This window comes from Amblyraja radiata, chromosome 18 (assembly GCF_010909765.2).
Source record: "Amblyraja radiata isolate CabotCenter1 chromosome 18, sAmbRad1.1.pri, whole genome shotgun sequence".
NCBI lineage: Eukaryota > Metazoa > Chordata > Chondrichthyes > Rajiformes > Rajidae > Amblyraja > Amblyraja radiata.
The window spans coordinates 45,095,743-45,239,921 of record NC_045973.1 but is presented as its reverse complement, the minus strand read 5'-3'; the positions used below and the strand labels follow the sequence as shown (position 1 = coordinate 45,239,921).

General features: G+C 43.2%; 1 protein-coding gene and 1 pseudogene across 2 annotated transcripts; both read left to right on the top strand.

The window, feature by feature from the left end:
* The first annotated feature begins 2,341 nt into the window (after positions 1 to 2,341).
* Positions 2,342 to 2,483, top strand: LOC116983619 (annotated as a pseudogene).
* Positions 2,484 to 23,733: 21,250 nt separating this feature from the next.
* Positions 23,734 to 141,419, top strand: poc1a (POC1 centriolar protein A). Of its 2 annotated transcripts, none has more exons than XM_033037260.1 (11): positions 23,734 to 23,865; positions 36,809 to 36,893; positions 40,483 to 40,654; positions 62,867 to 63,046; positions 63,384 to 63,491; positions 68,670 to 68,785; positions 70,098 to 70,231; positions 81,555 to 81,623; positions 94,297 to 94,440; positions 133,085 to 133,279; positions 141,014 to 141,419. In XM_033037260.1, the coding sequence occupies exons 1-11, from the start codon at positions 23,851 to 23,853 to the stop codon at positions 141,092 to 141,094; spliced, it is 1,299 nt and encodes a 432-aa protein (XP_032893151.1). In that variant the 5' UTR covers positions 23,734 to 23,850; the 3' UTR covers positions 141,095 to 141,419. The 2 variants fall into 2 exon arrangements, with proteins under 2 accessions (XP_032893151.1, XP_032893150.1); XM_033037259.1 differs by having other exon boundaries at positions 133,082 to 133,279.
* The last annotated feature ends 2,760 nt before the right edge of the window (positions 141,420 to 144,179 follow it).

Here is a 144,179-nt window from a genome sequence, read left to right as displayed (position 1 = left end):
TCTTGTACATAGATTTAAGGTGAGAGGGGTAAAGTATAAAGGAGATGTGCAGAGCAAATTAGTTTTTACGCAGAGGGTGGTGAGTGGTGGAATATGATGCCAGAGATGGTGGTTGAGGCAAATAGGGTTGTGGCATTTTAAAGGCTATTGGGTGGGCAGATGGGTATGCAGGGAATGGAGGGCTGTGGATTATGTGCAGGCAGATACAAGCTGGCTTGGGCATTATGTTCGGCACAGATATTATGGGCTGAAGGTCCTGTTCTTGTGCTGTATTCATCTCTGTTCGACAGCCACTCAATTTACAGATTAACAGAACCATTATCTTGCCTCCTCCAAGTGTAACTATTCCAATTCTTTCCGTCTATGGCTTTTGTAAATTAAGAGTGTGATGTCTGTAAAAGACTTGCATGTATTAATATTTTTGCAGGGGAGTTGGTTATTTGAATAAACCTGTTGTGTGTGTCTTGGACCTCACCAGTTCTAATGTGTGTTCTCTATATTCTCTGCTTGCCCTGGTGGGAAGGAACAAGTGCTTACACATATACATTGCAAATTGATTACGTGGGCAGAAGATCAACAATATAAAAGGCGATAGTGGAACAATGAACATCAACAGACTTCAAATCTATTGACAAGCGGCAGTAATTTTACTTCGGAGACACGTGAGTGATTCCGTGAAGAAGCCCCGCCAGTTCGCATGCGTGTCATATCGTCGTTCGCAAGGCGATGCACCGGACTGGCAGGCACGTCGCTCCTGCCAGCGGTAAGTTTAAACCTACAGGTAAGTTTGTAATACTTACCAGGTTGTTTTTCCTTGCAGGAACCTCTTCTTACAGAGGTTTCCTGCTGGATGTTGTAGCGCAGTCTGGACGAGCCGCGGGGAAACCGGCTTTGGGCTGTGAGGAGGCTCTGGTCCAGACCGCGAAATGCGGGTAGCCAGCAGACGTCGGATGCGCTACTCCAGCCGCTGACAAGGCGGTCAGCGGCTTCCAGACCGCTGAGGTTCCCGTGGAGGGGTAAGTCCATAAGGAAGGCGGTATCAGGGTGCCGACTGTGAGCACCGTGGCTAGTCCTGTGGGAAGGAAAAGCCATTTAAAAGTAAGCCCGTGGAGTCGGGCCAGGAGGATTCTCCTCCCACTAGAAGCGACGTCTGTGGACGTCTGGTAAAGATGGAGCACCTGATGGAGAGGATGCTCGATCACGACAGGCTCCAGGAGGAGCTTTATATCCGTGAGGTCACCCCATGGGCCCGTGGCTGCAGCTTCTGGTAAGGGCTGTATAGGGAAGATCTGCTCCATGAAGAGGAGCCTTATATCCACGGGTCTTCTTGGGGGCCCATGGCAGCACCACCTGTAGAAGGGCTGCATAATGTCTCCCTCATGGAGGAGGTGAGCTTACCGGGGCAGTTTTGTTCTGACCCTGAGGTTGGAGGTATTGCAGAGCATAACCCCAAGGCATGAAAGCCAAGAAGGGCTATTGAGCCAATAAAAAGTGCTCCAGCACGATATGCTCCAGTAAGAGGAGCTTTATATCCGCGGGTCTCTTCAGGGGCCCGTGGCAGCAGCACCTGTTGAAGGGCTGTCTGGAAAGAGCTCCTGATGGAGAGGATGCTCCAGCACGATATGCTCCAGCAAAAGGAGCTTTATATTCGAAGGTCTCCTCGGGAGACTCTGGCAGCAGCACCTACAGAAGGACTGCATGATGTCTCCCTCTTGGAGGAAGTGAACACACAGAGTCAGTTTGTTCTGACTCCGAGATCGGAGGTATAGCTGGTAAGCATACTCTGAGGCAGGGGTCTGCGGCAGCACCTGTTCATGGCTGTCTACGAATCCCCCTCTCTGTGGAGGCGAGTGCGAGTCGTCAGTGTAACCGAATTCTAAATTCTAAAGTATGTCTGTGGAACGTACTGGAATAAATGCTTATGGATTCAAGGGAGTCCTCACAAACGAAGGTGGCAGAATACCCGGAAGGGGCTAGAGTTCCCCTCATGCTATAAATGCCGGGAATGAACAACGCTTCAGGGGTGACATTAAAACAAGCCGCTGAACCTTCTCTTGAGGTAAGACCTATTCAACAGGTAAAACATGGATAAGGAAGCAAAAGCTGTCGGACCAATCGAGGTACCAACGACGAGCAAAGCTTCATCGTTGTGGCAACAACACACCACACGCCTTCGTTGCCAGTAAGCAATTCACTGAAGCTGGTGGCAGCATGAAAGTTGGACAGAGGTCTTAAATCCGAGACCCAAGTCGGGCTCAGGAAACATATGGGACCATCTACAAGTTGGTAATATTTACACTTGTTTTGTACTAATGATAATGATAACATGTGTTTAGTTTATGTGTTGTATGAAAATGGCATTTCCCTTGATAAGGATGGAAGTGGTTCTAGTGACCTTACAACACACAAATCGTTGTGGCATCTAACCATGCAAAGCTGCACAATACTAAGGTTCCAAGCACAGAATTGGGCCAGATTTGTCTTAACAGGCAAGCTCAGAATTATGTCCAGAGTTGTCTTTCGAGGCAGGCTCAGTATTATGGCCAGGATTGGCTTTCGGGACTGGCTCGGAAAACGGGCCAGAGTTGTAGCTCGAGCAGGTACGGAATTCGCAGGCGTGGCCTGTTCATTGTGGAAAAGATGCAGAATGTCGTTTAACTCGCATGTGCAGTAAAAAAAATTCCCAAAATAGGAAACTTCCCATCTGATTTCTTTAGGATGCTCCCATTTACAGAGATCACCGGAGACATTTTGAAAATTATCTGGATAAGGCAATGATAAAACATTGCAAAATGGATTAACTTCAGTTCCCAGGTAATTTACCAGTTTACTAAAACCGATGCTTGGACTGCTCAGAGCTCAAAAACATTTGTCATGTCTTGTCTGGAGGACATTCTAACGCTGTATGTTGTTAAAATCAGCTGTTTCAGCCTCAAACTATGTTTCAGAAATGAAGGTGATACCAATTAGATTTATTCATCATTGGGATTTACTTTTAACTATTAATTAGCCTGTGACTCCACCCTGGGGTAAGAGATTGGAATTAATAGGAGCCTTGAACAATCTTGTTGTGATAAAACAGCCTTCTATTCATTAAGTATAATTGGCAATATAGTGGCTGTAATTCAGCTGTGCAAAGTAGTAATCTCTCAAATGCCATGTAGGTCTTGTGACAGACCTAATGCTATTACCAGCTGAAGCTACCAAGGTCATTATGGTAGACGAACAGTATTCAGCGTTGCTCCAGTAATCTGGTCAGTAAAATTTCAGTTATATTATAAACTGATGGGGCTCTAAGGTGGAAAATTATGAATGCCATCTAGTTCATAGGCAGAGGAGATTTGCATCAATTAGTAATTATTCAGATCTTGGTATGAATTACCTATAGACACTAGGTGCATTCTATAGGTTAAAGGGTTATTGAGTGAATATGCATAATCTGCATGCTCAAACATTAAGTTAATCACTATGGTGGTGGCGTATGTTAGTCACATGGGTGCGATCAAGACAGAATATCCTGTAATAGAATTGAATTGAATTGAATTGAATGGTTTTATTGTCATTCAGACCTTACGGTCTGAACGAAATTTCGTGCCTGCAGTCATACATACAATCATACAATAATAACAACAATAAACACAAATTAACACCACCACAGTGAGTCCTCCAAGCACCTCACTCAAAGGTGGAGGCAAAAACCTTAGGGCTGCAGTCTCTTCCCTCCTCTTCTCCCTCTGCGCTGAGGCGATACCCCACCGGGCGATGGTAAATCAGTCCCGCGGCTCACCGAACCCCGCAACGGGCCGGCTCCAGTCCTGCGTACGCAGCCACTGGCCCGCAGCTGAACCCAGGACTCGGGTCATAGCCGCCAGAACGCCGTCCCTGCCACCGGAGCACCGTTCCAGCCCCGAGCCGGATCGCCCTCACGTAAGTGCCGTTCCTCCCTCGAGCTGGGCCACTCCGACGGGAGCGCCATTCCTCCCTCGGGCTGGGCCACTCCGACGGGAGTGCCGTTCCTCCCTCGGGCTGGGCCACTCCGACGGGAACACCATTCCTCCCTCGGGCTGGGCCACTCCGACGGGAGTGCCGTTCCTCCCTCGGGCTGGGCCACTCCGACGGGAGTGCCGTTCCACCCTCGGGCTGGGCCACTCCGACGGGAGTGCCGTTCCACCCTCGGGCTGGGCCACTCCGACGGGAGTGCCGTTCCTCCCTCGGGCTGGGCCACTCCGACGGGAGTGCCACAGCCCCTCACGGGAGAGTCTCGGCCCCTCGCCAGGCCGTGCTCACGGGAGCGCAGTTCCAGCCCCGAGCTGGGCCACCCTCACGGGAGCGAACCCAGGGCGAGTCCTGACAGGCTGCCTCCAGAGTCCCGAGGTCGCCAGCTCCGCCATTAGGCCTCAGCGCAGACGGAGGCAGAGAGGGGGGATACGACGAAAAAGTCGTATTCCCCCCAAGGGAGAGACAGCAAACCCCGTTTCAACGCCCCACCCCCCCCCCACATAAACACAACCTAAAAAACAAAAACACAACTAGACAAAACGGAAAAAAAACAACACAAAAAAGTAAAAACAAACGGACTGCAGGCGAGCCGCAGCCGTTCCCAGCGCCGCCACTTCCGGATTTACCTAATCTCAATTTACGTTGGAATATCATCACGTGTAATCAATGACAACACAAAATGGGTGTTGGATCACAAAGCATTTAATGAAATTATGGCTCAATGGAATACCGAATTGATATGTTTGTTTCCAGCCTCATTTACCGGTTGCAAAAATATGTGGCATAACAGCACTCTCGCTATAAGGAGAAAGAAGTTATGTTCGTCTCCCTTCATTTTGCCTTATTAGTCGGGTCTTGCAATAAAGTCAGCAAGATCCCGCTCTAGGTTGTCGTTCTGTCTGACTGGGCTATGCAGCATTCTTCCCGCTTTGTCGGGAATAATAATACAACCTTTTACGGTTATTCTAAACATAAAACTTGCTGGTTCAGCCTGTGGCTCGGGAAACCAGCCTCTGCATGATAAATCAATTATTGACGTATAGATTCTGAGTAGACCGCCCCTGCGGCTCGGATTGTCAGACCGATCCATGTATGTGCTCGCTGCAAAATGCAGGGATAGCACCAAGAAAGGAAAGCATTACATTTCCTCTTCAGGAGATGGGAAGCGTTTGTTTAAATACTTAAGTTACATCTAATACGGTACAGATAACTGACGGCTTGGAGTTCGTTTCAAATGGGTCTTTGACAATAAATTAAGTTATAGGACCACTAACTGTGCCCAACGTGCTTTCCCATCATATTTGCTGCAGCAAAAGGGACCCACTCTGTCGGGTTTCACCTTCTGATATCGAGTTATAGAGGATATCTTTCACACAAGTTCCCAGGACAAGCACAGGGCAGTATGGGATATTGATGTGGTATTAACACTATTACACCAGGGGGCTCCAGCTATATCCTTGGCTTGGCTCTCACAAGGTAGTTATCCTCATGGCGCTGGTCTCAGCGCAACGGGTTCAGTCACTACATATTGTGACTGGATAGGATGGTTACATATGCAAATAATATTATTTTAATGTTTAGTTAAGCAGAGCAGACATGAAGTCTCAAACTAGTTTCATGGCATACCTCATGAACCTTCGGTTATGGTCACACATATACAACAATACATCAAGGTCACGAAGAGCTTAGAGGCTCTGAACTAGCAATGTTTGTTAATTTATAAAAGGTATTGGTTTGGACCATCCCCAAGTGGTTGAAACAGGGTTTGGCTCATACAGAAGTAGATTCTGATATATTTTTCTAGTCTCATTCCACCAGGGTTGCTACAACATCAGCAGCAAATGTTATGGACCACATCCTGGCGACTGCAGGATGGGCGAATTAACTTCTGAACATTTCATAATAACCTATTGCCAGACCAGGGGTATTTGCCAACTCTATTTTAGGTTCAGTGGTTAATTTACTCCGAATGAGAGGAGTTACTATTCTTTATTCATTATGAATGCTTCCCTCATCTGTCAATGAAGCAACTGTGGTTGTGGAGACTCATTTCTCACGGCATGAAATCACTGGGTTTTGAAATCTTCACGGAATCACTCACATGACTCCGAAGTAAAATAGTAAGATTAAACGAGAACTTACCAGTTTGAAGTTTCATCTTTATTTTATGAGGTGTTACAGTAAGCGATTACGTGCCCTCCGCTCCCTGCCATCTCTCATAAAGATCACTCGGTAATTCTAGTCTTCTCTAAGTCTTACTATGTTACTTCGACTGCTGGTATCTGTGATTTCACACCGCTGCTTTGAAGCTTGACACGCATGCGGACTGGCAGGGCTCCTTCACGTAATCGCTCACTGTAACTCCTCATAAAATAAAGATCAAACTTCAAACTGGTAAGTTCTCATTTAATCTTACAATCAATTTATAGGATGAGTCTGAAATCCCATGACATTTCAGCCATGCATAGAGATTAATAACAGCCCATATCAAATATTACGTTGCAAAAGCAAGACAAACGGTGGCATAATGAATAACTGCCCTAAAAAAGAACCCGCAGTTGTGAACATGAGACCAGGAATGCGTCAAAATGGCTGCTTGGATTCAAGCAGTTTACATTAGAAGATTTAATGCATACAATTAGTTGTGTGAACTTTTCAGTTTATATGTACAGATACCAAGAATTTGCTCAAAACAACAGAGAAATCTAAAAAATCCAATCTTGTAATTGAAATGGTTCCAAAATTTACACTGTATAAGCCTGATGTCACAGATAATAAATATTGTTTTGGTCAGCAATTGATACAAGCCTACATGATCATTTCTATCCCAAAGTATCAGACATTGAGGAGACCTACTGTACATACATGGATCAAGAAATCGGAAGCCGCGTGAGATTGCCAATTACTCTATTGTGTGCTGAAGGACCTGTGATGAAACAGAGCATGCAATGTGTAAGAAATTTGTTGTGATTTCATCATTGAAAAAACTAATAGAATTATTAAACCCAGGGAAAGTCACATGGTTGAGGTAGGTACTGTAGCAACATTTAAAAGACATTTGGACCGGTACATGGAGGGGAATGGTTTAGAGGGATATTGGCCAAAAGTGGGCAGGTGGGACTAGTGTAGATGGGGGATCTTGGATGGCATGAGAAAATTGGGCCGAAGGGCCTCTTTTCTGAGCTGTATGACTCAATGTATATATATATATATATATTTTCATTTTTTATTTTTATTTTTTTATAAATACTTTATTGATCCCCTCAGGGAAATTCAGATGTCCAGAAGCCCCCAACCAACAAACCCACAGATTCAAAACGAACGCAGACAGAAAATACATAGAATACAATGTGGACACTACCTGAGAGCAATAAATACTTAAAAAGACCAATAATTAACAATTAAAAATTAAAAATTGCAAAATGCATCCCCCTACAGCCTAGCGGTCTGAATTATAAAATCTAATGGCTGCAGGGGTGAAGGATCTCCTGAACCGTTCCGTTCTACAGGGCAGGAAGAGGAGCCGGTTGTTGTTCCGAGTGCTCTTTTGACTCTCCAGAATTACATGGAGGGGATGCCCGGGGTTTTTCAGGATGACCTGCACCTTGTGCCTCATACGCCTCTCAAGCACATCCATCCCAGAGTCTACTCTCCCCTCCAGCACTGAGCTAGCTCGTTTAACCAGTTTGTCCAGCTTCTTGTTGTTTTTTGCACTAATGCTGTTGCCCCAGCAGCCAACAGCGTAGAAAATAACACTTGCAACCACAGTGTTGTAAAACATGTGCAGCATATCATTACACACATTGTTCATTCTAAAAATATATTAATGATTTTAATATGTAGGAAGGAACTGTAGATGCTTGTTTAAACCAAAGATAGACACAAAATGCTGGAGTAACTCAGTGGGACAGGCAGCATCTCTGAAGAGAAGGAATGGGTGATGTTTCGGGTCGAGACCCTTCTTTCTTTAGAGAAATATTCAGAAATATTTTAATATTTTTGCTACTGGGTAAATATGAAGATAAATAGTTTATAATGTGTTGAGTTTATTAATAGATTTTTAGTTTTTGTGAAAGTGGGTTCATTTTATTCATATTTTATGTGCTTTACAAATGATGGTGTTTAGTGAATGAGAAATATCTCTGAAGAAACTTATCAGCAAATTATGAAACTATCTATTGTTCTTGCAATTATTTCATTTTGATGATTCTGTGATGTGTGGATAGGAGCATATAATGGTAAATGGAAATAAACATGGAGCTTATTTGTAGCTGGTCACGAATCCTGGAAGACATTAGTTAGAATGTCCTCTTTATGACTTGCTCCAGATAATTAAAAATTATATTTCCAATTAAAAAAAAAGAAATTATCTAATAATTATAATTAGACACTATAGTAAAAGATATTTTAAAAAGCGAAATAATAACCTTAATGATCAAATTAAGGCACTTTGAAATAACGGGATTCGCATGAATATTAACATTGAGTTGTAGATAACCATGTGTAACCTAGATTTCAGTCTGATTGATAAATTATTTCCTTTTGCAGTAACAGACATTTGACTATAACATGAGTTATATTCATATTATAAGTGATGCAACAACAAATGAACCATCTGGAAACATTCATTTCAGCCTATAGGTGATCAATGTGTGCTATATTGTTACTCATATGATAATATGTGAAAAATTAACACGCAATATACAAAGTCAGAAAGTTATCTATAGCTATTGATTAAATCCTTCTTAAAACATGAATCCATTACGAAAGTATGCATTGTACTGAGAAACTCTAACATTCCTGTTATTTTTGGTACTGAGAACATAGAACACTACAGCACAGGAACAGACCCTTCAGCCCATAATGTTAGTGCTGAATATGATGCCAAATTAATCTAATCTGCTCCACCTGCCTACACGTGATCCATATCCTCCACCACCTCCCTTGTGAATGGCATTTTTACTGGCATTCCAGCCATCCATGGCAATATATAAGGGGAATATAGGGAAACAAGCAACTGCAGGAGCTGGTTTACAAAAAAGACACAAAGTGCTGGAATGACTCAGTGGCTCAGGCTGTATCACTGGAGAACGTGCATAGAAATATAGAAAATAGGTGCAGAAATAGGCCATTCGGTAGGATAAAGCCTGGGGAATTATAGGTGGATATAGGGAGTGGAGGGGGGGGTGGAATGTGGGGGTGGGGGGGGGGGGGTGAGGGGTTGGTAGGCAGGTGGTTGGACAAAGAGCAGAGATGAAAAGACAGAAGGTGTGAGGAGGATAGAAGAGGTAAAAATTATGAAACCAGAGGAAGAAATATAGGCAGAGAGTGTGTGGGTGGGGAAGAAGGGTGTGAGGCCAGGTGGGTTACAGGAGAAAGAAGGGGGTGGGGCGTTTGTAGATTTGTTACGTAAGATTGGTGAATTTAGTATTCACACCATTGGGTTGTAAGCTGCTCAAGCGGAATATGAAATGCTGTTCCTTCATTTTGCATGAGGCCTCACTCTGGCAATGGAGGAGGCCCAGGACAGAAAGGTCAGAATGGGAAGGGAAATTAAAATGGTTAGCAAACGTGAGATAAAGCAGACCTTGCAGAACGAACACACGTGTTCTATGCTTGGTCTCGCAGATGCACGAGATACAGTAGATGAGGTTACAGGAGGTGCAGGTGAACCTCCATCTCACCTGGAAGGACTGCTGGGGTCTATGGATTGATGCAAGGGAGGTATAGGGATAGGTATTACATCTTCTGCAGTTGCAGGGGCAAGTACCTGCGGAGAGAGTAGTTTGGGTGGGAAGGAATGAGTGTATAGAATTTATTTTGAATACAGCTAATAAAGCAGCTTCATAAACGCATTCTGGTAATGTAATAACATATAGAAATTAACATTGAGAGCAATAAATTGTTTTGAACAACAGAGGAACGTAAGAAAGCCAGCCTTCTAATTGGAATGGTTCCAAAATGTATACCACATGAGCAAATCGTCTGATGTCTCAGAAGGTAAATAGTGTTTTGTTCAATAATTGGGATAAGGTTACATTTCAGTCCCAAACCATCAGACATTGAGGGGAGCTACATTTATTTAACAAAAAATCAGGAACCAGTTGAGACTGCCAATGACTGCCATTGTTTGCTGAATGACATGTGTTGACGCAGTAACTGATGTAGGAAATTTTGAAAATTATGTGGAAGATGAGTAGTTTGTAATATATTTAACCCAGGAGCTTACATGCTGGAGAAACATGATGGGAAAAGTGGCCAACATAATAAAGGGAACTTTATTAAGTCACAGTCCTAGAGTGATACAGTGTGGAAAGACAATAAATCAATTTATCATTATATTTAGATTCGACAGCACATTGGGGGTTGTAAACTAAGCTGAGGGAATTACAGCTGATCAGGGAGTACTGTTCTTTTTATTGCACCCATTTAGTAGACAAATGGGAGTGTGGTTTCCTAATTAACAGGGAACATAAGGTTAAAGATTACCCTGGGGAGATAACAAAGATAAAAGATTGAAGAATTATTTAAAAAATGTTAAATCCACATGTACCCATAGTAAAAATGCAGTGGGTGCTGTGAATCTGAAACACTTTGGGTTCTCTCAGAGTGCTTTCCAGTGAGCACTGTTAAAGTCTGGAATAAACCGATTTGTTTAACTCACCACTGCTCTACGAGATGTTCTTTGTGTCTGTTCCTACCTGAGCTGTAATTAAAAGAGCAATTGTGCCCCACGTGAAGCCAGATTCAGGGTATGTTAAACACAAAATCATCTCCAACAGTAACATTATGGCCTTTTTAGACCATACGATGTGTGAAAAATTTGTTTGTGGTTTAATCGCTGAACAAATTAATCAAGGGGTCTGACATTTCCACACTAAATACTAGCGTATATGGCGATGACATCTGGGAAAGCTTAAGATTTTTGTCAAGTGCAAGATGCACATACAACAGAGCAGCAACAGTAGCACAAATTCCAAAAGAGAATTTGAAGTATGCAGTTGAGTCTGGTGTGAATTGCTGTTAGAGATATATCGGAAGCCATTTGCTGCACATATGTCAATTTAAAATAGCAATATATTTTAACTATGATCAAAAAAAGGACACCATGCAAGTCCAAAGCCAAGATAGTCAACCATGGCAATTTTAACAGTGTGGTTCATTATTGAAAGGATGTTTTCACAAGAAGAAAGGAAATCTTTGCAGCATTGAAGCCAACATGAACAATACGGAATTGGGGATACGAGAGGCAGCAGATGCTCGAGTCATGAGTGAAAAACAAACTGCTGGAGAGACTTGGCAGATCAGGCAGCCTCTGTAGAGGAAAATGGACAGATGACGTTTCAGGTCAGGCACTTATTCAGATTGATGGAATAGTGAAGTGATAGTTAGAACAATAGTTAGAATGAGGTGAAGGGAGGCAGCGGGGCAAGAAATGGCAAGTGATGTGTGGATCCAGAATTGTTCTTGGATAGCATTCACCCCATCCATGGCAATAGTAGAGAGCAGAATAATATCAAGGTAAAATTGTGCTTAAATTGACAGGATCGAGGCCTGTACTCGTTGGAGTTAGGATAAGGGGTGACCTCATTGAAATTTACCAAATAATGAAAGGCCTAGATAGAGTGGATGTGGACAAGATGTTTCCAACTGAGGGAGAGTCTAGGACGAGAGGTACAGCCTCAGAAAAAAAAAGGACGTACCTTTAGAAAGGAGAAGAGGAGGAATTTCGTTAGTCAGTGGATGATGCGGTGGAATTCATGCCACAGACAGTTGTGGAGGGCAGAAGTTTGGATATTTTTAAAGTGTAGATTGACAGGTCCTAGGCTGTCAAGGGTTACAGGTTATTCACCATTAATGATCTTCCAAGCTACAACGAATGCAAGAGTTAATAAGCATAGATCCTTGTTGTTACAGTCAAATTTATGTACTAATAGCCACAGTACAATAACAATATTTAAAAGGTACATGGATAGCAAAGGTTTAACGGGATGTGAACCAAACACAGACAAGTGGGCTTAGATGAAGCATCTTGATTGTCATGGACAAGTTGGGCCAAGGGTTTGTTTCCACGCTGCATTGCTCTACGACTCTACAATAGAAAATCTTCAAATACTTGAAGTGTGCAGATAACCACAAACACAATATAAAGTTTAAAAGATTTAGGTTTGCACTCATACAGAAAAGATTTTACTCATATTGATCATACTCAATTCCAGTTTGATCAACATCATTGGAAAATTTTCTCACAGAGGCCATCCAACATGGGCTATCTATGCAGTATCCATTCCCTTTTCCCATGACCAGTTGCCATGCCTTGGTTTAACTCTTCATTTAATATCACCACCATTTTCACTCCTTTTTAGGTACAATGTTAAGGGCCTGTTCCGCTTGGGCGACCTATTCCACGAATTCTGGCGAGTTTGCCCTCGACTCATACGCAGCATGATCGACACAAGGTCGTAGGAGGTCTTTGTAACTCTCCTTCATGCTTGAGAGTGGTCTCCGTGTACTCGAGGCCTCAGCTAGGTCACGGCGTTTTTTTCAATATTTAAAAAAATGCCTGCGAGTAAAAAAAGGTCGCCATGGAAAAAATCGATACTGTTTTTGCTCATAGGTTTAGTCGTAGTAGGTCGACATGGTAGTCGTAGGTAATCGAGGGTAGTCAAAGGTAGTTGTAGATAGTCTTCATCATAGTCGAAGGGAGGTCAAAGGAGATCGAAGGAGGCCGTCTTCACTCTCCACTATTCGGTGTCCAATTTTCCTGAAGTTAGTCGTAGCTAGTCGAAGCTGGTCTTCAACATAGTCGAAGGAGGTCGAAGGAGGTCTTCTACATGTCTTTTTTTTTAACTCGACTAAACTCGCCAATTAGGTCGCCCAAGTGGGACTGCCCCTTTAATACCTCAGTAAGCTATTGTCTGTTTTAGTTTGATTATGCCCCTGTCCCACTTAGGAAACCTGAACGGAAACCTCTGGAGACTTTGCGCCCCACCCAAGGTTTCCGTGCGGTTCCCGGAGGTTTTTGTCAGTCTCCCTACCTGCTTCCACTACCTGCAACCTCTGGCAACCACCTCCGGGAACCGCACGGAAACCTTGGGTGGGGCGCAAAGTCTCCAGAGGTTTCCGTTCAGGTTTCCTAAGTGGGACAGGGGCATTTAGGCTTCTAAGTTGTGGTTTGGGACATTTTTCTTCTCTAAAAATACTATTTAAAATATAAACCTTTTTTTGTATAAGTGAGTTGCATTCGTTTTCATACCATGCTTCCCCAGGTATGCAAAAGAGCCCTTCATTTTTATTTTCCAAGTTTGCATAAGTGTAACGTGATGATCAGTAGTGGTTGCATCCAGAGTAGAAAGGATTGTTTGGGCTGAGTTGGAACTTCTTTCACTGCAGATTGACCCTCATAGAGAATCACAAATAGTTGGATCTCTGCAACCTGTGCCTCATTCACCTGATTCAGTCTCCAATGTGTTTCTGAGTTATTCTCTGAGGAATGTCAGATGCCTGCCCTTGTGCTGTTCTGAGAAGTGACAGCTCAAGGATATCTCCTTCATTTATCGATGAGGTCCTGGATTGATGTTGTTCTGAATAGAGGCCGAGTGTTTTAGGGCTGCAATTGGATAAGAGTGGCACGGTGGTGCAGCAGTACAGTTGCTGCCTTACAGCGCCAGAGACCCGGGTTCGATCCTGGCTACGGGTGCCTGTCTGCACCTGCGTGGGTTTTCTCCGAGATCTTCGGTTTCCTCCCACACTCCAAAGACGTACAAGTTTGTAGGTTAATTGGCTTGGTATAAATGTAAATTTTCCCTAGTGTGTGTAGGGTAGTGTTAATGTGTGGGGATCGCCGGTCGGCACGGGCTTGGTGGGCCAAAGAGCCTGCTTCTGCGCTGTATCTCTAATCTAAACAAATGAAAGCTGATCTATTAAGTGTTGCTGGATTTGTTTTCAAAATCACCAAGACTGTAAACTGTCCATAAGAGAGGATGTTACAGATTCCTCTTTGGCCCCATACCTCTACACTTTCACGTTATTTTTTTAATAATTATCTCTACATGTCCGATTATCTCCTTAATTCTCCAGTCTGAAGAAGAGGCCGGACTGCAAGGTTGCCCGTCCATGTCCCCCAGAAATGCTGCCTAACCCACAGAGTTACTCCAGCAATTCATGTTCATAAGTTTATGTGATAGGAGCAGAATTAGGGTATTTGGCCCATCAAGTCCACACAGCCACATGGCTTATCGAATGGAACTCAACCCCATCTTAACCCCATTCTCCTGCCTTCTCCCTATAACTTCTGACACCTGTACTAATCAAGAATCTATCTATCTCTGCCTTAAAAATATCTATTGACTTGGCCTCTGTGGCAATGAGTTCCACAGATTCACTATCTTCTGACCAAATAAATTCCTCCTCATCTCCTTCCTAAAGGTACGTCCTTTTATTCTGAGGCTATGACCTCTGGTCCTAGATTCTCCCACTAGTGGAAACGTCCTCTCTACATCCACTTTATCCAAGCCTTTCACTATTTGCCAGTTGAGCTCCATTCGGCGCGGCCTTGTCGGCTCCGGAAGCCACGGTCTCGAGTAGGGAGGCGGCCGTTCCAGGGTTCCCATGCCGCTGAGAGGACTCTCCCGACGCCGGAACATCATCACCCAGCGAGGACGGCCTGGAACATCGGGCCTCCGTAGAGGCAACTGTGGAGGCCTCAATAGGCCCGACTATGGGTGGACATTGGGGATGGGACTGGACTTTGTGCCTTCCCCCATAATGGGAACCATTGTGGGGGGATGTTTTTATGTTAAAGCTATTTATTATTGTTATGTTTGTATTCTTTCTTATGTGCTGCATTGGCAAAAAGAATTTCACTACATCTAGGTGTATGTGACAATAAATCAACCTTTGACCTTCAATGAGGTACCCCCTCATCCTTCTAAACTCCAGTGAATACAGGCCGAGCCCCTTCAAAAGCTCATCATATGTAAACCCACTCAAGGCTGGGATCATTCTCGTAAACCTCCTCTCCAGCGCCAGCACATCCTTCCTCAGATATGGGGCCCAAAATTGCTCTTGCGTTCTACGAAAGATTCCAGCACCTGTAGTTCCTTTTTGTCTTCTTAACGTACCTCAGTCTAAATTTGTGGCAGTTAATTGTGGCTGATGCTCTTTGCGATATTTCAATAAACCAAACATGAAATAATGGGAATTGATTGTTGCTACAGTATACATCTCAATTTTCCCGTTTAATGGCTGCACCTAAGTGATCTAAATGAATAATCAAAGAATACTGTATCAGAATTGCACTACTGAAACACTAAGGAGATGGCACCACATTTTACAGAGGAGTTAAACATCACTAATTTTAAAGTCCTACCTAAATAGACAATTGACAATTCAGGAAATAAACTTCAGGAAATTTGGGTAAATAGCCATCTGGAATTTGAAAACTAGTTCCACCAATATACATAAAGATTTTGTGCAGGAAGGAACTGCAGATGCTGGTTTAAATCGAAGATGGACACTCAGCGGGACAGGCAGCATCTCTGGAGAAAAGGAATGGGTGAGATTTTAGGTTGAGACCCTCCTTCAGACTGAGGGAGAGGAGAAAACAGATTGCTGTTTCTGGCTGTGAGGCAAATAGAATATTAGTTTAGTATTTGTGGGTAGTAAAGGCAGTAAATAAAATCAAAGGAAGCAAAGGAAATAAATAAAATCTTTATGTAGAAGATAGACACAAAATGCTGGAGCAACTCAGTGGAAGAGGCAGCATCTATGGAGAGAAGGAATGGGTGACATTTTGGGGTCGAGACCCTTCTTTAGTCTGAACCCCAAATACTAAACCAAATACTAAACTAATATTCTATTTGCCTCACAGCCAGAAACAGCAATCTTTTTTCTCCCTTCCCTTGTCACCCCAGGTATGTTGCAGCTGAACTAAATTGCTGTGTTTCCAGTTGTTTTTACCCATTCTCATGGGTATTGTCTTACTGTTAAACTCCATCTGTCATTTCTTAACACTTTGACACTGACTGTTCAGATATCGCTGGATTGTGTTGTAATGTTCATTTAGTACCTTAACAAACAACATAAATCCGACTCTTATTTTAGCTATTTATCATTTCATTTTAGTTACAATCCTAGTGAAATATATTCACTTAATGTTCTCGAAATTAAAATAATTGTGCTGCCAGGTGAGTCAAATTTAAGTATTTAAATTACTTCTTTATAAAAGACCGTCTGATTCTGTTTTCAATGAAGTCTTACATGATGCTTCTGACTAGATTGACTTTAGAATTGGCACCTGATTGGGGGCGCATTGTTAGTGTGAATAATGGGCAGCTTGCTTTTACGGGGGCTGTTCTTTGACGCAGTTTATATTAACTGGCCGCCTACATTTCTACCTGAAGCTTGAAACCTGTCTGCAGGAAGATTTCATTTATCATACAATGGGAAATGTTAGTGATTGAACATGGCATAAAACTAAATCTGAAGGCAGTTGAAAAGAAGGCAAGGCGACTCAAGTTAAAATGAATTGCATCAAGTGACTTGATCCTCAACAAAACAAACCATGATCTTAAGTAAATAAAATACATGCAGTAATCAAGCAGCATCAGTGGACAGGCAAATAGTGAATGATTTGATGTAAGTGTATATGAAAATCTGTTCATAAAAACTACCTGGCCTGCTGCGTATTTACAAAACTTTGTTTTTAATACTGGTTTTGGACACATGCAGTTCTTGCTTATTAAATCCATGATCCCTGTAAGCAAATAAGAGATAATGTTCAAATGACTTAAAACCCAAAGGGGCGTATGCCTTAATAGCCTTCCAAAGTTCTTTAGTGTGCTGCATCCTCACAAATCTATGCTCACTTTTCTAAAGTAACCTTGTTAATTTAAATCATGGAAACACTAGGGAATGCAGATGCTGGAATATGGAGCTATGAAACAATTTTCAGGAGGAACCCATCAGGTCAATTAGTACCTGTGGATGGCAAAGAACAGTCAACGTTTCTGGTTGGGCCTCTTCATCTAGACTGAAAGAGCATAGGGGAAATAGCCAATATAAACAGGTGCGAGTGGGGAAGAGCTGGCAAACAATAGGTGGAAGATAAACACAACATACTGGAGTAACTCAGCAGGACAAACAGCATCTCTGGATAGAAGGAATGGGTGACGTTTCGGGTCGAGACCCATCAGAAGACGGATCTCGGCCCAAAACGTCACCCATTCCTTCTATCCAAAGATGCTGCCTGTCCCGCTGAGTTACTCCAGCATTTAGTGTCTATGTTCGATGTAAATCTGCATCTGCAGTTCCTTCCTAAACAAATAGGTGACAAGGGATTAATTGGCCGATGGAGTCAGGTGGAGGAGGGAAGGGTGGAAATGGAGGCAGGGAAGTGATTGGTGGAGGCAACAAAGGGCTGCAGATAATAAAATTTCAAAGGGAAGGAACCAAACAAGGGATATTGGATAGGCAGGCGGGAACAATGGGAGGAGGATGTGGGAGATGGATAGATGTAGTGGGTGGGATAAGGAAAATAAATTGGGTAGTTGAGGGCAGTGGGATTGAAGAGAAGGGTGTATGCCTGGGTAGATCAGAATGGGACAGAAGGGGAGCAGGTTACCTGAAATATCCAAATAACAGTTGCTTGTTGATCAAGGAACTGCAGATGATGGTTTACAATAAAATAAATCACAAAATGCTGGAATAACTCAGCAGGTCTGGAGAACATGGATAGATTATGTTTTATTGGGGAACCCTTGGGGTCATGGTCTCCAGAGATGCTGGCTGACCTGCTGAGTTACTTCAGCACTTTGTGCCTCAACAGTGGCATGCTGAGAGCCACTTTTTTAAAATCTGCTATTATTTTTAGACTTCCACTTCCTATTCTTTCTTCTTCAATTGCTCCACTTCCATTTCCCTTCATCTTTATCTTTTTTGTTATGTGATTTCTCCTGCAACAGGCCAACCATTTTGTTGTTTGTTCCCCGTCACCTTTCACTGCATCTTCAAGCATGTTTACCTCCTACTTTCATCTACTTTTGATGAAAAGCCATCAACCTGCCAGTCTTTCCAGCAATTTATTTGTGTTTGGGCTTCAGGGGGATATCTTGCTCATTTCTCCACTTGATCAGGATGTTCAGTGGATCTCAAATAGTTCCTTAACCCATTCGATGTGTTTTATCACAAATGTCTGCCCTCTGCAGGCCATCAGTGTGAATTGACTCTTCCAGTCTTTTCAGGAATTTCAGTCGTCTATGTACGTGAGTTCTGTGTAACAAGGAACTGCAGATGCTGGTTTACACTGAACATCGACACAAAATGCTGGAGCAACTCAATGGGACCGGCAGCATCTCTGGAGAGAAGGAATGGGTAATGTTTTGGGTCTCGACATAAAATGTCATCCATTCCTTCTCTCCAGAGATGCTGGAAGACTCAATTCACACGGATTGCCTTCAGTCTGAAGAAGGGTCGTGACCCAAAACATTACCCATTCCTTCTCTCCAGAGATGCTCCCTGTCCCGCTGAGTTGCTCCAGCATTTTGTGTCTATCTTCGGTTGATCAAGGTCTGTTATTTTCTTGTCTGTTTTTTGCTTTGTCCTTTCTTATTTGCTCCTGATCAGATAAGAACATTGACCTTTCTTTTTACTGTTTTTTGGAAACTTAAAAAATCTGCCGTGCAGTCACAGAATTCTCCCTTTTTATTTTAGTCATTTTTAACTCAAGATAGGATTTTGGGTGAACAGAAAGAACATGAGTTAAAAATACTGAAACAACAGCGTGCCATAGATTTTCCTGTTTATGCTTCATTTGACTGAATCGCTCTGTGGGGAAACAGATAGTTGGTCATCATTTATTGTATAATGACTTTCTGTCAGTTGATGCGTGAAATGCTTCCTGTTTATTGATGTATGAGTACCATTGGATAATAATTTCTATGTGAAGAATTAATAATTTTAGAGTTTGCACACTGTGAATAGTGATCTGCAAATATATAATAAACTAGACTAAGTGTGACCCGTTGGGTTCCAGCTTCACACGGGAGGGTTGGTCCCCCAAAGCAATATTCCACCTCTCCACCAATTCCAATATACACACACACACCCTTCACCACACACACACACACGCACGCACGCGCGCACACACACACACACACACAATACTCACACAATACTCACACACACACATACACTCACACACACATACACTCACATACTCACACACACACATATACACTCACACACAGACTCACACTCACACACATATACACATACACTCTCTCACACACACACACACACACACACACACACACACACACACACACACACACGACAGTAAACCTTCTTGAATCTACTCACATGGCTGAGCGCAGCCTCTCCACTGTGGGGCTTCCGCAGTCAGTGGCACTTCTGCAATCAGCGTGACCTCTGCACTTACCGGAAATTACGCAATCAGCACGACCACTGCACCCACCGGAAATTACACAATCAGCGTGACCTGTCCACTAAGCGGAAGTCACAAAATGAGCGGGACTTTTGGACTAAACACAGTCAGACCTAATAAAGCATTTATTTCTTCCAAACACAGTCAGACCTAATAAAGCATTTATTCCTTCAAAACACAGTCGGACCAAATAAGGTATTGCAGTTTCAAGCACAGGCAGAGCAGCAGGCCAAACAACTCATGGCATTGTCATTTCATTTCCAATTAAGCATTGGACCTTCAAGCACAGGCAGGGCAGCAGGCCAAACAACTCATGGCCTTGTCATTTCATTTCATTTCCAATTAAGCATTGCATTTTCAAGCACAGGCAGGGCAGCAGGCCAAACAGGCTTTCTGGTGCACTAGTATGGGTGTTGTGGGCTGAAGGGAATGGTTTCGAGGGCTAGTATGGACATTGTGGGCCGAATGGATTCTTGGGCTGGCAGCTCAGTCACTCAAGCCTGGTGTGTTGGCAGCTCACTCACGGCTGGTGGGCTGGCAGTTGACACGCGGCTATTCCTTGAAATTCCATTTCAATCAGGGTGCAAGGCCACCAAATTCAAGTGCAGTTTCATGCCATTTCAAGCAGGGTGCAAGGCCACCAAATTCAAGTGCCGTTTCATACCACTTCAAGCAGAGTGCAAGGCTACCAAATTCAAGTACAGTTTCATGCCATTTCAAGCAAGGTGCAAGGCCACCAAATTCAAGTGCAGTTTCATGCCATTTCAAGCAGGGTGCAAGGCCACCAAATTCATGCAGTTTCATACCATTTCATGCAGGGTGCAAGGCCACCAAATTGAAGTGCAGTTTCATACCATTTCAAGCTGGGTGAAACCACCCATAAAACCGCACAAAACACCACATTAAAAACCACACTCACAGTTCAGTGTGTTCAGTTGTGTTCACTCCTCAGATATAGAGTCATGACCTCTCCCTCCCCCATCTTGCAGAGTTTGAGCCATGCCCACACTTCCGGGTTTTATAGTCCCTCCCCCACCAAATTTAAGTGCGGTTTCATACCACTTCAAGCAGGGTGCAAGGCCACCAAATTCAAATGCAGTTTCATACCCTTTCAAGCAGGGTGCAAGGCCACCAAATGCAAATGCAGTTTTATACCATTTCATGAAGGGTGCAAGGCCACCAAATTCAAGTGCAGTCATACCATTTCAAGCAGGGTGCAGGGCCAACAAATTCATTTCAAGCAGGGTGCAGGGTCAACAAATTCATTTCAAGCAGGGTGAAACCACCATAAAACCACACAAAACACCACAAAAAACACACTCACAGTTCAGTGTGATCAGTTGTGTTCACTTCTCAGACATAGAGTCGTGACCTCTCCCTCCCCCATCTTGCAGAGTTTGAGCCATGCCCACACTTCCGGGTTTTATAGTCCCTCCCCACTCCCACCGGAATGGGTGTGGCCTTCGTAGCGTGATTGACAGGAGAGAATCTCAACATTTTTTATACACTAATAACTCTTTTATTTTTCATCGATGGGAAAAATCCTCTGCACCTGATGAGCGGAGGGAAACTCTGAGTAAGATGGCTAAAAATCACAGCCGTAAGTGGTAGTGTTTTTTCTAAAATCAATATACAGTGCAAACAGGAAGTGGTCAAGTTTAGACTTTTAATCATTTGCCTTTTCAAAGCCACCACATTTGACTTTACAAACCAACCACCACCATTTGATTTGCCTTTTCAAACCAACCACCGCCATTTGGTTGGATAAACAGGGATGCACACTGTGTAAAGTACAATTTGCTGCCTTCCTTGAAAAACAATTCGCAAACTGTCTGAACATAATTCTTATTTCCCTCATAAACATTATTATACATTTTTTATTTCATACCCCTTCAATTTTTGTGATTTCTGAAACAATCTGGGTGCAATTTCCTCTGCCTGTATTTGAAGACGAACTTTTACTTTTCATGTTTGTTTACAAAGGGCGAACAGAAGCAATTTTTCATCCAGGGTCCCTAACAATCCTTCCAGGTGAGACAGAGGTTCATGTTCACCTCCTCAAACCTCATCTACTGCATCTGGTGTTCTCGATGTGGCCTCCTGTACATTGTCAAGACGAAACGTGGCCTCGGCTACCATTTCGCTAAACATTTGGTCCACCAAGACCTACTGGCTAACCATCTTCCACTTGCTAATCATTTTAATTCCCATTCCCCTTCCTAGACCAATCGTTCTGTCTTGGGCCTCCATAAACAGCAAAAAACAGGGAACTCAGCAGGTCAGGCAGCATCTCTGAAGGAGATGGCTAGGTCGTGTTTCAGGTCAGTTTCAGACATTGTAGTGGAGGAGAGAAAGCTACAAAACAGGTATGGGGAGATAAAGCCCAGCGAGTGATTGTTGGTGACATAAGGGGACTAAACGTTGATGGGAATACAGAATGCAGTAGATGAGGTTAGAGGAGGTGCATATGGCACGTCTCCTCAGTACCCGGCAGCTCCACCCATACTCTCCCTCCCCTAGTCGCAACAGAGACAGTCCCCCTAATCCATATCTTTCACCCCATCATCGCATACAACACATAATCCTGCAACATTTTTGCCACCTCCAATGGGATCCCACCAGTAGTCACATCTTCCCATCTCCACCGCTTTCCGTCTTCTGCAGAGACTGTTCCCTCGGCAACTTCTTGGTTAACTCATCCCTTTCCACCCAAACCACCCCTTCCCCAGGTACCTTCCCCTCCAACTGCAGGAGATGCAACACCTGTCCCTCTACCTCCTCCTTCATCTCTGTCCAGGGACCACAACAGTCCTTTCAACTTATGCAGAGGTTCACTTGCACCTCCTCCAACCTCATCTACTGTATCTGTTGTTCAAGACGTGGACTCTTATACATCGGCGAGATCACACGTAGACTGGGCGATCGTTTCGCTGAACACCCTCGCTCAGTCTGCATGGACCTATCTGATCTCCAGGTTGCTAAACACTTTAATTCTCCTTCCCATTCCCACACTGACCTTTCTGTCCTAGGTCTCTCGTTTCCCTTTCCCCTGACTGGTCTGAAGAAGGGTCTTGACACGATGCGTCACCCTTTCCTTCTGTCCAGAGATGCTGCCTGTCCTGTTGAATTACTCCATCTTTTTGTGTCTATCTTTGGTGCATATGAACCTCTGTCTCACCTGCAAGGGTTCCTGGGGTCCCCTGCAGGAGGTGCAAGAAGTTGTAGGGGGAGGTGTTACATCACCTGTGATTACAGGAGAGAAGGCATGAGTGAACCAAGGAATTGCAGAGAGAGTGATCTCTACAGAAAGGGATGGGGATGAGAAGAGGTGCCTAGTGGTGGGATCATGTTGCAGGTGGTGGGAATGTCAGAGAATGTCAGAGCATGTAGAGGCTGGTGGGGTGAATGGCAAGGACCAGGGGATCTCTATCCTTGTTCCATCGGGGACAAGCAGGACTATTGGCACAGAGGCAACATGGGTGAAGGATGCATTACACAATCTGTAAAAAAATAAAATAAAGGTTCAACTCATTTCTCCTAATTCTTGCTGCTACTTGTATATAGGCCTCAAAATATAAACAAAAATAATCAATTGTCAAAGATGACAGAAATATTGTTTCAAATAGAATTGAGCAAAATGTCCTTTACCAAAAAGTGCAATGATCTCTTCATTTACAGACATTTCAATGAAATGACATGCTCTTTATAGTTTAGAGTAGCAATGATTCAACAATTGGAAGAGTGTGAAACAAGTCGTACATTCAAAAGAGCAAGATCTTTCTGCGATTGATGCTACAATCTGAATCTCACTGGATCCTGACCATCTCTCCTGACCCTGACCCAGGATCTAAATACTGGATATTCTAGGATTTTGTTCACAAGGATTGCACCAATCTGAAATACCACTCTCCTCTTAAGGTTGCATGGGGGATGGTCTTGAACTGAATCCTTCCAATTTCATAGATAGACACAAAATGCTGAAGTAACTCAGCGGGACAGGCAGCATCTCAGAAGAGAAGGAATGGATGATGTTTCAGGTCTCTGAAGAAGGGTCTCGACCCTAATTGCCACCTATTCCTCCTCTCCAGAGATGCTGCCTGGCCCTCTGGGTTACTTCAGCATTTGTGCCTATCTTCGGTTTAAACCAGCATCTGCAGTTCCTTCCAATGCCAAACTCATCTTTCAAGTAGTTTTAGTTTTGAACCTTTGTCAGGGGACGGTCTTCAGAAATTGGGAGGTGTGCATGTTGTGAATGAATATTTTTGTCGGCTGAGCTGTGTGTGCCTTTAACTGAGCGGCGGCGCGTTGCGCGGGAGCCGGGCCCGGCCCGGGCGGCGGTAACCACGGCAACGCGGCCTAGGGACAGCGGCATCGTCCAGACCACCGGCCCGGTTAGCGTCAACACCATGACTTCCCTGCTGGTGAGTGCGGCCTTTGCCGTGGGGGCGGGTGCCCGTCTCGTCGCTAACCTGTTTCTGACTCTTGTTTGCCCGGGGTTGGTTGACCCGCGCCCAGCTGCCTCCAACACAACACGACCTCGCCGGGGGCCGGGGGCGCCACCTTGAGCTGCCCCAGGTCCGGCTACCCCCCCCCCCCCCCCCCCCCCCCCGATCTGCCCCCTCTCTCTCGCTCTCCTCCCCCCCCCCCCGCCCGCCGAGCTGCCACCCCCTGCCCCAGGCCCGTCAGCCTGGGCTGGACCTGGACCTGGACCTGGACCCCCGGGCTGTTGCTGCTCGGCCGGTTTGCAAGGCAGGCAGCCCGACATGGGTACAGGCTCGGTCGGTACAATCTCTTTATATTAACGTGAGCCCACACTGACTCTCACAACAGATCCATAACAGGCTCTGCTCTACATTCGTACTCCTGTTCACAGATACCTTGTCATCTAACGGACCAGCCTGTGACCCTATATTTTAAACCAGAGTGTGATATGTTGTGCAAATGCTAGCAATGTTACAAAATTTTGAGATTAAAAAAATCAAGTCTGCAATTTATCCCATCAGATAAAGCATAAAAATAAGTTTAATTTGACACCTAATTCACTTTCATATCTCAAGTATTTAAAAAGTTATGGCCATTTTCATACTCGGAAATTAGCATCTTGTTCCCTATTGATTTTCTATGGACATAACAAAAAAGTTGTGATCGTGGACAGTCAAAAGCCCATAACTTTCTTAAAAATTAAGAGAACTGAATGAAATTTTCAGATATCATAGATTGAAGCATTCTGAAACAAATATAAAATAATCTTACTTGGATGACCTGAAATTAAAGCATATAATTAGTTAGTTACCTAATTGTAGCTAATTCCAAACTTCAATTACTAGATCTAAACATCTATCCATTTCTTAATAAATGATTAACATTTTTAAATAGCCTAAGTGTCCAAATAATATTCACAAATAATTCACAATAAAACATGATTTAAAAATCTCATTTACATTAATTTATAGGCCAAATGGAAGGAATTTAGTGTTTAATTGCTGTAAATTAAAGTCTATTTAAATCAGCTTTCTAGTGGGATCCTGTGAACGCGCTGGTTTAGAACGTTCACATTGCGGTAGATTTGTGCCCTCAAATGCCCAGAAAAATACTGCGGGATATAATGGGGCCCAAATTAGCTACTCGCAACATTAAACTTTGTATAAAGGGATCTTAAGAAGCCCTTTTTAATGTAAAAATAAACAGCCTACTTCCTGATGTCCCCTGTATGAGATCCGGCCGGTTGCCGGCGGTCGCGGGTTTAGAGGTTAATTTTTAAACTACTATAACAATTAGATAAAGCCCTTAAAAGTAATAATAGCTAAAGCGACGGAATCTTCCAGCGATTTTTCGTTAATAATTAACTAGGCTGAACATCCTCGATTTGAACAGCCTAGGGAAAATCGCGTTTTAAACCCGCCCCCCTCTAAACGCCGCCAAAATCGCGCACACCCGCAACGACAGATTTTCAGCGACGCTTCAGGTACGCTTTGCAACATACCTACAAATGCTGGTGGTTTAGTGGTCTGAGAAACGACTACTGGAGTTGTCAACAGATCTTTATTCAAAAGTTTGATATCCAGTATACAGGTTCTTCAGACACGTCTGCCCACAACGGTGGTCAGCGCTGAACTAACGCGCGCAAGTGAAAAACCGCGCGGAACGAGCAGCCCCTCCCGAGTCATGTGACCGTGATGAAGCTGAATTTTAGTTAATAAGTCATTGGCCATCTCACAATTGTGGGGCGGCTCTGTGCAAGGCTCAGGTGGCTCCGTCAAAAAGGCAGATGGATTTATTGTAGAACAATGCTGAAAGGTCAAATTTGGATTATTCAACAATGTCAGTTCATAGCGGCCCAGGCGTGCCTGGGTGAGATATTTCGTTTGGCTTGCATTCATTAATGCGGCGACACAATGAGTTGTAAATACGATTACTGGTTGATGTAAAGTTATGTTTGCAGCAGCTGAGATAGCGGCATTTATACCAGGCAAAATCTGGGTGCAAGGGGGGTAGCCGCGTGCTACTGCATCCAGGCGAACCGAGAAGTAAGCTACTGGTCGTTTAACATCCCCATGTTGTTGCGTCAGTACGGCTGATACACAGTCTTGAATTATTGTTACATATAGCTGAAATGATCTGTCATACAGTGGTCTTCCGATGGCTGGGGCGGAGGCTAATGCATCTTTTAAGGCTATAAAGGCCTCAGTCTGTTTTTCATCGAGGGAAAAATGTCGTTCGGCATTTGCAGACGCCAGTGGTGATAGATGCTTCGTATAAAGTACAACATTGGGAATCCACTGACGGCAAAAGTTCACTAACCCCAAGAAGGCTCTCATCTGTTTGGGGGTTTCTGGTTTTGGGTATCGAACAATAGGGTCCACTCTTGCTGGAGTAAGTGCTCTTTCAGTGGCACTGATCATAATTCCAAGAAATCTAACCTCCTTCTTGCCCTCTTTAACTTTCCTCTCAGGGATCACATACCCCCAAGCATGTAAGGCTTCTAATAACTTTGCAGTGTCAATAATGTTGCAGGCCTCATCAGAGCTGGCCAGAAGTAAATCATCAACATACTGAATTACAATGGAGCCTCGTGGGAGGGTTAATGTTTTTAACTGGTCTGCTAGTACTTGGGAAAACAGAGTGGGCGAATGTACAAAACCTTGTGGCAGGCGTGTCCATGTATATTGTTGTCCTTCATATGTAAAGGCGAAAAGGTATTGGCAATCGGGATGCAGTGGGACTGAAAAGAATGCATGTTGTAGGTCAATAACTGTGAAGATTGTCGCAGAGGCGGGAACCTGGCTCAGAATAGTTGCGGGGTTCGGTACGATGGCGTGCATAGGCGTAACGACCTCATTAATTGCACGGAGGTCTTGTACTAGCCTCCACTCTGAGCGTCCAGGCTTGGGTACCGGGAAGATCGGTGTGTTACATGGTGAGTGACACTGCACCAATATACCCTGGTGTAAAAGAGACTGCACCAGCTGTTGTATTCCTGCCACTGCTTCTGGTTTTAAAGGATATTGGGGAACCGCAGGGAGGCGGACATCCGGCTTAAGCGTGATCATTACAGGTACACAATAAGTCAGTCCTACCTCATGTGGTGATGTCGCCCAAATCTGATGTTTGTCCATGTCGTTTGCTGTTGGCTGATGGCGGCTGATAACTCCTTCAATGATCTGGTTCTCTTGCCAATATTCCAACGTTCCCTGAGAAAAATATTGCTCGCCCAGTATGTTACTTGCTTGATTGCATAACTCGTAGGTGAGGTACCCCAGCTCTTTGGCTGAGTGGTCTGCCCTCACTGAGGTGGTTACATGAGGTGCCACTAGAAAAGCATTCTGTTTCCACAACCCTTCCTCCACTTGCACGATCAAGGCAGTGCCAGGTTCGCCTGACACTGTTCCTATCAAGCGGACCCTAGTCGCTTCCCCTATCAATGAACTAAAATAATCTTCCATTTCCGGATTGCAACCCGTAGGATCATAACATAAGGTCACATGTGGATCGGGTGTATTTCTAAAGACTGGTGCTGACAAAAGATCAATAGCCCACCATTGAGGTGTTGGGAAGTGTGTGTGCATCATAGAAACATAGAAACATAGAAATTAGGTGCAGGAGTAGGCCATTCGGCCCTTCGAGCCTGCACCGCCATTCAATATGATCATGGCTGATCATCCAACTCAGTATCCTGTACCTGCCTTCTCTCCATACCCTCTGATCCCCTTAGCCACAAGGGCAACATCTAACTCCCTCTTAAATATAGCCAATGAACTGGCCTCAACTACCCTCTGTGGCAGAGAGTTCCAGAGATTCACCACTCTCTGTGTGAAACATTTTTTTCTCATCTCTGTTTTTAATAAGTGACAGATTGTGCGGATCAACCTTCTTGACAATCCTGGACTTTACTATTGTCCCTTCCTGAAATGAATGATGACATTCTCAAGATATTGGAATAATTAAAACAGAAAATGTTGGAAACTAACAGCTGAGTGTTTAGCTCCTGAAGAATGAAAGAGCAAGGCTACTACTAGTCCAACCTAGGCAAAATGTCACTGAATTTAATTAGTTATTCCTCTTTCTTCAGGTTTTACCTTCTCTCCAAAATCTATAAACAGAACTACCCTGGCAGCCCTATTGTTTTGCCTGCTCCCGTCTCACTGAATTCATTTCTACATACCTCGACTCCATACTATCCCCCCTGGACCAATCCATCTCACACACCCTTCGTCTCTTCAATGACTTCCATCTTTACTAAGATACCAGAAGATATCTCCTCAGTTTCCTTCACTGGGTTTATCAATATTCAGCTTACAAATGGGATTCACTAAAGTTTACCTTCTCCATGATGCTTGGAGGCTTTCCTCCAGGACTCAGGCCCTTCTGCTCGATTTGTCAATACAAATCAATGTTAGAACCATTTGTTTATGTTAGGCCCATATACCTCTCCTATCCATGCTCCTGTCCAAATTTCTTTTAGATGTTGTGTTTATACTTACCTCAACCATTTTCTCTGGCAGCTCATTCCAAACACATACCATACCATCATCGGTGTGACCAGGTTGCCCCAGGGTCACTTTTAAATCTTTGCTCTCTCACTTTGAAAATATGGCCTCTACTTTTTGATTCCCCTTCCCTGGGAAAATGAGTGTATTCACCTTATCTGTGCCCCTCATGATTTTATACACCTCTATAAGGACACCCCTCAGTCTCCTACGGTCCAAGGAATAAAGCCCAACCTCTCCTTTGTAGCTCAGGCCCTCTCATCCTGGCAACATCATGGTCTTCTGGGTCTGGAGGTGAATTCCCTCGTCAGTGCAGATAATTCCGGCTTTTAATCCTATCAATAGGTCTCTGCTTGCGAGGTTGCAGCCAAGAAATGGTGTAACGGAAAAAGGGAGGGTACATTGTTCCTGTCCATAGGTTACAGTCAGAGGCTGAGTTAGTGGGTAACACCGTACTTTCCCATCCAATCCTGATAATCGTGTTACATGGTCTGACATGGGAACTCCAAGAGATGCCGCAAGCTCCTGATTCAGGGTAGATGAGGTTGCTCCTGTATCAATCAAAAACGGAACTCTGGTGTCCCCCAGCATCATGTTTACTACGGGTTCTTCATCGGGGTTGGCGATTAATGGGAATAGATGCTGGACAGGAAAGTGGGTGGGTCTTTGAGAAAACGGGTTGTTGGTAGAGTACGGTGCCTGTCTTCCCCGTACTTCCCCGGAGACACCAGAGGGACATTCCCTTTTCCAATGCCCTCGTCCCCCACACTGAAAACAGCTTCCTCCAGTTCCCCTCTCACCACGTGATCTCCCCTGCCCTGGGTGGTTTTGATTTTGTCTTCCCTGGAATTCTCCCCATCGTGGTCTATCCCATTGTGGTCTGGGTGGAAAACCCCTTCCTCTACCAGGGCGCATCCCGTTCCCAGGTCTCATAGCCAGAGCCTGGTAGGATTCCTCAGCTGCTGGATCCCACATATAATATTCAGTTTTTATTCTGGGTGCACTGGTGGCAGCCGTGTTTCCAGCACCGTCAGCCCAAAAGGCAGCTACTGCACGTCTCATCTGGGTTATGTCGTTGTCTGACCAGTTTAAGTCTGTTTTAATCATTGACTGTACTTTAAGAGGGAGACAACTCATTAACATAGCATTAAAAGCTGGGGACCTATTGCCCGCATTGTATACAGAGTCTCCTGCAAAGGTCCCATAGATACTAGTGAAACGATCCAGATACGACTGGGGGTCTTCCTTTGGCCCGGGCTTACAATCGAGGACCACCGACATGTTAATTGGCTTCTTCAAACATTCAAACAGATGGGTCATCATAAAATCTACACAAACTGTCTCGTCTGCATGTGCCTGCACGGCTTTTAGTGCCTGCCAAGTCTGATGTGTCATAACATCCTTCCACTTCTGTCGTTCGGCCGCTGACAAAAGTGACAAGGTCATGGACCAAATATCACGGTCTGTAGCCTGATAATATTCCACCGTACTGCGGAGGTATTCTACAAATTCCTTCGGGGTCTTATGGCGGTCTGGGGCTTTATCCCGTATCATACATTGCTCGTGTGGTCTCCACGGTGCGTATATTTGCATGGTATCGGCCTGATTAGCGTCACCCGCCCTAGGGTTTGGCACCGCTCTGATAGGGAGGTTCTGTGCAGCCCTAGGGTTTGTTTTTACTCGCTCCCCAACGGATACCACCGTGTTAATCGCTTCATCTTGGACACTGTCCATCAGCTCACTCATGTCTTCCTTTAGTATTTCACCGTAGCTTTGTAAGGTCGGAACTTCGGGGTATATAGATATTACTGACGGAGCTGCCAAGGGTAAGGATGCCATTGCTACTGGTAGGACGTAGGGAGGTGGACGTCTCCCAGGATTATCTAACTCCTCATCTTCACTACCAAACAGGGTCGTCGTGCCAGACATGAAGTCTCCTCCAGAGGATTTACCAGTACTGGGTTTATTTGTACTAACCATCACCTGTTTATCACCTCCCGGTTTATCACCTCCCGCCTGTCTCTTAATTATTTTCTCTTGTTCCTCCGCCCACTGGCATTCTAGTTGCAATACTTTCCATCCTTTCATAGTGCCATCCTTATTTCGTAACTCTATCCCTTGTTTACACGCCGTATCCATCCAACTTCGATCTCTACTCTCCTCATGCTTCTTTTCTGCTTCTGCTTTCCACGTCTTAATTCCCTTCTTCCATTTCTTTCCTGCCTTCCTTTCCCATATCAACATTTCTGCTTTTTTAATTGTCTCGACATTCCATGTGCCCCCTACTGGCCAGGCTTCATCCCCCAACCGTTTGGTCAACTTGTAACTTAACATTCTAAATTTCTTATTATACTTAGGATTCAAATAACACATATGTTGGACGGGGGTTCCCCCCTCACTGTTATCCAAAGCATTCCCCATAGATAGATAGAGAAAAAGAGAGAAAGAAAAAAAAGAGAAAACAACCTGCTTAATTCCGAATCGTCCCAAATATATCAACCAGGCCGACTCGCTACCCGAGACCCCAGTTTCTCAATTCGGCTGACCTGTTTTTTTTTTTTTTAACTCTTTAATATAGGACCCAAGTGTCTCAACGAAGCCGACTCGCTAACCGAGACCCCCCGTTTCTCAACCTGGCAGACTCCTTACTCTTTAATATACAACGCCACTTATTTCTCAACCCGACAACCCTTCGGATGTCTCAATAAGCCAGACGCACACCTCAACTCCCATATCTCAACCCGACAAAACACGGATGTCTCAACGAGGCCGATAAGCCCTTAGTATAGAGAAAAGAAAAAACAAAGAGAGATAGACAGAGAGAGAGAGAGAGAGAACCCACTCACGTCCTTCTTAACAAGATACACAAGCCCTTCTTAAAAAATACAAGCACAAGTCTGTCTTAAAAATACATACACAATCCCCACTAAAAAAACCTATAAAGCCCAACTGGTCTTACCTTAGTCTGTTGCTAAGAACCTCGGCAGGGAACCTGGATCAACCTCTGACGAAGGATCACAGATGTTCCCGGGAGTTTTTAGGGAGTCGGTCGTACAAAGGGGCCGATAGAGCTCAGTTATCTCCCTTCCAATCCCGGCAACCTCTGCAACCTCTTGCACAGTCAGCCGTCGATGTGGTCCCAGCGAGGCCTGCCAAAAAAAACGCCAATGAAAATGTTACTTTTATAACTACTAAACCAGGTTCGCTTCTTAATAAACAGACACCACACAAACTGTTTGGTAGACCAGTTCACAACTTTACTTATTATCGGCCGATGGAAGGGAGGGAGAACTCCAGTCAAGTGACCATTACAGACACTTGACCGTCCTCCGTTCACCTCACTGAACAACAGAATTACATTGCCTTAAATAGGGTTTTTTTGTCCCCTTAGCACATTTCACAGACATTAGTCATGGTCAGAGGTACAGGAAAAGGTTTCCACAGAATGCATCACATCAAAGGCCTTTTGTTTACATAGTACAAGATAACATTGGCCATTTGGTTTACGACATTTTATCTTCACAGAGATCACCCTAGCTCTTTCGCTGCTTCCTCTCTGTCATTTGGTCCTTCATAAACATTGGCCATTTGGTTTATGGCATCTTACTTCACAGATATGACTAGCTGTTTCTCTCTTCCTTTCTCGCCTCCTCCCCCATAACATTGGCCACTTTGTTTACGGCATCTTACTTCAAAGAGATCTAGCTCTTCTCTGCTTGTCACTTGGGAGACAATGTTATGGTATTTATTATCCCACACACCCGCAACCTAAGGCAAGCCTAATTTGAGACTAAATATAAGCTGTAAGCTAGCCCAGAAGCCAATTTAATATCTTCTTATATTTTAACTAAAATTCAGCTTCATCAACCGCAGCTTCCGAACGCCGGGTTCGATATATGCGTGCGCTAGCAGGCGCCGCTACAGTAGTCCTGCCACAAGGCTGTGCTGGAGTTACGTTTCTACGAAACCCAGTGTTATGGGGGGAAAACGCATTATTAAAACAATTGTGTCAATGGGGTTAAAGGCAAGAGAGTTTTAGACTCAACAAAAGTTACTTCTTTGCGCAGGATTTGCAAAAAATAACGCTTCTAAAATAGATATGTTTATTTTTGTTATTGCTAAAACACTAACGGTTGTGTGGTTAAATAAAGTTTAATATAACAAGTGTCAATAGGTGCAATCCTTGTCAATTTCTGTGGCCACCGGCTGTGAAACTGACAGACTGTTCATAATAGACAATGAAAGGTAGACAAAAAATGCTGGAGAAACTCAGCGGGTGAGGCAGCATCTATGGAGAGAAGAAATAGGCAAAGTTTCGGGTTGAGAAGGGCCTCGACCCGAAACATTGCCTATTCCTTCTCTCCATAGATGCTCACATCCTCCGTACTGCAAGCTTAGCCCTAGTCTACTCAACAGCCGAGTTTTGCTCAACAGCTTGGGCTAACAGCTGCCACACCAAACGGGTTGACACTGTCCTTATCTCTGCAATGTGGGTCATCACAGGGACGCTTATGTCAACACCTTTGCAGTGGCTCCCTGTCCTCTCTCATATTGGCCCTCCTAGCATACGCAGAAGGGAGAGGATGTTGAAAGATTGGTGCACCATCGAGACTAACCCTGACCTTCCCATCCATGCTGACTTGAACAATCTGCCCAACATGCGCCTGAAGTCCCGCAAACCATTCTGTTCTTCCGTTAAATCCCCGGAAGACTTTGACTCCAAGACTGAGTGGCGCAGAGCCTGGAAATATGCCAACACCAACAACGGAGAGGTCATCACATACCCCACAGTGAAACCACCGGGATTTGACCTCCATCGCAAGCAATGGCTAACCCTAAATAGAATCTGCACCCTCCGTGCAAGAACAGCCCATCACCTGCATAAGTGGGAGATGACAGACAGCCCTGCTTGTGCCTGCGGACATCCAGACCAGACCATCCCACACACCATGAATGACTGCTCACTGAGGCTTTTACCAGGTTGCATCAAAGCCATTCACCCAGTAACTGATGCTGTCCTGGCCTGGATGTCTACCCTTGATCGACCACTTTAGGCTGTGCACGCAAGAAGAAGAAGACTGGATGCTTTTGCTAATATAAGAGAAGATGCAAGGAACTACAGATCAGGCACGTGCCGTGAGTAATGACCCTGGGTAGGCAGTCAGTAGGCCTTTAAAAAAAATCTTAAACCGCGCATACGCAGATTGCTCACCTCTCCGTAAAAATAAAAAATAAAAATAAAGAAAGTAACAATTCAATTTGCCAAGGCTTCCAAATCTCCTTCATTCTGAATTACAGAATGGATGGGGGGGTGGAGGGTGATGGCAGGTAGAGAGATGGAGGGAAAAACGGGAGCACACCGGGACAAGTTGAATCAGTTGTGATCTTATTGAATGACAATACTGGTTCAAGGGACTAATTGGCGGGGAGAGTTCCTTTTGCAGCGTGTGGGGAGTCTGGCCAGGGGTGAAGTTGCGGGGAGTGCAGCAGTGTTGAGAAGGAGGGGGTCGCGGATCATGCTAGTAACTCACTCAGGAGCCACCGCATTGTGGCCGGGGAGGGAAGCAGCTCGCGTGGCTACGAGCGGCCGCCGGGACCTCAGCGCCTTCTGCCGGCCCGCTCACCTCTGGCAGTGCTCTCCGTTTGAACAGTGAGGGGACCAGCTCAAGAGCAAAGATCATAGAGTGGAGTGGGTCAGCAGGTGATGGATAACAGGACAGCGGGCAGTGGACACTCCTGTGTCAGCGCGAACAAGGGACCAATTGAGGTTATTCGCGTTGACACATGGAGTAAGCTCCACCGCCCACTGTCCTGTTATCCATCGCCCGCTGACCCGCTCTTGAGCTGGTTACTGGCATAATCCCCGACCCCTTCTTTCTCAACGCTCCTGCCCTCCCGCAACTTTACCCCTGGCCAGACTCCGCACACGCTGTGAAAGGAACTCTTTCCCCCCCCCCCCGCAGCGGCGCTGTCCTTCCACAGCCGCTTCCCACTTTACAGCCGCACGCGCTGCGCAGTACGCAGTCCACGGTGCAAAGGCAGAATTTCAGCTGCCTTGAAGCAGCGTCGAAGGCACGTGGGCTGCACAGACTTTCGCATATTACATGTACTGTGCATGAAAGGGATGGAGAATTATGCCTACCTAAGAGATCGATCTCTTAGTTGGGCATAATTCACCCGTGCCTTTACTATTTATATTTAATAATTATCATTTTATAATTTTAGTCAGGGTATACCCTACCTTGCCTTCCCTGACGGCATGTGCCTGCTGCAGATGCTGGTTTACAAAAAAAAACGGAAAGTACTGGAGTAACTCAGCAGGTCAGGCGGCATCACTGGAGTACATGTTCTCACAGATGCTGTCTGGCCCGCCCAGTTATTCCAGCATTTCGGCTTTTTTGTTTTTTTAGGATCTAGCTTGTGCCCCTCACTCATCATAAACAACTGCTTGATGTACAACATTCCTTGTTCTCTCAAATTGTTGAATGAACTGAAACCTCCCAAATTCATACTTGTCCTTCATGTATTTTTAGTTTTTAACCTTTTTTTCAGGTCACATTTTTATCCCCAACACAATATTGAAATAGTTCCAGTGCTTATTACTGCTAATATCTTTAGTTGGATTTGCTCATCTTTTCTGTGTCCGTCAATTCCAGTCCTTGTTTGAGTCCACTTGTTTGACTCATTTAGTGGTACCCTTGCCTGTGGGGTAGAAGGCTCATTCAGAGCACAGTAAAAAAAATCTTGCCTGGCACTTCAGTGGGTATTAGAGAGTAATATGTTGTCAGAGGTTTCATTGTGAGATGAGATGTTAAGCAGAAGTCTGATTCTTGGGTGGATGTACAAAGCCCCTTAGCAGTATAGTGAAAACGATCTTGGGAATTGGGTCAAATTAGATTTGGTATATTGCAACAGTGATATTGCCAGCAGCACTGGTGTCTCTAAGGTAGACATCTGAGGCTATGACCTCTAGTCCTAGATTCTCCCACTAGTGGAAACATCCTCTCCACATCCAATAAGCCTTGGTCTTATTTACCTTGGAATAATCCATTATCCCTTGATTCAGTTCAATATCCAAAAATGATTCAGTCCCCGTCTTGAATATACTTAGTGCCTGAGCTTAGAGATAGAATCACCTGCCTTAGAGAATTCAGATGATTCACCATCCTCCGGGTGAAGAACTTTCTCCTTGTTTCAGTTCTAAATGACCAAATCGTTATTTTTAGACAGTAATGCTTGTTCTAGATGCCTTCGTTAGGGAATCATCATTCCTACGTCTACTCTGTCATGCCCCTTATAAATTAGTGTGTTTTAATGAGATCTCTTCAGAATCATGAGACTGGCCTATACTGTTTCATCTCTCCTTTTGGGACCAGCACCACCCTTGACAAGTTTTGAGGAATCAATCAATCTGATGAATTTTTGTTGCATTCCAGCTATTGGAAGTAGATCATTCCAAACATTGCAATATTTGACTTTCAATCTCAACAGGGCCATATGCAAAAGACCAATACTATTTGCCTTCTCATTGATAGCTTTTTCTGCATATTACCTATCAGTTACTCATGTAAAAGGACACCGAATTTAACCTTTCTATATATTCTGTTAAAGTGGATGTCCCTATAATTGTTCACATTATATATTAACTGCCTGGGCTGTCTGCATCCCCTTGCCAGACAACAGTAATTACCTCTGATCATCTTCCTGTGGGGAGGAGATTTGTTCTTTTTAAGTATAAATACTCCCAGGGTTGTACAAGGATATCGAGCATCATCCACAACCCAAAGTTTCTATTAGTCGGAAATGCTGCCATTGCCAAAGTTGAACTGGTAGGTTTAGCTGCAGATTAGTACAGATTTTAATTTTAAATCTTAGTTAGAAATAGTTAGTTTGTACAGAACTGTGCTACAGATTAAAAAATATCCTGTACCCCAAGAGTTCCCAAAGCAAAGAACACCAGACTAGAGAATTTCAACCTTCAATCATTTTCCTGATATCAAATCCTGATGGCTGGATAGTCTGAGATCGGCCTTGACTGTAATAGTGCAGTCATAGTTTGCCTCCGCTAAGCTCAGCTCATACTTCAGTGCTTTATGACTCTTGATTTCTCAGTCAAACTATACCCACCCCCCCCCAACACCCATCCCACCCTCAACTCCCCCTCGTAGCCAGAGAATTGTCAGTGACCAACAGGCATTCCATTGCAACTCTGTGATTGTAGGTTTCCTTGCAAGCTGATCAATGTTTTTAAAATGAACAATTGTCTCTTATGGAACAGTTTTTTACACAGAGGTAAGACATGCACTGTTATTTTAAATGTTGCATACTGTGATTAAGTTTTGTATAATCGCATTTAGTTTAACTTTTGTTTTTACAGGAGGATCCATCGTTGGAACAGCATTTTAAAGGCCATCGTGACACTATCACAAGTATTGACTTTAATGCTAACATGAAGCAATTGGGTATGTCTCACTTCTTGATCAAGCTATGTTAATAACGTTTAGGGAGAGGCATAAGTTAAGGGGGAGGTGGTCAGATAAATCAGAAGATGTATCCCCAAGACATTATGCTGCAAGAGGTTAAGCCACTTATTCTGATATCAAACACAATGGTGCTCCTCAAGATCATTTTCCCACTATAATCTGAGATCAATCAACATCTCTATCTATCACCTACAATCATAACATTTAATTTTATGTTGGGCATCATGAACTTGGCTTGCTGTTGCTCTAGATGGTGAAAGTGACTGCAGCATTAAGAATAAACTGTGGTGGCAGTGCAACAACGCCGCTGGTAGAGAACTAGCATTGATCCTGCTCTTGGGTGTTATCTGTGTGAAGTTTGCATGTTCTCCCTGTGACCATGTGGCATTCCACATGGTGCTCTGGTGTCCCCTGGGATGATAGGTTAACTGGCTGCTACAGAAAATTGTGTAAGGAGTAGATGAGAAAGTGGGTTAACATAGAACTAGTGCAAACTGGTGATCAATGGTCGGTGTGGACTCAGTGGGCTGAAGGGCTGTATCTCTAAACTTAACTAATACAAATGTTGAAATTGGTCACCGAGTAAGTTGGTCACAAAGTAAATAACTTGTTATGTCTACCTCTTTTGTGCTTTCCATGCATGATCTCTAGTCACAAGAACATTATTCCGTTACTCAATGACATTAGCAAAAGTTCGGCTTAACTTTTTCTTTAAGCCAAGAAAGAAAGTTCTGGAACAGATGCCTGTCCATACCACATGCTTTTACAGGTCCAGTAGAATATAGCAAATTACGAAGGATGAATACAGACAGTTAAGTCATGAAAAAAAGAATTGGCAATCATTTATATGTTTCCTTGCAGAAAAGGAGAAGGCTATTTGATTCATCAAGTCTATGTCAAAGGTTCAAAGGTTGATTTATTGTCATACACCTAGATGTAGTGAAATTCCTTTTGCCAATGCAGCACATAAGAAAGAATACAAACATAACAATAATAAATAGCTTTAACATAAAAACATCCCCCCACAATGGTTCCCATTATGGGGGAAGGCACAAACTCTCAGAAATAGTGTCAATCCCATTATCTCACTTAGTCCCCTCCAAATAATTCTTATTCACGCCCATTAATGCCCACTGATTATCTTAACGTCCACTTGCACGAGGGCAATTTAGCTATTAATATAAGAATCAACAGGCTTTTGGAATTGGAAAGGGAGAACCCAGATGATCACAGGGACAATGTGCCGTCCATATAGTTGTCAGCAGAGGTCAGAATTGAACCCGGGTCGCTGGAGCTATGAGACAGCGGCACTACCAGCAGCACCCTTGTACTGCCAAGTGCATACTTCAACATGTACTAATAAGTGCCCAAGCCTATGTCTAACTGCTTTGATTTGCTTGGTGAGCTACAATAAAGGACATTATAATTGAGCCTAATCCCATTGTTCACAAATGTCAGCACAACAGACATTGCTGCTGCATTAGAATTGGAAATGAAACCTAGTTGACTAAACACACTCTTAATTCAAGCACAGAATCAAATGTTTGCATAAATTTACGTAATTCTTTTAATGTAAAAGGTCTTTACACGAGAAGCCAGCAGTATTAGCATTCCCCACAGTGCACAAATGTCATTATCTGCGTCTTGGTGGATTTGGCTGGCTATCAGGCAATGTCATCTGTAAACGTCAAATATCTGTACAGGCACTCCATGACTTGCATAAGGGTTACGTTCCGTGAACCCTTGCGTAAGTCAGATATTACGTAAGTCGGAATCACTGACTCGCCGTGAGGGTCTTACTGCAGCCTTCTGGGCCGCCATTGCCGGCTTGAGCTCCATTTTGTCTTTGGGACACTTTCTGTGGTGGGCGGCCTTCTGGGTAAGCACCACTGCCGTTGCTAGTGCTGATAGTGTTGGTCCACATTCTCAAATTTGAAGGCAAGGTCCAGATAATACGAGGCCTTGGGTAGCGTGGTGCAGTAGTTCATTCCCTGAAATCCTGTGCAGGCTTTAACATAAGACCAAACTTGCTGTGGAAATTTGTCATATCTCAAACCTGCTTTCAGTTCTAATGGCTTTTTAAAAACTACTGTAACTGAAATAAATAATTACAACTATAAAAGTTATTGTGATCACCTTATTTAATTCCCGTCGAAATCAATAAGGAAGTGTATCCTGTGCCAAGTCTGATCTTTGTGCAGCATCTTAGAGATGACTTTGGTTTTCCCCTTGCATGTTAATGCTAAAGGAAACTAGAAAGATGGACATTATAGCTGTATTCCATTTGAATTCAATAATGGAGTGCAGTGATAACTAGTGCTGTCACTCAGCCAATTGCAGACACATGGTACATGTGTGGCCCATTGTGTGTTTAGTATTTTGGAAGTCCTGAAACAGGAATGGTGTAATGAAAGTGCTAATCTTTTTCGTGTTAAAGGTGTGGACAATTTCAAGTCCAGACTAATCATTCTTAAGGGGAGAAGGGAAGGTTCATGAGAAGGTGGATCAGAATTGAAAGTGTTGTCAATTGAGCCATGGCTAATTATCAGGCTTTAAGCATTAAAAAAAAAAAATAGGACAGAGCAACATTGGTCATCTGTCACAGCCAATTTTTTCTGTTTTATAATTGGCAAATAAGTTCAGCATAATCATATTTTGCCACAGGGTGGCACCATACTTCATCTATTTTATCCACATTAATATTGCAGTCAGACAACTGCCATTTTTAAATGTTTGTTTTGGTTCATTTGATGTTGATTATTTTCTCCAAGACCACTCTAAATATCAGGAAAACTCAGATTCTGTCTTGAATCCCCAGAGCATCAGTGAGGGTTCCATTGGTTTCAAACCGCCTTGGAAAATCGTCATGTAGTCTTGCTCTGTTGTGTGTCCAGTGATTCCCAAAAGTAGTTTGCACGCAATTGGGGGAGGAGGTTTGGCTGGAGCATCTTCACACTTATAGTGTGATTTAGAGTGATATGGGTCATATGCGGGCAAGTAGGACTAGTGTAGCTGGGACATGTTGGCCGGTGTGCGCAAGTTGGGCCGAAGGGCCTGTTCCCACGCTGCATCACTCTATGACTCCATTGACTTGGTGGGTGTATTATAACTGCATATAGACTAAGGAATCGATGCCAATAGAGGAATGGCAGAGGTTGAGAGAAAGGATGCCTGACACTATTACTTTTGCAAGGAGTCTTTGGGTAGATCGCGTTGAAATGGGCAAGGGGATTGCCTTAAAAAAAATAGAGTATGGCATTGGATTCATTGCAGCTTCTTTCAGCTTATCAACATTGATAGATCAATAGAGTAGGATAATTGTATAATCACAGATATCACTGTTCGAAACGTATTGCTGTTTGGTTCTGGTATTTTTAAATTAAATTTAGGTAGGAAAGTTTGTAAGAAAATTGTGCAAATTGTTGGAAAATTTAAATTAAAAAAATAAATAATAATAATAATAATAATAATAATAATAATAATAATAATAATAATAATAATAATAATAATAATAATAATTGTTGTTAATAATTAATAGTTAAAATATAATGGGTATTTTCTTTTACAGCAACAGGATCTATGGATTCATGTGTCATGATCTGGAATTTGAAACCACAGATGAGAGCTTATCGATTTGTTGGTCACAAAGATGCAGTTCTTTCAATCCAGTTCTCTCCCTCTGGTCATTTACTGGCTTCTGCTTCACGAGATAAAACAGTCCGCCTCTGGGTTCCCAGTGTGTAAGGAAATATTTTTTTTGATAAATACATTTTACTGCTCTTGATCTGTGGATTTTGTTTCAGATGAGTTCCTATTTTACTGTACCTGAGTTTATATAAGTATGTTTCTTGGCAGAGAATTCTCATAATACCTTTCATACGTTCGTATGATGACAGTATAACATTTCCGTCCACTGTCTCATTGACACAGGCTGGGATTTGCCCATTTGCCTCCTCAGCACCCCCCTTGTCTCTGTTCTGATCAAAAGACCACCATTTTCTCCTAGGCATCTTTTAAACTTAAGCCTTTTGTTCCTGGTAGCATCTTGTTAATTCTTTTCTGTAATCTCTTCCTAATCTTTTCTTCTTTCCAAAAGGGCTTTCAAGCTGGACAAAATATGTTCGTGAGGCCGTAAATTTTAGCAGCATGTCTTTGTTTCAGCTTTTTTAAATAAGTGAGTTTTTTGTTTCTTAATCCATTGTTCCCCTCTTTCTGTGCATCTGCTCTGTTCTGTTTTAAGTTTTATTTTCAAAGTTTTTTAATATCCTCCTCTGAGTAATCATTTTGTATGATTGTAATGGATCAGTGCAATAAATGTCTGGCGTGAAGTGGAGCATTGTCATGCCAGGGTGAAACTTAAGATGAGAATTGTGAAATAAAACATTTATGATGCCTTGAATATTGTAAGAATGACAATGTTTTAGAAGTGAGCATTTGTGTAAACATGAGAATTTATGTTCCTCTTGGAAGAGATGATTTTTGAGAGATCATGGAAAGTTTGGAGTTAAAGGTTTATTGGCTGAAGTCTCATGTACTGCAACAGAATTTCGACCCTGCCACTATTGCCTGGCTAGAGAATCAGATGAACATGAATGAGATCATTGCGTAAAAGTTAAGAACGACGCAATTGAAAATAACTGCCACGGAGCAAAAAGCTACGGCAAGTGCTGGAAAAACATAGAAACATTGAAAATAGGTGCAGGAGGAGGCCATCCAGCCCTTTGAGCCAGCACCGCCATTCATTGGGATCATGGCTGATCGTCCCCAATCAATAACCCGTGCCTGCCTTCTCCCCATATCCCTTGATTCCACTAGCCCCTAGAGCTCTATCTAACTCTCTCTTAAATCCATCCAGTGATTTGGCCTCCACTGCCCTCTGTGGCAGGGAATTCCATAAATTCACAACTCTCTGGGTGAAAAAGTTTTTTCGCACCTCAGTCTTAAATGGCTTCCCCTTGTGGCCCCTGGTTCTGGACTCGCCCAACATTTGGAACATTTTTCCTGCATCTAGCTTGTCCAGTCTTTGTATAATTTTATATGTTTCTATAAGATCGCCCTCATCCTTCTAAATTCCAGTGAATGCAACCCTAGTCTTTTCAATCTTTCCTCATATGACAGTCCTGCCATCCCAGGGATCAATCTCGTGAACCTACGCTGCATTGCCTCAATCACAAGGATGTCCTTCCTCAAATTAGACCAAAACTGTACACAATACTCCAGATGTGGTCTCACCAGAGCCCTTTACAACTGCAGAAGAACCTCTTTACTCCTATACTGAAATCCTCTTGTTATGAAGGCCAACATTCCATTAGCTTTCTTCACTACCAGCTGTACCTGCACGCCAACTTTCAGTGACTGGTGTACAAGGATACCCAAGTCTCTCTGTACCTCCCCCTTAATTAACCTAACCCCATTGAGATAATAATCTGCCCCCTTGTTTTTGCCGCCAAAGTGGATAACCTCACATTTATCTATATTATACTGCATCTGCCACGCATCTGCCCACTCACTCAACCTGTCCAGGTCACCCTGCAAACTCCTAACATCCTCTTCACAGTTCACACTGCCACCCAGCTTTGTGTCAGCCGCAAACTTGCTAGTGTTGCTCCTAATTCCCTCTTCCAAATCATTAATATATATGGTAAACAGTTGCGGCCCCAACACCGAGCCTTGCGGCACTCCACTCGCCACTGCCTGCCATTCTGAAAAGGACCCGTTCACTCCTACTCTTTGCTTCTTGTCTGCCAACCAATTTTCTATCCACATCAACACCCTACCCCCAATACCATGTGCTCCAATTTTAGTCACCAGTCTCCCGTGCGGGACCTTATCAAAGGCTTTCTGAAAGTCTAGATACACTACATCCACTGGCTCCCTTCATCCATTTTACTTGTCACATCCTCAATAAATTCCAGAAGATTAGTCAAGCATGATTTTCCTTTCATAAATCCATGCTGACTTGGACTAATCCTTTTACTGCTATCCAAATGCCCCACTATTACCTCTTTAATAATTGACTCCAGCATCTTTCCCACCACCGAAGTCAGGCTAACTGGTCTGTAATTCCCCGTTATCTCTCTCGCTCCTTCCTTGAAAAGTCGGATAACATTAGCTATCCTCCAATCCACAGGAACTAATCCTGAATCTATTGAACATTGGAAAATGATCACCAATGCGTCCACTATTTCTAGAGCCACCTCCCTGAGGACCCTGGGATGCGGACCATCAGGCCCCGGGGATTTATCATCCTTCAGTCCCATTAGCCTACCCAATGCTATTTCTCGCCTAATGAAAAATTTTGTCTACCCCCTTAGATCCTCTGTCCTCCAGTACTTCTGGGAGATTGTTTGTGTCTTCCTTAGTGAAGACAGATCCGAAGTACCTATTCAACTCGTCAGCCATTTCCTTGTTCCCCATAATAATTTCACCCGTGTCTGCCTTCAAGGGACCCACATTTGACTTTGCAATTCTTTTCCCCTTAACATATCTAAAGAAGCTTTTACTGTCCTTCTTTATATTCCTGGCCAGCTTCCCCTCGTGCTTCATCTTTTCAGCCCGTATTGCCCGTTTTGTTTAGTTCTGTTGTCCTATAAAAGTTTCCCAATCCTCTGGCTTCCGGCTACTCTTTGCTGTGTTATACATCTTTTCTTTTAGTTTTATTCGATCCCTAACTTCTCTTGTCAGCCACAGTTGCCTCCTACTACCTTTAGAATCTTTCTTCCTTTTTGAAATGAAATGATCCTGCGTCTTCCGGATTATGCCCAGAAATTCCTGCCATTGCTGTTCCATCATCATCCCTGCTAGGATCCCTTTCCAGTCTACCTTGGCCAGCTTCTCCCTCATGCCTTCATAATCCCCTTTGATCAACTGCATCACTGACACTTCCGATTTAACCTTCTCCTTCTCAAATTGCAGATTAAAACTAATCATATTATGATCACTACCTCCAAGCGGTTCCTTTACCTCGAGTTCTCTTATCATATCTGGTTCATTAGACAACACTAAATCCAGAATTGCCTTTTCTCTGGTCGGCTCCATTACAAGCTGCTCTAAGAATCCATCTCGGAGGCACTCGACGAACTCTCTTTCTTGGGGTCCTGAACCAACCTGATTTTCCCAGTCTACCTGCATATTGAAATCCCCCATTACCACAGTGACATGTACCTTTGTTACATGCCAGTTTTAACTCCTGCTGCAACTTACACCCTACATCCGGGCTACTATTTGGAGGTCTGTAGATAACACCAATTAGTGTCTTCTTGTCTTTACAATTCCTCAACTCAATCCACTGTGACTCTACCTCGTCAGTCCCTATGTCTTCCCTCGCAAGGGTCTGAATTCCATCCCTCAGCAGCAGAGCTATACCTCTCCTCTGCCCACCTGCCTGTCCTTTCTATAGGATGTATAACCCTGAATATTAAGTTCCCAGGCCCGATCCTCCTGCAGCCACGTCTCAGTAATCCCCACAATGTCATATCTACCAACCTCGAACTGAGCCTCAAGCTCATCTATTTTACTTCTTATACTTCAACACAGCAGGTTGGTTCGCATCTGTGGGCAGACGACGTTTTGGGTCGGGACCCTTCTTTGGACTGATTGAACAATGGGGGTGGGTGTGAAAGCTGGATAAGAGAGATGGGACAAAGGTTGGTGAGTGATAGGTGCAGGAAGGGCAATGATTGGCAGGTGGGTGGGTACGTGACAAAGGCTAGAGTTGAAAAGAGGACAGATAAGGAAAGAAGGAGTGCAGTGAAAGTATTTGGATGGAAGTGATAGGGGGAGGGGAAAGAGTAGGATAAAAGAGAAATGGGAAACGGAGTTGGGAGATGAACACTGGGGTAACCTACACTCTCCGCCTCTCTTTCCCTTACTTCCCTCTCCCCATCCCCATATCCTAACGTGCTCACACGTTTCTTCCCTGAGAATTGTGGAGATCTTGATCATTTAGGTATTTAGAGTGTAGCTAGATACATTTTTGAAAGATTGAGAAATGGGGGTTGTGTAGCACAGAAGAGAAGTTGAGGCCTGAGACAAATCGACCATGGTCGATATTGGGTGATATTGGGTTGACCCTCTGCTGTTTCCGTGTGTGTTCATCATGGATGTGCCGTATGCAGGGCATTGATGATATGGGACTGCCGTGTGGGGGAAAGGGGAAGAACAATGGAGGACCCGGTGTGGGTGGACCGCCATGAGGGAAGTGGGGGGAGAACAGTGGACAATAGGTGGGGGGGGGGGGGGCAAAGGACAATGGGGAACCGGCGTGCTTTGTAACTTTGTCAGCGCTGCAGGTGGCCGCTATTTGTATACATTGGGTATGCAAGCAAAGAATTTCACTGTGACAATAAAGTATTCCTATTCCAATATGTACCTTGCTGATGGGCACTTGGAGGAAGAAGGTTAAAGAAGGGGATGATTATTACAAGATGTCAGATCTGCACAAGTTGTTGCTTCTCACAAAGACTGAGTTCCAGTTGGTAAGCCAGAAGATGCTACATATTAAGGGTGGCACAGTTGTGCAGCTGGTAGAGCTGCTGCCTCACAATACCAGAATCCCAGGTTTGATCCTGACCTTGGGTGCTGTCTGTGTGGTACTTGCACAATCTCCCTGTGATTTTCCTCTGGGAGCTCCGGTTTCCTCCCACATCCCAAAGACGTGCAGGTTTTAGGTTAATTGGCCTCTATAAAATTGCCCCCAGTGTATAAGAAGTCAGTAAGAAAGTAGGATAACATTGATCTAATGTGAATGGGTGATCTGTGGTCATCATGGACTTGGTCGGCTGAAGGGCCTGTTTCCACGCTGTATCTCTAAAACTAAAACTTTGGGTCAACTTGAGAGAGTTTGAGCAAGGGACAGAATGGGGGAACTGTATGGCTTGCAGATAGAATAGACTGGCTGTAGAGACAAAGTCAAAATCATGAAAGGAATAAGAAGAAAGAGGAAAAAAAGTGGGGTTAAGATATGGCGTAGGTTGACTGGACAGAGAACTTTTTTTTTAAAATGCAGCTGAAATATGTGTTAATAAACCATCAAAATGCAGAAAATTTGGAAATAAAGTGGCCTCTTCTAATTCAGTAAACCTGTACTTTGTGGTGATATTTTTTCATCACCGGAATATGATCAGTGTAGTTTAAAGTTGTCTATCTGAAAATTACATGTATTATCCTGTAGACTATTTGCAGCTGTAGTGATGTTTGTATTCCAGATCCAACCATTAGCCACTGTTTTGCTGAACATTTGTGCTTGGTCCACCTAGCCCTACAGGATCTCCCGGTTGCTAACCATTTTAACCTCCCTTCCCATTCCCACGGGACCTTTCTGTCCTGGGCCTCCTCCATTGCCAGAATGAGACCACATGCAAACTGTGGGAACAACACCTATAATTCCGCTTTGGTCACTTACAACCCCAACATTGAATTCTCCAATTTTAGGTGATCTTTAACAACCACTCCCTTTGCATCCCACACCTTTTTTCCCTCCCCACGCCCCCATCCTGTCCCTAACCTGGACTCGCACCTATTTAGAGAGAGAGTCATAGTAATACAGTGTGGAAACAGGCCCTTCGGCCTAACTTGCCCACACCGGCCAACAATGTCCCAGCTATACCAGTCCCACTTGCCTGCACTTGGTCCATATCACTCCAAACCTGTCCTTTCCATGTACCTGTCTAACTGTTTCTTAAACGATGGGGGTTCTTTCCACACCCTACTCCCACAGTCTTTTAGATTTCACAATTCGTAAGTCTTTAGTCCTGTCTCACACCTTCTGCTTTTATCTCTGGCCTTGGTTCCAACCACCTGCCTCTAAAACCTCCCTCGCCATTGTCCATTTATTACCTGCTACGTTTTGTTCTGCCTCTTCTAGCTTTCATCAACCCTACCTCCCACCCGCCCCCCACAAATCTATCTGAGGATGGGTTCCGACCCAAAATGTCGCCTATCCACGAGCTCCAGAGATGCTGCCTGACTCGCTGAGTTACTCCAGCACTATGTAAACTAGCATATGCAGGTCCTAGTTTCTAAATACCTTCACCACACAGTAAAACAATTCTTACCTAGAGTGTTATTTTGGCACTTGCTTTTTTCCAAAATAAAAAGAAGCTATTGATGGTACAGTAACATGGGGGATTTGTCACTTGGTTCTGCAGTCAGCTGTTCATTCGTAGAAGTTCTTTTCGCATAGCTCCCATATTTTGATTTTATTTGTTATTTTAAGGTCCTGAACGTATTATTAACTTTCACTCCAACACAATAATTAGGGTTGCAGTGAGTGCATTATTTTCTCGGGTACAATTCTTGAAATGAGATATTAAACTAAGTTTTGTTTAACTATTAAAGATCATGTTGACTTTTTAAAGGATGGACATCTTTATAACACAGAACAGTGCAATAACAGACTCTGCGGCTCACAATGTCCATGCAGAACATGTTGCCAGGTTAAACTAATCTGCTCTGTCTGCACGTGATCTATATCCCTCCATTCTCTGCACATCCAAGTGCCTATCTGAAAGCGCCTTAAATGTCACTATAGTATCTTCTTAGGCCACCCCTGTCTGTACGTTCCAAGCACCCACCACTCTCTGTGTAAAGAATCACCACATTTCCAAGTCAGACTGGTGTACAACTTGGTGGGGAAAGAAGGTGGTGTAATTTTGTCGTCCTCCTTGAGCATTGTTCTCTATGGTGGTGGAGGTCACAGCCCCTTAAATACCCACAATAGTATCTTCCTTCGCCACCCCTGTCAGCACATTCCAAGCACCCACCACTTTGTGTAAAGAACTTGCTGTGCACAGCTCCTTTAAATTTTCCCCCTGTCATCTTAAAGTATACCTAGGTACGCAAAACAAAGCAAATCACTGTGACAAGTCACATGTGACAATAAAAGTATCTAATCTAATCTACTTGGACATTTTTGCCAAAGATCCTATAGCAAGATAGTCCACTCGACGAAAAAGCCGTAGTAATCATGGGTAACCTTCAGCACCATTTCCGTAACCGGCTTCCGTCTCCGCACCAAAGATCCCATAGCGGACCAAAGATACTAATGCGGAGACGGAAGCCGGTTACGGAAACATCCTCGCAAAAATCAAAGGTAAAAATCTTCTCCTCATTTTCTTTCTGCCTCTCTGCCTCGCAATAAAAAGCACAAAGATGCCTATGTTCCTTCCACATCGTGTGGGGAGTCTGGCCCGGATCAGTACGGCTGGGACGCCAGGGTATAGTTGCGGGGAGGTTGGCAATTTCGGGCCTTGAGTCCGAAATAAAGTTTATCATTATATTTAAAAATCTGGAGAAATATATATATGTGTGTGTTATATGATTATATACATCTATATCATATTCATATATGTGTGTATGTGTGTTCTTTCCTACACAATCTAATCAGTTGTATGGTCACTGAATAAAATCATCCTTAAGTTATACATCATTTGTTAATCTTGCTCAAAACAAATTTTATTTTGTTAAATACTTCATTTAGATAACCCCACCATTACAGACAGATCTCATTCCACTCTCTGGCTATTGGGAAGCCCACACCCATTTTATTGTTGAAAAACAATTCCATAGACACAAAAAGATATTAAGGAACAGTCCAAGAGTAGAGCAACTGGAATCTTCATATTGCAATTATTTTACCAAATACCTCAGTTGTGAACAGTGATTAGATGAATTACAGAGTGCAAGTTTAATACAAAAATCAACTCAAACACAGCAAATGAGCCATTTAAAAATATTTTTTTTTAACATTAAAAAATAAAATTAACAGAATTAGATATTAACATATTAATCATTAACAAAAATTAGAATTAACAGAATTATGAATCTAACCCTATATCACACATACACAAACTGTTCCCCCACAATGCTAATTACACTGCGGGAGGTATAAGCAGTCGGGTCGGGTTACTGAAATGGCCGAAGAAAAGGCCGACGTTCCGCTCCGTTGCGTACTACACGTCAGCCCATTGGATTTAGCAGGAGTGGACTATCTTTAGGATCTTTGATTTCCACCCTGGTAAAAAGGTTCTGACTGTCTACCCTTTGAATACCTCTCAGGATTTTTATATAGTTCTATCAGGTCGCCCCTCAACCATTAACGTTCAAGAGAAAATAATCCAAGTTTGTCCCCCTTTTCTTTATAGTTAATATCCTCTAAGAACCTCTTCTGCACCCTATCCAAAACCTCCACCTTCTTTCTGTAAAGGGTTGCCTAGCACTGCGCATCCAAAGCAAATTCCATCTGTTTCATTGCATAATTTTTTTCATTCAAATGATTATCACATTTGTGCAACTGTTACTGTAGCCCAATAATTTACAATATTTTTGCACAATATATGGCATTACAAACATATACTTGTACATAACATATATTTATTTTTCTTATTTACTTCAAAACAGACACTAGATGGTGCTGTTGCCACTGCTCTATTAAAAATTGAAAGGTTAGCCATTTAAACTCAGTCGCATTGGCTAAATGTGCACTATAGTAGCTGTTATATATTATACTCTTTTTTTTCCTCCAAAATTCTGTTTAATTGAAGTCAAAATGTCCAATACTATTTTGTGCAATACTATTTTTAATTTATGATTTGGGGTGCGAGCATTGCTAGCAAGAGCTTTATTTATTGCTCTTCTGAAGGTGGTGGTGAGCCACTTTGTTTCATATTTTCTGGTGAAAGTACTCCTATAATGCTGTTGCTTAGTTCTGGGATATCGATCCAGCAAAAATGAAGTAACAGCACTACATTTCCAAGTTGGACTGGTGTGTGACTTGGGGAGGAACCTGTAGGTGGTGTCATTTTCTCATCACCCTGTTCTAATTTTCTCATTATCCTATATATATATATATATACTCCTCATAGTTTTTATACGCTCATTGGGTGCCTCTCCAGCCCCTGGAAAACTCTCTTCCATTCGGAAAAAAACAGTCTTGTAGCTGAAATGCTCCACACCAGGCAACACTCTGGCAAATGCACTCTGGACCCTCTTCAATCATGCCCTTGCTGTTCTGTGGTAACCAGAATGCCACATAGTACCCAAGATGTCACCTTACTAATATTTTAGATATTTGTAATTTCTCTATTGTGTTCTGTCCCAGCAAATGAAGGAGAGAATTCTGTTTGTCTTCTTAAACACTACCTTGTCTGCCTATGATATTGCCTTTCAAGGTTGCTCTGCTCCTTAGTACTCCCAAAGAACCTTCCAATCCTTGTGCATTTTCCAGACTTATTAGTCCTCCTAAAATGCCTGACCTCACATTTTTAAGATTACATTTCATCGACCATTCCTCTTCCCATTTAACTCACTCATCAGTATCCTTCTGTAGCTGAAGACCACTTTCATCATTATTAACAGCATTTTTGTAATGTCATCTGGGAACACATTAATCATACCTCCTCCATTCATATCCAGATAATATACCAAACAGCCAAAATCTCAGTTCCGTTCCCTGCACTTTAATCTGGTCCCAACGTTCCAATCACAAAACAATTCTTGACGTCTGCATCTTTCCACCATTGATACAAATACATCGATAGATGCTCCTGAACACATCATCAGTGATGTAACCTAGGGTCATTGGGTGTTTCGGGTCTTTCAACATCAGACACACTCACCCAGGCGACCCAGCCGTGGTTGATCAGACCATGACTTGTGTTCAGGTGGCATTCGCTCCTCCCCATGGACCTCCTCTCCTGATCCAGATCCATCTTGATGCCTTCTCCGCTGTCTCTGTGGTGTTCTTGATGGCCCTTCTCCTTGCCACTCCGTTGATGCCCTGTGCATTCAAGGCTTTGTAGAGCGATTGCCCTGCAAATCTTCTGCAGCCAACCTCGATGGGCATACACCTTGCCTTCCAGCCCTGTTAACGGCAGTCTATGACCAGCTCTTCATACTTGGCCATCTTCCTCTCGTGGGCCTCCTCCAGATCATATAACCATATAACAATTACAGCACGGAAACAGGCCATCTCGGCCCTACAAGTCCGCGCCGAACAATTTTTTTTTCCCTTAGTCCCACCTGCCTGCACTCATACCATAACCCTCCATTCCCTTCTCATCCATATGCCTATCCAATTTATTCTTAAATGATACCAACGAACCTGCCTCGGTCCTCCCACGGCACTGTCAGTTCCAACAAGACGATGTTTTTGGTCGCCTCTGAGACCAGGAGGATATCTGGCCTCAGGGTGGTCGTGGCAATGTGCTGTGGGAACTTCAGCTGTTTCACCAGGTCTACGGAAAGCTGCCAGTCCTGCGCAGTCGCCAGGATTCCTGACTGATTCCTGGCTGCTGTGTTCTTGGCAGCTGCACTCCGGCCTTCACGAAGGTGATCATCTGGGTGGTGGGGCGTTCTCGTCTGCAGCTGCTGATTCCCATGCTGATGGCTTCTGCAATGGGTTTGAGAACCTGGTCGTGACGCCATGTGGACCGGCCCTGCCCAAGAGACTTTGGGCAACAGCTCAGGATGTGTTCCAACGTCCCCTTGCCTGAGCATTGCGGGTAATCTGGAGATTCCGCTTTGCCCCAGATTAAGAGGTTCGATGGGCTGGGCAGGACATCATACACTGCCTGGACCAGGAACTTGATGCGCTGTGGTTCAGCCTGCCAGAGCTCAGTCCATGTGACTTTTCGGTCCATGGCCTGCTCCCACCTTGTCCAGGCTCCCTGCTGCCTCAATCCAACTGCTCTGGTACACCTCTTCTCCTCCACCACTGCCCTCACTTCCTCCTGGACCAGCCTGCGCCTCTCCTTCCCCTTGGCCTTGTCAAACTGGGGAGATGGGAAGATTCCCAGGCCTGCTCTTCCCCGAGTCACTGTTCCCACCAGGACTCTGTGGCGTATCCGGGACTATGCTTGCAACACGGCTTCACCGGCTCTCCACTTCCTCCCAGTTTTCACCTCCACCCCTGCTTGAGCCACCTTGGGGTCGCTGGAGTCCCTGTAGAGCATCACCTCTCTGGCCCGAGTCACCTTGAACTCCTCCTCCAGGGACTTCAGGGGCAGCTGGAGCTTGGTGTTATTTCCGTAAAGGGCGATGCTGCTAAGGCTCCTGGGCAGTCCCAGCCACCTTCTGAGAAAGCTGCTGACTTTCCTCTCCAATCTTTCTACGATGGATATTGGGACTTCGTAGACAAGCAGTGGCCAGAGTATCCTTGGCAGGATACCATGATGGTAAATCCATGCCTTGAACTTGCCGGGAAGCCCCGACTGGTCCACTGCTCTCGACCAGCTCTCCAGCTCCTGCAGGTTGCCTGGACAGATGCTGTATCCTTCAGGCTGCTGTTAAACACCTTGCCAAGACTCTTCACTGGCTTTTTGGAGACATTTGGGATTGGTGACCCTTCGATGCTGAAGCAGAACCTGTCCATGACTTTGCCCTTCTTCAGCACCAGTGACCTTGATTTTCCTGGCTTAAACCTCATCCTTGCCCATCCAATCAGTTTCTCCAACCCCTGCAGGATCCACCTGCTTCCTGGCACTGACTCAGTGGTGACAGTCAGGTCGTCCATGAAGGCTCTGATTGGTGGTTGGCGCATTCCTGACTTGGTCCGTGGGCCCCGGCACTCTGGCTCAGCAGACTTGATGATCATGTTCATCGCCAAGGCAACAAGGATCACAGAGATGGTACAGCCTGTGATGATCCCAACCTCTAGTCTGTGCCACTCTGATGTTACTGACCCTGATGAGACTCTCATGCTGAACTGGTTGTAATAGTCCAGGATGAGATCTGCCACTTGGCCCTGCACATGATGCTTGGCCTTGACTGTCTGGATCAGCTTGTGCGGGATGGAGCCGTAGGCGTTGGCCAGGTCAAGCCAGAGTACTGTCAGGTCTCCCTTGTTCTCCCTGGCTTCTCTGATGAGCTGGGTCACCACTCCCGTGTGTTCTAGACACCCCGGCACTCCAGACAAGCCTCCCTTGTGCACTGAGCTGTCGATGTAGCCATTGCTGGAGAGGAAGTTGGTCAGCCGCCTCGCCACTATGCTGAAGAAGATCTTGCCTTCAACGCTTAGCAAGGAGATGATCTGAACTGATCGATCGTCTTGGAATCTTCCTCCTTTGGGATCCAGACTCCTTCAGCGAATCGCCACTGCTGCGCCACTTTTCCTCTCCTCCAGATGACTTTCAGGATCTTCCACAGCCGTTTCAGTAACAAGGGGCAGTTTTTGTAGACCCTGTAGGGGACTCCGCTCGGGCCAGGGGCTGAGCCAGCTCTTGCTCTCTTCACAACGTCCTGGACCTCTTTCAGGAGTGGCTCTTTACTATCAAACTCCTTGATGGGTGGAGGTGGATTTATCAGGATGTTGCACTGGCCCAGCTCCTGCTGCCTGACGGGGTCACTGTAGGTCGTCTGGATGTGCCGGTCGATCTCCTCCTTAGAGCAAGCCAAACTCCCACTGCGCTTCTGCCCGATTAGTTGTTTGGTGAAGCCGAAGGGGTTGGCTATGAAGGATGCTCGCTTCCTGGCTCTTTCCTTCCGGCGTCTTCGGTGCCACTCAGCTCTACGGAGGGGCATCAGCTTCTTCCTCAGGATGGTTCGCAGCTCAGCCAAGGGGGGACGTTGCTCTTCCCTGGCCTCTTTATACTGCTTCTTGAGGGACTTCAGCTCCTGCCGGATCTTGTGGATCTTCGTTGCTCGTTGGTTCATGGTGAAAGGTGTTCTGGCCGGCTTCTTCTCCACTGCTCCAAACCTTTCCACAGCTAAGCTGATGATGATTGTCGTCATCGTCCGCAGCCTTCGGTCCACGTCTCCCTTCGCAGTTGCTTCTAGCACCTTGTCGATGTCCTCGTTGAACTGATGCCAGACTGCCATCTTGCAGGCCTGAGGCCATTTGACTCGAACCTTCTCCGGAGAACTGTCCCGAGGGACTAGTTGCGCCACTTGGAGGCTTCGGGCTCTATGGGGTGATTCCGGGCCCGGCTCCTCCTGCGTCTCACCAGGTAAAATACTTGTGCGTTGTGACACTCCCTGTCCCTCCAAACACTTCATCCGGGTCTGGTGAATCTTCAGGCCTCGGCTGTTCTTGCAAACCTTACCACATCTGCATTTGATACTCATAGTCGGTTGTCCATTGCCATTAGTCGTTAACCTTTGATCCGTCCAATTGAGGTGCTCATCCTCCCCCCCTCTCGGGCACCTCTGGGGTTATTTTTCCATGTGTTTTTCTGTAGCGTGATTTGGGTCTCCTCCTCTCAGAGGATGCGGTTTGGGCTGCCAACCCGCCCCGCCCCGGTTGCCGTCTTTCCGAGCTGTCCACTGTCTCTCCAGTCGTCACCACCCTATTCTTGGTTGTCAACCAGTCTATTCCTGGTCGCCTTTGGTTTCACCAGCACAGTGATTGATACAAATACATTGATAGATGCTCCTGAACACATCATCAGTGATGTAACCTAGGGTCATTGGGTGTTTCGGGTCTTTCAACATCAGACACCCTCACACAGGCGACCCAGCCGTGGTTGATCAGACCACGACTTGTGTTCAGGTGGCATTCGCTCCTCCCCATGGACCTCCTCTCCTGATCCAGAGCCATCTTGATGCCTTCTCCGCTGCCTCTGTGGTGTTCTTGATGGCCCTTCTCCTTGCCACTCCGTTGATGCCCAGTGCATTCAAGGCTTTGTAGAGCGATTGCCCTGCAAAACCTCTGCAGCCAACCTCGATGGGCATACACCTTGCCTTCCAGCCCTGCTTACGGCAGTCTATGACCAGCTCTTCATACTTGGCCATCTTCCTCTCGTGGGCCTCCTCCAGACGGTCCTCCCACGGCACTGTCAGTTCCAACAAGACAATGTTTTTGGTCGCCTCTGAGACCAGGAGGATATCTGGCCTCAGGGTGGTCGTGGCAATGTGCTGTGGGAACTTCAGCTGTTTCACCAGGTCTACGGAAAGCTGCCAGTCCTGCGCAGTCGCCAGGATTCCTGACTGATTCCTGGCTGCTGTGGTTCTTGGCAGCTGGACTCCGGCCTTCACGAAGGTGATCATCTGGATGGTGGGGCGTTGATTTCAGATCCAATTTGTCAAATTGCTCTGGATCCCGACGGCTCTTAGCTTTTGGACCAGTTACTCATTTGTGATCTTGTCGTGGGCCTTCCTGAAGTTAATGTAGACTGCACCAACCACATTATCCTTTCAACACATTTAGTTAGATCTGAAAAATACACCTAAATGAGCCTAATGGGATTGCCATTTGGAGGCACACTGGCTCCCCTTGATTAATTTTGGTCTCTAAGTGCAGACCAATCCTGTGCCTCAGAAATGTTCCAATATTTTTTCTGCCATAGATGTTGAATTCACCATTTATAATTAATGTCCAAAACTGTTCTTAGTTTGTACAGGATGAGACCCTATCATTGGGAGTGTTTTCTCCTTTTTGTCTACTGATTTTAGTTTTGACAAGATTCCTTGGTGTCTCATTCCAGATAAATCTGTCACGATTGTGTAAGCGTTATGTGATTTGATTATCATGACACCCAATGATTTGCTGCTAATTGAAAGTAGATTGATAGGATGGGTATTAGCTGGATTTGACCTATTTTTGTGAGATAGGACATTTCTGGGCAATTTTCCACTTTGCTTGGTAATCGTACTGAAATTGCTTGGATAGAAGGATGATTATTTACAGTGTTACAGCTGGGGTGTTTTGTTATGTTTTCTAAAGTTAGCTTGATCCAATACTCATACCTGTTTCCTGATGTTGAATCGAGTGAATCGATCGAAATATACAAACACTGTTTATGGAAAGACAGGGTGGGTATAATTTGAGAGGGGAACTTAATTTAAAAAAATTCAATGTCAGAACAACTCTTAAAAGTATGTGCATAGCAATCTGTGGGGTGAATTTGTGGAATGGTCTGGAACAGGAGATAAAACTTAGCACAAACATAATTCAGTTTAAAAAGATGTACAAAAACACTTTTTTAAAAGGATATTGGGATGAGGATTGGTGATTGTGAGTGGGATATTTGTTATACTGATTATATTGGGAAGGGTGATTATAGGTGATGGGTTGTATATATGACTAAGAGATACTGTATGATATATGAGGGTTATTTCTTTTTTTTCTTCTTTTTCTCTCTTTTTTTTTGTATGGCTTTGTAAATATTTGATTAGTGTATAAATGTAAATAATTTGGTGTACATATAGCTGCTGGTGTACATATAGTGTACATATAGCTGCTAAATATGTATAAGATAATTATAAGCAGTTGAATAAGGGGTGGGAATTAATAAGCTTTGGCTTCTTCCTGCTCTTTTTCGGACACATACGATTTCATTTATTTATAAATATTCTTTATGGCACTTTATAAATATTCTTGTTTTTTTTTTGTTTTTTGTATGCTGTTTCACACTTGCTTTTTATTCTTTTATTCTGTTCGAAATAAAGAATAAAATAAATAAAATAAATACATTGTTTGAAGATTGGTGTTTTTGGTGGTGGTCTTGGGAGGAATCTGAAATACCACACCTCTGCTCCTGCTTCATCTTTGTGTTTAATACTTGCATGCTGAATCCTGCCACAGTTGATGGTGCAGATGCTTTTGGAGTTGCCTCCTCCTGTTAGCTCTTTACCCCTGGACTGGAGCTGTTGTAACCAGATATGCCAGGATTGCAAAACTGATTAGATCTGTTGATTGTGGGATTACTTGGCTTTGTTTATTGCATGCTTTGCTGCAAGATCTCTAGGTTGTAATCTCACTTTAATGCTTATCTGGGCTGCTTCCTGCATATCTTTCTGCACTCCACATTGTAACAAGATTGTACCCCTGGCATATTAATTGTAATGCTAGCAGGAGAGTGCTTTTTCTGTGCCTGGATTTGGTCTATAGAACAATGCCAATTGATCATTCTGGTTTTATCACTTTTCTGGTTGAAAATAGCAATTGTGATGATCTGAGTGGGGATTTCGAGTCTGGTTAAGAAGCAATCATATGTTGCATATTTGGGATGGCATCTAGATCAAACGTGTTGAGGGTGGCAGATTTTTCATCCTTCATGTCGTTAGTGAACCAGATTATTTTAAATATGGCAATCTTTAGGACTGGTGTAAGGTTTCGATCTGAAATGATGACCATTCCTTGTCTCCACAGATGTTGCATTTTTGCTCTAGATTCCAAGACTTGGGTCTCGTACCACTAGCCCACTGCAAATTATCTTCAAAGCATGCCCACTTTGGAGAAGTTCTCCCCTCTCTTCGACAGGAGTTCTGTCATTCCCATCTCTCCTTGTTCTCCCTCTGTTGTTTCAGTCGCTGAACAGTAATGGCTTGAAGGTGATGTGAACAAAACCCCCTCATGAATGGCTACTGTTAGTAATTAGAAACCAACGAGCCAAATGGAAAGTAATCAGAGTTTATGTCCTCAAAATTATTGTTATTGATGTTGCTTGGAAATGTGTATGCTTGGTGAGTCTTGCTAAACATATTAGCAAATTGTACATTGAAAACAGCAGATTGGTTATAAAGTGTTTTGTACACATATTGAGAATGATCTGCCTTTTTAATTCCTATGAATTGCAGAAAATCATTATGAATTTTGGTTATGAAATAATATGAACATACTTGATTTAAAAGCAAAATTGTTGTTAATATATTGAAGAAATTTGGTGCTCACTTACTCTGGTTCATTTGAAAATCACAATAATATCTTAACATCTTCTGAATAAAATCTCCTCAATCCATTTATAGAAAGGTTCATGACCAAGAGAACTGATGATTAAATGTAAAGGTCTGAAAGTACTTCTAGGTTGTTGCTGGGCAACACTGAGTGTTCAAATAAAAATCACAAAATAAACGTAACAATGATGGTTGGTGATAAAGAGAGGTGGTAACTATATTTAGCAGCATAGGCTTAATGCATTGTTTTCACATACAGGCCTTGAGGTTGTGCTCTTCAATTAAAAATGCGGGAATGTCATATTTTTTCAGGTGTGTGATGTGCTTCTCCAACAGTAATCAAAAATAAATGCCATTTTACTTAGAATCCTTTTAATACAATGCCAAAAATGAACAATAGTATTAAACACTTTGGGCTGGATGTTTACAGTATTTCCGGATGACACTGTTGCCATTTGTCATTTTAAGTTGCAACCTGGTCAGGGCTTCTATACATGTTTAGTTCAGTGTGCAGAACCATTGATTCTACTTTGGACTATAGGAATAAGATGAATGGAATTACAAAGAGAGTGGTGAATCTGTGGAATTCTCTGCCACAGAAGGTAGTTGAGGCCAGTTAATTGGCTATATTTAAGAGGGAGTTAGATGTGGCCCTTGTGGCTAAAGGTATCAGGGGGTATGGAGAGAAGGCAGGTACAGGATACTGAGTTGGATGATCAGCCATGATCATATCGAATGGCAGTGCAGGCTCGAAGGGCCGAATGGCCTACTCCTGCACCTATTTTCTATGTTTCTATGAAAAGGGGATTTTAGATTTTTTTATACAACTAGAACAAAAAAAACCCCAGGATCTTTGGCCCACAATCTTGCCTATCTAATGTTTTCTAAGTGTTGCTATTGCATCTGCTTCTACCATTTCTCCTGGCAGCAAGCTCTAGGCACTGTCCTCCTTCTGTTTAAAAACAAATCTTTCCTTGAAATTCACCTTTAACCATTCTCCCTCTCACTTTAAAACTATGCCATTTAGTAATTGCAATTTTTATTCCAGGGAGAAAGAATCTATCTTCCATATCTATGGCTATCATAATTTTATATGGTTTTATCAGTTCATCCTTCAGACTCCTCTGCTCAAGTTGGACAATCCACATTTGTCCAATTTCTCCTTATATTGAATAGCTGCCTTCCCAGACAAGATCTGGTGAATCTACCATGCATTCTCTCTGAAGGCTCCATAACCTTCCTTTGGTATGATGACCAGAACTGTGCACAGTATCCAAATATAATGTAACCAAAGTTTTATACAGATGCAACACACCATGTCTACTTTTATACTCAATGCCCTGACCAATGAAGGAAAGCAGGCCATTTGTCTTCTTTACCATTCAATACTACTTGCAGTGCTGTCTTCAGGGAGTTGTAGACTTGCACCCCAACATCACTTTGTATATCAGTGCTCGTAAAAGTTTTGCATACTTTTCTCTTGCTCCCAAAATGCACCACTTCACACTTCTCCAGATCAAACTTCAGCTACAGTTCTCTAATCTACTTTCTGAATAATTATTTGAGAACCTCACAATCTACAATTAACATTTAGTGTCATCTTGCTAATCAGATCACCTACATTTTTATCCAAATTACTTAAGTGGTCAGTTTTGTTAATTTATGTTTTTTAAACTTTTTTGCATATGCACAGGTCATCAATCTTCTAGCTAGTACCTGTTGTAATCCTAATTTGCCATCTTTATCCATTATACCAGCAACTCTGTCATCTGCAATAGTGACATTTGTAAATTTGTCATGCCACTTACATTCTCATCCAAATCGTGAACATAAACAACCGTGGATCCAGCACTGATCTCTGTGGCACAACACATGTTACAAGGCCTTCAATGTGAAACATGAGCCTCAACCACCAATCTCTATTTCCTACCTTCAAACCAATGTTTTACTGCTCTGATTTTGCAGAAACGATTTGAGTAATAGTCAAGTTTAGTTTATATGAACTTGTGGTTTATATATATTTTTGGCAGAGGAGGATAAATGTTTTTTTGGACATTCAATATGGCAGTTATCTATTGGTCCTGGCAGAGGAGAGAGGAAGTAATAAACTGGGTGAAAATGGTCCTTGATAATGTAGGCTTTCCTGAGACAGCATAAAATGTAGATGGTGTTAATGTGGCAGGCTGGTTTGTGTGATGGACTGTTATATGTTGTTACTATAAATTTTGTTATAGTAATAAGTATTCTTAATGAGCTATTTCAACCCTTTCTCTGCATGATCAGATGCCGAGATATCTTTGCTGTAGCAACCACAAGTATATTCGCTGTTCTAGCAATGATTGAGCTATAAAAAACTCACAATGGGGATAGTTCTTGGCATTACCTGTGCCAGGATCTAGTTAGCTATTCTTACTACTGCACACACTGTACTGTTTTTGTGAGCTATGTCCCTCTGGAACCATTTAGTTCACATTCTCATTGTTCATGCTTCCTTGGTCTCATTACCTTGTATTTGTTCACATTACATGCCATTTGCCTCTCATCAACACAACTTGGACCTATTCAAATCCCATTGGTGTTTCGTTTGTGGTTTATTATTTTCCTGTCATCCACACAATTACGCTGATCTGTTTTGGTGTCCAGCTCCAAGTTATTTAAATATGCATTGCCTGAACTGGACCTGTGGTACACTGCTGGGCACCTCTTGCCATTTCAATGTAGTTTCACTGATATCCAATTTGTTTTTCCTGCTTGACTCTAATTCAACATATTTACACCATACCGACTGGTGAAATCCAATTATATTACATTCACAGAATTCCTGTCATTTACAGGAAGAACTCCGATACAATTATTATGCAAGACTTGCTTACATTGAACATCTAAAAATACAACACAAGACCAGGCCCTTCAGCCCACAATGTCTGTGTTGAACATGATACCAAGTTAAACTAATCTCCTTTATATATCCGAGGATACTGTGGGAACTAGAGGAAATTGCAGGTGCCCTGGCTGAGATTTACGAGCCATCATTAAATACAAGTGAGGTGCCAGAAGACTGGAGGGTGGCATATTTTGTGCGTCTATTTAAGAAGGGCTGCAGAGAAATGCTTGGGAACTACATGCTAGTGAGCCTAATATCTGTGGTCGGAAAGTTACTAGAGAGTGTTCTGAGGGATAAGATATACATGCATTTGGATGGACAAGGGCTGATTAGAGGTAGTCAGCATGGTTTTGTACGTGGGAGATCATGTCTCACGAATCTGAGTTTTTTGAAGACGAGACCAAAAAGGTTGTTGAGGGCAGAGTTGCAGACTTTGTGTATATATGGATATCAGCAAGGCATTTGACAAGGTTCCACATGGTAGGTTTCTCTTGAAGGTTAGATCGCATGGGATCCACCGAGAGATAACTGAATGGATAGAATAGTGGCTTCATGGAAGGAAGCAGAGGGTGATGGTGGACAGTTGTTTTTCAGACTGGAGGCCTGTGATAAGAGGTGTGCTGGGCACATTACTGTTTGTCATCTATATTAATGATTTGGATGAGAACATACAAGGCATGATTAGCAGGTTTGCAAATGACACTAAAATGAATGGTATGGTAGATAACAAAGATGGTTGTCAGAAATTGCAGCAGGATCTTGATCGGTTGGGCAGGTGGGCTGAGGAATGGTTGATACCATTTAATACAGAGAAATGTGAGGTGTTGCATTTTGGGAAGTCTAACAAGTGCAGGACGTACACGGTGAATGGTCAGGGTCTGGAGAGTGCTGTAGAGCAGAGGGATCTAGGAGTGCAGGTGCATAATTCCTTGATGGGGCATCACAGATAGATGGGGTGGTCAACATCAGTCAGTATTGAGTATAGAAGTTGGGAAGTTAGTATATAGATGTGTAAGATATTGGTGAGGCCACATTTAGAGTATTGTGTTCAGTTTTGGTCGCCATGTTATAGGAAGGATGTTGTCAAGCTGCAAAGGGTGGGGGATGTTGGTCGATGTGGGGAAGTTGGGCCAAAAGGCTTCTTTCTACGCTGTATGACTCTCTGATCACACCTGGCGGCATGTTCTAGGCACACAACATTTTCTGCGTATACAAAGAAACTTGCCCCGCATATCTCTTTAAAAACCTATCCCCCTTTGACCATAACGCTATGCCCTCTGCTGTTTGACATTTCCACCATGGCGAAAAATGGTCTGACAAGCTACCCTTTCTGTGTCTCTCATCATTTTGTATGGTTGCATCAGGTTTCCTCTCAATCTTCGATGCTCCAGAGAAAACAAAACAATCCAAGCTCAATTTGATTGATTCCTATTTATCAAGCTTTGGCCCATTTTTGTGTTTCTTAATCCTCATTCTTATGGGGTATTTTACCAACATTATAATCATCTGGGGTTGGGGGGGAGGATATCTGCACTACTATAATTTATACCTTATTTTAAAACCAGTTGACCAACAGAAATAAATCACCTTTAAATTATTGATAGTTGAAGCAGGAGAAGAAAACAAACATGGTCAAAAATGCTGATTATGCAATGTGCCTCTCTTCATCCATCCCTCGTATTGACTCCAAGGACACCATATTCAGATCCAACACCAACACATGACAACTTTTGTGTCATGGTTGAACCAGCAGGTTAAAGGTTTTTGCATTGGGCAATATAATTTTTGTGTTCGTGTTGAACCATATGTAGGTTCTAATCTACAGACATATTCCATTTTTGGAAAATAAACTTCACATTTGCCTTGGATGCTTTCATTAAAATTCAACAAAAGTATCCTGATGCACTGCTAAAGTCTATGTATAGATGAATGGAGTGGAAGGAAGTTGCAGATCTATGGCAAAGTGTGGAAAAGTGCTTCTTGTGACTTAGTTCTCATGGATGTTAATTAATAATTGTAGATGTTCTTATGTGGCTAGCATACAAATTGTTGCTAGGTTGGGCACCATCTTGCCATCAGAGAGGATGTGCCAATCATGTAATTATGCCTCAGAATGGCAACCTCTATGACATATTGATTAATATATTAATGGACTGCATTAAAAAAAAAAGCTGGAAACATGAATTTAACAAGCCTGTTGAAATTTGCCTTGTATTAAAATGCATGCAGTTATCTTTCACCTTTCTGCATTCCTTTCTCTTGGTCTCTTTAGTTCCTACCTCCTCTCTAATGAATTAATTCTTTCTTGCATAATATTGGGAACTTGGGTAAGGTTGGAAGTGTCCTTTTGTTCAGAGAAATTAATGTAGTCTATTGTTCTACATGTGGTCTGTGATTTTCTGTGTAGTACTGTATTTTATGGATTGACTAAGTTTTTCCTTGTCCCGTTCCTTATTAGGAAAGGCGAGTCAACAGTATTAAAAGCTCATACAGGGACCATACGAAGTGTTCAGTTCTCCAGAGATGGACAATTGCTAGTTACTGCTTCTGATGACAAAACGATTAAAGTTTGGACGGTTCATCGTCAGAAGTTTCTTTTTTCTCTGAGCCAGCATATAAATTGGGTCCGTTGTGCCAAGTAAGAACTTTAATGTTAGCAATTAACCTATAAAAGGAAAGAGGTGGAAATGGTGGGAGGTGTGATATTGCATGTACTTTGAAATTTACAATAGTCCCTCTATGATTGCATGTAATCAAAGTAGATTTATAATAAAATTGTAAAACTGTTTGTACTGATATAGACTGAGGAAGAGATTATCTGATTTTTTTTTTTGCTTTAGTAAAACTTGCATGTTTTGAAATTTCAATAATGTGGGATTTTTCATTTTGTAATTTTTCTATGATTTACTCTTTTGTTACTTTTAATAAAATAATTTGTAATGTAAGAGGTTAACATTTTAAAATTTAAATTTTAGGTTTTCTCCTGATGGGCGACTCATTGTTTCTGCCAGTGATGATAAAACTATTAAAATTTGGGACAAAGCAACTAGGGAATGTATATATTCATTTTATGAACATGGAGGGTGAGCACTTTTTGATTAATAAATATCTAGTGTATCAAAAGTTGAATGTAGGCAAATTGCACTGCTTGCATTGTCACCTTGTGCATTGGAAAGAAATGATAGATATTTGGACTCATGATTTTCCTGCATACCAAGTTCCTGACCTTTGTGTGCAGTTGTGAACTGATAAATGTCAACAAAATAGAGAGCGTACAGAGGAGATTTACTAGAATGTTGCCTGGGTTTCAGCAACTAAGTTACAGAGAAAGGTTGAACAAGTTAGGGCTTTATTCTTTGGAGCGCAGAAGGTTAAGGGGGGACTTGATAGAGGTCTTTAAAATGATGAGAGGGATAGACAGAGTTGACGTGGATAAGCTTTTCCCACTGAGAGTAGGGAAGATTCAAACAAGGGGACATGACTTGAGAATTAAGGGACTGAAGTTTAGGGGTAACATGAGGGGGAACTTCTTTACTCAGAGAGTGGTGGCTGTGTGGAATGAGCTTCCAGTGAAGGTGGTGGAGGCAGGTTCGTTTTTATCATTTAAAAATAAATTGGATAGTTATATGGACGGGAAGAGAATGGAGGGTTATGGTCTGAGCGCAGGTATATGGGACTAGGGGAGAATACGTGTTCGGCACGGACTAGAAGGGTCGAGATGGCCTGTTTCCGTGCTGTAATTGTTATATGGTTATATGGTTAAAGGTTTTTGAGCTTCAACAGAAGGAAAGGGAGGAGTCTGGTGTTCGGAACCTTCTGTATATTCTATTGTGTCAAATATTTCCGTGACCAACGTGTTATTTGTTGTGGTACTCCAGACGTTAAACCAGATTTTCTTAAAACTATTTCAGTGCAGAAAGTAAAATAGAATAAAAGAAAGATTAGAATAAGGAAGTGAGGAAAATAACTAATCTTTAACAATAATTAGGCATGTTTTTAGTGGCGCAGAGGTTTAGTTTAATTTAGACATACAGTGCAGAAACAGGCCCATTGACACACCGAGTCCGCACCAGCCAGCGATCCCCGCACATTCACACTATCCTACACACACTAAGTGTGCGAAGTGGTGGCGCCTAACGGTAGCAGCTCGACTGCAGTCCGTCTGTCTTTTTTTAAATTTTTGTCTCATTAGATGTATGTTTTGGTTCTAATTTTAATTATTGTTTAGCTGTGTATATGGGGGGGGGAAACCGTTTAATCTCTTCCCTGTACGGGGACCCGACTTTTTCCCTGTCGGGTCTCCAGTGTCGTTGGGCCTAACATCGTGGAGCCGGCGGCGGCCTCCAACCTGGTCCAACCTGAGGGCTCCAGTCGCAGAGCTGGCCGACTTCGGAGCGGGGAGAGCTGTGGTGACGCACGGCAGCAACCCGACTTTGGAGGCTCCGGCCGCAGGCCCGGTGGACAGGAACATCGGGAGCTCGCAGGACCCTGGTGGGAGATCGCGTTTCGGAGCTTCGGCAATGGCAACCTCCCGCCGGAATAGCGGGTTGAAATGACTTAGAGCGGGGCCTAACATCGCCCGGCGCGGCTTAAAACGGCTGCAGGACTTACCATTGCCCGCCGGGGGCTTTAACATCGTGAGCCCCAGTCGCCTCGACGTGGTTTTTTTTGTAATGTCATGACTAGGAATGAAATTTCGTTCAAACCTTGTCTGTTTGAATGACAATAAAAGGCATTCTATTCTATTCTATTCTACACTGGGGACAATTTACATTTATACCAAGCCAATTAACCTAAAAAACTGTACGTCTTTGGAGTGTGGGAGGAAACTGAAGATCTCGTAGAAAACCCACACAGGTCATGGGGAGAACATACAAACTCCGTACAGACAAGCACCTGTAGTTGGGATCGAACCCAGGTCTCTGGCGCTGTAAGGCAGTAGCTGCACCACCGTGCTGCCCCTGTTGTTGGGTAGAAATTACTCTTGTCATTTATAAAATCATTTAGACCTCAAGAATTTAAGGTCAAAACTTCAGTGGCAGTTTTTGAATGGCTGGTAAGAATGTTGTTTTTTCTCTCCCCCCCCCCCCCCCCCCGCAGCTGCAATCTCTAACTAAGATGTCCATGATTTTAGATTTCATTGAGTAATAAGTGCATATTAGTTATGCATAAAGTAAACAAGGAGCTTGTTTACTTTATGCATAAATAATAGTGAGCTCTGCCTCACAACTATATTTTCAACAAATCAATCCCCAGTATCTTTTCCGCCAAAGCATTAATTCTCAATTATTCAGCAATTTGCCATGTTCTCCGTGTCATATTCAGTAGATGATGAAATTAGACTATCCCACCTGGATATAGAAGGTCATTGTTTTATAAAATTCCAAGTCTGCTAAATTTCTAATATTTTTTGCACTGTGATCAATCATGATGCTATTGTTGCAAATTGGTTCTGCTAGGCTACTCAATGTATGTATGGAAGAAACAGTTTAGTACTACAGCTTTCTATAGAGGGGTATCAGGAATGCCAAAGCAGCCTATAAGCGAAGGATTGAGAGTCACTTCAATAACTCGGACTCCGGTCGCGTATGGCAAGATATACGGCACATCACCAACTACAAAAACAACACCAACTCATCCACCAGCCACAGTGCCTCTCTGGCAGAACAGCTCAACCACTTCTTTGGCTGTCATGAGAGAAGAGAGACTGTCATGCCCACTACTCCAGCTCCAACACCCAACAGCCAGACACTTATCATACAGACTGCTGATGTCACACACACACTCTGGAATGTTAACATACGGAAGGCAGCCGGTCCGGATGGAATCCCAGGACAGGTTCTCAGAGACGGTGCTGATGAGTTAACTGACGTATTTACAAAAATTTCCAATCAATCCCTGGCACAATGCATGGTCCCCACATGCCTAAAAACATCAGAAATAGTGCCAGGTGCCTTTCGGTGGCGCTGGTGCCAGCTGCCTCCACCTTCAGCCCGGTATCTTTTTGTTTTTTCGTTTTTTTTTGTTATGTTGAAGTGTGTTTTTTATGTTTTTTTTAATGTTTTAATGTGGGGGAAGAGGGTACGGTAAGGGGGATACCGTCCTTCAGTCGCTTCCTGGAGAGGACGCGACTATTATTCGAGTCGCATCCTCGCCCCCCCCCCCCCCAGCGGCCTACCTACTGGATTGGTGCGGCCTTTCCTGTCTGGACCGACCAGAGCTCCAGCAGCGGCGGGATAGCGCTGATACATCGCGGGGCTGGCGATGCCTTACCGGGGATCGCCGTCTGGAGCCCGGAGTGCTGGGCCTGTGGCACCGACATCCTGGAGCTGTGGTTCGCGGAGCTCCCAACGCGGGCGGCGCTGACAAACATCGTGGGGTCCTGCGATTCTGCCCGGCTCGGCCTGCGGACTCGGGAGCTGCGGACTCCGATGGGAGGCGGCTGATCGGGTGGTCCGGGCCGCTGAGGAGGATTTTCACCGTCGGGGTTCGGCGTCGGCATTCCATCAGCCCGGAGAGAAGGTCTGAGCATCGGGCCACCCGGGGTGGCGACTGCGGGTGCTTGGAAGACCCCGACCACGGGTGAACATCTGGGAAGATCGGAGGGGAGGCTGGCTGGACTATGGTGCCTTCCTCACCTTGGTGCCATTGTGTTATGTTGTGTCGTGGACTTTCTGTGTTTGTGCTTTTTTTTTAAATTCTATTTTATTTTTAATGTGTTTTATTATTTATTATTTATTTATTTTTATGATACTGACTGTAAAGGGAAATTCATTTTGTTGTCTCTAATTGAGACAATGACAATAAATTTGAATACAATACAATACAATACAGTTCCGAAGCAGACAGCCATAACCTGCCACAACGACTGCAGGCCGGTTGCACTAACGACAATAATCATGAAGTGCCTGGAGAGATTGGTCCTTAAGCACATCAAGGCCGCTCTCCCATCAACCCTGGATCCACACCAATATGCGTACAGAGCAAACCGATCAACAGGTGACGCCATTGCCACTGCCCTCCATACTGTACTGCTCTACCTAGAACAAGGGGGAGCATACGCACGACTGCTATTTGTGGATTACAGCTCTGCATTCAACACAATCATACCCAGTAGACTGGTCTCCAAGCTGTCTAACCTAGGCTTCGAACACAACATCTGCCTATGGATTAGGGACTTCCTAACGGACCGGCCGCAGTCAGTCAGGATGGGACCCCACCACTCCCCCACTCTGACACTCAGCCCAGGAGCTCCACAAGGCTGTGTGTTGAGCCCCCTCCTCTACTCCCTCTATACCTATGGCTGCATACCGACCCACAGCACAAACACCATCATTAAATTTGCAGACGACACAACTAGGCGGGGCTGATCACTGAGGGCGATGAGTCAGCTGACAGGGAGGAGGTACAGAGGTTAATAGGCTGGTGCTCAGAGAATGACTTAGCACTCAATACCAAGAAAACAAAAGAGCTCATCATTGACTTCAGGAAGAAGCAGGGTGACCATCCCCCACTGCACATAAACAGAGAAAGAGTGGACAGAGTCTCCAGTTTCAGGTTCCTGGGCACCCACATCTCAGCAGATCTCAGGTGGTCAACTAACACGCACTCCCTGGTAAAGAAGGCACAACAATGTCTTTACTTCCTAAGATCACTCAGGAAAGTCAACTTGCCACAACAGCTGCTGGTGTCATTCTACCGTTGCTCCATGGAGAGTGTCCTGACACATGGCATCCTGGTATGGTACGGCAACTGTTCTGCGACTGATAAGAAGGCTCTGCAGAGAGTCATCTACACAGCCTAGAAGATCATCAACACACACCTGCCTGCCCTGGAAGACATCTATAGCTCTCGTTGCCTACGGAAGGCATCACGCATCCGAAAGGACTCATCTCATTCCGCACATCACTTCTTTGCCCTTCTGCCCTCAGGAAAGCGTTAGAGGTCCATCAAATCACACACCACAAGATTAACAAACAGTTTCTACCATCACCACTCTAAACTCTGCACTGAACACACACCCCCGTAGCCAATATTTTTCCCTGCCACAACACTATACTGAGAAATATTGCACATTCTGACAACTTGCCGTTTTTCTTGCCGTTTTTGTTGTTCCCATTGTCGTTATTATTTATCTGGTACGTTGGAGCTCCGCTCGGGCGCCTGAAATTTTGTTGTATTTATTTACAATGACAATAAAGTGTAATGTTATTATTATTCTATAAGAAGCAACTAAAAATGACCCTTTCTTCCCCTCAAAGATTTGTTAACTATGTAGATTTCCATCCCAATGGAACCTGTATCGCAGCAGCAGGAACAGACAATACTGTAAAACTTTGGGATATTCGTATGAATAAGCTTCTTCAACATTATCGAGGTAAGGAGATTGCATTTTCTGTTATGTGCCTTCGGCAGCAGGAGGTAAAATGTACCTTAAATGGGTTTATAATAGTCACCTGCATCCTGCTGGAGATAATTTATGAAAGTAATTTCTGTTACCTATTTTCCTTAAATCACAAAGAGGGTTTGGGAGCCGAAAATGAGTTTGTAGTACCTGTTATGTGGACTGCAACACAGATTTGCTTATTCAGTTCTATAAATTATTCTTCCATGATTACTTCCACGACATAACTCTTGAGTACACACCTTATGGATATTTTTTAACATGTTTTGTGATCATCTGACTTTCTGGCGATCCATACAAATGTTGAAGTGACTTCTCTTGTGGGAAGTATTTGATAATCGTAAGAACAAACTCTGCCCACAGGCTGAATATGAATCTAGTATTAATAACATTTTTTTTATCATTGTTATTTATTCATGGAATATGGGAATTGCTGTCAAGGCTAGAAATTTATTGCAAGCTGTTTGCCTTTGAGAGGTAGAGCTCACTATGAATATTGCAGTCCATGGAATGAATGCTGTATGGTGTTTTTGATTTAATTATGGGATTAGTTCGGCCATCTCAACCACACATTGATATGCTTCTGGAGTTGTATGTAGCCCGACAAGATTTCTTCCCCTAAAGAATATTAATTAACTGGATGTTTTTTTAATGATATCATCATAGTTTATTGTAAAAAAGGCGGTAACTGAAATAATGACATTTATTTAATTAATTAGTTGAATTTAAATGAATTGGTTGCCGTATGAAGATTTGGAATTTAGGTCCCAAGATCGTTAATCCAGACTGCTGGATTGCATATTTAATCACGTAACTGTTATGGTGTCTTAACTATTGCTATGAACATTTTACACATGTACGAATGCTAATTAGGAAGAAATAATTGCTTGGAAAAAAATGTTGGTATGGCATAAGAGAGACATTTTACCAGTATTAAGATGCTGGAAGCAAGTTATGCTGGTCATAGTGGCTTGAGTGAATAACCACTCTGTAGGAAGACCGGGGCTGATCATTTTGCATTGATTTCAAAACTAAATCCTGCTAATTCATGACGCTTGGTAAATGAGACCCTAAAGCTCACTCGTCTGGAAGGATGGCTCCACCCTTCACACGTCAGGAGGTTACTTTAATTTTGTTTTCTATGTTTTGGGCTGAATATGATTTTTAGCAGATAGTGGAATACGGCATTAAATAAAGTTCACTAATTCTAAATTGTTTAGGGTCTTCTATGGTAGAATATCTATTGCTAGTTGAATTTGTTAGGTAATGTTTCTATTTTTTGCAGTGCATAGTGCTGTGGTAAACTGCCTCTCATTTCATCCAACTGGAAATTATCTCGTCACTGCATCCAATGATTCAACGTTAAAGATACTTGATTTGTTGGAGGGAAAGTTGCTCTACACTCTCCATGGTCATCAGGTGAGCTGGCTTCATTCAAGTTTGGCATTTCAGCCAGGATCCTCATTTGATTGAGTGTCATACAGTGTAGGAAAGAACTGCGGATGCCAGTTTACACCGAAGATAGACACAAAATGCTGGAGTAGCGCTGAGTTACGCGAGCATTTTGTGTCTATCATGGAGTCGTACAGCATGTGAATAGGTCCTTCAGCCCAACTTGTTCATTCTGACCAGGTTTTATAGCAGAGCTAGTCCCTTTTGCCTGCATATAGCGCATATCCCTCTAAACCTGTCCAAATGTCTTTTAAAAATTGCTATTGTACCCACCTCTACAGCTTTGGGCAGCTTATTTCTCATAAGCACCATCCTCTGTGGGTGGAAATTGCCCTCTGGTCTCTCTTAAATTTCTCCACTGTCACCATAATCCTATGCAATCCACTTTGCTCCTCTGCTCTGGGAAAAGATAGTGAACATTTGCCTTTTATATGCCACTCACAATTTGGTATAGATATTGAACGTCACCCCTCAACCTCCTGTACTCCAGTGGGAAAAAATGTCCCAGCCATTCTGGCCTCTCTTTATAACTCATCCGTGGCTCTAGTTAACCTTCTGGAAATCATTTCTGCATCCTATACAGTTTAATCACATTCTTCCTTTAGCAGGGTGACAGTTTGATTTTATTTCCCGCCCCCCCCAAGTATACCAAATTCTTAACTAGTTACTTATTTTCACATCTTGTCAAAGAAGTCGGCCGGGTCAGCGTGGACTTAGTGGGCCGAAGTCCTGTTTTCATGCTGCATCACTAAAACTAAAACTAAACTAAAGTCCAAGTTATGTTGAGAATCCTTCTTAAGGTGTCGAAGACAACAATTCTTTTTTTTTTCTTTCATTTCTTTCACAAAATTTCTACTGGAACTATTGCAAAGCATAAATTTGTCCATTATGTTTAGAGGTTTCAGTTTGCAGTGTTCTAATTATTAATTCAACATGTCTTATATAAGTGAAAGGCAAAACTTTTGCAAAAACATGATGCTTCCGGGCACCATTGTATGTACAATATTTGAGTTTTTATGTTGGGAATTGTGCAGAATATTCATGACATTGGTCATCTCTCATATTTCAACATTCTAGCACTTGGTATCTTGTCAGTGAAGTTGATGTTGAGGGATTTGCTGGATGGAATTGAATATCATTGGCTGGCAATTACAGTCTCAGTGTTGGAAATGGACATTTTTTTGGCTCTTGTTTGTTGCAATAACAGCAGACCAGTGGCGCTGACTTCCCACATCATGAAGTCCCTGGAGAGGCTGGTGCTCACTTACCTGCGACCCCTGGTTAAACCCTACCTGGACCCCCTGCAGTTCTCTTACCAAACAAAAATGGGGGTTGAGGCCGCCATCATCCACCTACTCCTTTGTACCTATGCTCACCTGGATAAGCCGGCAAACATTGTGAGGATCATATTTTTTTACTTCTCCAGTGTTTTTAATACCGTTGCCTGCACTGCTGGGGAACAAACTGACGAAGATGCGGGTGGATGCTCCATTGGTGTCCTGGATCACAACTACCTGTCTCGACAACCACAATATGTCAGGCTACAGAACTGTGTCTCGGACATGGTAGTGAGCAACACAGGAGATCCATTGGGAACCATGCGGACCTCTCTCCCTTCCTGTTCACCATCTACACCTCGGACCAGATTTAACTCAGACTTCTGCCACCTACAGATGTTTCAGATGACTCTGCAATTGTGGGCAGCATCAGTGAGCGGAGGGAAGCTGAATACGGAGGTGTAGTCAACGACTTTGTTGAGTGGTGTGGGCTGAATCACCTGCACCTCAACACCGACAAGACTGAGGGGTTAGTGGTGGACTTTAGGAGGAGAGGAACACCGCTGTCCCCTGTCTCCATCAATGGTGTGGATGGGCAGCTTACCAGGGAGTACAAATACCTTGGAGTGTACCTAGACAGTAAACTGGACTGGTCCAGGAACGCTGAGGCCCTGTACAAGAAGGGACAGAGCCGGCTGTACTTTTAGAGAAGGCTCCTCTCCTTCAACGTCTGTAGCAAAATGCTGCAGATGTTCTACCAATCGGTGGTAGCCAGTGCCATCTTCTTCGCTGCCATGTGTTGGGGCAGCAGGGCGAAGGCCGCGGACGCCAACAGGATCAACAAACTCATCAGGAAGGCTGGCTTCGTCCTGGGAGTGGAGTTGGATTCATGGGATGGTCTTGGAGGGGAGGATGTTCCTCAAACTGCGGAGCATCCTGGACAATACAGCTCACCCCCTCCATGACACACCTGAGGAGCACCTTCAGCAACAGACTGGTTCCACCAAGATGCAGGACAGAACGCCACAGGAGATCCTTCTTCCCTTTGGCTATCAAACAGGATAACTCTGCCTCCTTCTGTCATGGGGTAGACTGACTTCCACCCCCCCCCCCTCAACCCTTTGCACAGCCCCAATCCTATCCACTCGTCACTTTAATTTAATGTTTCATGTATCTTGTGTTTTATGACTGTTGGCAGATCAATTTCCCTCCTGGGATAAATAAAGTTCCATCGTATCATATTGTTTCAGGATGAAAGAGATGAAGATGATTTTAAAATTGGTGGGAAAAGTGCAATGTGAGTTTTTTGCTGGTTTAGAGTGTACTTGATTGAGAAGATGGGATATGCAGGTGTCCCGATTGGTTGAGCAAAAGGCCGAGTACAAATAGAAGGAAAGCAATGTACAGTTGAGCGGCCATATTGAGGCGAACTGCCGTGTTGAGGAAAAGTGCAACTTAAGGCCTGAGAAGCTTTGTTGAGAAGCACTGAGAAAAAGAGTGCTGCCATATCAGGCCCAGAGCAGAGCAGCAGAAGGTGGGAAGTGCAAATAGGAATTGTTGGAAATAAATAAAAGAGGCATGCAGGATCACGTGATGTGCTGCAGCTGTATGATGATGAAGCTGGTGAACCCCTTGGCAGTTCCTGGTGACCGCACCGGCACCTAGTGTTGGTTGATTGAGGAACTCTGGCTCAAAGTTGACGACCTGCGGCACATCAGAGACAGGGAGAATTAGCTGGATGCTGTGTTTCTGGAGGCAGTCACACCCGTTAGATTAACTTCCTCCAGTTTGTTCCGTGGTCAGGAGAAGGAGGATGTGACTGCAAGTGAGGCAGGTAGGGGGATCCAAAGGCAATGTCAGAGGAGCCTCAGCCCTTGAGTTTGTCCAGCAGGTCTGAGATTTCTTGCTCCCTTTTCAGACGAGTATGGGGGGTGTTGGAAGGATGAGCAACCTAACCATGGCATCGTGGATCCCTTAGCAAGAGATCACATAAGATCAGAAGATGTTGAATCTTTGTGTGTGGAGTTAAGAATCCCTCACCGTCTTCCAGTCCCGCCTCAAGACCCATCTCTTCACCTCTGCCTATCCTTAGCCCCACGTCCCCCTCCCTTTTCATCTGTGCTTGAATTGTTGCTCATTTTTTGGTTTGTTTTATATTTGTTTTTGTTTTTTTTGCCTTGCCTTGTAAAGCGACTTTGAGTCCCTGAAAAGCGCTATATAAATTCAATTTATTATTATTAAGAAACTCCATGGCTAAAAGAACCATGATGGGAGTTATATACAGGTCTCCGAACAGTGCCTATCTATGTTTACGTCCAAAGATAGACCAAAATGCTGGAGTAACTCAGCAGGACAGGCAGCATCTCTGGATAGAAGGCATGGGTGACGTTTTGGGTCGAGGCCCTTCTTCAGATTGGAGAAGGCAAAGAGTGGAGGAGTAAAGGGGGCTTTTTCTGGTTGGCTGCCGATGACTAGTCATGTTCTGCGGGGGGTCAGTGTTGGGTCCGCTACTTCTCATGTTATAAATTAATGATTTGGATGATGGAATTGATGGCTTTGTGGCCAAGTTTGGGGATGATACGAAGTTGGGTGGAGGGGCAGGTAGTGCAGAGGAAGCAGGGAGTGCTTGGACAGGTTGGGAGAGTCGGCAAAGTGATGGTAGGTGGAATGCAGGGTAGCAAAGTGTGTGGTCATGCATGGTCGTGAATGATAAGGTGTTGAGATGATTGTAGATGCTTCAATGTTGTATTTGGTATTCATATGCTGGGCTTGCACCCCTGTGGAGAATGGTGCTTATGGAACTTCATCAGGTTGTCACCACTTTTCTATTTTAGATTTATCTGGTCCTGGCATGTTGTCAAGCATTCTTTGAATCAAGGTTGTTACCCTACAGTTTCAGTTTAATTTATTGTCACGTGTATTAAGGTACAGTGAAAAGCTTTTATCCAGTCAGCAGAAAGACAATACATAAGCCACTGGCTTGAGTGGTACAATACCTTTCCACTACTACTGATTGTCGATAGTGCTCTCATGCCCAGCTGCCGGCTCTGTTCTTGATCTGTACCACAATTGCCCCGTCCTTGATGTTGAAGAAGCAATCTTGTCTCTTCAAGGATTGTGTCGTAATATTTCCTACCAGTGCTTTCAAGGACATCTGCAAAATTTGGTAGATTATGATGCTGGGGGCGTGTGTGATTTTATCATTTTGATTCTCCCACAAGCCAGTGCAGATCCAGTCGCCAGTTGTGTCCTTACTGAGAACTAAGTCGCAAGCAAAAAACAGAGCCTGAAAAAGAGTCCCAGCCTGAAATGCCGACTGTCCATTCTCTCCACAGATGCTGCCTGACCCACTGGGATCCTCCAGCATTTTTGCTTTTTTCCCCCTTAGGATTTGAATAAATGCATTTTCTTATATTTCAAAGTAATTCACAAGGAGTGATTCAACCAAGTCCAAATTCCAGTCCAAGAGTTGATATGGGTAGACCATCTGGTTTAACAATTTTGTTTGGACGTAACATTTTGAAGCAAGCCATTCACTTTTGATTCCGTTTTGGAGGACTGATGAATCAGCCATATTGTTCAAGACCTAGAGTCACATGTAGATCTTAGTGGTGGTGTTGCGGTCATCATTATAGTTGTTGATTAAAGGAATTTAAATTGTCTCGCGCATCAGAGCTTTGGTCCGCACATAGCCGACACAGTGGCGCAGCTGGTAGAGCTGCTGTTTCACAGCGCCAGAGACCCAGGTTCAATCCTAACCTCGGGTGCTGTCTGTCTGGTGTTTGTACATTCTCCCTGTGACCACTGGGTTTTCGCTGGGTGGTCTAGTTTCCTCCTAAAGATGTGCAAGTTTATAGATGTTGGCTGCTGTAAATTGCCCCCAAGTGTGTAGAAAGTGGTATAACATAGAACCATTGTGAAGAGGTGATCAATGGTCTGCATGGATTATTTGGGCTGAGGGGCCTGTTTCCATGCTATATCTCAAAGCTCAAATAAAACCTTTAAATGCCTAGCCCATATCTATAACCATTCTGTTTGTAGATTCATTGTGCATTTGTAATTTCTCTGTTTAGTACAGAATGTTTCTGTTTGTAAGCTGACCCAGCTTATGAATGTAAACAGCACTTGAAATGTTTTTTTAATAAACTGCATTTGTTGTTGTATTTAAAAAAAGAGAGGACATCTGATTTCTGAATGAAAAGAAAAATTAATTGTTGCACTGATTGCAACATCTGAGAAATTTGGCACAGTGCCTTGGGTTGAATGTGTTTGTTGTAAAATATTGTAATACCAGGATAATCTCTATGAGAAGAGTTGACTTAAACCTGGGTTATACTCTATGAATATAGAAGATTAAAGAGTGATTTGATTAAACTCTTGGTGTCTTGAAGCAAGAGATAACCGTGGCTTTATTAAATGGCTGTCTCCTGTTCCCTGTTGTCAGGTATCTTGGTACATTCATCAGGTACCTTATTTAAATATGTGATTGTTATGAGCAGACTTTACCTTCAGGTTTCCTGCCTGCCACACTATCTTAACATTTTAACTGGCCGTTAGTTCCCTGCGGGGGAACAGTGTTTTATTCATTACCTGACCTCCTAAAATTTCTGGCTGACAGCCGGCCATAGCATTGAAACATTTTCTTTGGCAATCATCTGTCTTTGGCTTTCTTAGTGCCAACACAACCATTGACTGTCTGAGTGAATTAAACCCTGGTCCTAATGTTTGCAGTTCTTTTTATTCCCATTCACGATGTTTCGTGGATGAAAAATAATACACGCCCAATGAATTGCTCTGTATCAGAGGAATCAAAAAATGATCCCACAGCTGCCTATAATGTACCAACCCCACTGCATATATTTATGTAGTGTTATTCTTAAAATATATGTCAAACAACATCCTGTTTACAGTGACTTCTTGTCTATTTAATTGTGATAATTAGAAATTTGGTGATCTTGTGCCATTAGCTCCCTTGCCAGGAGATGAAGTAAGCCGCATCATCCTGTTTTTTTTTTTTTCTGGTAGTCCCGGCTGGAACGACTACACTCATCTGTTTGATTAGCATCCCAGTCTGAAGTAGGTTCTCGACCAGAAACACCACCCATTCCTTCTCTCTAGAGATGCTGCCTGTCCTGCTGAGTTACTCCAGCATTTTGTGTCTACCTTCGATTTAAACCAGCATCTGCAGTTCTTTCCGACATTTTTTCACTGACTACTACATGTGCCATTTCAATTCTGGAAGTATGGGATTTGTTGAATGACAGGTGGTATCCCATATATTATTACACTCCATCACGATACTCTGTGTGGAATTTTCCATCCTTGTGCTGAGGAATTATCTCACAAATCCAATGCCAGGTCCGTTCTGGTCCAGGTTTGATTTCAATGAGGAATTTGGGCCTGTGAATTAGGTAGCAAAGTCAAAGGCAAGTTTTTCAAGTTATTTTGTTTAATTTATTTTTAAATGCAGCCGATGAATTTTATTTTTCAATTTATTTTCATTTTAGTTATTTACTCTCATCTTAAAAACCTACGATAATTTAAGATTTTGCAACCGACAAAGGTCCACCTTCAGTTAAAGTAGGCATTGTGGGCAGAAACAGCTTCTCCTCTGTTATCTCAGAAACGGCTTCTTCCCATTTGTTATCAAACTACTGAATGGCCGTTCCATAAGCCAGGGTACTGCCTGATTCACCTCTACCCCATTCCAGACATTGGACTTTGGTCTATGGAACTTTTGTGCTACAATGCTGAGAACTATATTCTGGTCTCTACATCTTTCTCTGTGTTCTACAATATTGTACTTAAGCATGATTTGATTGTATTTATGTCTAGTATTATCTGATCTGATCAGGTGTACCTCAGTATACATGACAATAATAAATCTAAACCTCAAAAGTGGTTTATGGGTAATGATTCTAGGAAGTGGGACCCACTGCAGCATGATTAGGCCCAGTATTATCCCATTCCAATCCATTCTGTTAAAGTACTTGACCATTTGCATTAAAATCCTAAATCCATTTATCATTTTGTCCCCATAAAAATACTTCCAGCATATCAAGTCTCTCCTCATAATTGTAGTTACTATTTGTTACTGTTTGTCATTCTGGGAGAATACAACCTGTAGCCTCTACAGTTTATTTAATTTAAATGGCTATATAGTTATATAGTTTTTTATTTTGTAAACCTTGAAGTTCTTTCACTGTCCTTTTTCAATATATTTTTTTAATGACGTTGGTGATAAAATTAGTATTGTGATACTCAGATTCTGCATTTGTAAACTCTGCATTTGATTCGGCATTTCTGACAACTGACACTGATTAGCTTAGGAAGGACGGAAAGGAAATACTATCTATCTTGTCTAATTTTAAAAATAAAATTGTGCTATCACTATCTTTGAAGATAAATATTTTGAATATGATTAGGATGAGTATATCTGTATTTTTTTTTGTTTGTTGTCCATTGATGTGAAGTTGGTAAAGTACATATAGAATAGAACAACATTCATCAGAAAAAGAAGTGGAGTATGTGCAGCAGTTCAGAATAGTGTTTGTGCTTGCAGAACAGCCTGTTCTGAGAAATATGCCAGCTGTATTTATTTATATGGGTGAATGTGCCTGTTCCAGACTTGACATATGTTTTTCTCTGGCAGCTCACTAGTATTCTGGGAGGGAACTGAGGAAGTGATAGATTAGAAGGGGAAGTGATAGTATTCCAGAAATATGCTTTGACGTAATAAGACCTCTGTTTCAGGCGCCTGGTATGTAAGATGCCAGCTGATGTTTGTTAGTTTACCCAGGGAGTGTGGCCAAGTTTACATTCCAGTCTATAATTATAACTTAGATGGTCCTTCCTTTCCAAGGTTGATGTTAAGCAAGAGCTTGTCTGTTTCAGACTGACATTTTACAGCTGCTTTTCCATATATGCACCTGTTTTTTAAAGGAAGTTAGTGATGGGTTAATTGAACAAGGAGGGTTAAGAGTTTTGGGGTGTTAATTTAACATCAGATTATTTTAAATCTGTTTTAATCTAACAGCACAAAATTTGTTCTCTTTCAGTAATTACCAAGTCATTTATATTAGAAAAGTGTTTGATGTATTTGCATGCATAGTGGATTTTTACACGATCATTTGCATTTGGGACAAATAAATTGAGAGCAATAGTACTTATTGTAATACAGGATTGGCAAAGTAACATTTATTCTGGTGTACAGGCTTTCATTCTTCAACTATGTGCTATTCTAACTTAGTTATTTAAGAGTCCGGGTTCTTTCTATATATATAAAAAAGACACCTGTAGGATTTGAAATTGTTGTTCATAACCATAGACCAGTTTTAATCTGGACTAAATTAAATATTGCTTTTCATAGACTTATTATTTTTCTCTAACTATTCTTCAATTGAAGTAGCATATCAGAGTTTACAATTAAAGTGGCAAACATTATTTTCAAACATTACTTCTAAAATCACATGCCACCATCTTTCATATATATATTTCCAAAGCATTTTAAATGAGAAAATGTTCAGTGACAAACTACAATAGCAGGTCAGAGGACCTGAAGCCCCATCCCCAGAACATTCTATTGGCTTTTGACAGCTTGCTGTTGTCAAAGAGTTTTTAAATTGTTTCTAAAAAATTCTGACAATTGGACAGTGCAAATTGCTTTAAATAGTTATAATAGTAAAGATTACTTAAAATAATTTGATTCATCAAAAACAGAATAATAAAGAGAAATAAAGTACAATTTTTAAACAATTGTACTACAATTTAATTGGTGACCACAATGAAATGAATGGAGTTGAGCTACTTAGTGTAGAGCTGGTGGATTGGATGCAAATTGCACCTGGTACCCCTGCTTCTCTCTACTGGAGTCGGTGATAAATTCAGAGACAGGGTGGAGGTCATATGCATCGACGTCTTGCCTGTGACCGGTCTCTCTCATTTTTCAATGAACAAGCGCAGAGTCAGAGATGGTCTCGTCCACAAGGTGGGCATTGGCAATAGTTCTCAATGGAATTGCCAGCCGGATGCAAGTATATTTCAGCCCTTCATATTGGGCTAGTAATTACAGTGTAGTCATTTTATAGCAATTCTGTATAATTGTTTAGTTTTTGAAGGAAAGACCATGGTACTTCATGGACAATACTTAATTTCTAAAAAGACTTGGAAAAATATCAGAGGAGCATGGACCCATTTTCTGGTATATGTTGCAAATCTACAAAGGAGTAATCTAGAATAAATGTCTGCAGCACATTTTATCCATATGTACACTGATACAATTCTATCTTGCTGTCATCACTATAATTTCTGGGGTGGGGGATTGCAACCTTCACGTGGTCCGCCCTGTTTCAACGAATGCAATCAACCTGGCGTGCACAATCAAATAAGATCAAATAGAACAAATTGTCCTACAACTTTAGGCTGTGCACGCCATACGCAAGAAGAAAAAGGAGAAGAAGAAGAAGAAGAAGAAGAAGAAGAAGACTATAATTTCTGTGTTTTTGTAAATTGTCAGGCTGCTCATTCAGTGGCAAGAATTTCAAACAACAAAGATTAAATCTTGTGTTTCTGTGCATGCCAGAAACTGCCAACCCATTAAATAAATTCATCTCACTACTGACTGAGAGTAAAACAGACCACTCATAACTTTGCTGTCCTATTTGAGCTGATAGTAGCACTATCTCTACTTTTCGAACCTCATTAATATCCCTCTATTCCACTACTGAATGAGATTGGCTGTTATGAAAATCTAATCCTTGCCTTTGTTCCCTTAAACACACTCCTGACCAGCCTTATGCCTTCCAACTACCATAGATTTAAGCATCCTAGATTGCTTTCTAAACTCCATAAGATTAGAAATACTTGTTTTTCTTATAGTTTAGTGCGATCACATGTGTATGATTTTAATAATTACATTATGATAATGGATGCCGAGGTGCTAAACTGGAATTCCTTTCCATTAACCTAATCACTTCTTTATTTTTTATTCTGTTAAAATACTTCTCGAGGTCTATCTTTTGGTCATCTGCTCTTGTCAAATCCTTGGGACACTTGCTTTGTTAAATGGACGATGTAATTACAAGTTATTATTGAGCTCAGATAATATCTAATATTGAATTAGTTTCAATAATTTATGGAATGGGAATGTTAATTTTCCAGGCTAATGTGAATGAATTTTAAATTTACTTATGATGGCAGAATCTAAGAAACGGACCGACTTTAGTTTAGTTTAGAGATACAGCGCGGAAACGGGCCCTTTGGCCCACCGAGTCTGCACCGACTAGCGATCCCTGCACATTAGCACTATCCTACACACACTAGGGACAATTTTACTTTTATATCAAGCCAATTAATACGTCTTTGGAGTGTGGGAGGAAACCGAAAATCTCTGAGAAAACCCACACTGGTCACTGGGAGAACGTACAAACTCCGTACAGACAAGTACCCGTAGTCAGGATTGTACGGGGGTCTCTGGCGCTGTCAGGCAGCCACTCTACCACTACGCCACCGTGCCGCCTATTGGTTGCCTTCAACTTATTAAAGGGGAAAAGGAGAAAGGTATTTAATTTGGAGTATTTACTCAAGAGAGTTGAACCTACACAGTATATTGTGGTAGTAACACTACTTTAGTATGAACAGATTTTTTTTTTGCCTAATCTTCGTCTAATGCAGTGAGAGAACCATGTGTGTTTTCAGTCTTTTGATGTAGAATTTTGTTGGTTTCCTTGAATAGAAATGATAACTGGATTCCAATTTTTTAAAAAGCTATTGTGTGAGTTTGAATGAACTGTTATTTAAATGAGCAGAATAAATGGTGAGAATTAAAGTCATTTTTTTATGAGCAGGGCTGAGGAAAGTTGTCCACTTTGGAAGCTATTTCAGCATTGTATGTTGATCGCCTGCATAAATAGTGTTTTTCTTTGTAGGTTACTCAGCATGCTCTATCATTTGAACCCATTCTTTAATAAAGTATGGATTAAAAATAACATACAATTCCTATTGTCTATTTAAAGGGTCCTGCTACTTGTGTCATTTTTTCCACTGCCGGGGACTTCTTTGCTTCGGGAGGTTCAGATGAACAGGTGAGTGTCTCCACTTTTCCGTAATAACATTGCAAAATGTATTTATAACTTCCTTGTATTTAAAATGTAGTTGTACCATAAATATTCAAAGCATTGTTAAACATTGTTTTATTAATAAGATTTTAATTAGAAATGTTACATTTTTACTGTATACCTATTTAGTCATACAGAACGGAAGCAGGCTAGACCAAAGGTAGACGCAAATCTCATTCCTTCTCTCCAGAGATGCCCGCTAAGATACTCCAGCATTTTGTGTCCATCTTCAGTTTAAACCACCATCTGCAGTTGCTTCCTACACACATCAGCCTCCAAGGACTGTGAAGTAGACGTCAGTCGCCTGAAAGACCGGCGACTGAAACAGCGACTGTCAAATACTGGACACACACATCGATTCTTTCACCAGCCCGTTATGCAGGCGGGGGACAGGGCAAGCGGGGGGAGCGCTGTCTGACTGAAATTCACACGGTGCAAAGCCAATGTGATATAGACACACACTATATGTGTCTATAGGATGGTTGGCTCTTTAATTAAGATGGTGAAAGTACATTGCATGGGAAGGGTCATGCAAGCCCTTTAAAAAGGGGGGGGGGGAAGGGGGGAGAAGGAGTGGAGATAACTTTTAAGAAGCCAGAGATACACGGCTGTTCTGTCTGTCGGTTATCCTTGGTTCTGGAAACTACTGCTTACGTTTTTTTTCCCCCAATGAAATTCATCGGTCAGCACCGGCTACAACCTACGAGATCCTTCGACCTCCTGGCAACCCAACCACGGCACGAGAATTCTCGCTACTCTCCATGGCGGCTTCATTCTCGTCGCCGTTAATTTTTCAACATGTTGAAAAATTCTCGGCGACCATAATGAGGCCGCGACTAATTCCCAGAATGCGGGAACTCCTCGCGACCATGAAGGCGACTACCCAGCAACCACCCGTGAACATGTGGTGACCATGTGTCAACCGCATAGTCTTCTGCAGTCGCCTGAAAAGTCGCCTAAGTGGGACAGGCCCATAACTATCCAAATATATCAATTTTATACTAAGCCTATTTTATTCTCCACACCTTCTCATCAATTCCCCCCAGATCTTACCACTTTCTTACACACTAAGGACGTTTCACTTGGCAATTTAACCTACCAATCAATGCCTACCAACCAACCTATCAATGCCTTTGGGATATAGGAGGATCCAGAGAAATCTCATCTGGTCACGAAGAGATTGTGCATTGAGACAAAGGTGGATGCTAGGACTCAACTTGGTTTGCCATAAAGTTAGCTATCATTCCAGCTTCATTATTCCTGTATCTTTTCTGGAACATATACTTCTAACTGAATGCAAGAACTATTCTTATGCTTTCCCTGAATGGATTTGGTACAATAAAATGGATACGTAATAAAATGAGGTAAAGGAGTAAAAAAAAAAGGCCTAGTCTTGGTTCTATGTTCTTGGAGATATCTATGATTATATATCTAGATAGAAAGAACAAAGAGAAACTTATGCAAAATTATCTTCAAGTCGAGGGGGAAAAACAGAATGGGGAGGTCGATGGGGAAGTTTAAAAGTTGTAACCTTGATAACATAAGAGTAAGTAAGCTATGTTAAAATTTGTACAAAGCTTTGTGGGTCATGGTGGCTAATTTTGAATGCCAAACTAGAATAGAATTTGAGCTTTGGTTAGGGTCCAGTGGAAGAATTACTGGAATGTTAGCCGAGTTGGAGAAACCGGGAGCTCCTCGAAACGGAAGATGAAGGGGAGATTTTATAATGGTGATCAAATCCCTCAAGTTTTTTTGGACAGAGTAAATGTGAGAAACGTTTTATTGCAGACAACAGACTATACCAAAGATACAGCAGGCAGCATCTTTCAAAACACAATTCTATTGCAATCTCCCTCTTGATCAATGGCCAAGCAGGTCCTCCCTGGGTACCTCCAGGATAACAGGGATGGGCAACAGTTGTGGTTTGAGGTCTCCCTCCATCTAAGGGTGCTGGGATCATTGATGCTCCGGAGAATGCCAAGCTTCGCTGCATCAGTGCAGGCAGCAATAGTACTAGGGGCAGACAAGTGCTTCTCCTCCCTGCCACTGGTCTCAGAACCAGCTGAGATATTATCGGTTTATGCACCTTTTCTCAAAACATGATGTACATGGATCTACTGAACTATTGTTAAGCCTCAATGTGGATACTCTAAGCAATTGCATTCTCAATTTTTATAGACATTTTTATCTCTCATGGAGTTTATGAAAATATTGTGGAAAGCCAGTATATAGGGAAGTTTAGAGCGGCATTCTATTTCTATTGCTGTACATTGAGCTTACTTTGGAAACATGCAGTGGAATATTTGACTTGCCACTACCAATATGTTTTCATTTCTGTTTTAGGCTGTTTCTTAAAATGAGTTATTTGTAATGCTACAATTCCAGCATTCCCAAGAAATTAATACATTGTTTTTACTACAAATATACTGGCCAGTATGAACAAGCTGTTCCATTAAAATAAGAAGGCTAGTGTAGAACTAAAGAATCTCATCCTTCAAGAATTTTCAGTCTAGCATCCGAATGCTGCATACATTGTGTTGCAATTTAAAATGATATAAGTTTATTGAGAAAGGTATACTTTATTTCGAGGGTGTTTATTGTGGAATTTCATCATTCTACGACTGTGACTCATTTGTTGTCACAAGAAAGATTTCAGCAAAATGACTGCATGGCGGGCTTTAAAAAAAGCACGATGTTCCTGCTGGTTTTTCCTTTTTTAGGCATCTATGTTTCCTCTGACTACTTGCATTATTCTAAATGTCATCTCTAAGAACTTCACCAGGGATTATGTTGGAGAGTAAATCTTAAGTAAAGAGTTTTTTGCAGTGCTTCTTTCAATAGGTTCTGGCCCATTCGCTGTCCCTGATAAGCTCTCCTTGGTTCTTGGCTCTCACCAGGCAGGTCCATTGGGAGTTTGGTCTACTGATGTCCTTGCTGATAATCAGAATGATTCTGAACAAAGCAGCCTAATTTATTGAAACCCTATCTAAAAACCTGCATGTTCAGTCACTCCACCCCTGATTTAACTGTGGCTGCAAATTACACACTTTCAAACCATCTAATATGTAGAAATGCAAGGAAATGGGAAAGTAACCACCTGCACAGTTCCTTCCAAGGTACAAATTATTCTCTCTTAGAAATGCATCATCGTTAATTTTCATCGGGTCAAAATACTGGAACTCCCTATCCAGTAGCACTGAATGATCCTTCACTGCACAGAATGAATCCCCCATCCGAAGGCAATTGGAAATGAACAGTAAATTATGGATTTGGCAATGATGCCCTAATTCTGTAAATGATTTAAAAAAATAAATAAGATCCATGATTACTTGGTACATTTACAAGCATAGTCACTATTATGTAAAATAGCAGCCAATTTGTACACAGCTGCTGCCTCCTAGATCGTCCCTCAGGGTTGAGCATTAAATGATTCTCCTCCAGCTCTCGGAGCTCCAAGTTGAAAAGTCTCCAAGGTGCACGATCTGTAGACTTAACAGGATGGAAGTGTGGGTTGTTCTGTGTTCCTTTTGTCACTTTCACGTACCTCTACTTCCTTAGAAGGCGTAGGAAGTTTGGCATGTCCCCTACAACTCACACCAACTTCTACAGGTCCATATAGAAAGCATTTTATCAGGATGCATCACAGCTTGGTTTGGGAACAACTCCGTCCTCGACCTCAAGAAATTGCAGCGAATTGTGGATGCTGCCCAGACCATCACACAAACCAACCTCCCTTCTATTGACTCCATTTATACCTCACACTGCCTCAGCAAGGCCAACAGCATAATCAATGACGAGTCGCACCCTGGCCACTAGTCCTTCTCCCCTCTCCCATCAGTCAAAAGGTATGGAAATGTGAAATCGCACACTTCCAGATTAAGGGACAGTTTCTTCCCAGCTGTTAGCGGGCAACTGAATCATCCCACCACAACCAGAGAGCAGTCCTGTACTACTATCTACCTCATTGGTGACCCACTGACTAAGAGACGAGAGGTGCCCAGTGCCTTGCCTAAGACGTATTCTCCATTTTGAGCAATCACAAATCGATGAGGATGTTGTATTCCTCTTGCTGTGAAAAGAAAATCCTTTTGCTGTGTTGGAGCTTGGAGCAGAGTATCTGTTTCATGTATTGGTGTCAGGCATGCAGATGCTGTGAGTGTTGTAATTAGAGCCTCTCGGGGATATTCGTCAGGGAAGAGCTGATGTAACAGAGTGATATTGGTTCACTTATCCTTCTGATGTATTTGGGGAATTTGTTTAATGGGATTTGTTTTCCTTTGGTGAGGAAAAACAAACCAAAGTGCTGCTTAATAGTGGTTGTAATTCTACTAATATCAAGGGAGGATATAGAACCCTAATACTGGCAAGAGGTAGATTAAGTGATGGAGATATGGAAGAGGGGGCATTTACTTGTTCAGCCACAAACTGACAACCCCAATATGCATGGATTCTACAGCACTCTATATCTTGTATTTTTTTCTGCTATCTGTTCCTTAGGTTGGCACACATTTTTATATCCCTTCTCTCAGGAGTCATATATTTTGTTTTTGTCTTGAGGTCTGATTAAGTTTCCTATCCAAGAAGGCCTTGTATTTTGGTTAATTTGCTTTTGGATCTCCAGGTCGTTCTCATCAAACCAATCCTGAAAACCATCTGTGGGGCACTGGCTGAGAATGTTCTTCATGGGGTTTTTGCGACTTCTGATGTTGCTTTTCTGACAGCAGATACTCTGTTTACATTATTGTTTGGGCGTAAGGCTGATTGAAGTGTCCCTCTAAATCTTTCCTATCCATGTCCCTGTCCAATTGTCTTTTAAATGGTGTCATAGTCCTTGCCTCAAAGACCTCCTCCAGCTGTTCATTCCATATGTCCGCCACTCTCTGTGTGTTAAGGTTGCCTCTCGACTTTACACCTTTCACCTTAAACCCGTGTCATCTGGTACGTGATTCCCTTATCTTGGAAAAAGATTCTATGAATTCACCCAATCTGTTCTCATGATTTTATACACCTCTGTAAGATCACCCTTCAGCCTCCTGCACTCCAAAAAATAAAGTTCTAGCCTGTCCTGAAGGCTTTGTGTCTCAATGCAAGGAGCATTCGTAATAAGGTGGATGAGTTGAATGTGCAGATAGCTATTAATGACTATGATATAGTTGGGATCACGGAGACATGGCTCCAGGGCGACCAAGGCTGGGAGCTGAACATCCAGGGATATTCAATATTCAGGAGGGAGAGACAGAAAGGGAAAGGAGGTGGGGTAGCGTTGCTGGTTAGAGAGCAGATTAACGCAATAGAAAGGAAGGACATTAGCTTGGAGGATGTGGAATCGATATGGGTAGAGCTGCAAAACACTAAGGGGCAGAAAACGCTAGTGGGAGTTGTGTACAGGCCACCTAACAGTAGTAGTGGAGCTGGGGATGGCATCAAACAGGAAATTAGAAATGCGTGCGACAAAGGTAAAACTGTTATAATGGGTGACTTCAATCTACATATAGATTGGGTGAATCAAATTTGCAAGGGTGCTGAGGAAGAGGATTTCTTGGAATGTATGCGGGATAGTTTTCTAAACCAACATGTAGAGGAACCAACGAGAGAGCAGGCTATTCTAGATTGGGTATTGAGTAATGAGGAAGGGTTAGTTAGCAGGTACACAAAATTGCTGGGGAAACTCAGCGGGTGCAGCAGCATCTATGAAGCGAAGGAAATAGGCGACGTTTCGGGCCGAAACCCTTCTTCAGACTGATGGGGGGTGGGGGGGGAAGAAAGAAGGAAAAGGGGAGGAGGAGGAGGAGCCCGAGGGCGGGCGGATGGGAGGGTGGGAGGAGACAGCTAGAGGGTTAAGGAAGGGGAGGAGACAGCAAGGGCTAGCAAAATTGGGAGAATTCAATGTTAATGCCATACGGACGCAAGGTCCCCAGACGGAATATGAGGTGCTGTTCCTCCAATTTCCGCTGTTGCTCACTTCACTCTGGCAATGGAGGAGACCCAGGACAGAGAGGTCGGATTGGGAATGGGAGGGGGAGTTGAAGTGCTGAGCCACCGGGAGTTCAGGTAGGTTATTGCGGACTGAGCGGAGGTGTTCGGCGAAACGATCACCCAACCTACGCTTGGTCTCCCCGATGTAAATCAGCTGACATCTAGAGCAGCGGATGCGGGGGTTAGTTAGCAGTCTTGTTGTGCGTGGCCCCTTGGGCAAGAGTGACCATAATATGGTTGAGTTCTTCATTAGGATGGAGAGTGACATTGTTAATTCAGAAACAAGTGTCCTGAACTTAAAGAAAGGTAACTTTGAGGGTATGAGACGTGAATTGGCCAAGATAGACTGGCAATTGATTCTTAATGGGTTGACGGTGGATATGCAATGGAAGGCATTTAAAGACTGCATGGATGAACTACAACAATTGTTCATCCCAGTTTGGCAACAAAAAAAAAATCAGGGAAGTTAGTGCATCCGTGGATAACAAGGGAAATCAGGGATAGTATCAAAACAAAAGATGAAGCGTACAAATTAGCCAGAAAAAGCAGCCTACCAGAGAACTGGGAGAAATTCATAGTCTAGCAGAGGAGGACAAAGGGCTTAATTAGGAAAGGGAAAATAGATTATGAAAGAAAACTGGCAGGGAACATAAAAACTGACTGCAAAAGCTTTTATAGATATGTGAAGAGAAAAAGATTAGTTAAAACAAATGTAGGTCCCTTGCAGTCAGAAACAGGTGAATTGATCATGGGGAACAAGGACATGGCAGACCAATTGAATAACTACTTTGGTTCTGTCTTCACTAAGGAAGACATAAATAATCTGCCGGAAATAGCAGGGGACCGGGGATCAAATCAGATGGAGGAACTGAGTGAAATCCAGGTTAGCCGGGAAGTGGTGTTAGGTAAATTGAATGGATTAAAGGCCGATAAATCCCCAGGGCCAGATCGGCTGCATCCCAGAGTACTTAAGGAAGTAGCCCCAGAAATAGTGGATGCATTAGTGATAATTTTTCAAAACTCTTTAGATTCTGGAGTAGTTCCTGAGGATTGGAGGGTAGCTAATGTAACCCCACTTTTTAAAAAGGGAGGGAGAGAGAAAACAGGGAATTACAGACCAGTTAGTCTAACGTCGGTAGTGGGGAAACTGCTAGAATCAGTAATTAAAGATGGGATAGCAGCACATTTGGAAAGTGGTGAAATCATTGGACAAAGTCAGCATGGATTTATGAAAGGTAAATCATGTCGGACGAATCTTATAGAATTTTTCGAGGATGTAACTAGTAGAGTGGATAAGGGAGAACCAGTGGATGTGTTCTATCTGGACTTTCAGAAGGCTTTCGACAAGGTTCCACATAAGAGATTAGTATACAAACTTAAAGCACACGGTATTGGGGGTTCAGTATTGATGTGGATCGAGAACTGGCTGGCAGACAGGAAGCAAAGAGTAGGAATAAACGGGTCCTTTTCACAATGGCAGGCAGTGACTAGTGGGGTACCGCAAGGCTCAGTGCTGGGACCCCAGCTATTTACGATATATATTAATGATTTGGACGAGGGAATTGAATGCAACATCTCCAAATTTGCGGATGACACGAAGCTGGGGGCAGTGTTAGCTGTGTGGAGGATGCTAGGAGGCTGCAAGGTGACTTGGATAGGCTGGGTGAGTGGGCAAATGCATGGCAGATGCAGTATAATGTGGATAAATGTGAAGTTATCCACTTTGGTGGCAAAAACATATTATCTGAATGGTGGCCGATTAGGAAAGGGGGCGATGCAAAGAGACCTGGGTGTCATGGTACACCATTCATTAAAAGTAGGCATGCAGGTGCGGCAGGCAGTGAAGAAGGCGAATGGTATGTTAGCATTCATAGCAAAAGGATTTGAGTATAGGAGCAGGGAGGTTCTACTGCAGTTGTACAGGATCCTGGTGAGACCACACCTGGAGTATTGTGTACAGTTTTGGTCTCCTATTCTGACGAAGGACATTCTTGCCATAGAGGGAGTATAGAGAAGGTTCACCAGACTGATTCCTGGGATGTCAGGACTTTCATATGAAGAAAGACTGGATAGACTCGGTTTGTACTCGCTAGAATTTAGAAGATTGAGGGGGGATCTTATAGTAACGTACAAAATTCTTAAGGGGTTGGACAGGCTAGATGTAGGAAGATTGTTCCCGATGTTCTGGAAGTCCAGAACAAGGGGTCACAGTTTAAGGATAAGGGGGAAATCTTTTAGGACCGAGATGAGGAAAACATTTTTCACACAGAAAGTGGTGAATCTCTGGAATTCTCTGCCACGGAAGGTAGTTGAGGCCAGTTCATTGGCTATATTTAAGAGGGAGTTAGATGTGGCCCTTGTGGCTAAAGGGATCATGGGGTATGGAGAGAAGGCAGGTACAGGATACTGAGTTGGATGATCAGCCATGATCATATTGAATGGCGGTGCAGGCTCGAAGGGCCGAATGGCCTACTCCTGTACCTAATTTCTATGTTTCTATGTCCACCCTCTCCCCATAATTCAGGCCCTTGAGTCCTGGCAGCATCCTCATAAATCGACTCTGCTCTTTTTCCAGCTTAATGACAATCTTCCTACAAAAAAGTGACCAAAACTGAACACAATACTCCAACTGGGTAATACCACCTTTATCTGGGTATTGATGAAATGTAACATAACATCCCAACTTCTCTACTCAATGCCATGACTGATAAGCAGCCTTGATCTCCCGTCCACCTATGATACCATAGTCGTGGAACGATCCATCTGTACTGCTAGATCATACTACTCTACAACACACCCAAGTCCCTACCATTTACTGTGAAGGTCCTGCCCCAGTTCGACTTTCTAAAGTTATTGAGATCTATGAGCTATTTCTCAGCCCACTTGCCCAGCTGATTAAGATCTTGCCATAATGTTTGATAACCTTCTTCACCATCTACAATATCACCTACTTTATCATCTGCAAACTTACTAATCATGTTTTCCACCTTATACAAATGGGTTCAGCACTGATTCCTGAGGCACATCACCACAGTCACAGGTCTCCCGTCCGAAAAATAACATTACCCTAGCCTACCTTCCATGAGGCCAATTATCCATCCAGTCAGCTAGCTCTCCCTTGATCCCTTTCAATCTAACCTTCCATAGCAGCCTGCCATGTGGAACCTTATCAAAGGCCTTGCTGAAATTCATATCGATGTATACGGCTTTGCCCTTGTGAACCTTTATGGTTATCTTCAAAAAACTCAATCAGATTCATAAGACACTATCTCCCATGACCAAAACCATGCTGATTATCCCTAATCAGCCCCTGCCCATCCAAATGCATATACAGTGGCTTGCAAAAGTATTCATACCCCTTGAACTTTTCCACATTTTGTCACGTTACAACCACAAACGTAAATGTATTTTATTGGGATTTTATGATAGACCAACACAAAGTGGCGCATAATTGTGAAGTGGAAGGAAAATGGTACATGGTTTTCAAATTTTTTTACGTGGCGTGCAAAAGTATTCAGCCCCCTTTACTCTGATACCCCTAAATAAAATCCAGTACAACCAATTGCCTTCAGAAGTCACCTAATTAGTAAATAGAGTCCACTTGTGTGTAATCTAATCTCAGTATAAATACAGCTGTTCTGTGACGGCCTCAGAGGTTTGTTAGAGAACATTAGTGAACAAACAGCATCATGAAGCCCAAGGAACACACCAGTCAGGTCAGGGATAAAGTTGTGGAGAAGTTTAAAGCAGGGTTAGGTTATAAAAAAATATCCCAAGCTTTGAACATCTCACGGAGCACTGTTCAATCCATCATCCGAAAATGGAAAGAGTATGGCACAACTGCAAACCTACCAAGACATGGCCGTCCACCTAAACTGACAGGCCGGGCAAGGAGAGCATTGATCAGAGAAGCAGCCAAGTTCAGCCAAGCCAAGCAGCCCATGGTAACTCTGGAGGAGCTGCAGAGATCCACAGCTCAGGTGCAAGAATCTGTCCACAGGACAATTATTAGTCGTGCACTCCACAAATCGGGCCTTTATGGAAGAGTGGCAAGAAGAAAGCCATTGTTGAAAAAAAGCCATAAGAAGTCCCGTTTGCAGTTTGCCACAAGCCATGTGGGGGACACAGCAAACATGTGGAGGAAGGTGCTCTGGTCAGATGAGACCAAAATTGAAGTTTTTGGCCTAAATGCAAAATGCTATGTGTGGCGGAAAACTAACACTGCACATCACCCTGAACACACCATCCCCACTGTGAAACATGGTGGTGGCAGCATCATGCTGTGGGGATGCTTTTCTTCAGCAGGGACAGGAAAGCTGGTCAGAGTTGATGGGAAGATGGATGGAGCCATTGGAACCTTGGAAGAAAACCTGTTAGAGTCTGCAAAAGACCTGAGACTGGGGCGGAGGTTCACCTTCCAGCAGGACAACGACCCTAAACATACAGCCAGAGCTACAATGGAATGGTTTAGATCAAAGCATATTCATGTGTTAGAATGGCCCAGTCAAAGTCCAGACCTAAATCCAATTGAGAATCTCTGGCAAGACTTGAAAATTGCTGTTCACAGACGCTCTCCATCCAATCTGACTGAGCTTGAGCTATTTTGCAAAGAAGAATGGGCAAAAATTTCAGTCTCTAGATGTGCAAAGCTGGTAGAGACATACCCCAAAAGACTTGCAGCTGTAATTGCAGCGAAAGGTGGTTCTACAAAGTATTGACTCAGGGGGGCTGAATACTTTTGCACGCCACACTTTTCAGTTTTATATTTGTAAAAAAATTTGAAAACCATGTATCATTTTCCTTCCACTTCACAATTATGCACCACCTTGTGTTGGTCTATCACATAAAATCCCAATAAAATACATTTACGTTTGTGGTTGTAACGTGACAAAATGTGGAAAAGTTCAAGGGGTATGAAAACTTTTGCAAGCCACTGTATATCTTATCCCTCAGAATCCTCTCCATTTACTGCCTGTCTCATTTTGGTTCACTGGTCTATAGTTCCCAGGATTTTCCTTGCATCTCTTGTACAGAGGCACAACATTAGCCACCCTCTGTTCTTTTGACACCTTACATCAGGTGTAGATTAGATTGTCATTGGCATTGGCACAGTCATGGGCCAACGTGCCTGGCCCTATGCTGTACTGTACCATGTTCTAAGAACAGCAACAACATGTTTGGGTAATAGAAATTGCAGATACAATTACACTGTTTAACAGGCATTTGGACAGGTGTTTGGATAGTAAAAGCGTGGTGAGATATGGGCCTAATGGAGGGAAAAGGGTTGGCGTGGATGGGCACTGTGGCCAGCATGGATGAGATAGATCGAAAGAGCCTGTAATGGCAAATTTCCGACCCTTCCAGTGTCCTCCTTTCCGTTGCCATTACTACACAGGTAAGTAGGAGTGATCTTACGCAGAACAAATAGAACAGATGTTCCCGTCGTTTAATTGGTTGTTTATTGAAGTAGTTGTACAAACAAAGAGATGCACGTACCAGGTTTTCCTTATTCTGTATACAAGTTGTAGCTGGCTGTTCTCCCCGGTCTGGTGAGAACAGTATGCTCTCCCTCCCTGTGCCTGGTCTGCCCTTCCCTGTCTGCTATGCCCATATATATACACCACCTGTGCATCTAATGATCGCCCCAAGTGTCCAAAATTATACTGCCAGATATATCTAGACAAAATAATATAATATGCCAACAGTAACTAGCCTAAACATAAATGGCTCCGACAGAGCCCTTTCCTGTGTTGTATACATTTTTTCGTGAAACAGTAAGAGGGGAAATATTTTTAATGGTAAAGTATTAAATCTTAGTGATTAATTGTTAGCAATTTCAAAGTCAAACTGAGCGTTTATTATATATTATTGGGAGAAGTTGGAAGCAAATGTAGACTTGCTGGCAAAATGTAGCTGGCAGTCTTGTGTTTAATAGTAGTTCTCAAGCTTGAGTATGAAAGCTGGGGTTCAGTCCTACTCTAGAATCTATGCACAACATCTGAACTGATATTGCAGTGAATTACCAAGGGAACAGCTGCATAGCTGTGAATGCTGCACTTAAGATAATTTATAACTACATTCCTTTTGGCCTATGCAGATGAATGTAAAATACACATACATGACACTTTTCAAAAAGGATGCACGTTCTCCTGGTATTCTAGCCAAAATGTAATCCTCAATCGACACTAACGTGGGGTGGGAGATTGTTTCAACTAATGCAATCAACCTGCCATGCACAATCAAATAAGATCAAATAGAACAAGTTGTCCTACAACTTTAGGCTGTACACGCCATACGCAAGAAGAAGAAGACACGAACGTAGCAGCTTAGGTATTCGTATTAATGTTCTTTCCACATTGTTGATAATTTGGTTACCACTGTTTCCTGCATTACATCAGTGGCCACACGAGTAGTGAACCATCAACTGAAGAGCACTTTAAACATTTCATAAAATTGACAAAAATGCTCTATCAATCCAGGTTATGTCAACTTTATATCCATTATTACGACAAACCTATTGCACTTATTTTTCTTCGAAGTTGATTCATTCTTGCTTCCATGTTTTCGTTTCCAGAGATCATTATAAATCAAGTGACGTCCCTAATTGGGATGATGATCATTATAGAGTTATGCTGATAACTACCCTAATACAATACATTTTCAGGTTATGGTATGGAAGACCAATTTCGATGCTGCAAATTATGAGGAGAAATTGAAAAATCAATCTCAACCTGTTAATTGTGTGCTGAAGGACTTGGAGATTTCTTCTCAGTTACCAGAATGTGCTTCAAAGAAGCATGCTGCAGAGGTAAGTTTTTTTTAAATTTGATTAATTTATCTGCCATTATGTTACACATAATACACATTTAGGTGTACATGTTTTTTTTTGGTATTTTAACTCTTCTGTACTTGAAATACCATACATGGTATCTGAAGAAGGGTTTCGGCCCGAAACGTTGCTTATTTCCTTCGCTCCATAGATGCTGCTTCACCCGCTGAGTTTCTCCAGCATTTTTGTCTATATACCATAAATCCTTGTTATTACGGACCTATTTATAACAGATTTCTGTTATAGCGGACGGAGTGTACCCACGGTAATCAGGCACCACTGTCTCTTTAAGAACACATGCTGCTAGTTACACTGTGGAGGCTATTAACATTGACAAGCCGTTAAAATTGGCAAGCAATTGCTTTGATTGACACTTAACTATTAAACAATGTATCAAGCAGCCTTTCATATTTTTAATTTGCAGTAACAAATATACTTTTGTAACTGTTAAAAATAACTTTGTACACTCAGCAGGTTAGTTGCGTGTTTGGAAGGAGAAACTGAGTTGAGATTTAAGGTTGATGTCCTTTTACACTGAAGTCTGGGTAGGCAGTTGGTCGTGGGAATCTCACAGAGCGGGACAGGATTTCCTCACCCCATCACACTTCCACCCCACGCCCCAGACCTTCCATTTTGCTCTCAATCTCTGAATGTGTGATCAGCAGCAGGGGCAGTGGTTATTGACGTTCCCCAACTGTTCTGGACAGGTTGATGCCGGGTGGCATTATTATGCCACTGCGCTGTGTGTGATGAGAGAGGTCCACTGGACTCCCAATGACTGGGCTCCATGATTCTGACCCTGGGCAGTGATATCAATGGGGGGGAAATCCTTACTTTGTTAGTCGGTTAGAACAGACACCATGTCTTCCCTCCCCCCACCCCCATACTCTGTTATGACGAGGGTTTACTGTACTCAATGATGAATGCACAGTTGTTTCTGAATATTCTGGTACATTTCTTCCCATGAAGCTCTTTTTTCATATTGTGTTTTGTGGATCACTGGTAACTATGATTCTCAATGCTGCCACATCATTATACTAACCCATCATAACCCAGATTATTATTGCAGGTGTTCTTGGTACAATCTTCTAAAACCTCATAATCCTCTTAATCTATGGTTTTGAATATTTTTCCCTTCATTGTAACATCAGGTGTTTGATCTAACTGTTCAAGTAATTCAGCAGTATGCACCAGTCTCTGGGAATACAAGATCAGCATCCAGCTGACAGGTGAAAATATGTAATGTCAGTTCCAAGGCAATGGCCAACTCAAAGAGATGATCCAAATAGTTTACTGGAGAATGGGAGAGACTGTGGTACTTTTAAACTTATTCTTTACCCTTTCTCTCAAACTCACCATTTGCTGGAAGATTGCAGCGACAACAACTTCTTAGGAACTTAGCACCTTCCAGAACAGGTGACTTGATCTGCACCTTTGGTACTACACTGAGCATCCACCTCTGTTGCCACAATGGCCACATCAGGACACTATATTAGGGAACTGTTACACAGCATGTTAAAGTTTATTAAGCAGTGGTTCTTTTCTCTTACATTCCTCTTCATCCTTACCAACATGAAGGTTGAAGGGCAATGTAAGTCACAACTTGCATATACACTTTTTGGGAGCAACCTAATGAACTGTAAAGTGAAAGGAGAACTTCTCCCTTTACCCTTCTTAGCCCTATTTCATCACTCTATAATGAGTTTTGATCTAAAGAACCTGGCAGATTAGTGAAGACCAGATCCGCCTCCGAGACATGTCCTTTGCATCGGTTCCTGACCTTTTCAACCAAACTCAACACCTGTTGGATGATTGCAGCTATACCCACTCTATTGTGGGCCCAATCCTCCCCACCATCAAAAACACCACATGAGCTGCTTCCCACCATTGGGGCCCATGCCCTTTTCACTGCTAGAAATGTAGATGCCTAAAATCACACACCATCAGGCTCAAGAACAGTTACTTTCCTACAGCCATTAGATTATTGAACTGATTTGCACAATCCTAGTCCTAGTTCAACAACTGAACGCTACGGCCCACCTCTTGGACTACCATCGACTTTTTCTTATTATGTTTTACACTAGTGTCATTTTTGCAGTCTTTATCTTTTTGCTGTCTTGCAGAATTTGTATGTATACTTTGTTTTTGTGTGTTGCACGAGTCTCGGTGCCTGTGATGCGGCAGCAAACAAGATTTTCATTGCATTTCACTGGTGCATATGACAAGAAAATTGACTTGACTTGAGGTTGATTGAATCCCTCCATAGATTCAACCAGGCAAGTTTTCTCAAGGACAATTTGTGGAAGCTTGAAATATTGGAAATATCTGTGTCAGTGCGTACCTCAGTGCTGAAAGTAAAGCATGTGAAGTTTTCTCCCATTAAGCATGTATTTAGGGTGATCTCCCAAATGAAACAGTGAATGATTCTGAGGTTTAATGATTGCCGGGAAGGTCAAAATATAACGCTTGTCTCCAAAAACAAAGCAGTCTCGGCGCTCTGCAAAGCTCTGTTTGATATTGAAGGAGGTCGCTGTTTTCAGCAAGGACTAAGAATGTCTGGTTGGTCCTTAAAAAAGTCCTAGGAATGTTATTGATTAAATCTGGTTGTTCTGTGATTAAATAAAAACGTATTTTTCAGACCAGTGAATTTGAAAATCCAATTTGAGAAAACTTATTTTAGTATTGTTGCCATCATGTGGGAAAGCTTTAAACCATGGAAAATGACCAAGAAATATCCTGCCAGTGAGAAGTTGACTTTTTTGATGAATGCCAAGGTACCCCGAAATTCCCATCTCCAAATTAGGCTGCTTTAACTACAAAACTTTGTTTTGAAAAGTTGTATGAGTCTTGAAGCCAGATTTTGTTGAATATTCCTTGTTTCATGTGTTGCCCACCATGCACTCTAATGACCAAGTCTGAAGAAAGGTCTCAACCCGAAACATCACCTTCTCTCCAGAGATGCTGCCTGTCCCGCTGAGTTACTCCAGCTTTTTGTGTCTATCTTCGGTATAAACCAGCATCTGCAGTTCTTTCTTACACAGACCAAGTACCAATGACTGGTTGCTGTCCATCTCATCAGCATTCTGCCAGATGGATTGCATTCTTCTTTTAGTTTAGGGAATCCACATTCTTCGCCAACTTTAAGTTACAGACATTCCCAGAGCTCTGGATAGAATCTGATTCCGTTTTTTTATTTCCACCAATAAAACTGGTAGAACCAGCATGACATTTTGGAGCCATAGTACCTTGATCAGCAGTACCTATCTTATGAATAAACAGATGATGTTAGCTGCCATAATGTGAATGTTCAGGGGGTGAAATCAGGTACTGAAATAATTTGCCTTTGTATAATTTCTTTCTTGAGCTGTAATTTCCTTTATCCCTGTTTTTTAGAATGGAATTTCTATGCCCTCCACAAGGTGGCACCTTTCTTGTCTACTGTTCTTGTTCCTCTGTAGTTATTTTAATTAGGTTCTTTTTCCTCTGCATTTGGTAGTTATTTTAATTTGGTGGTCCTTGTGAGGTTGCCATCTACTTTGAAACAGAATCCTGTCATTTAATTAAAACTTAAACCATTCACATTTTGTATGAGGAAGTTTAACATGAAAGAGGCAGGGATGTGAAATGTCTATATTTTCATGATACTTAACTTTGGTTACTTAAAACTGTATCTGTAATCAGCCTTTGGCTTTCATTTAAAAAAATATTGTAAACCACAATGTGCATATCTACAAATATTTTCCCTGCAAAAATTTAAACTGTAACCAGAGTGAAGTTGTACTTAGATTGTTCGATTATAAATTAGAATACTGTTTACTCAACCAGTTTACCATATTTTTCTTGTTTGCACACAGTTAATTCATACAAACCTCTACTTTCACAGTTGTGTGAGCTAACGATTCCTTGCTTTGCAATCAAATTTTACTTCGGAGTCACGTGAGTGACTATGTGAAGAACCCATCCAGCACGCATGCGCGACATGAGCATTCATGCAGTGCAACAGCGACGAACGGACTAAGACTTTTGCCTCCATCACAGTGAGGAGGTGCTTGGTGAACTCACTATGGTGGATGTAAATTTGTGTTTATTGTATGTTTTGTTATTTATTGTTACTGTGTATGACTGCAGACAACGTAATTTCGTTCAGACCGAAAGGTCTGAATGACAATAAAGGAATCAAATCAAATCAAAACGGGCGCTCCCGCTACAAGCTGAAAGAACGGACGGTTAGGTAAGTACTTACCCACAGTTTCGAATTGCCAAACTTGCTCTTCTTTGTGCTCCAGGGGAAAACTGGAAAGAGCAAATCAGCACAGAGGAAAACAGCCCCATTCGACTCCAGAGAAGGAGCGTCCGATCAGTGGAAGGGGCGAGAGCACACGCTGCAGTCCACAGACACGGGTACCGAGCCGAAGCCCAGTCTGCTAGAGCTGCCTGACCAACAGCAGCGGACTGGAGGGAAATCAACATCAAACCTGCAACTCCGACAAGGAGACTCGCCGCCCGAGAACAGGCAGCCGCTTGAGCAAAGTTGGAAACCAATCGTCGGGCTGGAGACAGACACACGGAAGACGGACAGCCCGGCTCATTCAGAGAGCCGGCACTTCAAACTACCACCCGAAAACGAGAAAGTGTCTGTCTCCAAGCCTTAGACAAAGGTCATGGAGCAGAAAACTCCAGCGAGACTTGCCTCGGGAGCTGGGGCAAGCTCGCCAAGGGAGCACAAACACTGAAGAAGGGTTTCGGCCCGAAACGTCGCCTATTTCCTTCGCTCCATAGATGCTGCTGCACCCGCTGAGTTTCCCCAGCAATTTTGTGTACCTTCGAGCACAAACACTCCCGCTCCAGTGCACTAACAGCACTGGCCATCTCCCTCATCAGAGGAGATCGATGGCGACCAGGGCTGGGCTGGTCAAGAAGAGGGGTCACTGGCTGAACAACATCGGGAGTATGCTTGAGGTACAGGACCAGGAAGAGCTGCTGGGTACCGCTACGTGGCTACACCACGAGCGAGATGGCCGTTACAGCCTAAGCTGGCGGCCAGCTTACTACCTGCCTTTTCTAAAAACCTCTCCAAGACAGGTAGTCATGAGGCGTTGGACTTTATCAAGCCTCCCCAAAATTACATCTGCTCGAAGTGCCTACCATTGTTGGGGGTACATTGAGCAGGGCTTTTAAAAACCCAAAATCTTAATTTGCAATATTAATACCCCTGACGTCGGCTATCATTTCACATGCTCATTCCAGAGGGGCAGGGTAGTATGGCAAAACACCTGACCCTACTGTTCAACACAGTATGCGATCCGCAACCTCTCAAAGGAAGTCATAGAACCTGCCCTCAACCTAAAAAATTTACAGGACTGAGAACGCCGACCTCACAACCACAGATCCTGCTATCTGGCAAAGTTACCAAACCAAGCCTAAAAACTGGACGAAGTGTCCAAGATATTCGGCATCATGAGGGCAGGACCTGGAATGAGCCAACCACACAAAACCAGACAGCAGTACCTCCATGCATCCACCAGTAGGCGTCTACTTTATGGTACTGGTGAAAGCTCGGGGCCCACATGCCAGTCCCCGCAAGCCTTTTCAGGCCAGGGCCCAAAGTGGGCCCCATGGAAAATGCGCCACCCCCCAAACAACACCATCCCGACAGACAAGGAACCAGAAACCGAAGAAATGAGAACACTACTAAACAACAGTGGAGGTAGGTGAGTATGGTTCCTACCATCACATAAAAGGTGAAGGGTTTGTGCTAACGGGGGGGGGAAACCGCACCTGGTTTTGGAAGCATGAAGAACTATCACACTTGGTAGTTATACCAAAAGTATTCAAGGACAAAAATTGAATTAAGAAAACTTGCCACCAGTTCAGCATGCACCCCAAAGGGGTTTTTCCCTCCCACTAAAAAGGAAACATGAGGAACAAGCTGAACTGGAGAAGACATACAAACGGGTCATAAAGAAGTCTTAATATGAGCCTTTGGAACCATATTATATTTTTTGAGGGAGTGCAGCGTAGGTTTACAAGGTTAATTCCCGGGATGGCAGGACTGTCATATGCTGAGAGAATGGAGCAGCTGGGCTTGTACACTCTGGGGTTTAGCAGGATAAGAGGGGATCTCATTGAAACATGTAAGAATGTTAAGGGTTTGGACACGCTAGAGGCAGGAAACATGTTCCCGATGTTCTGGGAGTCCAGAACCAGGGGCCACAGTTTAAGAATAAGGAGTAAGCCATTTAGAACGGAGACAAGGAAACACTTTTTCTCACAGAGAGCGGTGAGTCTGTGGAATTCTCTGCCTCAGAGGGCTGTGGAGGCAGGTTCTCTGGATGCTTTCAGGAGAGAGCTAGATAGGGCTCTTAAAAATTGCGGAGTCAGGGGATATGGGGAAAAGGCAGGAACGGGATACTGATTGGGGATGATCAGCCATGATCATATTGAATGGCGGTGCTGGCTCGAAGGGCCGAATGGCCTACTCCGGCACCTATTGTCTATTGTCTATTGTCTATCTTCCATTTTGCCCTTGTTCAGCTCCCTGGATTGTCTTCAGATAATTGAAGCTTTACAAATACAGGGAATAGCCATTAGATGTATCCCTAGTCTAAAATAACTTGCTTAGACAGACCAAATGAGCTGGGTCTATATACTATAGGTAATCAAAGATTTGGGTGATGAAATTGTATTTATGCAACCCGTTTGTGTCAATTTCATAGGTTAGGGACAACCTTGTTTGCGTAAAACTGGAGTAAGTTTACTTTAATGGTTATACATTTAGAATTAAAGAGATGTGTGGGAAGGAGCTACAGATGCTGGTTTACACCAAAGGTAGACACAAAATGCTGGAGTAACTCAGCTGGACAGACAACATCTCTGGAGAGAAGGAATTGGTAATGTTTTGGGTTGAGACCCTCTTCAGACTTTGTGGAAAGAAAAATCATTTAACATTTTGGGTTTGTGACTGAGTAAAGATCAGTCTGGCTGAGCTCTTCAAATAGTTGTGTTTTAGTATAGTTAAGCATTACTTGCTCCAGATGACAGGTGCCACTCACACTACTGGATGTACCTCAGGGAATGTCAATATATATTTTGCAAATAAATATATATATATAAGAATCTGAAAGAACTGCAGCTCATCCAAGAAAGAAACAAGAAAGTTACATGGATAAGGACAGGTTTAGAGGGATATGGGCCAAATGCAGACATAGGACTGTGTTGATAGATCATGTTGGTCTCTATTTCCACATTTTATGACTATAACTTTCTATGCCAGGGCTCAAAATGAAGGGTTGCCCGGTTGCCAATGGCCACCTAAAGTCCGCCGGGCAACCTAAAAGCTTGTAATTTTGCCCGGCTTGATACTGCAGATACTGGTTTATACCGAAGATAGACATAAAAATCTGGTGTAACTCAGCGGGTCAGGCAGCATCTCTGGAGAAAAGGAATAAGTGACGTTTCAGGTCGGCGTCGACGGCGGCCGCTCAACCTCTTCCTCCTCCCGCACCCCGCCCACCCTCATAGCGGCCGCTGCGTGCCACTCCGCCAACGGCGATAACCGCTTTCAATATAAATCCTCCTACACGCCGAGGCTGGGATGGGGGGAGTGAGGAATGGGAGGCCTTCTTCGGCCGTCTGAAACACCTGCACCGCTCGGCCCAGCACCTTCCTGTTGGCTGGAGGAGGAGGGGAGGCGGTGGTGAGGAGATCCCAACTGCCTCCCCCTTTGGCGGCGGCACTTGGCGGTGGACAGGGACGGCCAAGGCAGCGGGGCGATGATGCCGGTGTTGTCCGAGGAGCGCTGACCTTCCTTCCTCCCAACTCCTCTGCCCCTTCCCCTCTCTCTCTCTCTCTCTCTCTCTCTCTCTTGTACGCCCCCCTCCACCCCCCTTATCCTGGGACCCCTCCTCTCCATCCCGCACTGATTCCTATTCCCGCCTCTATTCAGTCCTCACTGACATCCCTCCCCCCATCTATTCATCCTGCACTGATCTCCCTATCCACCTCGCATTGATTCTCCTGCCATCCCCCCATCCATCCTACACTGGTTCCCCAATTCATCCTGTACTGACCCCCCTTCCCATCCATCCTGCACTGCACCCCCCCATTCATCCTGTACTGATCCCCTCATTCATCCTGCACTGATCTCCTGATCCATCCTGTACTGACCCCCCCTCCATTTATCCTGCACCGATCAACCCATTCATCCTGTACTGATCCCACCCATCCATCCTGCACTAATTCCCCCCCATTCATCCTGTACTGATCCCCCCCCAGCCATCCTGCACTGCTCCCCCCATCCATCCTGCACTGAACCCCCCCATTAATCCTGTAGTGATCACCCCCCATTCATCCTGTAGTGATCCCTCCATTCATCCTGTAGTGAACCTCCCACTCATCGTGCACAGACCGCCCGATCCACACTGTACTGACCCCCCCCCCCCCATCTATCCTGTACTGATCCCCCCATCCATCCCGTACTGATCCTCCCATTCAATCCCCACTGACATCCCCGCGCTCTCCCCTCACAAATGTACCTACTCCAACCAACACGCACTAATTCCCCTGCCTCAATGCATCCACCCTGCACCGATTGCCTTCTCAAACCCCAACACCCCCCCCCCCCTCATCCATCCCGCACTGATTCACCCACCCCGCCCTGACCCTACTGCGCTGGAAATGTCTTCAGAACGAACATTGTATGTTTGATAACGGAATGCAATCAAATGTGTTTTAATTCCCAATGTTATTATTTGTTTTAATCCATAAAGATGGATTAATTAAATTGTGAACACGTGAAACATTAAAACCGCAATGTTCGATTGTCACTGCTACTGTTGACAAGCTATTACAGAATTCATTTTAACGGCAAATCAATGCTCTTAATATGGAGTATCAGTACTGTAGTTATTTAATGAGCAACATTCACAACTATACGTTGGATTTATCCAGGTTTTACTTCTACAGTCGGTCATATACATCACAAATTTGGTCAGGAGATATTTCAGTTGAAATTTTAAATGGGAATTCTGAAGTGGGAATGATGGAAACAGCGTTTATCAATAATTTAAAAAAGTCTGGGGCGGACAAACTGGGTATCTTCATTGCTGTTCACAACACGTACATCTAATCTCAATGTCCGGTAATGTGGTGTTTTGACACCTTTAAACATGTTGCCAAAAGAACATTTGCTGCAGTTATGTCCTTTGGCCATGTCTTGTCAGTTAGTGTAATGTTTAACCTGTCAGATGGGTATTGTCGGTTTTAACAGCTATTATCTTAAAATGACTTTAGACATTTCCTTGCAACCTGTATATTTTGTTGTGGATAAATTATATGGGAAGCAAGAGTGTTTATTTACCAATCGCAATAACGACCATGTCATGATAATTTTCGGTCCTTCACAGAAAACATGCTTGCATCAATCTGTAGTGTCCATGGTTAAGCATATATGTTATCATGGTCCAGGATTTATTGATACAGGTTGATCATAGGCGGAATAATCCAACCACATTTTTGTTTGGAAGTGGAAAGAAATAATAGAAATTGCAATCATTACAACGTGTAAAAAGAGTTGATATACTCTATTATAATTTTGCTGCATGTCATTGTGGTATAAATCATGTCTTGATTGGTGAATATGTTTAGTTTGTGACTTTATTTGAAGCAGAAATAATGTGAATGCTTCATTGAGCATAATTCCGACTGGTAACTAAGCACTTCGTCTTAAATGACCACCTAAACTGTCATTTGGCAACCTAAAAAGCTGGCAACAGGGAAAAAAGGTTAAGTGAGAGCCCTGTATGACTATAACTATCAGTGGATTTAAGAATGGACATAAATGCCAGCCTTGCATATAAAGTAGATATTCAGTAATTATATATATTTTTTAAAGTTAAGGATGTTACTGACCTCTACTGGTAGAAAAGGCTCTTTTTTTTAAATAGCATCTGTTTTTTCTAGCCTAAGAGTGGGTCATTTCTAATACATCAGTATTGGTAACCTGAGGAATACCAGTATATAAAAGCTTCTCTTTATTCAAGCAGTTTTGTGAAAAAATATCTGATTCATTGTGGAAATGCATGAAAATCTGGATATAGATTTTGAAGTCAACAGGGGAAGACTGGTGCATGTCAATGACCCTGAAGAAACCTAGTTTCAAAGATTTAGTCATCTCTGTCGAGGGTACCAATTTACCAAATGCTGGCATGACTTGCAGTCTAGCAAAATTGAAAGAAGATCTGGGGCATTTTGGAAAAGCATCACATCAACTTGTCAAGCAACCAATCATAATATCATAGTCACAGTGCATGGAAACAGGTCCTCAGAGTCTATGCTGACCATCAAGCACCCGCAAGTACTATCCTAATCCATTTAATTCTCCAAACATTCCATCAATTCCCACCCAGATATCATTATACATCTTCGTACTCATGTGGACAATTAATGTGTCAACCTGCACATTTTTAGGCTGTGAGAGGAAACTTGAGCACCTGAAGGAAACCTAAGCAGTCACAGGCAAACAACGCAAACTCCACACAGCCAACACTGAAGGTCAATATTGAATCTGGGTCATAGGGACTGGAAGGCAGAAGCTCTACAAACAATGCCGCCCTAAATCGGCTTGAAGAGTCGTCATGCAGCAAAGCAGGTGGCGATAAGGACAAATGACAATGAACTTATTCTCCACAACAGAAAGGACAATGGAATTGGTTTCAAGTAAAAGTAAATGGATGATTGGAAGGAGGTGGAAGATTACTACCTTCACGTGGTCCTCCCTGTTTCGACCAATGCAATCAACTCGACGTGCACAAGCGGAAGATCAAATAGAACAAGTTGTCCAACAACTTTAGGCTGTGCACGCCACACGAAACAAGTAGAAGAAAATGATTGGAAGGATAAGTCTAGCACCAAAATTCAAGCTCGTTCTCAAATGTGAGATGATCTGAGCTTTCCTTTGTACGGTTTACCAATCTTTACCTGTATAAAATTGTGTGTTTTGCCGTGGCCTCAACAAAGGTTTTTTTCTGAAACTTTTTTAACTAATGACTATTCCAGAGCTCTGCCGTCAGACCTGTGGGGTTTATCTCAGACTTTTTTCTTGGGCCTCTGTCCAACTAAAACTGACTTTTTACAACATTTGCCAATAAGGCTAGTCATTTTAAGATTTAGTGTGCTCAAAGCTTCACTTTCATTTTCCTGTCCCACACCATCCTATTTATCTCGTGTGCCTGTGCCCATTTCCTGCATTGGCCCTTGATCTCCAAAGCCTGTAAATTCTCATTTGTTTAAAATAAAATAGCTGATTTTTCTTCATGGTTTTCAGTTCAACAACACCCCATTCCATAATTTGTCCATCCCTTATATATTGATGTGTTGTGCAGTCTAACTATCTTATCCATGTTGGTTATCTTTCTGCAAGAACAATAATTTTTATTGATACTAGACCAAGGGGGACCCGTTGGGTCCCGTCCCCTCAACGCACGGTTGGGGGGGGGGTGGGGGGGCCTTATGCGTCACACACACAAACTTACCACCCCCCACTCACACACTAACCCCCCCCCCTGATATTATATTAATATTATTCATTCGCTCCTTTTACTCCATCCCCCGCCCTATCCACTCACACATAACCCCCAATTGCGCAGGCGCGGCTAGAGAGGGGGAGGTGGGGTGGAGAAGGAGGTTGAGGAGTGGGAGGTGCACGGCGTCACAGGGGAGGGCTGGTTCCTTAACGCAATACTCCACCACTCACCCATAGGTCCCAATATTCACCACTACCTGGAGAAGGAGGGCAGAGAGGGAGGGCCACTCCACCCCCTCGTCCCCCCTCTCTCCCTCTCCTCCTCTCCTCCTCCCTCTCCTCCTCCCTCTCCCCCTCTCCTCCCTCTCCCCTCCTCCTCCCTCTCCCCTCCTCCTCCCTCTCCTCCTCCCTCTCCCCTCCTCCTCCCTCTCCCCTCCTCCTCCCTCTCCTCCTCCCTCTCCCCCTCCCTTTCCCCCCCTCTCCTCTCCCCCTTCCTCTCCCCCCTCCTCTCACCCCTCTCCACCCCCCCTCTCTCTCTTTCTCTGCCCTGGGGAGTGGGTAGAGATGGAGGGGGAGGGGGTCGAGGCAGCACCTACCCAGGTCATAGAGCAGAATCCTCCGAGCTAGGCTGCGGCCAGCGTGGACCAGAGTGAGGCCTGGAGTGTTCTGAGGGCGGTGAAAAGCAGCGGAGGGCCAGCCAATTGTGGCTTCTGTGACGGTAAGCCCACCCACCAGAGTGACAGACGGTCGGGTGGGGGAGACGGAGAGAGGAGGTCGTCCCCGGTGACGACCGCCACGGCCACTTTTCTACTGCGCTTGTCCGCGCCCGTGCTGCGATAACGACTGCCGTAGAACTGCGATAACGACATGTTGTAGAACTTGAAGGAGCCCAGCAGAGCGCACTGCACGACTTGAGCACGTGTTCAACGGCTACAATCCAGCGCCCCGGCAGTGGGGGGCTGCGTGGAGGGTGACTGCGCCATGTAACCCGCAGCTCGTGGAAAACAGTGGGGCTGCGCATTTAAAATTCTGCGCAGCTTGCCGCAAGGAGCAGAGACATTGTGACATCATCCAGCTTGCTTCAGCACGTTAGATTTTTAAAAGATGTCAGATTGGTGAACAATTTTAATTAAAAAACTCTGGAAATAATAAATCAAATTTTCAGATGAGGGGATTTTTGAGATCATGAGGTAAATCTCTACCGGAATATGTATCAATTTCACCGTTACCACGTCGGGTTTTCGAGGAGATCTAAATCAAAGAAAAAGTGCAAGCAAGCAAGCAAACCCACAACTAAACATCCAAGATCAGAGTTTTATAATAATACGAAGTGGGACCCGTTGGGTCCCAGCATCACACGGGAGGGCTGGTCCCCCAATGCAATATTTCACCTCTCCACCAATTCTAATATTGGTGGCGAGTGGGCGGGTGGAGGGGCTTTCTGGAGCGCTAGTATGGGTGTTGTGGGCTGAAGGGACTGGTTTCCAGAGGGCTAGTATGGACATTGTGGGCAGAATGGATTCTTGGACTCAAGCCTGTTGTGCTGGCAGCTCACTCACTCACGGCTGGTGTGCTGGCAGTTGACTCACGGCTATTCCTTGAAATTCCCTTTCAAGCAGGGTGCAAGGCCACCAAATTCAAGTGCAGTTTCTTACCACTTCAAGCAGGGTGCAAGGCCTCTAAAGACAGCGAGTCATGACCTCTCCCTCCTCCATCTTGCAGAGACTGAGCCACGCCCACACTTCTGGGTTTTATAGTCCCTCCCCCTCCCACCAAAAGGGGCGTGGCCTTCATGGCATGATTGACAGGAGAGAGAATCTCACCATTTTTTAAACACTAATAACTTTATTTTTCATCGATGGGAAAAATCCTCGGCACCTGATGAGCGGAGGGGACTCTTGAGTAAGATGGCCAAAAATCACAGCTGTACGTGGTAGCGCTTTTTTCTAAAATCAATATAAAGCGCAAACAGGAAGTGGTCAAGATTAGACTTTTCATTATATAGAAGGCAAGGCAACTTTAATTAGGCTAAGGTACACAAAAATGCTGGAGAAACTCAGCGGGTGCAGCAGCATCTATGGAGCGAAGGAAATAGGTAACGTTTCGCGGCCGAAACCCTTCTTCAGACTGATAGGGGGTGGCGGGGAGAAGGAAGGAAGAAGGAGGAGGAGGAGCCCGAGGGCTGGGGGATGGGAGGAGACAGCTCGAGGGCTAAGGAAGGGGAGGAGACAGCAAGGGCTGACAAAATTGGGAGAATTCAATGTTCATACCCGCCGGATGCAGGATCCCCAAGCGGAATATGAGGTGCTGTTCCTCCAATTTCCGGTGTTGCTCACTCTGGCAATGGAGGAGACCCAGGACAGAGAGGTCAGATTGGGAATGCGAGGGGGAGTTGAAGTGCTGAGCCCCCGGGAGTTCAGGTAGGTTCTTGCGGACCGAGCAGAGGTGTTCGGCGAAACGATCGCCCAACCTCCGCTTAGTCTCACCGATGTAGATCAGCTGACATCTAGAGCAGCGGATGCAGTAGATGAGGTTGGAGGAAATACAGGTGAACCTCTGTCGCACCTGGAACGACTGCTTGGGTCCTTAAATGGAGTTGAGGAAGGAGGTAAAGGGACAGGTGTTGCATTTCTTGCGGTTGCAACAGAAAGTGCCCGGGGAGGGGGTGGTACGGGAGGGAAGGGAAGAATTGACAAGGGAGTTGTGGAGGGAGCGGTCTTTGCGGAAGGTAGATATGGGGGGAGATGGGAAGATGTGGCGAGTGGTGGGGTCACGTTGGAGGTGGCGAAACTGACGGAGGATTACTTTTTGTATGTGACGGCTGGTGGGGTGAAAGGTGAGGACTAGGGGGACTCTGCCCTTGTTGCGAGTGGGGGGATGGTGAGAGAGAGCAGTGTTGCGGGGTATGGAAGAGACCCTGGTGCGAGCCTCATCTATGGTGGAGGAGGGGAATCCCCGTACCCTGATGAATGAGGACATTTCAGATGCCCTGGTGTGGAATGCTTTATCCTGGGAGCAGATGCGGCGTAGGCGGAGGAATTGGGAGTGGGGGATGGAGTCCTTACATGAGGCAGGGTGGGAAGAAGTGTAGTCCAGATAGCCATGGGAGTCAGTGGGTTTGTAGTTGATGTCGGTCAGAAGTCTATCACCTGCGATGGAGATAGTGAGGTCAAGGAATGGTAGGGAAGTGTCGGAAATAGTCCAGGTGTATTTGAGTGCCGGATGGAAGTTGGTGGTGAAGTGGATGAAGTCAGTCAGTTGTGTGTGGGTGCAGGAGGTGGCCCCAAAGCTGTTGTCGATGTAACGGAGGTAGAGGTCAGGGATGGGGCCCTGGTACGTATTGAACAAGGATTGTTCGACGTACCCGACAAAGAGGCAGGCGTAGCTGGGGCACATGCGTGTGCCCATAGCTACGCCTTGTGTTTGGAGGAAATGGGAGGAGTCGAACGTGAAGTTATTGAGGGTAAGGACCAGCTCCACTAGACGGAGGAGAGTGTCAGTGGCTGGGTATAGGTTGCTCCTCTGGTCGAGGAAGAACCGGAGGGCTTTGAGACCATCCTGGTGGGGGATGGAGGTGTAGAGTGACTGGACGTCCATGGTGAAGATGAGGGGGTGAGGGCCTAGAGAATGGAATATGCAGAGGCGGCGGAGAGTGTCTGAGGTGTCTTGAACATAGGTAGGGAGGGATTTGACCAAGGGGGATAGTATGGAGTCAAGGTATGTGGAGATGAGTTCGGTGGGGCACGAACAGGCAGAGACAATGGGTCTACCGGGACAGTCAGGTTTGTGGATTTTGGGGAGAAGGTAAAAACGGGCCGTGCGGGGCTGGGGAACGATGAGGTTGGAGGCTCGGTCGGGCAGGGCGTGGGAGTTGATGAAGTCGGTGATGGTGCTAGAGATGGTGGCCTGGTGCTTGTCAGTGGGGTCATGGTCCAGGGGTAAGTAGAAGGAGGTGTCCGAGAGTTGGCGCGTGGCCTCAGCTTTGTAGAGATCGACGCGCCAGACTACCACGGCACCTCCCTTGTCGGCTGGTTTGATAACCCAATCTGGGTTGTTGCGGAGTGATTCGATGGCAGTGTGTTCAGGGGGGGAGATATTGGAATGAGACAGGGGAGTGGAGAAGTTGAGGCGGTTGACGTCGCGACGGCAGTTTTGGATAAAGAGTTCCAAAGCCGGGAGGTTACGAGGGGGGTTCCACGAGGAGCGGGTGCGTTGGAGACGGGAAAAGGGGTCATCAATGGGGGGCGAGGACTCCTTCCCGTGGAAGTGCGCTGTGAAGCGGAGGCGACGGTAGAAGAGCTCCAAGTCGTGGGCGCGGAACTCATTGAGATGGGGACGGAGGGGAAAAAGGTGAGACCTCTGCTGAGGACAGACCTTTCGGTGTGGGAGAGGGGGAGGTCGGGGGGGATGGTGAACACCCGGCAGGGATGGGGGTTGGGGCCGGAGGAAGGCAGGTGGGTGGACTGGGGACGAGGTAATGTGGGGTGGTGGGTGGGGAGGTGAGAGGGCTGTAATGAGGGTGGGGAAAAGCAGGGGTCACATAGTTAGAGGGGGATGGGGGAAGAGATGAAAGGGAATGTCAGTGGTTTGGATGGAGTCCAAGAGACAATAATAGTAAGGGCACTAGTTGAGAGAGGGTGGTGAAGGATTAGTTGCAGATAATCTTTTCGGAGCCAATGCAAATAGAAGGGGATGAAAGAAAAGATGTATATACTGCTGGTTCTATGACATACAAAACATCCAGTATTGTTGGAACTCTGAAATGAGGGAATTCTGGAAATATATGGATCTGGCAGCACTGTGAAAAGAGAAAAAGAAAGTTCATGTTACAGGTTGATGACCTTTCATCAGAACTGGCCAATTCTGAAGCAGAGCAGAATGGCTAGCTATCTGAAATTATTTATTGTGGAGAGTCCCGGGGGCTGTACTGTGCCTGATTTGAGGGTGACTTGCTTACAACGTAAAAATTCAAAGACAGAGAGGTCAGAATGGAAATGAGATGGAGCTCTAAAGTGACACATAACTGGGCTGGTCCTGTCAATGCCCTTTTGTTAAATTCTGACACAAAAGTTTAAAGAATATCGTGGTGTGGTGTTAAAGTTAAAGCAGCTTGTTTTATTAAAGTAAATGTGTGACAGAAACACATGGTGCAAATGCCGAAACCATCTGTTATGGTTTAGCGGAAGGATTAGCTCTCTATCAATTTGCTTGTTTTGGTAATAATGACTATCTGGTTTTGAGTGATTCATTGTCACTGATGATGCCTTACCAGAATACATTGATGACATATGGTGCTGTAATGCAAACCTCATCATAGTTTGAAAATAGGCAATTTCCGGTTTTCTTTTTTTTTTTTCACTTAAATTTTTATTGATTTTTAAGAGATATTTACAAAGTGCAACACCATCACCATAAATGAAACAAAGTAAGAAAAACAGCAATCAAAATAAAAAATTAGTAGATAGGGGGAAAAAAAAAGAAGTAAATTTAAAAAAAAATTGAAATATGACCGTGTGGTTCACTTACCAACTTAAAAAAACAAAAAAACATTACATTGATTAGTAATCCGGTTTTCTATCGCTTGTATCTCTAGATGCATATCTGAAACAGCAAATAGAATATGAAAAGGGAAGATCAAGAAATTGTCCTTGTGTCACATTATTCCACTAAATGTGCAGATGTAATAATGTTTGTGTACCTTTCAAATCTCCTTGGTTCCATTGCTTGCAGCTTGCTCAATGATCTCAAATGAAGAGTAGCGACTCAGCTTCTTTAAATGTTCTCTGCCTGTGTTGCTAGTCTGGTTCTATTGTGAACATAAATGTAATTGTTATAATCTCGATGATAGAAACTTCACTTTTTCATAAACTTCGTGCTGGAGGTTAAAAACAATAGAAACGTGTCTGTTGTTTTTAACCTCCGTGGAGATGTTTATGCAAAGGGAAACAGCTGCTGAGATTTTGCAGCATATTTTTGCAGAAATTGTAATTTTCCTTTCAGGTGAACATCAATGGAAAGATGAGGATAATTGTTTTGAGCCGTTAGTAACATTTAGCGATTTGCATCATCACTGATTTACAAAACTGAAAGTAAGAGAAAAACATTCCAGTGAAACTATACAGAGGAAAATAGTTGTTGTTGGAGACCAATAATTAAAGCCTCAGCATGTCCTGTAGATTTTTTGAGGGAAACATCCTCAAAGACTTTCCTACTATTGTAAATGTCAAAAGTTGAAGTATTTTTGGATAATTCTGATCAATGCAGTGCCATTCACAATGTTGGTGAGGCCGCATTTAGAGTATTGCGTTCAGTTCAGGGCATCATGCTATAGGAAAGATGTTGTCAAGCTGGAAAGGGTACAGAGAAGATTCACGAGGATGTTGCCAGGAAGAGAGGGTCTGAGCTATGGGTCGAGGTTGAGTAGGCTCTGACTCTATTCCTTGGAGCGCAGGAGGATGAGGGTTGATCTTATAGAGGTGTATGAAATCATGAGAGGAATAGATCGGGTAGATGCACAGAGTCTCTTGCCCAGACAAGGTGAATCGATGACCAGAGGACATAGGTTCAAGGTGAAGGGGAAAAGATTTAATAGGAATCTGAGGGGTAACTCTGGAACAATTTACCTTTTGGGCTGTATGGAGGTGTATGGAACAAGCTGCCAGAGGAAGTCGTTGTGGCAGCAACTATCCCAACATTTAAGAAACAGTTAGACAGGTACATGGATAGGACAGGTTTTGAGGGATATTTACCAAACGCGGCAGGTGAGACTAATGTAGCTGGGACATGTTGGCCATTGTGGGCAAGTTGGGCCGAAGGGCCTGTTTCCACACTGTGTCAGTTTGTGACTCTATGTTCCTTATAATGAAACTGTTCATGCCAGTGCACATCACAAATTGGGCGGCATCCAAATTTATGCTGATAAATGGGACTGTGCCAACAATAATATCTTGAAGTACCTTGTCTGTTTATAATTTGGGAATAGAGTATCTCCGTTTTGTTAAATAATTTTTGAGGCTTTTCTTAAAAGCAACAGAGCTGTAATTGAATATTCAGGATGCATAATGATTTCAGTATCTTATAATGTCTCCTAATTCTTTGATAAATTGGACCACTGAATATAGTTCAACTAATCTGACTGATTTTTATTGAATATCGGGTTTTCCTCAATGCATTGCGATTGCTATTTGGCATCATTGCACTAAATGGAACTCCAAAATAATCCTATATATCAAAAATGTTGTTGGGTTTAACTAAGGCGCATATTTTTTTAAATGGAACTGGCATTTAATGTAGGATAATTTCCAGATATCTTAGAAAGAAATTATTTTAAAAATGTATGTCATTGTGGTTAGACAAAAATGCTTGAGAAACTCAAGCAACTCAAGAGAAGGCAGCATCCATGGAGCGAAGGAAATAGGCAACGTTTCGTGTCGAAACCCTTCTTCAGACTGATGTGAGGGTGGGGGGGGGGGGGGGGCGGGAAGAAGAAAGGAAGAGGTGGAGCCAGTGGGCTGAGGGAGAGCTGGGAAGGGGAGGAGAATGTATGGACTACCTGAAATTAGAGGTCGATGTTCATGCCGCTGGGGTGCAAACTGCCCAAGCGAAATATGAGGTGCCGCTCCTCCAAGTTATGGTGGTCCTCATTCTGGCCATGGAGGGGGCACAGGACAAAAAGGTCAGATTCGGAATGGGAGGGGGAGTTGAAGTGCTGAGCCACCGGGAGATCAGGTTGGTTATTGCGAACCGAGCGGAGGTGTTGGGCGAAGTGATCGCCAAGCCTACGCTTGGTCTCACCGATGTAGAGCAGCTGATACCTAGAGCAGTGGATGCAATAGATGAGGTTGGAGGAGGTGCAGGTGAACCTCTGCCGCACCTGGAAAGACTGCTTGGGTCCTTGAATGCAGTCAAGGGGGGAGGTAAAGCGACAAGTGTAGCATTTCCTGCGGTTGCAAGGGAAAGTGCCCGGAGAGGGGTTGGTTCGGGTGGGAAGGAACAAATAGACCAGGGAGTTACGGAGGGAGAGGACTCTGCAGATAGCAGACAGGGGAGGAGATGGGAAGATGTGACAAGTGGTGGGATCACATTGGAGGTGGCGAAAATGTCGGAGGATTATTTGTTGGTATGTGACGGCTGGTAGGGTGGAATGTGAGGACAAGGGGGACTGCCCTTGTTACGAGTGGGGGGGATGGGAAGTGAGAGCAGGGTCCCTGGTGAGAGCCTCATCTATAGTAGAAGAGGGGAACCCCTGTTCCCTGAAGAATAAGGACATCTCCGATGCCCTGGTGTGGAACACCTCATCCTGGGTGCAGATGCGGCGTAGACGGAGGAATTGGTAGGGGATGGAGTCCTTACAGGAAGCAGGGTGGGAAGAAGTGTAGTCCAGATAGCCATGGGAGTCAGTGGGTTTATAGTGGATGTATGTCATTGTGGTAATGTGTGAAAATGCAGTGCTGATCTGTACATAGCTAGGTTCACAAAATACACCTTGGTCTATCCACATTGCAGCACCAACATGTCTTTAAATTTCCGTTGACCGGAGAGGAAAACTAAGATGAAGCTTATTTTACATGTGTGAATTTTTTCTTTAAAGCTTTCAGTTTTAATACTAATGTCTTTTTATATGTTCTCTAGAATCTCTCTCTTTTTTTTAACACACCAAAACCAGAACTGAACACAATGCTCAAGTATGTTCTAACCAAGACTACGCAACTAATATGATTGCTCTGGTTTTCAATTCTAGTCTTCTGGAAAAGGGACCCATGTTGTGCTTGTGTATAAGGAACTAAAGATGCTGGTTTAAACAGAAGATAGACTGGCAACATCTCTGGAGAGAAGGAATGGTTAACGTTTCGGGCCGAGACCCTTCTTCAGACCCGAATCGTCACTCATTCCTTCTCTCCAGAGATGCTGCCTGTCCTGCTGAGTTACTCCAGCTTTTTGTGTCTATCCCACATTGTGCTTGTTTTTTTTATGCCCTTTTAAATGACTGCAAAGGGAAATAAATAGGTTAAAATGAGTGGTCAAGAAAATGACAAGGAATGATGTGGAAAATGTGAGGATGTTGAGTTTAACAGAAACTATATGAAAACATGTTAGTGTACATGAAAATCTTTGTGTGCTGTTTCATGAAATGCAGAAATGTAAATGTGTATATATTTGGGAGGATTAGGCAATTAGAATGTTAACCTTTATCACAATTAGGAATGCTTTGTGCCTGATATAATTGGAGGAAGTAGAGTGCAGGGCTGATGTCTGGGGTGGAGGCTTGGTCTGTGAGGCAAAGATTGCGTAGGATTGAACTCTGTTGTCTGGAATTCAGAAGAAATATTTAAGATCCTGAGTATGGTAGCTGCTGCGAATGTGGATTCTCAGTTTGAAAAGCCCAGAAAGGTGCTTACAATTTCACAATAAGCTCTCAATCACTTGCTACTGGTATTGGACATTTCTTGATTTAGAGCATGTGAATCTTTGGAATTCTCTACCTATTAACACTGTGGATGTTCATTAGCTGAGTATATTCAATACAGGTTGATAGCTTTGCTTGGACACTTAAACAACTGAGGGGAATGGGTGGGGAAATGGACTTAAGTTGAAGCATTGGCCATATTCTTATTGAATATTGAAATAAGTTTGATGGGTCTTGGGCCTTATTCCTCTGTTAGATTTTAATGCTCTTACAGAGCCATACAGCATGTAAGCAGACCCTTCGGCCCAACTTGCCCACGCCGACCAACATGCCCCATCCTTGCTAGTCCCACCTGCCTGCACTTGGCCCATATATTTCAAAATCCATCTTATTCATGTACCTGTCCAAGCGTTTTTTAAACTTTGTGATAGTACCTGCCTCAACTACCTCCTCGGCAGCTTGTTCCATATAACTACTGCCCTTTGTGTAATCTTTCCCCCCTCACGTTAAGTCAATGTCCTCTGGTTCTTAATTTTCCCTACTCTAGGTAAAAGACTCTGCATTTACCTTATCTATCTCTCTCATGATTTTATTCACCTCTATAAGATCACCCCTCATCCTCCTGCGCTCCAACAAATAAAGTCTCAGCCTCTTCCTGTAGCTCAGGCCCTCGAATCCTGGCAGCATCCTGGTAAATGTTCTCTCTACCCTTCCCACCTTAATGTACCCGAGCCTGATATTCAGATCCTAATATTAGCTTGGAATTGGAGTCTCAGTCAGGGGCCGTTTTTGTCAAGAGAGCAGAGGATTCTGATTTTTTTTTTTTTTTTTTTCAAAATCTTGCTAAATTTAACAAGAAGGTTTGGTCATTTTTTTGTTTCTTACTCCCAGATTAAGAGATTTGGGTTTAAATGGAGAATTTATATTCCTGACACATTGGTGAGCTCGGTGTTGCCAGAAAGAGGGTGGGTTTTGGAAAAAGATATTTCATTTTCAGAGAAAGGAGATTTCAAACGGGGGGAAAAGTTCCGGTTGAAATGATTGTATGAAGAGGATCATTGAAGAGATGGTCTGGGAGTGAGTCACCAGAGGTCGTTATTGTTGGGGTCTGGATGGGAACGTGATATTCTGGTCTTTAAACATCCTTTTTGCATGCTTGTAATTGTGAGGCCACATTTATTTTTGTTTGTGCTTCTGATTTGGCAGCTGCTTCGTTTAAGTATTATAGGAATATATAGGTATCAACAGTTTTGAATCTGGGGAAAATTAAGTTGATAAGACTGGTTTAGTCATCCAAATTACAGAAAGAAAAACAGGATTAGTCTTAATTACCTATCACAAACCTTAACTACACGTTTCTTGTTTATAGATACAGTCTTTAATTTTTATTTATTTTCAATATCCTATAGATGTATGCTAATGCCGTTATCTGTGGGCATCATGGTGGTGCTGCTTCCTCATCGCTCTAACAGCCCAGGGTAAATCTTGGCCTCTGGTGCTGTCTGTATGGAGTTTGCATGTTCTGCCCGTGACTGAATGGGTTTCCCTCTGGATGCTTCAGTTTTTTCCCTCATTCCCAAGATATGTTAATTGCATTACCCATAGTGAAGATAAGTAGCAAATTAATCAAAAGGAATGTTGATGGCCATGTGAGATGACAAGTTGCTGATATGAAAATAACAACATTGAATGGGATTGATGAGGTTCTGCTGGGAGCTGGCATAGATCCAATATGCCAAACGGTCTCTGTTCTTGAGAAGTGAATTAATCTCTTTCATCAGGTTCTTTTATCTCATTAGTGGCAAATGCATTCTCCATTTAAAGGTGAGCATCATAAGTAGAAACCTGTATGTTCATGTATAAGGCCATAAAATATTGGAGCAGAATTAAGCCATTCAGCACATCGAGTTTGCTGATCTGGCTGATCTATTTCTCTCTCTCAGCCCCATTGTTCTGCCTTCTCTGTTACCCTTGACATCCTCACTAATAACAAATTTATTAATCTCTGCTTTAAAAATACCTCCCTCCACAGCCATGTGTGGCAATGAATTCCACAGATTCACCACCCTCTGGCTAAAGAAATTCCTCCTCATCTCCATTCTAAAAGTACATCCTTTTGTTCTGAGGCTGCCCTCTGGTCCTAGACTCTCCCACCACTTGAAACATCCTTTCCACATAAGGAGTTAAGTCTGACACACTGTAACTTTACTGAGTCTTTAATAAAGGCACATGTCAAGCACGTCCCAGTACTGACTGCATCTAGTCTTCAGGCGTACTGGAACCAAGGGAGGAGCAAGGGGAAGATATCACAGTTATACTGAGATGACTGGTCGTGGTTAGTGGTATTGAGGTAGCTACATAATAGGTTGCATGCATAAACCATCTACATCCTTTCCCTTAGAAATCTAAAATTAAAGTTATAACAGTGGCAGTGTGATTATACAACACATGCAAATTTAAACGAAATCACCGTAGCGGACAGGAGGTTTGACAACCCGACCCTAGCGTGTGCGTATAGCACCATCACCCTCCCCACCAGATAGAAGAGGAGGCGGAGCAGTAACAGCCGGGAAGGAGAAAGTCGGCGGAGACCCAACCGGGAATGCGGGAGGTGACCCAACCGGCACAGGTGATCCAGGAGGAGGAGACGGGGGAGAAGGAGGATAAGGAGAACGAGCAGGGGAGGAGATCATCCGCCCGGAACCAGGAAGTGCAGAAGGAGGAGAACGCGGCAAGCGAACTGACCGGGGCATGCAGGGAGCTGTGGGGTAATTAGTGATGACAGGCTTGAAACGCAACGGAGGAACGTAGGGATCCGCAGGAGGAGGCTGCGGCTCGTTAACGGCCAACAGGTACTGGCGGCTCCGGCGGTAGACAGTTCCATCAAAGTCCACCAGGTAAGATCTCGGGGAAGTGTCCACACCAACAACGGTTGCGAGCCGGGAGAATCCGGTGGCTGTCTGCATGCGGACAACCTGGCCAGGCAGTAGTGGTGAGAGCGGGCGGCAGGACTTGTCGTGAGAGCGGCGCTGTACCTCATGCTTGTGGGCAATCCGTTGCTGGACGGCGGCAGGCTGGAGGACCTTGGGCACCAGGGATTGTTGGGCGATCGGCATCGGTGGGCGAAGCACGCGGGACATCAGACGCTGGGCAGGGGATCGCATGGTAGGGTCCCGTGAGATGTTGCGAAGGTTTAGTAGACCCAGGTAGAAGTCACCATTGGAGAGACGAGACTGCTCGAGTAAATTCTTGGCACTGCGGACAGCTCGCTCGGCCAGGCCGTTGCTCTGCGGGTATTCGGGGCTGCTGGTATAGTGAGTGAAGTTCCACTTCACAGCGAAAGCCTGGAATTCTGCGCTGGTGAACTGACGGCCGTTGTCGGTCTGCAAGCGGACCGGGGACCCAAAGGTAGCAAAGTGTCTGCGCAGCTTACTGATAACCATTTCAGAGGTGATAGCAGGGAGAAGGTCCACTTCGAACCAGTTGGAGTATGAATCAACCAACACCAGGTAGTGCTTGCCTTGCCATTCGAATATGTCAGCAGCCAGCAAGGTCCAGGGCATGGCAGGCGCAGGCTGCTGCAGAAGTGGCTGGCGCTGCTGATGTGGGGCAAGAGTGTTGCAATCAGGACAGGAGGCTACTCGGGCTTTAATGTATTTGGCCATGCCGGGCCAATAGTATTGTTCTTGGGCATGTGAGACGGTGGCATCGGCTCCGGGATGCCCCATGTGGGCAGCGTTGTAGTACAAGTCGTATAGGGAGGCAGGGACGACCACCTTGTGACTCTTGATGATGATGCCGTCCCGGAGCACAAGCTCGTCGCTGACCAGAAAGAAAGGGTGGGCGCCCGCAGGCAGTGAGGTGCGTCTGCTGGGCCACCCCCGCTGGATGACAGCTGCGAGCTGTTGCAGGTCGGGGTCGTTGGCGGTGTGCTCAACCAGGCACTGCAGCTGCTTAGAGGGAACAAAGTTGACATTGAGTACCTGCAGATCCTCCTGCTCGTAGGGATGCCTGTCACAGGAGGAGCGGGGGGCCCGGGACAGCGCGTCGGCCACATGCATCTCGGTGCCCCTCTTGTACACGATCAGAAAGTCAAACCGCTGGAGCTGTAACATCATGCGCTGGAGTCTAGCTGGAGCGATGTGGATAGGCTTATTGAGGATGGTCACCAAGGGTTGATGATCCGTCTCGACGGTGAACCTGGAAGTCCTTGAACTTGGAGCAGGCGAATACAACCGCAAGAAGCTCCTTCTCGATTTGTGCATAGCGCTGCTCAGTGTCTGTCATGGTACGCGAGGCATAAGAAATGGGCTGCAGCGAGCCGTCATCATGGAGTTGCAGGCAGGCAGCACCGAGTCCGAAGCGGGAAGCATCACACGTAACTACAATTGGACGTTGCAGATCGAAAAACTTGAGAGTCGGTGTGCTAATTCCCATGATGGCATGCATAAACCATCTACACAATCTATCTAGGCCTTTCATTGTTTGATATACTATTTACACAGAGTTTGTTCTTGGTTTCCCATGAAAGGTGAAAATTAGTATGGCATCAAACGAGGCACAGAGACTTGCTCTGTTCAGCCGGACTGATTTCGAGGTTAACCCACTTCTAGGTTAAATCACCTGCAGAATTTTAGTCAAATATCACTATTTTAAAACATATTTAGAATTAATTCTCGAAAGTGAATTATAATTAAAGTTAAATTTTAATTTAAGTGAATAAAAATTTGATTGGGTTTTTCATTTTTTCAAAGGTTTGATTCACTTGATCAAATTTAATAATTGTAAGTTAACAACATATACCAAGCACCTGTGTTGCTCCTCATACATGAAAGCCAATGTATGATAGCATTGCAATGAGCATTTTACTTCGGAGTCACGTGAGTGACTACGTGAAGACCCCGCCAGTACGCATGCGTGTCATATCGTCTATCGAATTGCGTGATGACTGGCAGGGTGGACGTGATTCTCCTGCCAGCAACAGACCTGAAGTAAGTTTTTTAAAAAACTTTCAGGTTTAAATCTTCTTGCAGGAACCTCTACTTAGAGGTCCTGCTAAAAGTCCGGGGCGAAGTCGGGACAGAGGGGAGACCCCTGTCACGAACTTCAGGGAACCCCGGTCACGGGGAATTCCGCCCACGGACCTAGGCGCTCGGAAGACCGCGGAATGCGGGTAGCGAGCACGGTGAATTCACCTTTGAGCCGCTGGCGGTAGAACCAGCGACTTCATATTGGTGGAGAACCCACTCGGGAGACCGTGAAATACGGGCAGCGGGCGGCGGTGAATTCGCTTTCGAGCCGCTGGCGGCGGAGCCAGCGGCTTCATATTGGTGCCGGTGGTACCTGCAGAACCGCTCCGGAGACCGTGGAACACGGGCAGCGGGCGGCGGTGGATTCGCCTTCGAGCCACTGGCGGTGAAGCCAGCGGCTTCATATTGGTGCCGGTGGCACCTGGAGAACCCGCTCCGTAGACTGCGGGAAGCGAGGAGCGGACGGCGGTAAGTCGCCTACTGAGCCGCTGGCTATTTTTTACTTGAAATTCTGTCATGTTTGTGCACATTTTTTTCTAAGGTGTTCCTTAAATCATTTGTTCAGTTTCTGTTATTTTGCACAAAATGAATCATTTATCGTTTTGCCTCATTGAATTCCAGCCATCAGCATCAAAGGTGCTTATTGATCTGATTGAGAAGTTTCTTTTTGATTCTGGTCCTATTCAATGCTCTCTCTTGGTTCATATTGGATTAACATTTACCATGATCATTAAGTTTGTTTTCAAATATGCTTTCTTAATCGGTTTGAATATAATAGCATACAGAATTTGGCTTTGACCCCAAGGACCAAAATTTTTTATCAGCATTGGATATTGGGTCCAAATTTAAGAATGTGGCTGAATGTTTGCACAAATTGGAAAAATCTAGGCTGAGATTGGGCCTTGTCTAAATAAATCGGGTGAGTTGCAAATTGTCATACATCTATATTCAACTACCTGTATTTCCGTATACAAAGAATATTGGTCCACCTGCCTCAAAGACAGCAGTCTTGTGTCGTTTTTTGGGGAGTTTACTGCTGCCAGCAATGTCCATGGGCAGCTCTGTGGAAGTTGGAAGAGCACGTGCGTCCCATGTCAAACAAAAACTTAACTTTTGAAAAATATCTTGGCCTTATGCATCATCCAAACAAAGTAAAACTTAATAAGTAAACTGGTAGTCTGCCTTGTTTCCCTGGACGTCAAATTTCCAAAGGGTCCCAAAGTTAGGATTAAATTAAATTTTTGCAGACAAAAGCAGAATAACACTGATTTAAGGCCTTGCCAGCACTGCTTGAAAATCGTTTAAGAGAAAATTGGTCCAAATACCTCAAAGGCATTTTGGGTTAAAAAATGTTGGCTTCAGAATTGGATTTTGTTACGCCTGCTTTGTGCAATGCAGCCCAATAACTGCTGCTTTAACCTATAATATTCCAATATTTATCCTTTACTTATTGCTTAACTTATCATGTGTCAGTACTAAGCTCTCATTTCACCAATTACATTGCTTTCATATTATTTGTGCAAAAAGTATCATCTGAAAGTTTCCACAACCTGTGACCTGGGAACATAAATAAATTTGATTACAGTCCCACTCAGATCTCTGATGCTTCTCAGACTGATTATGCTTCTAGCTTGAAGTTGTTCAGGACTTTAGTTGTATTCCATCAGTGTTTAGAGATCCATACCATAATATTATTGCAACTGCCAAACTCCCAAGTGTTATATTTTAAATAACTCATCTTGAAGTGTAAAAATTAAAGTACAGCAGAATAATGTTTAGCAGCAGACATTTAAGTGCATTGACGTCAAATATATTAAAAACATTACATTTTGCACTTTGTGAGGGAATAATTTATGTAGGCTGAGCTAGGCCTCAAACTTGACCCTCTTAGCTTTGGGATTGTGGGATTCCCTTGGGTTATTATTTCCGCAAATAAAACAGATTCATTTTATAGCACACTTGTTTTTCCAGCTATCAGACAAGTCAAATGCAAACTTAAGAGTGTATCTGTAGAAGTTGGTAAGAGTCATTGGAGACCTGCCCAATGCCCTTAGTCTTCTGAGGAAGTGGAGATGTTAGTGTGCTTTCTTGGCCATAGCTTCACTCTGATGGTCCAGGATAGATTGTTGATGATTTTTTTGCCTAGAAACTTGAAGCTCGCCACCATCTCAGCTTTGACACAATTGCTGATTGGACCTATTTCAGCTGGAGAAGACAACATAGTAACTCCTATGGAGAAACTAAGCTGACTACTACGTTACTTTTTCAATTATTATACATCTGCAATGATTTGCAAACTGCTTATCGCAGAGATCAACATGGCATTATTTTGGACGTTTCTTCAATTAGCGTGGAATGGCTAAAAGGTCACATAGTAATATATGTAGGAGAAACCATAGCAACAATGCTTTCTATTTACAGAGTGCCTGTGACAGAGTTTTGTAAATCAAGGATAAAAAGAGTCATCTTGAGTCAGAGAACGTTCGGAAATAAACGCACCAGGAAATGGTTATCCTCATGGTAAAACACACAAGGCTGCAAAAGATTAGCGTGGCCCCAGGATTGCATAAGTTTCAAGCTGAAGGGATTGAACACGAGGTACAGGCAGGGTTCATGTCAAATATTTATTGTCATATCTATAAGTGCGATAAGATTTAGGTATAATGCTGCTTAAAGGCACATAGACCCAGACAATATACATATACAAATTATGCATAAATTATCCAAAACAACTGGACAAAAAAAAGTCAATACAAGAACACCACTCAAAACAACTCCATGGTAATGTACGAGGCAGTTTGGAGAAGAAGTTCCAAACACAAGTTGTTGAAAATACAGCTGTCGATGGTGGAGTAAAGGAAAGGCAATTTAAAAAGTCCAAACAACAGTTGAAATAGTGTTGTAGAATATGTGAAGAAGTTACCACTTAGATTCTTATTAATCCACCCTCCCCCCCCCCCCCCCCCCCCCCCCCACCTTAAGCCTATGTACTCTGGTTCTTGATTCCCCTACTCTGGGTAAAAGACTCTGAATCTATTCCTCTCATGATCTTATACACCTCTATAAGATCACCCTCGTCCTCCTGTGCTCCAAGCAATGAAATCCTGTCCGGCTCAACCTCTTCCTACAGCGCAGGCCCTCGAGCCCTGACAGCATCCTCATCAATCTTCTCTGCACCCTTTCCAGCTTAACAACATCTTCCTTATAACAGGGTGATTGAAACTGAATATAATACCCTTCTTCTTGCGTATGGCGTGCACAGACTAAACTTGTAGGACCTTATTCAAAGGTATCAAAGGTATTTTATTGGTCACATTCACATACACCGAGGTGTAGTGAAGTGAAATGCTTTTTGCCATTTTGCAGCACACAAAGAAAGAATACAGACATAACACCAATGAGAGTCTTAAACACAAAGAACATCCCCCCACAATGGCTCCCACCATGAGGGAAGGCACAAAGTCCAGTCCCCAACCCCAGTTCACCCATAGTCGGGCCTATTGAGGCCTCCACAGTTGCCTCTATGGAGGCCCGATGTTCCTGGCCGTTCTCGCCGGGTGGTGTCGGGAGAGTCCTCACAGCGGCATGGGAACCCTGGAACGGCCGCCTCCGTACTGGAGGCCGCGGCTTCTGAAGCCGACAAGGCCGCGCCGGTTGGAGCTCCACAACTGGCGATCTCGTCGCGAGATTCCAGGCTCCCGGTGTAAAGTACGGCGCCGCCGCCCGCAGCTGGCCGCTCCACAGTCCCGCAGCTCCGCGATGTTTTACCCGGCGATCTCAGCTCACCGGAGCTCCAGCGCGGCGACCCAGGCAAGGCATCGCCCGCTCCACAATAGCGCTCCAGCGCTGTGCCGCCGCCGAAGCCGAGGTTCTGGGCGGTCCGCGACAGGAAACGCCGCTCCAGGCCCGCTGGTAGGCCGCGAGGACGGGTCGAAGCTGCAGCCCGGAGAAAAGCGGCCTCTCCGACCAGGTAGGGACCCTGAAAGGCAGTTTCCCCTTCCCCCACCCCCCACACAAAAAAGTCTAGACCTCCAAACAAAACACTTTAACTAACTAAAAATAAAAGACAGACAGCTGCTGGCAGGGCAGCCGTGCACAGGACAGCGCCCCCTCTCTCTCTGTTCTATTTGATCTTATTTGATTGTGCACCCAGGTTGATTGGATTCGTCGAAACAGGGCGGACCGTGTGAAGGTTGCAATCTTCCACCCCAATATAATACCCTAAATGTGGCCTCACCAATGCCTTGTACAACTGTAACATTACACCCCGACTTCTATACTCAGTGCTCTGACTGATGAAGGCCAATATGCTGAAAGCCTTGACACCTTATCTACCCATGACCTTCGGAGGGGAAACCACCTGATTTTCTACATTCATAATAATTAATTTACATTGTATTTTATTCATGGGTTTCTTTGACTGGGCCATAACTTCATTCGACACTTTTAGGATTTTATAAATCTTGTATTATCTTATTTCTATTTGGCCTACTGGGTCCTTAATTATTGGGATGCAACAGTGATAGTCAAACACGAGATACCTTTCTTGGTCTCCAACTCATAATTACCATCTTGCTATTCTTCTGTGTATTTACATGGAACATAGAACAGTACAGTGCACAAACAGGCCCTTTGGTCCATGAAGCCAGTGCGGAACTTGATGCCAAATTAAACTACTGAGTTCTGCCTGCACTTGATCCATAGCTCTTCATCCCCTACTTATCCGTTTGTATCTTAAACATAGAAACATAGAAAATAGGTGCAGGAGTAGGCCATTCGGCCCTTCGAGCCTGCACCGCCATTCAATATGATCATGGCTGATCATCCAACTCAGTATCCTGTACCTGCCTTCTCTCCATACCCCCTGATACCTTTAGCCACAAGGGCCACATCTAACTCCCTCTTAAATATAGCCAATGAACTGGCCTCAACTACCTTCAGTTGCAGAGAATTCCAGTGATTCACCACTCTCTGTGTGAAAAATGAAGCAGATTAAAAACAGGACCATCAAAGGAGCGCAGCTAAGACCATAAGGACATAGGACCGGAATGAGACAATTCAGCCCAGTGAGTCTAGTCCACCATTCAATCATGGCTAATCTATTTTTCCCTCTTCACCTCATTCTCCTGCCTTCTCCTTGTAACCTTTGACGCCCCTCCTAATCAATAATATATAAACCTCTACCTTAAAAACACCAAATAACTTGGTCTTCATAGCTGTGCACAGCAATGAATTCCACTGATTTACCACCCTCTGCCCAAAGAAATTCCTCTGTCTCCATTTTGAAGGTACATCCTTTTATTCTGAGGCTATGTCCTCTGTTCTAGACACTCCCATTACCGGAAACATCCTCTCCACTTCCACTCTATCCAGGCCTTTCATTATTTGGTAGGTTTCAATGAGATACCCTCCCCCCCCATATACTTTCTAAACTCCAGCAACTACAGGCCCAGAGCCTTCAAATATTCCTCGTATGTTAACCCAATCATCCCTGGGAACATTCTCGTAAACCATCTCTGGACCCTCTCCAAAGCCATCTCAACCTTCCTCAGATATGGAGCCTAAAACTGCTCACAAAATTCCAAATGTGGCCGCACCAATGCCTGATAAAGCCTCAGCATTCCATCCTTGCTTTTATATTCCAGTCTCCTCGAAATGAATGATAACATTGCATTTGCCTTTCTTACCACCGACTCAATCTGCAAATTAACCTTTAGAGTATCCTGGACCAGAACTCATTTTGCACCTCTAATTTCTGAATCCCCTCCCCATTTGGAAACTAGTCTACGTCTTTATTCCTTCTACCAAAGTGCATGACCGTACACTTTGCTGTGCAGTATTTCATTTGCCACATCTTTGCCCACTCTCCCAACCTGTCCAAGTCCCTCTATAACCTCCCTGTTTCCTTAACACTACCTGTCTCCACTTATCTTCGTATCATCCACAAGCATGGCCATAAAGTAATCATTTCCACATCCAGATCATATAACGTGAAAAAATAGTGGACCCAATCCCTTCTAATCCAGGCAGCATCCTGGTAATTTATTCCGTGCCATCTCCAAAGCCTCCACACCCTTCCTATAATGGGGTGACCAGAACTGCATAGAATAGTACAGGGGTGGTTTTCTACAGTTGATCGTCCTAAATCAGCAACCTAATTCTCTTATTCAGCTCCAGTGCAATGTCTGAGTATCTCCACCAGTATGCTCATAAAACTGGCCTATTGAATATGCTGCTTGTTACTCCTTTCACAATTTTGGTTTTTAATCTGCTTCTGCTGTCATGAAGCACTATTACTAAAGGAACTGCTACTCTGCAAGCACTTAACTGTGGGAAGCCAACAAGTTCTCATGCTTTAGGAACTTTGAAATTGTAACTAAAGTACATTGCTGAAGCAACATTAATCTGTGTCCACTTCATACCAGGCTTTGGTTAAAGAAATTGAAGATATGCCAGTCTTCAGCACCATTGACCTTTAGACTATCAAGAATATACTCGTTAAATTTGGAAGAGTAATGTTATGTCCCATTCATGAAGCCATTATCTTTGTATGATTTGCCAACACACTCCCATTTTGAATAGGGGTTTATGATCTGATATCCACTATTTCATTTGAAGTTGTAGCAGGGGTGGTTTTGGGTGTTACTCGTGAAGAAGGTGGCCATGGCTAGTCTGCCATTGATTGATGGTGATCGTACTTTCTGTGTGAACTTGCTAACTTTCTCTGAGGGATTGGGAATAAATAGTTTATTGGGATCATTAGTCCTGAATTAAGCCTGGCTGTCATGTGTATCACTGTTGACTGGCTTTATATTAAAGAAAATGGAACTCTTCATCAACTTTGGCATTTTCACTAAGTTGTGGAATAAAACTTGACTAACTCAACACCTAATTAAATTTGAAGAAAGGTAATTGCAGCAACAACAGTGATTTATGTTAGAAGTATTGTTAAATGTCCGTCTGTAAACAATATTAATAGATTTCATTAATTAAAATATGAACAAATGACAATACATTTAACTACAATATTCTTGAACTTGATCTGATTTATGGCATGTTCATATTATAGTTGGTTTACTGTTATGCAAGCAAAGATTAAAAAGAAAATCCCTCAAGTGAGTGGATATACACATTTTTCACTGATTTTTTTAATAATGTCAATTTGTTTCATATTTCAACAAAAATAATACAACTTTAAGTAGGAAACACAAATTACTTTTACTTAAGACCAAATGAAGGCAGGAATTTACAACTTGCATCTCTGCAACATGCCTGTCGTAGTTACACTCTTAAGCTGACATCAGAAACTTATTTTAAAAGCTGATATGAACACATGTTTTACATTTGTTTGTTTGATAATTTCCAGGTACCCACTAGATAGGTTTGTTCACAATGTTCACAATATAATTTATAGGTTGCAGATGCAGCTTGTTTCCTGTTTCTTTTCTCATGAGCTTTTGAAATACATTTATCAAGCCAAGCTGCTCCACTTTGGGTAAAATGCTGACATTTGCCCGACAATGTGGGAAAATTGCCCAGGTATATCCTGTTCAGCAGGACAAATTCAGTCCAACCAATTAAAGCCCAATCAGTCTATGCTTAATCATCAGTAAAGTGATTGAAGATGTTATGTCATCAAGTAGCATTTGTTATAACCAGGAACTGCAGATGTTGGTGTACCAAAGAAAGACACAAAATGCTGGAGTACCTCAGAGGGTCAGGCAGCATCTCTCCAAGAACATGGCTAGATGACATTTCGGTTGCGACCCTTCTTCAGAACGATTCTTCAAAAGAGCCATGACCCAAAACGTCACCCGTCCATCTTCTCCAGAGGCACTGTCTGACACGCCGAGTTACTCCAGCATTTTGTATTTTTCTGAAGTACCATTTCATGTCCAGGAAATTGCTCACTAATGCCCCTTTGGGCTTCACCGGGATCAAACAGTTATAGATTTAATCACAGGCTAGGTCCAAATATGAATCTACGTGCAGAATCCAGAGGCAAGGTGAGATAAGCTTCCCTTGACTGTAAGACAGCATTTGACCAAATGTATCTTAACGGAGTCTTGATAAAGCTGAACTCGCTGGAAATTAAGAGGACGACACTTCAACGGTTGAACATATCTCAAACAAAGGAATATGGTTATGTTGTTGTAGATCACATTTCTGAGGCCTGGGAAGGAATTCCTCAGGCCATCCTTCTCGGCTACTTCAATAACCTTCTATCATCATGTCATAAGTGAGAAGGAATGCAAATGTTTGCAGTGTTCAATTCCATTTATAATTCTCTGGAAATGACACAGTCCATGCCTATGCAGCAAGGTCTAGGGCACATTTAAGTTCAGATTGTTAACCAACAAGTAATATTTATGCCACAAAATTGCCATCCATCGATCATTTCTGGCATGGCATCTAACCATCTATACTTGACATCAATGGCAGAGTCCCCAGTCGTCAACTAGGTCAGCTTGCATAATGCTGTATACAAGTGTGCTATATGTAAGAAAGGTCCAGAGGCTGGTTTTCCTATGACCCGACTTAAAACCTGACACCCCAAAACCTGTAATCAGGAATATGATGGAATAATCTTTGGTTGTCTGGGTGTAGCTCAAACAACACTCAACACTAAAGATGTGAAAAACTGTTAGGACAATACAGCCTGCATGATTGGTACATTATCCACCACCCTGCATGGTCATTCTCTCGCCTGCAATTCCAGTAGTGTACCATTTACAAATTGATTGCCTCGGTTACTCTGACAACAGCATCAATTGGATTACTCTCCAAATTGCATGCCATCCTTACTTAAAAAATATATTGAGATTTCCTCATCATCTTCCCTAGCCCCTCCCCACCAGAAGCATTGTTAGGAGTACATGAACACCAAAGGAGTGCAACAGTTCAAGATGGTAGCTCACCACCAGCAGAAGTTTAGACATCCATAATTGCTGGCCTTGCCAGTGATGCTTAAATACTGAAAAACACATTTAAAATCATAATATATATTTCTGTGCAGGCAGATATTAAGTTTGTAAATCTCTCTTCAAACAGAATAAAGAACGCCAGGACAAAATGTCAGTATAAAGAATGCCATTAGTCAATTTGGCCAGAAAACCCCCCCCCCACAAACTTTAATGCTGGTTTTGAACCGGATCTGAACAACTTAATAATAGGAAGATAGTTGACAGTTGAGGTAATTCATAGGATCTACTATTGAATGCTATCAATAAATACTGCTGATGATTTCCACCATGGAATGTAACCTGCTAGTGTGCTTAGTCACTCACCTGCTCAACAGATGTGAGCATTACTAACTTAATAGGAGTCGATCAACTGGCAGTTTTAGTTAAAGTGGTAAAAATCTTTTATCTTTATTTCTGGGCAATTATACTTTTGTGTTTATGTTGCAAAATGTTTTCTGAGATGAGAGGACAATCTTTATTGTAGCTTGTACAACTTGATTGTTCCTTTCAATAAGGTAGTGCAAAGCAGGCTGGAATATCCAAGCACTGGAAGATGTTTACTAACCTGTTTTGGATCTCTCAGCAGGAAATACATGTCTGGCATATATTTTCCATTGTATACTGGGGGTTTTTTGAATGATCATAAAAAATGAGACACTTCGATGTCGAGCAGCAGGCTAGTATATGAAGCTGAATTGTATACTTTTGAATTTTTAATTTTTTATGTGTTATAAAATATACCAACATTTTCAAGTGTATAAAGTAGCTCGATATAAGTTTGTTCCTCCTGATATTGTGGATTTCATTTTTCAGAAATAATTCTGCTACATTTGTTAGTCTTCCTTTATTTTTCAAACTGTCATATTGATTTAAGTGCAATTTGCATGACTCAAGTTATAATTTTGTCTTATGGACGGCATTAGATTTTTCATACTTGAATGACTATTTGAGTGTGGAGTTTGCTACTTGAAGTTTTTCAAAAGTTGGATTTAGATGATTTCCTTTTCTGGTCTGCTATCATTGAAGGTAAGCCAGAAGAGATTCACTGGGCTAATTCCTGGTATGAGAGCATTTCTGAATCACAAGAAGCTCGATAAAGTAAAATCTATCTTTTTTAGTTTGGAAGAATGAGGGGTGATCTTATTGAAGTATGTAAGATCCTTAGAAGGCATAATAAGGTAGATGTTGTGTCTATCCACTGCATGGCGAATATCAAATTAGAGAACATTATTACAAGATGTGGGGACATTCATTGAAACCTGAGATACATCACCCTCTATGTACACGCGTGTTCCCAGCAAGTGGTGCCAAGCTCTCTGGTAGGCCCGGCTCACCCGAAGGGACGTTGGCGGGATCTGCAAGCAACCGTCGAGGAGCGAGGTGGGCCGTCGGAAGCTCGTGCCGAGCGCCACGGAGCCAGCCAAGAGTGTACCGTGTGGCCGACCGGAGGTTGAATGGGGTCGTGCTGGAAGTCATTTGAGGACGCGCCGTCGAGAACAAAGGGGGGCCCGGCATGCGGTGCACACTGAGAACAAAGTGGGGGGTTGACGAGATCAAAGAGGGACTACATTAAACACTTTGTAACTGTCAGTGGCCTGTACGTGGTGATTTTGCATACATCGTGTAGCGAAACAAAGAATTTCACTGTGACATGTCACTTGATAATAAAGTATCAATCAATCAAGGATAATATATCTCTGAAATTATCTGGTCCTAAGGGTTTGGAGGCTAGATTACTGGGAGCATATAAAGAGGAAGTAGATACATTCATGAAATTGAAATTATCACGTGAGAGCAATGGAGAACTAGGTCAGGAGAGAGGAGATGGGCCAGGAGCAGACCAGTCATGATACATGCATTGGTGAGCCAGGCCCAAGTGACCATGTGGCCAACTCCTGCACCTACTTCCTCATGTTATCATCATTAGCAGTTCTTAGTATTTATGCTTATAATCTCATTTAAGGAAGGGAAATGAAGTAAGCAATGTTAGGAACTTAGGATATCTGGGCAATGCATCACATTGTGGTTGGTGACACAGTGATTTCTTGAGGATAGAAGTTAACAGTTTCAATATACATTTCCAGAACCAGAAATGAGTTGGAAAAATACCACTTAAAACCACAAGCAGTGGGGAAGTATCACATTCTTAACGGTATTATAGTTAATACATTTTCTTTCCAGTTAATCAAAGTTGATGTACCCGCAAACTCCTGAGTTTGTACGGTCATGGCCAAGAATGGAGCAAGGCCCACTCTTTCCATTTCAGATATAATGTGACCATGCACTTCAGAGACCAGGTATTGCTACAACCAAGGTTGCCACATTCACTGAAGAAAGTCATGCAGCAGATGATGGTAGACTAGACGAATGAGCTGACATAAGCATGTCTTTAAAAATAGATGATGCAGTAGTTTTGAATGAAAAGCTTTTGATACTGAGTTGGATGATCAGCCATGATCATATTGGATGGCGGTGCAGGCTCGAAGGGCCGAATGGCCTACTCCACCTATTTTCTATGTTTCTATGAATTGAATTGATTCTGTATTGGATAGAAAACTATCAAATGTTCTTTGTTTGTACATATAATGTAAAACAATAATGGGTAGAAAATCCAGTTGGTCCAGTTTACATAAATAAGGAGAGTAAACTCACCAAAAAGTTTTATTGATGCTTGAAAAAAAAAAGTGTACTTGAGCCGCGATGTATTAGCATTCCTATTGGGATTTCTGCCACTACACCTTTATTTTAAATTAGTCCTTGTGAAAATGCTTCTGCAAATTGGAAATGTTACAAAGTGTTTAATGTAGTCCCCAATGGTCCCTCTTCGTACTTGGCGGCCCACCCTCTTTGTTCTCTCAGAGGCCCCACTCTGGGTCCCAATTTATTCTTGGTACCCCCCTCCCCCCACAACACCTCTTTGATCTCTTGTCTGCCCCCCCCCCCTCCCCCAAGACTGGTCCCACTTTGTTCTCAGCGCTCACCGCATGCCAGGTCCCCCTCTGTTCTCGACCTCTTTCTTAATTTGCCTTCCTTAAAGGAGATTATAAGCATAAATACTAAGAACTGCTAACGATAAGAAGTCGTGAATGAGCAGATTGGAACCTTTAAATAACAATTATCCTGACAGATGAAAGCTATGAAGCATGTCCTACAAGTTGGAGTCTTAACCTCATACTGAAGAAAGTTAACTATATGAACAACAATTTCATATTTTTTAACTTAATTGGCATGAAACAATTTCCAGGCTTTGGCTTCAGCTGATGTTATCAACATTGAAAATGGTGCCAGAGGGAGTAATCTATGGGTGAGGACTTTTGAACTTCACATTGGCAGGACGAACAAATATTAGTCTTCAAGCTGTTTATTCATGTTTATTTGTAGTCCACTAAACTGAGGCAGCACAGTGGCACAGCTGGTAGAGTTGCATCATCGCACCACAGACCTGGGTTTGATGCTGTCTGTGTGGAGTTTACTTGTTCTCCCTGTGATTGCGCATGTTTTCTTTGGGTGCTCTGGTTACCATCCACATCCCAAAGATGCGCGGATTTCTAGATTAATTGGCCTCTGTAAATTGCCCCAAATGTGTAGAAAATGGATGTGAAAGTTAGTGATCTTGGATGATTTTATTAAAGATCTTTATGTCTAAGAATATGCCTCAAACAAAATGCCAGCTTTTAAATATGTTCTGTTTTTATTGTAGCAGCTTTTGAAGACAGATTTTTCAGATGCTGTGTCAAACTTTCCAAGTCAACAAAAGAAATATTCAAGCAATATTCTGGCATCTAAGTCAGAACCAGCTCTTCCCTTCAACCAGTCTCATCAAGAAGAGAGTGGCATTCCCTCCGCCCTTGCAAGTACTCTGGAGCATATAGTAGGTCAGCTGGATGTCCTTACTCAGGTGGGTGGCATGAGTTGCAACACATTTCTAGTGAAATACGAAGGAGATTTTTCTTGTCTGAATCACCAAAGTAAAGATCAAAAAAACAGTCAGATTTCACTTACATTTAATGTCACATTGTCCCATCCCCACCCCTTTTTGCCTTCCACAGAGAACGCTTCCTCCACAACTTCTTAATTCACTCATCCCTTCCCACCCAACCCATCGCCTTCCCAGGAACACCAATCACAGGAGACATGGTCCTTTTCCCTTCTCCCTCACATCCATCCAGGGATCCTGGCAGTCCTTCCAGGTGAGAGAGAGGTTGATGTGCACCTTCTCTAACCCCACATACTGCATTCAGTGTTTCCGATGTGGCCTCCTTTACCTGGATGAGACCAAGCATAGACTAGGCAACCGTTTCGCTGAAGACTTGCATTGAAACTGCCAAGGCCTACTGGATCTCACGTTTGCTAACCATTTTAACTTCATTCTCATTCTGACCTTTCTGTCCTCCATTGCCAGAGTGAGGCGACACACAAACTGGAGGAACAACACCTCATATTCCGCTTGGGCAGCTTACAACTCAACGGTTTGAACATTGAATTCTCCAATTCATAAACCCCCACGCACTCTTTCCCTCGTTCTTCCTTGTGCTCTGGATTCTCATCCATTTATTCCCTCCACCAGCCCCCCCCACCCCTCTGGCTTCACAATCTGCCACTCTTCTATCCTTATCTCACACCTTTCATCCCCGGCCTTTACGCAGCCATCTGCCTATCAAACTCCCCCTCATCTGTATCCACCTATCACTCTCCATGTTTAGTCCTGTCCCCATTTCACTTCCAACTTTCTCCCTCCCCACCAATGGATAATCAGTCTGAAGAAGACCTGAAACGTCATCTGTCCATGTTCCAGAGATGCTGTTTGACCTGCTGAGTTACTCCGACATTTTGTGTGTATCTTTGGTGTAAGCCAGCATCTGCAGTTCCATCCTACACATTGTGCAACAGCATAACCTGAGCATGATCTTGTTAGGCTGTGCAAGTAATCACTGTTTCAGTACTATACTCACTTCTCAATCTACTATTTGAACCAATTAGTTAGTTATTTAGTTTTAGATGTGTTATAGTTTTAAATCTAGGGTGGTCAGTGTAGTGGGGATGAATTTGTTGATTCATCTAACATCAAGCTAAACCTCATTCAGAGAATTGGGACCTTCGTTAAAGGAGACATTTTAGATTCTACTCTCTATCCTACTGGAAAATTGAGTCTGACAACAAGAATACATTTCCCACATATTTCACTATACACTTTCCAGTAGGTTCAGTAATACTGTTAGGAATCCACTTCCACCTTCTGAAGGCGTTTAAGAAGGAACTGCAGATGCTGGAAAATTGAAGGTAGACAAAAGTGCTGGAGAAACTCAGCGAGTGCAGCAGCATCTATGGAGCGAAGGAAATAGGCAACGTTTCGGCCCGAAAAGTTGCCTATTTCCTTCGTTCCATAGATGCTGCCGCACCCGCTGAGTTTCTCCAGCACTTTTGTCTGTCTACCTTTTGAAGGTAAAGCACTGGAATGTAACAATAAAGTAAGAATCTAATTAAATCATCAAATGTGATTGAGGGATTCGTGCTGTGTTAAAGTACATATTACACAAGTTTTGTTTATGTGGATATTGCACAGATTTTCATAATATAAATAGTTCTTAGAAATTACTAATTTCGTGTGCAACTCTCAAATGTAAAGAGTTTTATTTCGCTATATAACTATCTGGTGAAGATTTTTTCAAACCAAAATGTTAATTGTCGCTATTTAAAGATGAGCTTTGTGATACAGTCACATCTCCTGACAGAAATCAAATAATTCTTATTTGATAACACCCAAATCATGTGAATTCAGAGGAATCCACTCGTTTCCACATGTTTCTAATATTTGGCCTGAAAGCCACCATTTCGTCCACCTGAGAGGAACAACATATGGCTTATATTGCTGGAGGAAATGGGTTTGTAAACCACTGTGTTTCTCTTGTGGAATGTGTTAAATAGCACGTCTGACAAAAAAGGCTTCCAGGCATGCTGGAGAATTTATTGACATTCTATACTCTTGACCATTTGTATGGACTGTTACCCTCTGACCTATGAGTCTGATTCTTCAGTGTTGCTGCCACAATAAAGATGCCCAGAGTGGTTCCCCTTATTAATCTGAGTTAATTGTGGTTGCCAGTAAAACTAAAGCAAAGAGCATAGCTGTATGGAGTCAATGGATGAGGTTTTTTGAGCGCTGACATTTTAAAAGTGTGATTGCTCTAAAATTGGGGAAATTTCCGTACAGAAAAACAATTTAATTCTTTACTCACAACTTTGTCTAAAGCAGGTCACTTTGATCTGAAAATCTCACTCCCTAGATTTGTTTTAATAGTTATTTTCTAAATAATTTTTAATATTTTGTTTGTCTACAATTTATAGAGGATTATATTCATCCTTGTGCTTCTACTTATTTCAGTTCAGCTAATATTGCATTAATAATATTTTATTTTGAACAGGTCATTTATAAACTATTGTTTATGTTGTGGATCAAACTATAAATCGTTGTGAAAAACAACTGCACTTGCACATTTTGGGTGACCGGTATTTCTGTTTCTCTATGTTAATGGCCAGGGAATATATATATACCAGACAATGTATCCAAAACTCCCTTGCTGGCCTCCAAAGACAGAATAACTCAATTGATCCTTTGGTAGTGTTTAAAAGAGAAAAAGATGACATTAAGATCATGTGCAATACCTTGTCAAGCATATAAACCAGTGGTGTTTATGGATCTTTTAGACAGGCACATGGATATGCAGGTTATGGAGGGATTGGAACACGTGCAAACAGAGGAGATGAGATTAAAGGCATGATGTTCGGAAGGACAATGTAGGCTGGGGGGCCTGTGCCTGTGCTGTACTAGTCTGTGTTCTAAGATGTATGTTCAAAGCACTTTATGGTCAATGAATTGGTTTTGAAACAACTTAAGTTGTTAATGAAAAAATACAGTAGCCAATGTGTGTGCACCCTGCCAAAGAAATCAGATAATTCGAAACTTTCTCCTCCCCTTCTCAGCTCTCCCTCAGCCCACTGGCTCCACCTCTTCCTTTCTTCTTCCCGCCCCATCATCACATCAGTCTGAAGAAGGGTTTCAGCCCGAAACATTGCCCATTTCCTTCGCTCCATAGACGCTGCCTCACCCGCTGAGTTTCTCCAGCATTTTTGTCTACCTCAGATAATTAGAAAGATGGTTGCTGAATGAAGCTGTACCCATGTTGAATCTTGGTCATTGGACGTTTTGCCAGTTTGTCATATTATTAAAGTGGAATGAGCGTAATGCAGGTTAATTTCTGTGAAACACACCTTTGACTCAAGTGCCAGTTGAAATTGTGTGGTCTGCTCCTAGAGATCCTGGACCCAGATATGAACATACTTATTTCAGGAAAACCATATAAATTAGGAGATATATAGATAAGGTTGATTGCTGATGAAACAACATTTGAATGGCAGCATGGGTTGTCAGGAGGATGTAGGGAGGCTTTAAGGAAATAGACGGATCAAATGAGTGAGGAAGTACATGATTCATGAACTATAATGTGGAAAATGTGAGGTCATCCACTTTGATTGAAAAAATAGAAGTGCAGAGTACTTTTTAAGTGTCAGAAAGATGTTTTTTAGTTTAGAGATACAGCGCGGAAAAAGGCCTTTTCGACCCACCGGATCCGCGCCGACCAACGATCCCCGCACATTAACACCATCCTATACCCACTTGGGACAAATTTTACATTTACCAAGCCAATTACCTACATACCTGGAGTGTGGAAGGAAACCTAAGATCTCGAAGAAAATCCACGCAGGTCACGGGGAGAAAGTACAAACTCCGTACAGACAGCACCCATGTTCAGGATCGAACTAAGGTCTCCGGCGCTGCATTTGCTGTAGGGCAGCAACTCTACCGCTGCACCACCGTGCCGCCCTCATGGGGACCTGTGTGGCCTTGTACAAATATCAGTGAAGTATAATATGCAAGCGTGGCATGCAATTAGGAGGGCTAATGGTATATTGCCTTATATTGCAAGAAGATTTGAGTTGCTGAATACATATTCCAAGAGAGGATGTGACAGAATTTCAGATATTAAGAAAATTTAGAGAGATGGGATTAGCCCAGGAAAATGACATTGTGGTAAAAGATCACCCAGGACCTAACTGGATAATGGAGTAGTATTTATGGAACTGTACTTTTTTTTTTAACAGCGTGGAAACAGGCCCTTTGGCCCACGGAGTCCACACCGACAATTGATCACCTGTTAACTATGAACTAAATTATCCCACATTCTCATCCGCTCCCTACACATTAGGGGCATATATTTTTTACAGAGACCAATCAACCTACAGTCCCTCTTCCTAACCCTTTCATAACCCTAAACCTCTTCCTATTTCCCATGATATGTGTATGTCAATTGAACACGTTGGCTCTCTCTCTCTCTCTCTCTCTAATAACATTTCCTGTTGGAAGTGATATTGGCTCGGACCTACTTTCTAAATTCACCTTTAATGACCTTTGGATGCACAAGAAGAGAGCAGCTTACCTCATTTATTGATTGATGTGCCACTGAAAACAGCTCTTGGCTGCAGTAACGCATTGAACAATCTATTGGTTTATTTTCCTCATGAAGTTTATTGCAAAACGATGCTTAGTATTTTTCATTGATTTTCTGCTGAGAAAATGAATCAGTGATGAATTAAAATTTATGAAGAATACATCACACACAGTGTGTTTCTGATCTGTTCAAAGGAGAATACAACCTTTGAGAATAGGTTTTATTTGAATTGTTACTTCTTTCATGCATATTTTCTCATTACAACTTTTGGGATACAAAGGGCCATAAATGCTTGCGAATCAATGCACCATGTTATTATTACACAGTTTAAAAAATAATTTCCTTGGTAACATGACGTGTTGGAGCACAGGTCCAGACTGAAATGTGACAATGGGAAAGACATTTTGAAAAATAATGTGCTCCCTTGCTCAGCTTTAGATGTTAAGTTCTCATGAGTCCCATGACTATTTCATAGTCAAACGGTCAGTGCAGCGATTTGCCATTTATGTAAATTTGTCCAAAATGTGAAGATACAATGAGGACAATTCTGTCTTTGTTTTCTTAGTCTTTTCGTCCACTGAGTTTTCCAATTATATAAATATTCTGGCGTGCAACATGGTGACAAGCATTCCATCACTATTTAAGTACATTATCTGCTCTTTGGTAGACAAAAATACTGGAGAAACTCAGCAGGTGAGGCAGCATCTATGGAGCGAAGGAAATAGGCAACGTTTCGGGTCGAGACCCTTCTTCAGACTGATGTGTGGGGTGGAGGGGGCGGGAAGAAGAAAGGAAGAGGCGGAGACAGTGGGCTGAGGGAGAGCTGGGAAGTGGAGGAGAAAGCAGGGGCGACCAGAAATTAGCGAAGTCAATGTTCATACCGCTGGGGTGTAAACTGCCCAAACGAAATATGAGGTGCTGCTCCTCCAATTTACAGTGGTCCTCACTCTGGCCATGGAGGAGGCCCAGGACAGAAAGGTCAGATTCGGAATGGGAGGGGGAGTTGAAGTGCTGAGCCACCGGGAGATCAGGTAAGTTAATGCGAACCGAGCGGAGATGTTGGGCAAAGCGATCGCCAAGCCTGCGCTTGGTCTCACCAATGTAGAGCAGCTCACACCTCGAGCAGCGGATGCAATAGATGAGGTTGGAGGAGGTGCAGGTGAACCTCTGCCGCACCAGGAAAGACTGCTTGGGTCCTTGAATGGAGTCAAGGGGGGAGGTAAAGCGACAAGTGTAGCATTTCCTGCGGTTGCAAGGGAAAGTGCCAGGAGAGGGGGTGGTTTAGGTGGGAAGAGACAAATTGACCAGGGAGTTATGGAGGGAGCGGCCCCACTGGAAAGCAGATAGGCTGCTCTTTGGATCGTCACTTTCCTTTATAGCCAAGTTGAGAGGAATTCTGCCTTCACATATTGCTATTCTGTCACTTAGGCTTGGGTCTTATTAATAGCACTTGAGCAGGTGTAGCACATTGCTGGCAAGCCCACCATTTCTATTTTCTCGTACAAATAGACATTTGTAGTATCATAATATTATTTAGGATGCCATGTATTCGATCTTTTACCTCATAAGTTTCCATTGCATTTTATGTGCTGTTCAAGCAAATTTGAGAAGTTATTCATCTCTGATCCACAACATAGACTTCTGAAGTATAATGTAGCTAGATATTGGTCAATTTGACATCAAGGTGACATTTTATTTTTGCATCAATGCAGGGTGATATTTTTTTTGATATACCCTAGTGAAGGGTACAAATTTTATTTGGTTTGCAAATTAGTTTTTTCATCTCACTGATATGGGACAGTTTTCTAAGTTCGAATGCTCACATGTTATGTTTGTGAGTTGCAATGTGAATGCACCCCTTCTTATCTTAAATTCCTCTTTCCCCTTTATTTCTCATTCTGTCTGTATTTTAACTTGAATCTAACTCCCTCCCATGTTCTTTTGTGCCTTCCCTTATACTTCTCCTATTTGTTTCCATCTTTAGTGGGTAGAGTTGTCCCATATGTGACTTTGAAATCACTTCATTGATTCCAGTCATCTGTGGTCCAAGTGTTATGCAATGACCGTGATGACCATAACAATCCAAATTATAAATATTTGAAGGATAAACACCCTCCAGCTTCAGCTAATTTGTTCCAACTGTTACATCTTGTGTGCATCTTGTTGTGGACATACTTCAAAACAAAGTACAATCTTGAGAATGAATTCAGTAAATTGTTCTCACAAAGGCTTTCAAACACCTTTTATTGGTGCATTTTAACCTGGCATATCAATACTCCAATAATGATTATACTTAAAGTATTGGCTATAAAGTGTTCTATGACCTTGATGAAGCAGGTATTTTTCTCAGCTACAGATTCTAAAATATGGGATACGCATGTCTTGATTTTTACTTAGATTTGAATGCCTTAGCTAAATATTTTTGTGTATTTATTCACATATTAAATAAAGAATGAAGTTAGATTATTGGAAACAATTATTTAATGTGATTTTGGTATTTCCAGTATTCCTCAACTTTCAGTTTCTTATGAAGAGTTTAATAAATGGGGTGTTATTGTACTTGGAGCTTTATGGATAAAAGTTTACAATGTTCTGCTCTGAGGAAGTAGAAACTCCTTGTACTCTGTTCTGTAAAGCTCTTTGTCCCATATGGGCCCCAACCTCAAGGGACTATAAAGGAAACTGCATCACTGTGATCTGTTTAGTGATATCTCACACTACCAGATGTTGGAGGTCATAAATTAAAGGAAGATGAAGAGTTATGGGAACTGAATTGTGGGCAGAAAGTTGGAGACAGAATTAGAATAAATGGCAGCAGATAAAGGATTTGGATTGTTTTTATATGTGTTACTGAGTTATAAATGTTTAGTGTGAAATCATCTTCATTCTATAACTGATTAAAAATAAAGCAATCGTAACATGAAATAAACTTTTGTTGAGAGGCCTTTTAAAAAGAATATGTAATTTAAATATGATTGCTCGTAGCCTGATAATATTGATTGTGTCTTAAGCATTTTTGCCCATGGCATCATTTATATGACAGAAAGCAGAAGTTCCCAACAAAAAATATATAATGGCCATATTGTGCTTCATGTCTCTTTACCACTTTTAATTTAATTCTTCAGACAGTGACGATTCTTGAACAGCGACTTACATTAACAGAAGACAAACTCCGTGAATGTCTTGACAATCAGCAGAAGTCATGATTAAAGTCAGGTGATTGAAAGCAGATGAAAGAAACAAGTAAATTGACAGACTAAGCACCTTAACTAGCAGGCATGCTTAATGTGTAGAAATCCACCGATCACCAATCCAAGTTTTGTAAATGATTCATTCTTCCCTAATATTGTCTGATAACAATTGTAATGGAATTTTAGGTTGTAATATATAAATAGCTTTTGTACTTTTGTTACTATGCCCTCTATGTGAGCCAGTATTTTTTATAAAAGAGTAAATAGTTTGTTTCACTTCAAAATAGATCCATATACACACGGATCTCATATGTTTAAATAAACTTTTGATTTTGAGGAATGGTTTAAATTTGTTATTTCTCTCAAATGTGATTTTGTTGTCTGAGTTGTTTCATTTGGATATTAAGTACTTCACGGGCATACACAACTTTATCCCAAGTCAAGAATTTTGTGGGGGAGACTATTATGCTTTTTACATTTGTACCCCAGAATCAATTGGAAACAAAAGCAGTTTCTTGGTAAGTTGAAGTATAATATAAGAACTTAAATATACTTCATAAATTAAAGCTGGTACTAAATGTTTTGAGTAAACCTGATTCTCAGTACCAATTATACACTCCTCTGTATGCATGTTAAAATGTGACAAATATAGGACTTTCCTTGTCATCTGAAGAAGCAGCAATATTAGCAGAAATTTAGTTAACATACAATTGAATAGTTTCCAGACTCTACTATTTAAATAACGAGAAGAGTAGGATTTATATTACTTTATGAAAAATGTAAGGTTGCATTGCATGTTCCTGCTCCTGACCTTATTATAATGCAGTCATAGATTCTGTGTTGATCTTTTCATCATTATAAGACCTTATTGACAATCTGCTTGTGTAAAATGATAATCAAATTCCCTTCGGTTGTGAAATCGGTTTTGCAATTATTTGTCCACTTTTTGACCCCGCACGATTGAAGCTTCAAATATCCTAAACAAAAGGTTACGCTAAAAAGATGTGTTCATTTTAAAAGTTGCATATTTTAGATAGAATGTGGTTACAATTATCCATTGAATTGTGTTCCTATGTGAATATTTTATTTTGTCCATTTGATTTTGATATTTTGAACAGTGAATGTGGAATTTGAACGACAAATCTGAGTTTGCAACAATTTTTCCCATGCAATTTGAACATCTGTACCAATGTGTACTGATGTTTTTGTTTCTTGAGCTTCAAGAAACTTTAGTTCAAAGATTTTCTAATTTGTAGAAAAATTGGAGGACAAGTGTCAGAATATTTCTTCAGGTGAGATGGCCTTGTAGGGCAAATATGAAAATATTGATTACACAGCAGTAGTAGATTTTATCATATATTCTTGCTGTGGAATTGTAAGTATGCATTATTCAAATAATCTTTAAATTCCTGCAACTTTGAAGCGGAAATGCTTTTTGTCTGGTTCATAACGAGAATGGTACAGACTTTCACATTGTCAACAGCTGTCAGAATCATAGATCTTGTTATTCATCTCGACATATTTGGCCAGTTGAATTTGGAAATTCTCATTATTTCAAGTGTTTTCATATTTACTAAATATAATGTTTACATTGTTTACATTTGTAAAGGAATGGACAAGATGTACAGACATGGCTACAAACAGGAAGCAACCATACATCTCTGTACCAAATGTTGGCAAAGATATTTTGAAAAGACTTAAATCAGTGCTCCACAGCCTGAGATGCCCAGTGCTGTTAGATACTCTCCATATTTGCCGCCTTATTCGTTACATAGATTCATTGCACAATCAAACTCCAGTACTCCAAACACAATTGTACCAAATCTCAGAACAATTGTTAAGTGCCACCAAATCATCACTCACAGCAAATCATATCAATCCTATCAAAGTCAAATTATAACCAAAATATAGCTAAGTCCATCCCCATATTTGAGCTAAATAATCCAGAGTTTTAGAGTTTAGTTTATTGTCACGTGTACCGAGGTACAGTGAAACTCTTTTGATGCGTGCTAACCAGTCAGCGGAAAGACAATGCATGATCACGATCAAGCCATCCACAGTGCTCAGATAAATGATAAAGGGACTAACGTGATTAATGTTATTTGCAAGATAAAGTCCAGTAAAGTCCGCCAAACAAGTCAGAGGGTCTCCAATGAGGTAGATAGTAGCTCAGGACTATTCTAGTTGTTAGTAAGAAGGTTCAGTTGCCTGATAACAGCTGGGAAGAAACTATCCCTGAATCTGGAGGTGTGCGTTTTCACACTTCTTTACCTCTTGCCTGATGGGAGAGTGGAGAAGAGGGTGGCCAGGGTCCTTGATTATGCTGGTGGCCTTGCCGAGGCAGCGTGAGGTGTAAATGAAGTCAATGGAAGGGATGTTTAAGAAAGAACTGCAGATGCTGTAAAAATCGAGGGTAGACAAAAATGCTGGAGAAACTCAGCGGGTGCGGCAGCATCTATGGAGCGAAGGAGTAGGTGACATTTCGGGTCGAGACCCTTCAATGGAAGGGAGGTTGGTTTGTGTGATGGTCTGGGCTGCGTTCACAATTTTCTGCAATGTCTTGCAGTCTTGGATGGAGCTGTTCCCAAACCATGCTGTGATGCATCCTGATAAAATGCTTTCTGCCCGTATCTGTAGAGGCTGGTAGAGTTGTTGGTGACATGCCGAACTTCCTATGCCTTCTCAGGAAGTAGAAGCATTGGTTTGCTTTCTTGGTCATTGCTTTAATATGGGTGGTCCAGGACAAGTTGCTGGTGATATTTAAGGGCCTGTCCCACTATGGCGACCTAATTTGCGAGTTTAGAAGAGTTTGCGCTCGCCACAAACTCGCAGCATGGTCGACATGTGGTCCTAGGAGGTCACTGTAACTCTCCTTCATGCTCGAGAGAAGTTCCCGCATACTCGCGGCCTCAGTTTGGTAGAGGAAAATCTTTCAACATGCTGAAAAAATTTCCGCGAGTAAATATTGGTTGGCATGGTTCTTTTGAACTCGTAGTGCAGTGGTAGTGGGGTCGCCATGTAGTTACAGGCAGTCGAGGTAGCCGGGCATTTTAATTGGCTCATTGGGGTTAAAAAACGTAAGCACGAGTTTTCAGAACCA

Coding starts and splice junctions, on each gene's coding strand:
- poc1a (XM_033037259.1), top strand. Junction 40,655..62,866: donor CGCCTCTGGGTTCCCAGTGT/GTAAGGAAATAT, acceptor GTTCCTTATTAG/GAAAGGCGAGTCAACAGTAT. Junction 63,047..63,383: donor AATTGGGTCCGTTGTGCCAA/GTAAGAACTTTA, acceptor TTTAAATTTTAG/GTTTTCTCCTGATGGGCGAC.